The following is a 139165-nucleotide window of genomic DNA, read 5'->3' as shown; positions in this document are numbered from 1 at the left end:
GTTTGCTTGAGACAGGGTCTCAAAGTAGCCCAGGCTAACCTCTAATTCATGACTGTACTGGTTCTGACTCTCAAGTGCAGGATTACAAGCACATACCACTTTGTCCAGCTTACTTTTAAATAGCCACGTCTGCCCATCATAACAGAAGTGGGTCTTTACTATCTTAAAAATAAACTACTCTCCTCTACAGATGATCTGAACTCTAACAACAAATACGGTTATATATTGAATAAATAAATGTATTTCTCTAGACCTCAGCTTTTCAGTCAATAAAAGCAAAGATGAGCCAAAAATCTGAAATCCAAAATGTTCCAAAATGCTGAAAATTTTTTGATTATAAACCAAAAAACTAAAATGCCAAGTGACCTTGTGTGCACCTTCAGTCAAACTACAAGCATATTAAAGACACTACATAATACCAGGCACATGCCTCTGAGGCAGAGGCAGGAGGATCTCTGTGAGTTTAAAGACATCCTGGTCCACAGAGCAAGTTCCAGGTCAGCCTGAGATTATAGATAACATGACCATCATAACCCCTCTGTGTGGGTTCATATGTATGCACACAGGCATTATGAAGCCAGAAGACAAGCCTTGGTGCTGTTCCTTAGAGTTAGGACGCACCGTTTTGTGATGGAGCCCCTCACTGGCCCAGACCTGCCACGTGGCCTGTACTGGCCCAGAGATTCACCTGTCTCCATTTCTCTGAGGCTGTGATTACAGTCACATCCCACCATACCATGCACTTTTTTGGTTTTGGTTTGGTTTTCAGAGACATCGTTTCTCTGTGTAGCACTGCTGATGATTAAAGGCGTGCACCACACCACCACCACCACCACCACCACCACCACCACCACCACCACCTAGCTTTTTTTTTTTAATGGATTCTTAGAATTGAACTCAGGTCCTTGTACTTGTAGGGTGAGCACTTCACCCCTGAGCATCTGTCCAGCCCTCCGTCACTTTTACGACTATCTTTTGACCATGAACAGTCTACCTATTAGTAGATGCTAATTTCCTCAGACTCTGTTACTAGATGGAAGGTGGTTTTCTCCCTTCTAAAAACTGTATGGTTGCTGTGTGTGCTCGTGTGTGGCGGTCAGAAGACAACTGGGCATGGGTTCTCTCCTTCCACTTCTCTGTAGGTTCTAGAGATTGAACTTGGGCCCCAGGCTGGCACAGTAAGTGTCTTTACCAGTTCGGTCATCACTGGCCCACTCTCTCCTTTTTAGAATAACTCTGGCCTCCAGCTCGGTTTCCTCTTTCCAGTGTTTAGACCCTCTCTCTTACGTCCCTTACTCTCTCAATTTTATTCTGCCACAGACTCAGGACAGGGCATCATTAGTGAATATGCAAGAGACAACAGATTTAATGTCGACACTGAATACTCTCCAAGGCAAACAGGGCTCAGGAGACTTTCATCACCTCTATTTTGACTGCTCGGAGCCTTCTGCACTTACTGCTGTGATCTTGGCTATGCTACAAATATCTAAGTACCGGACAGAGTTGGTACTACTACGCATCTAAAAGCGATCAGTTGAGAGCCTCTGCATCTCACCACCACTCGAGTTTACTGCTCCTCAGGTATACTCTATTAATAATGTGTGGTGGTGCATACACGTAGCTCTGCAGGTGGGAGGACTGAGGGTCCCAGCTCAGCCTGGCCTACAAAGCAAGACTGTCTCAAAGCCACCCGACAGGCTAGGGAGACGGCTGCACACTGTGCAGACCTGAGCTCAGGTTCCCAAGCACCACATAAAAGGTGGCATGGTGGCCAACGCCCACACTCTTGGCCCAGGGGAAGGGGAGACAGAAGACCCCTGGGGCTTGCTGGCAAGCCTGTCCTGCTAAGTTCCAAGTCAGCACAAAATACAAGTAGTCAATGGTTAGTGGTTAAAACTGCTTGCTAGGCTGGGCGTGGTGGCGCACGCCTTTAATCCCAGCACTGGGAGACAGAGGCAGGCGGATCTCTGTGAGTTCGAGGCCAGCTTGGGCTACATATCGAGTTCCAGGACAACCAGGCACACGAGGTAACCTATGCAGTAGTCCCTACTGCCTCACCCTCCCAGAGTGCTGGGATTATGTCATGAGCTGAGCTGAGGCTTCATTTTTGAACACCCAAACTATCCCATCCAGAATGAAAATGCTTCCTGGCCCTGCACTAACTTCATGCTGTGTGTATTTCAGAGGTTTCTGATCTATGCTTGGCCACGTCATCTTGAGTTAACATTCTCCAACATTCAGGAGAATAATACACCCAAATGTAAGTCATCCCGAAGTTGGTTGAAGTAACTTTTAAGGCAGGAGTGGTGAATGTCTGTGATCCCAGCACTCAGGAGGCAGAGCTAAGAGGACTGCCCCCAGTTCAACGGCAGCATGGGATGCATGAGTCTGAGACCAGCCTGGGATGCAGAGTAAAAAAATACATCCACCACCGCCCCCCAACACTCCCCCCAACTTCAAAATGTAACTTTTAAAGTACTTACTATTTACACTTAAGGAAGAAATCATTGACAGAGAAAATAAAAGGACAAATGCAAATAAAACAAGACTAGAAGACTCTCATTTTACCAAATAAACCAAACATAAGAGAAATATTCAAGCTATATATTGTTGGTGTAAACTAACTAGGCTTTCCTTATAAATACTTAAGATGCTTAAACAAGTTTCCTTCTTTATTACTTCGTAGTTTCTGACTTACAAGGCTCCAAACAGTCTAAGGCCTCATTTTTGTACATTCATTTCAAATTTAAAATTAGTATCATGGCCAGGCGGTGGTGGTGCACGCCTTTAATCCCAGCATTTGGGAGGCAGAGGCAGATGGATCTCTGTGAGTTCGAGGACAGCCTGGTCTCTACAGAGTGAGATTCCAGGACAGGCTCTAAAGCTACAGAGAAACCCTGTCTCAAGGACAAAAAACAAAAAAAAATATTATTTTAAGGTGTGTTACTTTTGTTTATGCTGCATTTGTTTAATTAACTCTGTGAAGGTGTGTTACTGTGCCTGTCTAAAACACCTGATGGTCTAATAAAGAACTGAACAGCCAATAGCAAGAGAAAGGACAGGCGGGGCTGGCAAGAACAGAATAAATAAAAGGAGCCAGAGAAGGAGAAGGACATCAGGGGCCAGCCACCCAGCTACACCACCAGTCACGGAGTAAGAAAAAAAAGTATACAGTAACAGAGCAAGGTAAAAGCCCAGAAACAAAAGCCAGACAGGGATAATTTAAGTTAAGAAAAGCTGGCCAGAAACAAGCCAAGCTAAGGCCGGACATTCATAATTAAGAATAAGCTTCCGTGTGTGATTTATTTAGGAGATGGGTGGCAGGCCCCCAAAAAAGAGTAAAAAACACCAACAACAGTAACAGGGAAAAAAAATAAGAACCATCCATCAGATATTGTCTAACTAACCACCATTACCTAAGAAAAACTACAACTAACGCTGCATGCTTTGGTGGCAAGAGGGACACATCGCAGTATATCAAGGCAAGGAATGGCCGTATCTGCACACTAAAAAAGTGCACTATGGAGGGCATCCCAAACTGAGGTGTCATGTGAGGCCAGCCTGGTCTGCACAGAGAAACCCTGTCTTGAAAAAAAAAAAGGAGGAGGAGGAGGGGGAGGAGAAAGAAGAGGAAGAGGATGAGGATGAGGAGGAAAGCTCCTGCAAGATGCAAGAGTATAAAGCAAGAGGTAACTGGAGAGAAGACATCCAGGTCTCTGTAGTCTGTAATGTGCTAACTAGAACTAGGTGCTTTATACAAAGGCTCGGACATACATTCATCAAATGTTCCAGCATCCCATGCCACTGAGGGCACAATCAATTCCAAGAGTATCTCGGCGCTAAGAAACAAGCAGTGGCAATCCTTATGGAGCCACCGTGGATTCGGCAGTCTGCTGCCCATCTTTCTTGCTCTTTGTTCTGGACGCTGGCCCAGAACCAATAAACTTCTGATAATTCGGGTCTCCATGCCCCTCCTCTAATGCTCCTCCCCTGCCATGTGACTGCCTGTCCGACCCATGTCTGACCACAACTGGTTATACCACGCTGGTTCATTCTCCTCCAGGCAGCTGCTGAGACTTACAGCTTGCCTACCCTGGGAGCTTTTCCTTTTTTAAAGATTTACTTATTATGTTTACAGTGTTCTGTCCACCACGGAGCATCCAGTAGGAGGCTGAGAGAGAAGACAGATGCTTACCCACAAGTTAGGACTCACTCTTTACAGTTCTCAGCCTTGGGCCCAAACCATCATCAATGCAAAGATCAAGTTTCCATTCACCTGAATTTCTTCTTTCATTAAGTATGAGAGGCCCACCTCCTCTTCTCCCTCTCCCACTTCTGAACCTGCTTCATCCTCATCCTCATCTTCGTCCTCCTCCTCCTCTTCGTATCCTTCAGGTGGACCAGCTTCGTCTTCTTCCTCCTCTTCCTCATCTTCATCTCCATCTTTAAAAAACATTTTAGAAGATGAGCCAATGGCTGGGCAAATGCTTCTCCCTGGTGTGCAGGCCCTCCTCACTCTTGCCCAAACACCTGAACACCTTAAGCCAACGGTGGAGAGTTTCTCAAAGTGCAGCCACTACTTTAATCCCAGCCCGGACCTCTGTGAGTTCGAGACCAGCCTGGTCTACAGAGTGAGATCCAAGACAGGCATCAAAAACTACACAGAGAAACCCTGTCTTTAAAAAAAAGGAAAGGAAGGAAGGAATGGAGGGAGGAAGGGAGGGAGGGAGGGAGGAAGAAAGGGAAGAAGAAAGAAAGGAAGAAAGGTAGGTTGTGGCCGGGCAATGGTGGTGGCGCACACCTTTAGTCCCAGCACTTGGGAGGCAGATGAAAGTGGATCTGAGTCTGAGCTCTACACAGCGAGTGCCAGAACAGCAGGAATTATGTCTCAAAAAGAAAAGAAAAACCATTACCTTCCTCATCCTCCTCCTCGAGTCCGGTGCCTCATTGTCATCCTGATCGAATCCATCCAAATATGTGATCTGCTGCAGCAGCTCAAAAATGCTTTCTCTGTAATCTTCCAGGTTCGTGATCTCACAGTTGAACAAGTCGAGACTTTTCAAATTTTTAAGATTTTGCTGAAAAAGTAAAGTTAAAGGTTATAATCAAGATTTTAAATACCATGTTCTTCAATTTTAATGAAAGATCTGAAAAACATATACTTGAAGTTAAAGTTTTTTTTGCATTTTTAGTGTTTTTTAAGGGTCATTCTACAATGCACAGGCAGCTCTTAGTCACTACTGCGCCTCCAACATCGGTCTTAGAGCTTGATTTCTTGTAAACACTCAGGCACTCTTGCTGACAGAATCTGCAGAAATAATCAACAGCACGCCAATGTGCTGGTATACACCCATAACCTGGCCAAGGTAGGAGGATCAGAGTTGGAGGCCCACCTGGGCTACAGAGTCCACTCATCTTAAAAGAACAAAGGTGTCACAACCATAGGACAGTCTCCTTACACCAGCACCCAAGCCTGTTCCCAATAGCTTAACCGCATCTTTTTTTTTTTAAAGGCAGGGTAGGGTGTCACTACGGAGCCCAAGTCTTGAACTCGAAACCCTTTAGCCTCCCAAACACTGGGATACAGACACCACCACACAAAGCCCGACTGTTTTAAAAACCCGAGGACAAGAGCTCGCCAAGCGGATCGGTGGCTGCCTCCACCTGTTGCCAAGTCTGACACCTTGAGTTCAATCCCTGGGACCCACACACCTGGAGAAAACCAATTCCCACAAGTTGTCCCCTCACACATTCACACACACACACACACACACACACACACACACACACACACACACACACACACACACAACTGTAATGAAACAAAATGTAAGTCTGAGAATTTTCCTTCCTATCATCAGAAAATACCTCTTAGTACCTCAAAAGGTACTTATGTGTCCCCTTACTTTACAAGAAATAAAAAAATGACAGCTGTTTAAAAACCAGAGTAAAGTCCTGAAGAAAATACAAGATAATCATTAAGTAAATTTGTCACTGATTCAAAAATTCTTCTGGATTTCTTAATTTTTCTTATATTCTAATTATATTGAAGGGGTGTGTGCATGCATACGCCACAAGCGTGTGTGTGTGTGTGTGTGTGTGTGTGTGTGTGTGTGTGTGTGTGTGTGTCTCAGAGACAACTTTCGGGAGTGGGTTCTATCTACCACAAGGTTCTAAGGATCAAGACAGGTCTTCAAGCTCAGTGGTAAGTACCTTTAAAAATGAGTGGTACTGAAGCTTTATTTTATTTTTGTTTTGTTTGTTTGAGAAAGGGTCTCTATATATAGCCCTGGCTCTCTGTCCTGGAACTCTTTATGTAGACCAGGCTGGCCTCGAACCCAGAGATCCACCTGCCTCTGCCTCCCAAGTACTGGGACTAAAGGCGTGTGCCACCACTGCCTGGCTTGAGGCCTTAATTTTTTCTAAAGAATAAATTTTTTAAAGGTTTGTTTGTAGTTTATGTGCATGTATATGTATGTGAGGATCCCCTGGAATGGGAGTTACAGACAGTTGTGAGCTGTCGTGTGGGTGCTAGGAATTGAACCCAGGTCCTCTAGGAGAGCAGCCAGTGCTCTTAACCCTGGGCCATCTCTCCAGCCCCGAGGCCTTTATTTTTAAGAAAGGGTCTCACTCTGCAGCCCAGGTTCCAACTTGGAGTCATCCCTCCTCTGCCTCAGTGCTGAGTGGCAAGTCCAGCTAGATGCTAAAGAAAAACAGCTATCTGGATCACAAGAGATATTTCAGAGAAGTCCAGACTTAAACAGAGATCAAAGAGATAGAATAGGAACAAACCTCAGATCAATGAATCCAAAGCAAATTATTCCACTTACCAGCGCCTCCACTGTGCTGAGATCTTTGATTTTGTTTCCACTCAGATTGAGGTAGGTGAGATTGGGACATTTCTCTGCCAGGACTTCCAAGCCTCCAGATATTACATTGTCACTGAGTTCCAACTACATAGTCAACATGGAGAGAAAGCCAAGAACGGGGAAGCTGAGCACTTTGAAAAGCCCCTCAACGTGAAGATGAGCAACTGTCATTCTCTATGAGATCACCCGTTTCCATCTACCTGCAAACAGAGCAGACCCTACCCGGCAGCTTAGCCGAGGCTCCAGTGTGTTCGTCTGCATTTTATGATGGGGGCCAGTGGCAGATATTAAATCCAACTTGTGCCATAAAACAATTCTAATTTAAATTTCTAAGCAACACTAAAACTAATTCCAAAATCCTACAGTTTTTTTCTTTTCTTTTTTAGAGATGGTCTCTCTGTGTAGCCCTGGCTATCCTGGATCTCACTCTATAGACCAGGTTGGTCCTGAACTCAGACATCTGCCTGCCTCTGCCTCCTGAGTGCTGGCATAAAAGGCGTATGTCACCACTGCCCGCTCTTTTCTTTTTTTTTTTTTTTTTTTTGGGGGGGGGGGGAGCTGAGGATCGAACCCAGGGCCTTGTGCTTGCTAGGCAAGCGCTCTACCACTGAGCTAAAGCCCCAAGCCCTTGTTTCTTTTTAATTAGTTAATTAACTAATTAATTTTATGTGCATTGGTGCTTTGCCTGCATGTATGTCCATATGATGGTGTTGGATGCCCTGGAACTGAGTCACAGAGAGTTGTGACTGGGAATTGTGTGCTGGGAATTGAACCCAGGTCCCCTGGAAGAGCAGCCAGTGCTCTTAACCACTGAGCATCTCTCCAGCTCCTTCCCTTTTCTTATCTCTAGGAACTTAATTTCTTTTTTTTGTTTGTTCTGTTTTTTTTTTTTTTTTTTTTTTTTTTTCGAGACAGGGTTTCTCTGTGTAGCTTTGCGCCTTTCCTTGATTCATCTTGCCGGTGGACCGCTTAATCACTCGAGCAGACCAGGCGATCGCTTGATTGACCACTGGCTACCAGTAGCTCCAGGCGCCTATGCAGAGATGCTCAAGAAGAGAAAAAAAAGCATTTCTTATTAGCAGGTGAAATGGTCATTTCCCTTGACGAAGAACTTGATAAGCCTCAGCATAAAAACCATGGTATCCTCAAACTATTTCCAACTCACCTTTCGAAGTTTATTTAAGCTGGGAAGCCGGGCCAAGGAACTTAATTCCACGTTGGCCATACTAAGAAACTCCAGTTCTTTGAAAGTGTCATTCAGGCCTTCGATTTCCCCATTGACACACAAGCAATTATCGAGGACTAACTCTGTCACCTGAGAGAAGAAACATATCAATAATTAGTTTGCATAGTAACAGATCTGTGTCTGAGCACTCCAAACATTGGAGTGTGTGTCCCAGCACTCCAGAGGCAGAGGCAGGAGGCTTTCTGTGAGCTCCAAGCCAAGCTGGTCTACATAGTGAATTCCAGGACAGCCAAAGCTACAAAACAGAAACGCCCTGTTCAAAACCAACAACAAACGCACCAAACCCAAACACCAATCCCTACACTGAGTGCATTGCATGAGGCTGAAATCTCGCTGCTTGGGAGTGCAGGGGAAGGGTCACTTGAGCCATGGAGTCTGTAACCAGCCTGGGAACACCAGAGCAACAATCTCAGACAACAATCAACAAGCAACCCTAGTGGAACTGAGTTCATAAAAAAAAAAAAAAAAGACTAGAAGGCATTCTGGAGATTAGCTGGGAAGGAAGGAATCAGAGGGTGGAGGGGAGAAGGGAGGGTAAGGAGTGATCACGATCACAACATACTATGGGCACATGTATGAAAGGCATGAATCACTGCATATAATTAACATACTAGTAAAACCTGACGTGGGATTTAGCTATCACCCTAAGCAATCCTTCACAAGTGAATCTGGACTAACAAGCGCAATGCCCGCTTCAAATCACTGAGGCAGAAACACCAAGTGTGAAAAGGTGCTACTGAAATGCATTTGGACTCTTGAGCAAGAGCCTCACCACCTGACCTGCACTTCCACGGGGACGGGGGGATGGGGGACGGGGGACGGGGGACTCCTGGCTACTGCAGGGAGACGCAGTGAGCTACAGGAGGGAGAAGGGGAACTGTCCATGACCTTTCCGGTTTAAGCCTCTGTATCTTTGGTGATAAATGTCAGTGGAAGTCCAATCTTGTTACCCTTCAGGAAGTAATGTTCTGGAAGTCCTTTCTAGAACAGCCCACCTCTGGGGTATCGACTGAAGACAGGCACCATCACACAAAACAACATCCTTGACAAATGTTATTTCTCCTTTTGATGCTCAAGCGCACTTCTGTGGACTTTCCCAATCCTGGAGCGACGGGGGACTGGACTTTTTTTTTTTGTTTTGTTTTGTTTTTTAAATGTATATGGCGTTTCTGCCTGAAGGTATATCTGTACACTCTGTGCATGCAGTACCCATGGAAGCCAGGAAATGGGCCTGGATCCCTAGTACTAGACTTAGGGGCAGTCGTGAGTCGACATGTGGGTTCTGGGAATTCAAACCTGATCCCCCAAAGAGCAGCCAGTGATCTTAATCCCTGAGCCCTCTCTCCAGCTCAGAACAGGATTTCTTATTAGATCTGAGTTGTAGGTTTATTTATTTTATGTGTACAGGTGTTCTTCCTGCAGATAAGTGTACCACATGCGTGTCTGCTGCCTTCTGAGGCCAGAAAAGGGAATCGACTCCCTGGCAGCTGGCAGCCACCATGTGAGTGTGGGCAAGAACAAGTGCTCTTAACTAGTGAGCTGTGCTCTTAACTAGAGAGCTGTGCTCTTAACTAGTGAGCTGTGCTCTTAACTAGAGCTGTGCTCTTAACTAGTCATCCAGCCCCAGATCCACAACGGAGTAACAAAACTTACCTGAATAGATCTAATCATGGATCCTGGTTCTCTATCCCCAGTTTAAAAAAAAAAATCAGAAACAACAAATGCCATCTTCTCTACTTGAGTGTAACTTTGGCATCATTATTTCAATGAGCAGAAATGACACCATGACATCCCTTTTAGAGACCAGGAAGCCAAGACCCAGAAAAAACGACTTGCATTAGGTCACACCATTGGTGTATGAGAGGGTGTCCTACTCTTAAACCTTTTGTTTGTTTGTTTGGGGGTTATTTTTTGGTTTTTCTGTGTAGCCCTGGCTGTGCAGGAACTCCACCTGTAGACCAAGCTGAGAGATCCGCCTGTCTCTGCCTCCAAGTGCTGGGATTAAAGGAGTGAGCAACCACCACTATTCCTTCTCACTATTTAGTCCTGGTCGGCCAGAAACTTGCTTTGTAGATCATCAGGTAGGCCTCAAACTCAGAGACCCATCTGCCTCTGCCTCCGGGTGCCCAGATTACATGCCAGGATTAAAAGCGTGCACTATCACACCAGGCAACTCTAAGCCTTTGGATTCCAAGCCAAAGCGAAGAAAGCTGAGCAAGAGGGCGTGGAGATCTGGTGTCAGAGACCCAGTTCTTCCACTAGAATAAGCCACTTCACTGCCTTGAGACTCCTGTTCGCCGACTTGGATTCTAAAACAATACAACCCAGTTTACAAGTTTTACCAAGGAGAAAGTAAATAAACAGGGTACTTTATAAACTGTCCACTAAGTGGGCAGTGGTGGTGCACACCTTTAATCCCAGCGCTTGGAAGGCAGAGGCAGGTGGATCTGAGTTCAAGGCCAGCCTGGGCTACAGAGCGGAGTTCCAGGACAGCCAGGGCTACACAGAAAAACCTTGTCTTAAAAAGCTAAAAACATAAACAAAAACAGTCTCCATAAACCTGTTACTACACCACGGTATCGTCCAGCAATCCTCCAAAGTGGAGGCGAAAGGATGCGGGGAGAGGCCAACTTCTGTGCCCTAAGGCTTCTGAGAAACCGCTCGTTCTGATTTGTTTTGCCTCGTCTGACAGAGTCGCACTTGCAGCCACCCCTCTACCTCGGCCTCCAAGGGCTGGGAATTACAGATAGCAGAATTACAGATATACAGAATTACAGATCTCAGTCCCCGCGTCCCGCTGATGGGCAGCTTTTCAACTTTGAGTTATTCTGGAATCTTCTAACAAGCTCTAGAAAACTTCTAGTTCTCCCTCGAGATAACCCTCACAGCAACAATGTTTCCTCCACCTCGCTCTCGGCTAAAGTCGGGAGAAACCCGCACACCGGCCACGGAAAAAGACTCGGGCACAGGCAACCGCGAAGGCCGGGCAGACCGGCGCCTTTGCTCGGGCGTCAAGGGGCCACCGTGGCGCGGATCCCTGGCCCCCCGACTTCATGCTGCAGGGAACCAGCGAGCCCCAGGCGCCGTCACCGCCCGGGCGCCGCCGCGGCCCAGGCTCCAGGCCCGTGAACCTGGCGGGAACCGCGAAGGAATCCGACGGCCGGGGGATGGGGGGGGGCTTCGGAGGCGACGCCTCCCGGGGCCCCTCCCGGCCCGCGACTCCTGCCGACGGCCGCACGGAGCACCGCGCGGCTCGCCTAGAGGTCCGTGCGCCACGAGGGTCGCGGCCGGCGCCGTCGGGTCCCGGGATCCCGCCGCAGCCCCGGTGCGCGCCGCCCGCGCGAGTGGGCACCGCCGGAGGGAGCGCGGGGCGCACGTCGGCCCGAGACCCACGCCCGGGGGCCGCGGCCGGCCGAGCGGCGGCACCGCGGCAAAGTTAACACCAACTTCGCAGGCGGCGAGGGCCCGGCGGGGGTCGCGCCCACGCCGCCCGGCCCCACCGCGAGGCCGGGCCGCTGGGCTGCGGGGCCGCCGAGGGGCTGAGCCCCCGCGCGCTCGCGAAAATGCCCCCCTAGAAACTTAAGCCCTTCGCCATTTTAAGCACGAGAGCCTGGCGATTTAAAACTTAAAATAAAACGCCCCGCCTCCACCCCGAGTGGGGGCGCGTGTCCCAGCCCGCCCGGCGCGCCCACCCGGACCCCCGGAGCCCACCCCGGCCGACCCCGGGCGGGAGGCACGGTGGGGGCTGAGTCATCTCACCTCCTCCGGGGCTCTGTTCTTCAACTCCAGGTTAATCTTCTTCTTCATCTCCATGTCCTCCTCCTTTTCCCCTCGCCTGCCCTCCCCGCTACCCCCAACCCTAAAAAAAAAAAACCTCTAAAGGTCTGGAGATGAATGAAAAGAGACGCAGAGACGAACGCCCACCACCACCCGGGTGCGGGGCAGAAAAGAAAAGAATAGCAAATGGAGTCCGACGACTTGGGACTAACTCGGCTGCCCCCACCTTCTAGTCCACACACCCGCGCGCGCACACCCGGGCACGCACGCACATTCACACACACACAGAGAGAGAGAGAGGAGAGAGCGAGAGAGAGAGACACACACGCGCGCGCCCGCAGTTCCTTCCCCTTCAATGGCTGCTGCGAGACTGAGCCTCCATGACACGGCACCGCCAACCCCCTAGCCTACACCCCGCCCACCTCCCGACGGCATTGGCCGGGTCTTTAGTGTCGCACGACTCCATTGGGTGAGAGGACTGTCCGTCCGTCTTTAGGCGGGACCTGGACCAGAAGCTCCGTGTCTATTGGCTCGGAGCAAGCGCGCAGTTAATTCCGATTGGTCCGGGAGGATGTACGTCCCGGAGAAATGATTTTGAATCCCGGTCGCCCCCCTCCTTTTCTTTGTGTGGTTGGCGCGCTTTCCCTCGGTCGTGGGACGGTTTGGGTGTCTGTTGAATTTGTTGTTGTTGGGGGGTTCTCTGGCTTCGGGGTTAAAGGGAGGGGAAAGGCGTCGTTGGCGGCCCCGGGCTGTAAGGGGGTCATTGACACCGCACTCCGGAGCTTTCGGGGCTCTTAACACAAGCTCTGTGCTCTGTGGCTGCGGGCTGAGCGAGGGACGCCACGCCAGAGCCCCGAGTGCGTTGCGCCCCCGCGTCGATCTGCCCTTGCGAGTTGTAGAACCAGAGCGTGATAAGCAAGGTATTTTAACTTCCACTATAAAAGGCAGAACGACTCTGAAAGCAGTTGAGTTTAGCACGTTGAGTCAGAAACCTTTAAATACAACCGTCCCGGAGGAGGTGATACTGAGGTCATTTGTCGCTGGCAGAAAGTTGGGACGTTAGAGGAAAAGCAACACAATCCTAAGGAAAACACGATTGCCAGAAACCCCACAGCTAGGCCTCTCCTTTCCAATTTCCCTTCGGTAAGTTTCCTACAGTAATCTACTTAAAATGTCCTTTTAAAGTGTATGTGAAGGGCTGGAGAGACAGCGTCCTCTGGAGAGGACCCTGGTTCAGTACCAGCATGATGGCACACAGTCATCCATATCTACAGTTCCAGGGATTCTAATAGCCTTTTCTGACCTCCACAGACTCCAGGCACAGATGTGTGTGTGTGTGTGTGTGTGTGTGTGTGTGTGTGTGTGTGTGTGCATACATTCAGGCAAAACACTCAAATACGTTTAAAAAAAAAAATAAATCTAAAAATAAAAATTCTATTTAATATCTCTCTAAGACCCAGCATAATGGTACATGCCTTAAATCACAGACCTCAGAAGGGAGAGGAAAGCAGATCTCTTGAGGCCTGCCTGGTATACACAGTAAGCTCCAGGCCAGCCTCTGTCTCAAAACAAAAACTAAAAATTTAAATAAGATATGAGTGGGAGCCCGGCGGTGGTGGCCCATGCCTTTAGTTCCAGCACTCAGGAGGCAGAGGCAAGTGGGTTTCTGTGAGCCTGAGGCCAGCCTGGCCTACAGAGCTAGTTCTAAGACAGTCAAGCCTAACAAAAAAATCCTGTCTCTAAAAACAAAAATAAAACAAAGCAAAACAAAAACAAAACACAGATATTGGGATAAGAATTATTATTATTATTGTTTTGTTTTGTTTTTTTCCAACAGGGTTTCTCTGTGTGGTGTTGGTGCCTGTCCTGGAACTTGCGCTGTGGATCAGGCTGGCCTCGAACCCACAGAATTCCTCCTGCCTCTGCCTCCCAAGTGCTGGGATTAAAGGCATGTGCCCGCGCTGCCACCCGGCCTGTTTTTTATCTTAAAGTTCTAAACTTTTCTTAGTTCTGGTTATATTCTGCCATATTCCTTTAAAATTCCAGATGATTTGGGGAAGTGAGTGAATGAATTAGCACACATCTCCCATTTTTCAGTTTCTCAGTCTAGGACACCTTTGCGTCTCCAGCAGACTCCTCTCCACTCCACACCCTGACCCTGACCAGGGCACAGGAACAAACAGGCTTGCACTTGATAACAAACAGCATAAGTAATGGAATGGTGCGTCTGAAGGGCATCCGAAGACTTAGATTTTAATGCTAACAATGCTAAAGGAAGCCAGGATAGAAAAACAACCAAAGGAAGGGAAGAGTGAGGGCCCGATGGCGCACACCTTTAATCCCAGCACTCAGGAGGCAGAGGAAGGCAGATCTTTATGAATTTAAGGCCAGCCTGGTTATATAGGGAGTTCCAGGCCAGCCAAAGCTACATAGTGGGACCCTGTCTCATAAACAATACAATACAAAACAAACAACAACAAAACACAAGACAACAAAGTCAGGGAAGAGCTGGGCACAGGCTGGAGATGGATAAAAAAGAAAAAACACATTTTAGGACCAGCCTGGGAATATATCCTGAATTCTGATCCCACCTGAGAGCTGACCATGGGGGAGGGTAGTATCCCAGGAGGACACACATGATAGCAAAAAGAACAGAAAAACATGATTGAGGGAGAGAGAAAGAGAGAGAGAGGAAGGGTCTTCTACTAAAGAGCTGTCCACTGAAGAGACTGAGGAACAGAGGGAGAAGGGGGGGGTGTAATATATATATCCAGGACAGGCATCAAAACTACACAGAGAAGCCCTGTCTCAAAAAACAAAAAACAAAACAAACAAAAAACATTTAAGACCTAAGCTCATCTTCAGTCACTGACTGTCTTACTTGACTTGGGATCAGGATGTAAACTCTCAGCTACTTCTCCAGACCCATGCCTGCCTGCCTGCCCACCCTCCCAATGCCAACACTCTGCCATGATGGTCATGGACTCACTCTGAACCTGTAAGCCCCCAGTTCAATGCTTTCTTCTATAAGTTGCCTTGGTCATAGTGTCTCTTCACAGCAATAGAATAGTAACTAAGAATCCCTCTCTAAACTTATTCTCCATCCTCCATCCATGACTGCATTGAGTCTTAACAGCTCACTGGCATTGGTCCTGGAGGAAATCAAAACTTAGGAGAGTAGGGTCAGGATGTTTATACCCCTCCCTCCCAGGCCCTTACAAGATGCCTGAGTCCCTCTCCTGAAAGCCACAGATCCTGTGGTACTGTAGGATGTGCCACTGAAGAACTTAGTCCCCCAGTTACTGAGGGTGCAGCTGGAAGATAATCCTAGCAGGCAACACCCCGGGAGGGGATTGCCTTGCTCAGAATTCCACCTCTTTCTGGAGGAAGTCCAAATCAACACCAATCTGGAAGGCCTAGCCTGTCATCTAGCTAGACTTACAAAAAGTGAAGGGATGTCTCAGCTGGAAGCACTCTGTGGGCCTTCTAAGGCCTCTGTTAGGTCTGCATTGCCTGTCTCCCTCTGCTTAGATTCATCGTCCTTCTCCTGCCTTCCACATTTTGGTCTACACAGTGGAAAGAATAGACTACTTCAGGCATTGGTGGTGGCACACGCCTTTAATCCCAGCACTCGGGAGGCAGAGGCAGGCAGATTTCTGAGTTTGAGGCCAGCCTGGTCTACAGATAGAGTTCCAGGACAGCCAGGACTGTTATATAGGGAAACCTTGTCTTTTGGAAAAAGAAAGAAAGAAAGGAAGGAAGGAAGGAAGGAAGGAAGGAAGGAAGGAAGAAAGAAAGAAAGAAAGAAAGAAAGAAAGAAAGAAAGAAAGAAAGAAAGACAGAGAAAAAAAATTGACTACTTCAGATTTTCCTCTGACTACAATACAGTAGCTGTGGCACTCAGATGTACCTGTGTATAAATGCGCAAATAAATGTAATTTAAAGTTTTTATATTTAACTTTTTCAAGACAAGGTTTGCTGTGGGATGGTCTTTCTGTATGCTGTGAATATATGCTGCTACCATTGGTTAATAAAGAAGTTGCTCGGACTTCTTACTAGCTAAGTATTTCATCTTTTTTGTTTGTTTGTTTGTTTTTTTTGTTTTTTGTTTTTTTTTTTTTCGAGACAGGGTTTCTCTGTGTAGCTTTGAGCCTTTCCTGGAACTCGCTTCATAGACCAGGCTGGCCTTGAACTCACAGAGATCTGCCTGCCTCTTCCTTCCGAGTGCTGGGATTAAAGGTGTGTGCTACCACCGCCCGACTCTAGGTCTTTCATCTTAAACTAACCCATTTCTATTAATCTGTGTTTTGCCATATGGCTGTGGCGTTACCAGTCTACTGCATCTTGTTACTGTATATTATTGTGTTGTCTTGGGGATTTTTAACTACAGAGAGACATTTGATTATGAGGGCTGCTAAGTTAAACCAACATATATATTTTAAAGGTATCTTGACTTCAAAATTTGGGTTTAAGGATATGTTGCTTTGGAAAAGAGGTTCTGTTTTTGTTTCCACAGAAGATGAGAACCTGTGGATGGCTTCCAGGTTAATATGGTTTGATCGAGCAAGACCCCCTGAAAAATCTCCAATGAGAACAGATGGCCCAGATGATCCAACATTTCCGAGTGCCTCTGTTGCAATTTCCTCTGAGTTCTGCATCCAGAAAGCCTTCAAGGCTGCTGGCTGAGACAATCTAGCCTCACAGAACTCTCTAGTCTGGACTTGACCATAATCCTGAATTTTCTTTGGGCCCCATAAGATTAACAGTGCCCCCAATCAGCGGGAAGTAGTCTAGAAAACTGTGCCCACATTCCCAAAAAATGGATTATGGATGTTTGTCTTTGTTTAAAATGTTAGTTAGAAATTGTTATGGATAATAGTCAGGAAAAAAGCTAAACTAAACAAGGAAATTAGACTCAGGGATTTTGTTTTGAAAAGATAGAAAGGGGAAACGCTGTGGGATAACCCTCCTGTACACTCTAAAGACTTGTCACTCTTACTGGTTTAATAAAACACTGACTGGCCAGTGGCCAGGCAGGAAGTTGCGGGGAGGGGTGGCTAGGACAGAGACAAGGACCAGACTAGGAGAAGGATGGGGAGAAGAAAGGCAGAGACAGAGTAGTCAGTCAAACGCAGAGGAAGTGAGATGAAAATGTCGGACTGAGAAAAGGTACCAAGTCAAGTGCATGGCTAAACATAGACAATAATTATGGGTTAATTTTGTTTGTTTGTTCTTTAGGGTTTTTTTTGTTTGTTTGTTTGGTTGGTTGGTTTGGTTTGTTTTTTCGAGACAGGGTTTCTCTGTGTAGTTTTATGCCTTTCCTGGAACTCACTCTGTAGCCCAGGCGGGCCTCAAACTCACAGAGATCCACCTGCCTCTGCCTCCCGAGTGCTGGGATTAAAAGTGTGTGCCACCACTGCCCAGCTAATTATGGGTTAATTTAAGCGTAAGAACTAGTTAGTTATAAACCTGAGCAATAGACCGAACAGTTTATAATTAATATAAGCCTCTGTGTGTTTACTTGGAACTGAGCAGCTGTGGGATCTGGCAGGACAGAAACTTCCCCCTATAAAGGTTTCTCTGTGTAGCCCTGGCCATCCTGGAACTCACTATATAGACCAGGCTGGCCTTCAACTCACAGAGATCCACCTGCCTCTACCGCCTGAGTGCTGGAATTAAAGGTGTGCGGCCAGCACCCAGTAATTTAAATTTTTTTAAATAAAATAATAACTGTAGGTTGTTCTTCCTCTTAACTTTCCCTTTTCCAAACTACGAGCAGAGTTAGTAACATGCTCCTATAATCACAGTGCTTGGGAGACTGAGGCAGAAGGATTGTTGAGAGTTCAAGGCTAGCCTGAACTACTGAACAAAACACACACATCAAAACAAAAAGGTAAGAAAACAGAAACACAAATTGATTAATGTGTGGTCACTCACAAAATAAAGCAAAGCCAATGCTACTAAAGCATTTTTTTCCCCAGAGTCCAAAGTGATTTGGAGCCCCAAGAAATAATTCTCACCAGTGATTCTGGTAAAACCCTTCCCCGGGAAACAAGGCTGGTACCGGCCCTGCTGGCTCAGAAGTGAGCCATTCCTAGAGAACACTAAGGATTCTCCCCACCTTTACACTTTTTTATTTATTTTGTGGTGTGAAGAAGGTCAGAGGACAGCCTGCAGAAGTCGGGTGCTCTCCTCCACCATGCTGGTTCCTGGGATCAAACTCAAGCTACCAGCTTTGGCACAAGTCTCTTGGCCTGCTGACCCGTCTAGACATCCCCTACAGTCCTCATACTCCTACCAATGTACAAGATACAACAAACAGATATCTGCTCATCTAACCCCTGTTGGGATACATAACAATAAGTTATATAACTAGACATTGACCTTATAGACCATCCATTAACACAACAAAACATGATAAATGAATCTTTGGTCTTTAAACCTATATCTACTTTTCCTGGCCTATGCTAAAAGATAGTTCCACAGAAATTTAGCATACAAATCCAATGTACACAGTTCATAGACACGTTCATGCAAGAAATCTAGCTACAGAATTTTGATATGCTCTTCTGTTACAGAGTTAATATTTTCCTACTTATTAATAAATTTATTTTTTGCCAAGGTTGTTATGATGATTGATCTTCCTCAACTTGGCTGGATTTAGAATCAACATAGAAACACACCTCTGGGTGTGTCTGTGAGGGTGTTTTCAGAGAGATTTAACTGACAAGGGTAGACCAGGCTGGCCTTGAACTCAGAGATCAGCCTCCCTCTGCTTTTTTGAGTGCTGAGACTAAAGGTGTGCATCATCATCACCACCACCAAAGCCTGGGTGGTGTCACCGTATGTGCTGGAATGCCCGACTGAATAAAGGGAGAAAGTCAACTTAACAGCAACATTTACATCTCTCTGATATTATCTTGGTATTGAAATATTAAATAATTATTTTAAAGCAAGGCCAGGAGGAACGACATTTAAGGGTGTCTTCTGGCCTCCCCACACATGTAGACACACACATGCTTGCGTCACAGCATCCACACATGCACAGAATCAAGAATGAGCTGCTAAAGCTCTCATACACAGCTGGAGGGGACAGCAAACCCTGCAGTCACTCCGAGAAAGTTGGGCGTTCCTTGTGTAGTTAAACGTACAGTTACCACATGACCCACAAGAACAACAAAAAGGTGCGTACACTCAGACTCGTGTGTCAATATCGAAAGTGGGTCCATCCTGCAAATCTAGACACAACCCACTCGTTCTCCAGCTTGCCAATAAATCTGGTCTACACACACAGAAACTCAGTGATAAAGTGAAGCGAATTCCCGGTACCCGACAACACGGATGGATGCTAAGTGTAAGAAGCCACATCCAAAGGATGTGTAATTTGATCCCTAAGATGTGCTGAGAAAGCCAAAATTATAGGGTCAGAAAACAGCAGTTACCAAAGGACGAGTGTGGGAACAGGGGTTAACTACAAAGGGCGCAAGGGACTTATTGCGGGGGTGGTGGTGATGAAACTCTTCTCTATCTTGATTATGGGGTAGTTACCCAATGGATTTGTCAAAACTCATGGACGTGCACACTAAAAAGGGTGGTTTTTACTGCATATAAATTATCCCTCCTTAAGCCTGACTTAACTTTTTTTCACAGTAAAGTGTTAAAGGGAAAACTGCAGTACCCACTGAGAGTCCACTTCTAAGCAAAACTGGGCAAGTTTATAAATATATATGTGAGAGTGTTTTTTTTTTTTTTTTATTTTTCTGATTTTTCGAGACAGGGTTTCTCTGTGAAGCAGTCCTGGCTGTCCTGGAACTCCCTTTGTAAACCACGCTACCCTCAAACTCACAGTCACAGAGATCTGCATGCCTCTGCCTCCCAAGTCCTGGGATTAAAGGCGTGCGCCGCCACCGCCCAGCCTGAGTGAGAGTATTCTAATTATTGTTAGTCAGAGGTAAAAACTGAAAATGACTTGGTCCAGACACAAAACAGGAGTGAAATATATCAGCCTGAGGCAGGGGTGTAGTTTGGTGGGAGAGCGTATACTTAGCATGCGAAATGCCTTGGTATTCAATCCATAGCACCAAACATGAGTGAACAGATAAATGAATGAATGAATGAATAAAAATTATTACCTTTTTTCTTCCTCAGACTTTTCGATGCCAGGCAAGGACTCTACCACTGATTCTACCCTCAAACCTACACTTTACTTCTGAAACAGGGTCTCGCTAAGTGCTGTCTTAGTCAGGGTTTACTTTTGCTGCGGCACAACACCATGACCAAAAAGCGAGTTGGGAAGGAAAGGGCTTATGTGGCTCCACTTCTGCACTGTAGTCCATCCTTAAAGGAAGCCAGGACAGGAACTCAAACCGGGCAGGAGTCCGGAGGCAGGAGCTGATCCAGAGGCCTCCAGGAGTGCTGCTCCCAGGCTGCTCCCAGGCTTGCTCAGGCTGCTTTTTTATAGACTGGAGGACCACCAGCCTGTCCTCCTTCACACAGAGAAGGCCCACCCACAGTGGCCTGGGCTCTCCCACATCAATCGCTAAGTAAGAAAATGCCCCATAGGCTTGCCTACAGCCCAATCTTATGGAGGCATTGTCTCAAGTGAGGCTCCCTCCTCTCTGATGACTCTAGCTTGTGTCAAGTTGACATAAAACTATGCAGCACAGTTGCCCTGGCAGGTCTTAAACTTTCCATCCTCCTGCCTCACCCACCCAGAGTAGCTGAGTCCAAGCTTGCCACATCAGGCCTGCCAAAATTATGCTATTTCAATACTATGAAGTCATTGTGGCAAGGACTTATATGTATTGATATAGAATAACTTTCACAAATTATGCATATGATATGGTCCTGTTTTTATAAAATCGAAAATGTCTATGCACCTAAAACATATGCATTCCTATGCAGCATCACAGAAAACATTTCCTAAGACATCAGAATGTGGCTGTGGACATATATTGCGCAATTGGTAGAGCGCTTGTGTAGTCTGTGAAAAGCCCTGGATTTGATCTCCCGGAGCACATAAACTGGGCATGATGATACACCCTGAAGTGGAGGCAGGAAGATCAAAAGATAAAGGTCACCATCAGAAGGTTAGGCAGGCATGGTGGCCTAGCCATCTAGCCTAGTACCTGGGAGGTGGAGGAAGATCCAGAGTTACATGCCAACCTGGAGTACATAGTGAGATTTTTGACTCAAATTAACAAATTAACGTGAGCAGTGATTGTTTCAAACCAAAATTTTGTGTTTTGAGAGGTGTCACCTTTATTTCTGTTACTGCTTTTTTAATTTTACTATTATTTATTTTTTAGATAGTCTTGCTAGGTAGTCCAGGCTGGGCCCGAACTTATGATCCTCTTACCTACCGCAAACTCCCACCTGCTGGGACCCCAGACCTGCACCACAGTGCCCGACTTTTCATTGTTACAGTCTTCAGCTTCTCCTAATTGAGTGTTACTTGAAATTTTTATTTTATTTTATTTGGTAAAGAATTACTTATTCATGCCAGGTGTTGGTGGCACATGCCTTTAATCCCAGCACTTGGGAGACAGAAGCAGTCAGATCTCTGTGAGTTTGAGGCCAGTCTACACTACAGAGTGAGTTCCAGGACAGCCAGGACTGTTACACAGGGAAAGCCTGTCTCAAAACAACAACAACAAAGTATTGGGTCCAGGGGCTGGAGAGATGGCGCAGTGGTTAAGAGCACTGGTTGCTCTTCCAGAGGACCTGGGTTCAATTTCCAGTACCCACATGGCGGCTTACAGCTGTCTGTAATCCACTTGCAGGGGACCTGACACCCTCACACAAGTAAATAAATAAAATATTTTTTTTAAGTATTGGGTCCTCACTGCCCCCTCTACAGTGGGAAGGGCTTGAAGGTGGCCTGTTGGCAGAGCCACAGGAAGAATGACCTAATATTCAACGGCTGTTTCCGGGAGCCAGTCAGTGTGAGCTTCTGGCTTACCAACTATGACTGAGCAGTCTGGCCAGAGCGTTCTCCAGAGTATTGCCATAGAAACAGGAAGACAGGGAGGCATCCTCACCCACAGTCTGACCGGATGCAAAGAAGTATCAGTGACCAGAGGATCTGTACCTGAGCTAAACAGTGACTGCACGATGCCAGAGTCCCTGTGTGGTGCCCACATACAACAGTTACTGACGGCAGAGCTGAGAGAGCTTTGGTTTTGCTGAGACAGGGTCTCACCATGCAGCTCGGACTGGCCGGGAAATCACTATGTAGACCAGGCTGGTCTTGAACTTACAGATATCCACCTGCCTCTGCCTCCACTGAGTGCTAGGATTAAAAGGTATATTCTGCCACCTGTGGTGAGTTTTGGTCTTGGAAGAGTATTGGGCCAAGAATGGGTCAGAGGAGGTGGACTGAGAAAGAATACATACTAGTCCAGGTGTGGTGGCACAGGCCTTTAATCCCAGCACTTGAGAGGCAGAGGCAGGCAGATCTCTGAGAGTTTGAGGCCAGCCTGGGCTACAGAGTAGTGAGTTCCAAGGCAGCCAGAGCTACATAGTGAGACCCTGTCTCAAAGAAAACAAAAGAAACAAATTTTAACAAAGGAAAGAAAAAGAAGACATGCTCAGGCTGGAGAGATGGCTCAGTGGGTAAGAACACTGGCTGTTCTTCCAAAGGTCCTGAGTTCAATTCCCAGCAACCACATGACAGCTCACAACCATCTGTAATGAGATCTGGCGCCCTCTTCTGGCTGCAGGCATGCATACATGCACACAGAACATTGTATACATAGTAAATAAATCTTTATTTCTAAAAAAAAAAAGGCATACTCAATGGCAAAATACTTGAGAGACTCTGGGTTCAAGCTGCCAGGCCAACTGTTAGGCATTAGGGATAAATTATTCTTTTATTTTTAGCTTTTTTTTCAAGATTGATTTATTTTTATTTTAAGTGCATTGGTGTTTTGCCTGCATGTATGTCTGTGTGAGGGTGCAGATGCCCTGGAACTGGAGTCACAGACAGTTGTGAGCTTCCACGTGGGTTCTGGGAATTGAACCTGAGTTCTCTGGAAGAGCAGCCAGTGCTCTTAACCACTGAGCCATCTCTCCAGCCCCGGGCAAATGTTCTCAAATTTTACTAATCATAAGCTTAAGTCTTGAATCTGGATTTTTCTTTTTTTTTATGGGGGGGGGGTTTGGGAGGTTTTTGTTGTTGTTGTTTTGGTTTATTTATTTGTTTATCTAATTGTTTGTTTGTTTGTTTGTTTATCTTTGGATTCTTCAGCTGAGAAAGAAGGTTTATTGTACACGAGTTACACTTGGCCGCAAGTGAGAACAGAACTAGTCTGGAACGCCATAGGTCCAGGGCAGAGGGCCAGCGGGACTGTTTGGGTTTTATTGAAGGCAGTCAAGTCTCTCAGGTGGTCTCTGCGAGCAGATGGTGATGTTCAGGTCCATTGAGACTTACACCAACAACAGCACACGCTCCAACAACTTGTACCAGCGTCACGTCCTTCAGCATCCCTGTCTGCTCCTTCAGCCCCGCGGGTGCTCAGGCTGGTTTTCTTGGACCTCTGCCTCATCCTCCTTCTCTTGCGCTGCGCATGCGCATGCGTTTCTTCCTCCACTCCGCTCTCATGGTGCGGGAGCTTCGAGGAAGATGATGCTAAGGCCAAGAGCAGGTTTTGCTTTTTTGAGACAGGGTGTCTCTGTGTAACATCTCTGGCTGTCCTGGAACTCACTTTGTAGACCAGGCTGGCCTCGAATTCAGAGATCCACCTAGGGCACCTGCCACTACGCCTGGCTGAATCTGGACATTTTATTAGTAATGCATGGTGGTTAGTTATGAATCTGTGTCTTCCCTGTCTACCTGTAAGGAGAGTTGTCAACCTCCCTCTCCTTAAACAATTGTGTTTCCTTTCCTTGTGTACCAGCATCAGCCATGGCCATGGGAAAGGGAAGTGTCCACGGAGGCACACATAACCGGAAATCGTGTGGATTCCCATGAGTGACGAGGTCTGATGAGTAAGCAGCCCTTCCCCACCTACCTAGCAAATGTCTTCTTCACCCCCCCCCACTATGATCAAGATGCCACCAGACTATATAGACAGAAACTAACTTTCTTACCTGTTTTCTAGTGTCATGGTTTCTGTTTGCCCAAAAGGTCATTTGTATTTTAACCACTGCACATAACCAACCTTTATCTGGCTCCTAACCGCAACCCAGTTATGATCCACCTGATACTTTGAAACTGGGAAGAGAGGACATGCCAAATGTGACTTCACTTTTTCTTAGCAATTAGAGGGATACTGATTACAAAAATCAGCTATATTAGGCAAGGTACGAGTTGTACACTCTATAGTTTGATCCACGTCTTTTCCAGCCTTTAGCTTGGCTCGCTCTTCCTGCGGCAGGCACTACCGGGACGGAAAAGGGCCTGGGTCTCCACCGCCCTCCGTTCTCATCCCCTCCCTTTGCACATGAGGTGTCTGGGTTACCTCCATCCGCTTTCGTGCCTGTTTATTTAACACGATTAATACCCCTTTGGTATGAGGGGCTGCGGTGGTTGCCCTTGAGACAGAGCCTTTGTGGAGTCTCAGCCATAACAGCCCTTCCTCCCGTGGCCTCAGGGACCCGTACCACGGCATCCCTAGGGCCACAACAGCTCAGAAGGGCTTTTTGCCCGGTTTTTTTCTTGGCTCACCAGCCCTACTCTAATGAAATTGTAAAAGGTAGCACTGCCCTCCCCCGTAAAGCATCTGGAACGTGTCCAGCTTATTCTTTACAGGACCAACCTTTATTTATTTATTTTGTATTTTTTTGGATTTTTCGAGACAGGGTTTCTCTGTGTAGCTTTGCGCCTTTCCTGGACTCACTTGTAGCCCAGGCTGGCCTCGAACTCACAGAGATCCCCTGCCTGTGCTCCGAGTGCTGGGATTAAAGGCTGCACACCGGCATGACACTTTATTTATTTTTTTATTTTTTATTGTATTACTATGCTTTCGATATTATTTTTATATTTGCACGTTTGTTATGATTGCTCTGTTCTATTCTATTTTTTTTTTTTTTGATTTTAATTATGCAGTCTGTGTAATGTTGTATGATGCGGTCATCAGTAGGTGTGAGAATTGAATGTTAGCCTCTCAAGACAGATATGCTCAACTGACCAAGCCTCTCTCTTTGAGACAGAGTCTTTCTATTCTATGTAGCTGCTGCCTAGTTCCTATGTAGACAGGCTGCTCAATCAGAGTTTCTACTGGATTAAAAGGACACACCATGTATCTTGGCCATTTTTTTTTTTTTTTTTGATTCTTTAGCACTTTCATATTTTTTTTTTTAAATTGTATGTTTATAATGCACAAAATTTTAAAAAACAATTCCTTTTTTAGATTTATTTATTTATTATGTATACAGTGTTTTGCCTGCATGCCAGATCTCATTACAGATGGTTGTGAGCTACCATGTGGTTGCTGGGATTGAACTCAAGACCTCTGGAAGAGCAGTCAGTGCTCTTAACCACTGAGCCATCTCTCCAGCCCATTTTTAGCTGTTTAGCTAAACAAAGATATGTTTAAATTTAGTTTGTTTGTTTGTTTATTGTGAGCATGTGAGTGCTGTGAAGAGGGAGTAGGCATCAGAGAACAACTCACAGGAACTGGCTCCCACGGTCTGCCCTGTGGGTTCCAGCGGGGAACTCAGCAGCCTGGGTGGCAAACGCCTCTACTCACGGAGCCGTCTGCCCGTCCCCACCTTAGTTTTTCTCTTTTTTCTTTTTAAATTTTTGTTTTGTTTTGAACATAAAAACAGGTTATAATTTAAAGCCCAGGGTTATTTTAAACAGTAAAATATTTTCTCTGTAGAAAATAGCGTGATAACACTTCCCAATAAGCCCTTTTAAGCCAAGTGATAGCTGAATTATACATATAAATATTGATTAGATTCTGGGATGTAGACTAAACCTAACTTCATCTGTTCAGAGAGCTATGTTTTACTTACGTTGTGTAAGTGAGATTCCTATTTATCTTCCCTTTCTCTGTTTGATTTATGGCAGACATTTTTCTATAGGCTAATCCATAGTCTAAAAACATTTTAGCCTCCCCTCCTGAAAGTACAGACAACATTTTCTTTCATCAGCTTGATATAGTACAACTTCTTATCCTTTTTTTTTTCTTAACAGTGTTCCTTTTTGGCTTTTCAGCTTTTCTTTTAATACTTATTTATTCTTATTTTATGTATATTCATATTTTGCCTGTATGAGGGTGTCAGGTCTTGGAGTTACAGACAGTTGTGAGCCACCATGTGGCTGCTGGGAATTGAACTCAGGTCCTCTGGAAGAGCAGTCAGTGCTCTTAACCACTGAGCCATCTCTCCAGCCCCAAATTCTTATCATAACAGTGAAATGTTTCATTGAGGCTTGCCCAGTGATTGAGAAAAACCAAAACTTATTATAAGCCACAGTCATCCTAGGGTACCCCCTGCTATGTTGCCTCCCTGGATCTGTGGGTTGCAGTCTGATTGTTCTTTGCTTTATATCTAGTATCCACTTATGAGTACATACCATGTTTGTCCTTCTGAATCTGGGTTACCTCACTCAGGATGATATTTTTTAGTTCTATCCATTTTCCTGCAAATCTCATGATATCACTGTTTTTCTCTGCTGTATATGTACCACATTTTCTTAATCCATTCTTCAGATGACGGGCATCTAGGTTGTTTCCAGGTTCTGGCTATTACAAATAATGCTGCTATAAACATAGTTGAGCATGTATCTTTGTGGTATGATTGAGCATTCCTTGGGTATATGCCCAAGAGTGGTATGGCTGGGTCTTGAGGTAGATCGATTCCCAACTTTCTGAGAAACCGCCATACTGATTTCCACAGTGGTTGTACAAGCTTGCATTCCCCCCAACAGTGGAGGAGTGTTCCCTTTGCTCTGCATCCTCTCCAACATGAGTTTTCTTCAGTGTTTTTGATCGTAGCTATTCTGACAGGTGTAAGGTGGTATCTCAGAGTCGTTTTGATTTGCATTTCTCTGATGACTAGAGATGTTGAGCATTTACTTAAATGTCTTTCAGCCATTCGAGATTCCTCTTTTGAGAATTCTCTGTTTAGTTCTATAGCCCACTTTTTAATTGGATTGTTCAGTATTTTGATGTCTAGTTTCTTGAGTTCTTTATATACTTTGGAGATCAGTCCTCTGTCAGATGTGAGGTTGGTGAAGGCCTTTTCCCATTCTGTAGGCTGACTTTTTGTCTTATTGACTGTGTCTTTTGCCCTACAAAAGCTTTTCAGTTTCAAGAGGTCCCGTTTATTAATTGTTGTGCTCAGTGTCTGTGCTGCTGGTGTTATATTTAGGAAGTGATCTCCTGTGCCAATGTGTTCAAGAGTACTTCCTACTTTCTCTTCTATCAAGTTTAGTGTAACTGGATTTTTGTTGAGGTCTTTGATCCACTTGGACTTGACTTGTGCACGGTGACAGATATGGATTTGCAATCTTTTACATGTTGATATCCAGTTATGCCAGCACCATTTGTTGAAGATACTTTCTTTTTTCCATTGTATAGTTTTGGCTTCTTTGTCAAAAATCAGGTGTTCGGGGCTGGAGAGATGGCTCAGAGGTTAAGAGCACTGATTGCTCTTCCAGAGGTCCTGAGTTCAATTTCCAGCATCCACATGGTGGCTCCCAACCATCTGTAATGAGATCTGGTGCCCTCTTCTGGCGTGCAGGCATACATGCATGCAGATAGAACACTGTATACTTAAATAAATAAATCTTAAAAAAAAAAAAAAAAAAAAAAAAAGGACTGGAGAGATGGCTCAGAAGTTAAGAGCACCAACTGCACTTCCAGACGTCCTGAGTTCAATTCCCAGCACCCACATGGTGGCTAACAACCATCTGTAATGAGATTTGGCACCTTTTTCTGTATATGTAATAAATAAATCTTTAAAAATAATAATAAAATAAAAAAATCAGGTGTTCATATGAGTGTGGATTAATGTCAGGGTCTTCAATTCAATTTCATTGGTCCACATGTCGGTTTTTATGCCAGTACCAAGCTGTTTTTATTACTGTAGCTCTATAGTAGAGCTTGAAGTCAGGGATGGTGATGCCTCCAGAGGTTGCTTTATTGTACAGGATTCTTTTAGCTATCCTGGGTTTTTTGTTTAAAAAACAAATCTTGCTGCTAAGTAGTCCATTTCTTCCTCTGTACAATTGTTGTGTCTGGCACACAGTCTAACTTATCTGATAAACGCACATTTTAAGAAATGTATTAGCCGGGCGGCGCGGCGGCGGCGGCGGCGGCGGCGGCGGCGGCGGCGGCGGCGGCGGCGGCGCACGCCTTTAATCCCAGCACTCGGGAGGCAGAGCCAGGCGGATCTCTGTGAGTTCGAGGCCAGCCTGGGCTACCAAGTGAGCTCCAGGAAAAGGCGCAAAGCTACACAGAGAAACCCTGTCTCGAAAAACCAAAAAAAAAAAAAGAAAAAAGAAAAAAAAAAAAAAAAAAAAAAAGAAATGTATTCATGGTCGGGTGGTAGTGGTACACAGCAATTGGGAGGCAAAGGCAGGGGGATCTCTAGGTTTGAGGCCACCCTGGTCTATAGAGTGAGTTCCAGGACAGGCAGAGCTACACAGAGAAATCCTGTCTCCAGAAACCAAAGCAAAAAACAAAAATAAAAAAATGAAAACAGCATCACTGTGTCTGTGTATGAATGCATGTTGCATGTGTGTGCAGGTGTCATGGAGGCAGAGGAGGGGTCATAGTCCCTGAAGCTAGGTTAGAGGAGGCAGTGAGCAGCCCAGCATAGGTGCTGAGCGGTGAATTCTGCTCTTCTGGAAGAGCAGCAAGTGCTTTTAATGCCTGAGCCATCTCAACAGCCCCTGATTTAACATGCATTTCCAAAATGCCATAATTAGCCGGGTGTGGGGGTGCATGCCTTTAATCAGAGCACTTGGATCTTGGGGAATTCCAGGCCAGCCTGATCTACATAGTAAGTTCCAGGCCAGGGCTATGTGGTAAGACATCATCTTAAAAAAAGAAAACAAACAAACAAAAAAACTATTAAATATCTTGTTTACATACAGATGAAATAAATTTTATTCCAACCAAGTTTTAAAAATATTTTATAACATTGTTAATGATTTTTAAAGAATATTATAATGAAAATATTTTTCCTTTTTAAAAATTAAATAACAGGGCTGGAGAGATGGCTCAGAGGTTAAGAGCACCGGCTGCTCTTCCAGAGGACCTGAGTTCAATTCCCAGCAACCTCATGGTGGCTCACAACCATCTGTAATGAGATATGGTGCCCTCTTCTGGCCTGCAGGGACACATGCAGGCAGTATACTGTATACATAATAAATAAATCTTTAAATAAATAAATTAATTAATTAAATAACAAAGGAGGGGAAAAACTAATTATTCTTTGCTGAGATCTGAAGTTCCCCACTATTCTGGGGTCAACTCCAAGTACTACTTTTTTTTTCTTTTTTGTTTTGTTTTGTTTTTTCGAGACAGGGTTTCTCTGTGTAGCTTTGCGCCTTTCCTAGAACTCACTTGGTAGCCCAGGCTGGCCTCGAACTCACAGAGATCCGCCTGGATCTGCCTCCCGAGTGCTGGGATTAAAGGTGTGCGCCACCACCGCCCGTTTTTTTTTTTTTTTTTTTTTTTTTTTTTCTTTTTATTATTGGGGGGATATGCATGTTTGTGTGTGGGGGGTGTATGGTGTGCACCTTTGTGTGTGTTTGTGTGTATGTCCAAAGTTTACCACAGGTTTACAAGGTCTGCCTCGATTGCTCCCAGCCTCCAAACCTGTCCATATTTACACAGGCTCCAGAGATCTGAACCCTTAGCCTCATGCTTACAAGACAAGCACTTTCTCTCCTGCACTATTTATCTCCTGGGCTCTTTTTATTTTTTGAAAAAGCCTTTATTCCCGCCACTGGAGAGGCTAGCTTGGGCAATTTGGTGAGACTCTATCTCAAAATAAGAAGTAACAAGAGAAGCCGGAAGTTGGTGGCGCATGCCTTTAATCCCAGCACTCGGGAGGCAGAACCTGGCAGATGTCTGTGAGTTCGAGGCCAGCCTGGGCTACAGAGTGAGTTCTAGGAAAGGCACCAAAGCTATCCAGAGAAACCCTGTCTGGAAAAACCAAAAACCAAAAAAAAAAAAAAAAAAAGTAACAAGAGAGCTGAGGCTAACACTCAGTGTTTAAGCCCTTGGCCCTCACACAAGGCCGCTGGGTTCAGTTCCCAAAATCGAAAAAATAAAAATGAAAAAGGAGTAAATTGAGTCAGGCGTGCTGATACACAGCTATAACCGCAGCGCTAAGGAAGCATGCGCAGAAGAAAAGGAGTTGAAGGCCGATCTGAGCTACTCAGTGAGGGCCTCATCTGAGAAAGGGAGATAATATAAAAACAGTAACAGCGCCGGGTGGTGGTGGCACACGCCTTTAATCCCAGCACTCGGAAGGCAGAGGCAGGCGGATCTCTGTGAGTTCGAGGCCAGCCTGGGCTACCAAGTGAGCTCCAGGAAAGGCGCAAAGCTACACAGAGAAACCCTGTCTCGAAGAAAAAAAAAAAAAAAAACAGTAACAGCAAACAAACAACGGAGGAAGGGAATGGTATCGACGTGGAGTGTGCTCTCAGTGTGAGAGTGTTTGCCCAGCGTGTGCGAGGTCCTACCTTTGGTTCCTGCACTGAGAGGGGCAGGTGGAGCAGAGGGAGAGAGAAATCAGGAGTGAAAAGTCAATCTTTGTAATGTGCTTCCTTTCAGCATTCAATAAAAGATGTAGATAGATGAATAAATGAAATAATAAGCCGGGCAGTGGTGGCGCACGCCTTTAATACCAGCATTTGGGAGGCAGAGACAGGCGGATCTCTGTGAGTTCAAGGCCAGACTGGTCTAGAGTGAGTTCCAGAACAGCCAGGCCTGAACAGAGAAACCCTGTCTGGAAAAATAAATAAATAAATAAATAAATAAATAAATAAATAAATAAATAAATAAATAAATAATAAAAGGCTGGAGAGATGCTCAGTGATTAAGAGTACTGGCTATGGGCTGGAGAGATGGCTCAGAGGTTAAGAGCACTGGCTGCTCTTCCAGAGGTCCTGAGTTCAATTCCCAGCAACCACATGGTGGCTCACAACCATCTGTAATGAGATCTGGTGCCCTCTTCTGGCCTGCAGGCATACATGCAGGCAGAACACTGTATACATATTAAATAAATAAAAATCTTTAAAAAAAAAAAAAAAAAAAAAAGAGTACTGGCTGTTCCTGCAGAGGACCAGGGTTCAATTCCTAGCATCTACAAGTGGATCACAGCCGTCTCTAACTCCAGTTCCAGAGGATCCAAAACCCTCTTCTGGCCTCAACAGACACTCTATCCACATGTTCCTCTACACACCTACAGGTAAAATACTCATAAACATAAAATAAATTAATTAATCTTTAAAAATTAAAAAAATAAAATAAAGTTTCAATCAGGCACAGATTACACACCGTTGGTATTTGGGAACTCAGGCAGGAGGATCAAGAATTAAAGGTTAGCCTCAGCTACACAGAGAGTTTGTGTCTAGCCTAGGTTACATGAGGAGAGGGGGTTGGATTTCTCCTTGCAAAAAGAACTTTGTTAGGGTTAGTGCACAAGCTTGAATTAGACGGAAGGCAGAGAATAAGGAGGAAGTGGAGAAGACAGGCAGGATGAGGCAGCCACCAGAACAGGGGGAAGACATCATCACCCTCCGGGGCCCCTGACAGCCTTTTCCCACAGGACACAGTTTGCTGCCTCGATCAGGGAGGACCCTCCTCTGACAGCCTATCCTTTGTCGTTATTCTCAGAGAGGATGGTTCAGGTGCCACCCACCTTCAAGTGGCCAATGTTATGTTATTATGGGTGATCCGGTCTGGTTAAATCACAATGTTCCATCGCCATCCACAGAAAGACTGGTGTAGGTAAAAGAAGTCTGAATGCTCATCATCCTGCAGCACCCCGGCTCCCTCGCACTTCCATCCGATGCTATATGGACACTCACACTGTCTAGTTTAGACACTGGACAAAATCTGCATCCCTTCGAGATTCGGGGGTGTTTTAGGGCAAAGATCATGTCTTACTCACTTGTTCATTTCTAAGTCATGACTGGTACCCAGTACCTAGAAGTACCTAAAATACGTTTGTGAGGGAATTGTTGCTAAGCTCAGAGAATATGGTGGCTGCAGAGTGAATTGGTGGTTTTAATCTCAACCAACTGCTTGGAGGAAGAAAGGTAAGAATTGGGCCGGGCTGGTGACTGGTGAGTTAAGCTAACCCTGTCTCGAAAAACCAAAAAAAAAAAAAAAAAAAAAAAAAAACAGCCAACTCACCACATCTGCTCCTGTAGTGGGATGGGGCAGGTGCTCTCAGGGGAAGTCCCGCAGACTACCATCTTCATCTCACCTAGGAACCTGCTACAAATGTAGACCTCTGGGGACCAGCAAACCGGCTCAGGCTCAGTGGGAAAGGGTGTTTGCTGTTAAGCCTAAAGACCTATGTTCAACGCCAAACACACACGTTAGAACTAATTTCCACAAGTTGTCCTCTGACCTCTACATGAGTGCCCACACACATGTACACAAAAATAAGTAAATGTAAAAATAAATAAAGCATATCTCTAGACATATACCTGGCATGAGTGTGCACATGCACACCCACACTAAATAAATAAATGTAAAAAGAAATGCAAATTACAGAACTGAGATAGGCCAGGTGTGGTGGTGCACACCTTTAATCCAGCACTCGGGAGACAGAGGCAGGTGGATCTCTGTGAGTCCAAGGCCAGCCTGGTCTACACAGTGAGTTTCAGGACAGCCAGGGCTGTGTAGAGATACCCCATCCCAAACAAACAAACAAATCAAGAAGCTATGAGGACGCAGGCTGGAAATCTGAGTTACCACGCTTTCCAGGCGACCCCAGCGCTCCCCGATGCTATGAACCAGTGGTCTAAGGGAATGCTCATGGAGGCCTGCACTCTCTCACTGATTTAGCCCCGCAGCTTTCTCATCAACCCCAGCTGAATCCCTAAATCCCTCCAAATTCATTCTCCACTGAGCATAACAAGGAGTTTGGATGGATGCCCAAGGGCCCTGCTGGTCTAATGGTCTGTGAAACCGCAGAGGTGGAACAACAACCAACACTGTTCCACAGACGAGATAGAGTCATTCATTTAATCCACGAGCATCCATAGACCTAGCAGTGTTCTGTGCATGTATCAATCCATGACAGAAAATTACTTTTTAATTAAAAGAGAAAAAAAAAAAAACCTGCAGAGGAGGTCGCTCAGCAGTTAAGAGCACTGGCTGCTCTTCTAGAGGACCCGAGTTCAATTCCCAGTACCCACGTGGCAGCTCACAACTGTCAGTAACTCCTGTTCCAGGGGATCCGACACCTTCACACAGACATACCTTCAGGTAAAACATCAATGTACATAAAATACAAATAAATTACACACACACACACACACACACACACACACACACACACACACCTGCAATATTTCTGACAACAGATTTACCGAAAACTGTAATTTGTAAACAATTCTGTGTTTGCTGAAGGGCCTTCAGGACTTAGGGTCAGAAGGCAAGCATGTAATACTAAATGTGATTCCCTATAAAATTAGAATGTTTGTACCTCCATTATATCATCTCAGCAACAACGTTGTTAGCATTTCTTTTTGTTTGTTTTTGTTATTAGCTTTTCTAGAAAATCTAATTTCATCTAATCTGTCTCCTCAGTTGTTTTAACCTAACTCCATCCTTTCCTGGACCTTGTACCCTACCACGCCAACTCAGGGCACTGAGAGGGTTTGCCACAGAAGCATTCTAAAGCAGTGAGTTTAAACATCCAAGTTAAGAACTTTTAAGAAAACAGTTGTGATCTGACATTCACGTCTCACTGCCTTGCAAGGACAGGAGATGGCGCCATATGGCAGAGGAATGTCTCGGGTTTGGTGGGCTTCGGGCCAGGTGCGGGGTGAGCCCAGGGCTTGGGAGCGAGAAGGGAAAAACCCAAACAAAGACTCGGGAGTCTGAGAAGAAACTACCTGGAGGAGGTCGAATAACTCAGTCACCTTTCTCCTCTTTTCCTTCCCCGTTTTCACATATTCCCTTGCACCTGCTCCAAATCAACGCAGCTAGAAAGAAAGCAATGTGTTCACAGTAACGCCAGAGAGCCAAACAAAAAGTCAGGTCGGAGGAGGGCAGTTCTTTCTCCCTCTCCTAGAAACCAGCCTTTGTTCGTTTGGGGGACTCGGAACTCCCGGACAGGCTGCTTGCTCGGGGAGCCGAAGTGTTGACTAGGAGCTAAGATTCCTTTTATGAAGCAACGTTCAATCATGTAGGCAAAGTCCCCAAACGTCCAGCACCGACTGCTGTCCAGAAGGAATCCCACATTTTAAAATTTAAAAATTCTTAGGTAAGCCGGGAGGTGGCGCCAGGCGAGACGCACTTCCTGCCTGGGAAGCTGAATCTCGGTCGCAGATGCTCCAGGGGAGCTCCGGACTGACCCGGTCATTCTATCCCAACCCCTTCTTTCCTACCTTGTGAAATACGTATCCGCTCTCCCTCCCCGACCCCACCTCCTATAACTTCCCCCATTCCAAAGACGTCTTAACTTACATTTTACATCTTTTATTCTTCCTAGATGGCATGGATGGAGCTTTGGAACGACTTCAAGACGGAAACTTTTCTATAGGGGAATGAAGAATTCGCAAAGCGATGAAAGCATAAAAAAGGTTACATAAAACAAAACAAAACAAAAAAAAACATCAAGCTTGCTCTGAAGCTTAGTCACGGGACAGAAAGCGCTCGGAGCTACCGTCTCCGCAGGAGTGATGACCCAGCACATGCATTATTCTGTTCATTTGGCTTTTATCCTGTGCCCTTGTTTGGCTTCGGCTCCCTTTGTTTTGGCCATTTATTGCTACTTGTTAGGAACCAGGAGGGCAGAAAGACCTCACGTAGGTGCATGCCCTAGGCTAGTGAGCGAAGGGTATGGAGGAGACAGAGATTTCACCATCTGGCTTGAAATTATCTGTGGCTTTCACACTCACTAATGAGGGACTTAGGACGTACATTCCGATCGGGATTTCTAGTCCCGTGGGGGAGCGCTCAACAGCTCAAATTCCTGAGACGCCACGCAGCCTCCACGCTCCACTGGCTAACTCCACCGTGGCAGGTTTCACCCGGTCCCGTCGGACCTGCAGCGACCCTTTGTCGGGTGGGCGGGAAGCCCCGGGACCCCCTCACCCCGCTGGTCACATGGCCTCTCTCTGGCCCCTCCCCTCTCTTTCTCTGGAGTCCCGCCTTTTTCTCATGGTGACAGTAATTGTTTCCACAGTCACCCCTCGCCCCTCCTGCCCAGGCCTCTCTGCTAAGGGTCAGTGTCCTCTTCAGTGACAAAAGGCGCCCTAGATCTGGGCTCCCCGGGGAGGGAGGTGGCTGGGTCTGGTAGTTAGAATGCTGTCTCTCCCTGGTGCTGTGACAACCCCTCCCCCGCTGTGCACACAAATGGGCTTTATACCACAAACAAAACCGCACCCCCACCCCAGGCTACGCAGGCACGTGGACCTAAGGAAGGGGGTGGGAAGTGACAGGCACCAGAGAAAGCACGGGAGACCAGTTCCCCTCGCCCCAACTTCTTGGTCTCCACAATCCAGATTTTAAACCCTGACTTCCCACTCTCCCCACCAGCGCCCTGGGCCCCCAACTTCTGTTCTCCTATCTCCCAAGTCTGACTCCCTTTCTGGTCCCAACCAGCTCAACTTCTCTTGGGTTTGGAAACAGGTTCCCCGCCAGCCGTCCCACACCACCCAGGGATGTGCTCCTTAGGCCGGCGAGAACACATTGACCTTGGAGAGAGAGGTGCAAAACCCCCCTTCCCTGCCGGTAGAGTTCCAGGGGACACCCATCTCAGCGGCGGAGGGAACGGCAAAGGAAGAGCTCCCGCCTGCTGGGCTCCTGAACCCAGGCCAGGACGCTCGCTCCGCGGGGCCATCCTGCATGCCTAATCCGCTATTTAAGGAGCTAGCTGCTCCCCTGCAGGCCCGGCACCACCCCCCTTCTCACATACACCGGTTCAGAGCCACCTTAAAAGCCGGAGGCAACTGTCGAGTTGCTGGCCAGTAAGTGGTGGAGGGACAGACAGAGAGCTGAGAGAGGAAAACAGAGAAGAGAGAGAGAGAGAGAGAGAGAGAGAGAGAGAGAGAGAGAGAGAGAGAGAGAGAGAGAGAGAGAGATATTGATTAATTTATCCTGGGATCCAGAAGTTCGTTCTAACCTGAGGAAAATCAAATCCCTGGAAGCTCGCAGAGACAAGAAGAAAACACGCCAGAAACTCCTCTCTCTCTCCTTCTCCACCTCTCTCTCTCTCTCCTAGCTCCCAAATTCCTGGCCCCCCGGGTGCACCGCTGTGGAGATACTATGTTGTTCTTCGCTCTCCTGTTAAAGGTGGCTTGGATCCTGGCTGCAGACGGGGGTAGGTACAACTGTGTCTGGGTTAATGGCCACGCCATGTGTACTTAAGTGGGGGAGGAGAGGTGTAAAGGGAAGCCTAGGGGCTGGGGAAAAGGCATGGGGCTGGGGGTGGGGTGGGGGGAGAGTATGGAGGAGAGCCCCTCTATTCTTTTCCTTTCCCTCTCTTGCCCAGCTATTGCTGCGGCAGGGGAGAACTGGCAGGGGCCAGCGTGTGAACGCTCACATGTGTAGGAAACTTGGCCAGCTACAGTTCTCTGCAAAGCCCTTTCCCTACTGCCCTGGTCCCAGGCAGCGCGCCTTTGTTTATGCACTCTGCTGGTTAGGGAGAGCAGGGGTGCAAAGTCACACGTACTCCAAGGCTGCCCGCTGAGACCCCGATGCCCAGCTGACAGATGATAATCCCACTACCTGCCAAGGTGTCCAGAGAAACTAACCAGTTGGTTCCATTTCCCTGAAAGTATCACGATGATAGACTGAGTTACTGGCCCTTGGTCACCAGCCCTTTGCGTACAGTGTACTTTCAGGAGTGGGAAAGAGAGGGAAAGACTCCGGAAACGGTGTTCCTGGAGTCCAGGAATGCTTCAGGCATGCCCACAGCTTTTTTGTTGTTGCTTGTTTGTTTCTTTGTTTTTGAGACAAGGTCTCCTGGAGCCAGAGGGTAGCTCACTATGCAGCTGAGGGGAGACTTGCTTCTGCCTCCCGTCTGCATCACTATGCCTGGCTTCTACATTGTTTTTTGTGCTTCCCACGTCGCATTCAGTATCCAGCACGCAGTAGGTGAAGGATCATTTGTTGGAAGCACTAAGCGGGAGGAGTCTCTAGAAAGCAAGAGGAGGCAGGAAGCAGATGGGACCAAGGGAACCAAGTGAAAACTGAAAACGGAGAGTCAAAGTTCTCTGTTGAGAAGAAACGGGGAAAGAGGAGAAATAGATATTAGAATCAGTGCAGAGCATTTAACAGGAAGGGCAGGGCACCTTCACAAAGCCAGGGAACGCTAGCTGTTGTAGTATCCCACAGAGATAGTGAATGAGTGGATGCCTCCAACCCCATTTGGGCTTTTTTTGAGACAGAGTTTCTCTGTGTAGCCCTGGCTGTCCTGGAACTCACTATGTAGACCAGGCTGGCCTCGAACTCACAGAGATCCATCTGCCTCTGCCTCCTAAATGCTGGAACTAAAGACATGCGCCACCATCTCCTCCCACTTGAGCTACATTGCAGAGTCTCTTGAGCTGAGGAATGGGCCAGCTGGACAGACCAAGGATGAGACCTAAAACATCTTACAAGTCTGAGCAGTTAAAGGAATGATAGAGACGCTGGGCATTGTACCACATGCTTGTGATTCCAGCGCTCAGGAGGCTGAGGCACCGTTGTCCCAAGTGCGAGGTCAGCCGGGACCACATGCTGAATACTGGGCCAGTATGGACCACAGAGCAATACCTTGCCTCAAACAACAAAATAAGTAAAGGACTAATAAAGACGAAAAGGAACTTGGGATTTTTGTCCCCCAGTTCCTAGATTTAAACAGTACAAGCCAATCTACAATTAGATTTCCTCTTCTCCTCAGAGCAGGTTAGCCATGGGGGGGGGGTAGTTAGATCCACAGACCCCCAGATTTTTAGCCAGAGGCAGAACTGCATGAGAGAGCCTGCATGTGACCCGGCTGGCAGCTCTCCTCTCCACACACAATGCTTCACTTTCATCCCGTCCTTGCCAGCCCGGCTGCCTTGCCCACCCACCACCCTCAACCTAGAATAGACGATCCCCTGCCTCCTGCCCCCTCGTTGTCTGAGAGTTCAGGAGCCGAGGTTCGTGAGGGTAGGCAACTTCCCTGTAGAGCTAGTAAGACCAGAAAGGAAGGATCAATCCAAGTCCTGCGTCTCCACGTGGTGCATCACGGCAAAGGGTCAACAGACCCTCCTGCCGTCAGTAGTGCCGCCACACACCGAACGTGTTTCCGTCCTCTTTTGTTCCCTGTCCTTCCGAGCCCTCTGCCCACACCCTTACCCCACCCCACCCCGATCTTCTTTCTAAGTGTTACACTGACTCGGCTCCAGCTGGAGAAAAGTAAGGGTTGGGCCGCCTGCACATTTGGATCCAGGTTAATTTTAGTCTCTCGGCGGCGTTATCTCTGGCCGTTGCCCCTCCCTCTTTACTCATTAACCCCGGGCACAGCCTGGCTAGTTGTTTTAAATAGGACCCCCGACCTTTCCACCGCGGTGGTGTCCAGTTTCAGGGCTTCACTTGGGAAGTGCTGGAGTGGAGGGGGAGAGAGCAGAAAAGGAGGGGGGCCTCCCGCTGGAGAGAGTGGAGAGCGGAGGGAGCCCCGGGCACTGCTCCCGGCTGCGCACGCTCCGCACGCTCCCGGCTGCGCTGGCCACAGCCCACATGACTCTCTCTTGCAGGTCACCACTGGACATATGAAGGTGAGAGCAGAATTCCAGATGGCCCGGCACACCTTTCACCCTGGGACCCCCTCACCTGACTCGGAGACTTGTCCTGGGGAGGAGGAAGAGCTTCCCTTGAGCTTCCCACACTAGCCCCTGTCTTCTGCGGGACACCACACAGACACATGCCCTGGGGTTTGCACATGTGGCTGCTAGACCCTGCTCTAACCATTAAATCCCACGTCTGCTGATTCAGCAAAAAGGCCAATGAGTCCGCCGTCAATCTGTGTGGGAATGAAGCAGCCTGGGTGGGGAGAGGCGCACTGCACTGCGCTCAGCGGCCATTCTTCTGGCTTTCTCCCCAACAGTCCTACCCCCCACCTGTCTGAAACCGGACAGAGCGTGAGGTCAGGAGGAAGAGGCTGGCGGGATACTATGACTCTAGGGACAGTGGAACTCAATCCCTTTGAACGTCTGATTAATGACCTATCTGCAGTCAAAGCCAGGTCCGGTGTGAGAGCAAGGAGTGAGTGATAGAAAGGATATCTGGACCCCAAGACTACTTGACAGGGAGCAGTTGTTAGGGTCAGCTGTCCCCTCGAATTCTACCTCCCCGGGTACCCGGGTATTCCGGCTTTCTGTTTCCTCTTCCCCCCCTTTCAAGCTGCATTGTGCTCAAACTCCAGGTGAGTGAAAGCTACCACTCTCCCACTAATTTGGGTAGCTGGAGAATCACCCCTGCTTCTGGGGAGGCCAGGGGCGCTGCCGCCTAGAGTGCAGTGGGGGTTCCCACCTCACCCAGCCTTACCCTACTGGGTGGTGAGAGCAGAGCAGATCTCTACCTCCACTATAACATGCGCAGTATGCGGAGGTGGGGTAGGGTGGGGTGGGGTGGGTAGGGGGGTGTGTTACTAAAGGGTGGCAGGGGCTGTGGGCTGGCCAAATGCCCATGGTAACTTACTCCTCCACCAGGCCCACATGGTCAGGACCACTGGCCAACCTCTTACCCTGAGTGTGGAGGCAATGCCCAGTCCCCCATCGACATCCAGACGGACAGTGTGATATTTGACCCTGATCTGCCTGCTATACAGCCCCATGGATATGACCAGCCTGGTAGTGAACCTTTGGAGCTATTCAATAATGGCCACACAGGTAAAAGACCTTACTCCAAGTGACTGCAGGTTCTAGCTCAGATCTTAAAAGAGCCAGAGGAAATAAGACCCCTATTTGCAGCACGCCTTTACTAAGTCTGGGCTCCAGGACACAAAGCCTGTCTTGAAAAAACCAAAAAAAAAAAAAAAAAAAAGACCCCTAATTTGCAAAATATTAGAATACGCCATTAATTAACAAGGACAAATGAGGTTCAGAGCTGGGCAATGGTGGTCCACACCTTTAATCCCAGCACTTGGGAGGCGAAGGTGGAGGCAGGCAGATCTCTGTGAGTTTGAGGCCAGTCTGGTCTACAGAGCAAGTTCCAGGACAGCCAGGGCTACACAGAGAAACCCTGTCTAAAAGATTTTCAGGCTTTTGCAGGCAAGGTGGGATTGAATGTCTATGATCAAGTTCAGTGTGTAGGAGAGTGCTGTAGCACTGACTAATCATCAGCAGAGAGGCCACCCTGTCAGGAAAGCCACAGCCTGTAGAGGAGCCAGGCAATTCTGGGAGGAGAAGGAAGAGAAGAGTCAAGTGTCCCAAGCGGTGGCAGGTGGGGTGGGGACTGTCCACTTCCCCCACCGATCCTACCTTGTTTTCCTCACAGTACAGCTCTCCTTGCCCCCTACCCTGCACCTGGGGGGACTGCCCCGGAAATACACAGCAGCCCAGCTCCACCTGCACTGGGGTCAGAAAGGATCCCAAGAGGGCTCAGAGCACCAGATCAACAGTGAAGCCACAGCCGCAGAGGTACCGACTAGGACTCGGAATCTAGAGGGCACCGTTCCATGTCCCATTGATCTTGGAGAAAGGATGGGGCTGAGCCCTTGAAAAGTCAGATTGAGGGGAGAAGGCAAGGCTTTGGGGGCAGAGCCTTGGGTTGGGGGATTGAGGTGGTGACCGAAGTCAAAGCCCTGGGGAGAATGAGGAAGCCCCAGGTAACTCGGTCCCCTTCTTCCTCCCCACAGCTCCACGTGGTCCATTATGACTCGGAGTCCTATGGCAGCCTGAGTGAGGCTGCCCAGAAGCCCCAGGGCCTGGCTGTCCTAGGCATCTTAATTGAGGTCAGTCCCCCTAGCCCTCCCAGGTCTCTCTCCGTTTATGTACACTCCTCAGGCCTGTTCTTTGCCGGCCTTTCTGTACTTTTTAGCCCATGCACTCTTACTCCAAACACATGCTTGTTTCAACCATACGCTCCCTTCACAGGTGGGTGAGACTGAGAATCCAGCTTATGAGCACATCCTGAGTCATCTGCATAAAATAAGACACAAAGGTGAGCCCTAAAAACCTGCAGCAAGAACTCAACCGCAGAGAAACTTTCGAAACCTGACCGAAGAGGCTTTGGGAGCAGGCCGTGGGTTGGCAGTGCACTCTGCCTAGAGGAAGCCGGTCCAGGAAGGTTGACCATTGCCCTGTTCTCCCCAGATGATGTAACCTTCGTGCCTGCCTTCAGTGTGAGAGAGCTGTTCCCCAAGAGCTGGAGCAGTTCTTCCGTTACAACGGCTCACTCACAACTCCCCCCTGCTACCAGAGTGTCCTCTGGACAGTCTTCGACAGAAGGGTCGAGATGTCAATGGGACAGGTGAGTGGTGGGGAGGCAACGAGCTACTTTAACTTGAGACCCTTGCCCAGGCCCCAGAGTGACTTCTACACTGCTGCTCCTCAGTTAGAAAAGCTCCAGGAGATGCTGTCCTCTACAGAAGAGGCGCCCCCTGAGCCCCTCATACGGAACTACAGAGTCCCCCAGCCTCTCAACCAGCGGACCGTCTTTGCTTCTTTCACCCAAGGTGACTCGCAGGGCTCAGAAGAGGTGGGAAACTGAGGAACTCAAGGCATGAAACAGTCAAGCCCTGGGCAGAAGAAGGCCGAGGGCGGGTTTCTCATACTTTAGACTGGGAACCACTCCTAGCCATGGATGCCCAGGTCATTTTCCTGGTGTGTAAGCAGAGCTCCCAAATGGGAAGATGTTCTGAAACTCCCCTAACCCAAGTTTTCTTCCTCTACAGTGGGACCATTGTATACCACAGGTAAGTCAGCCCTGGATGGAAATATGAGGGGTCTTGGTTCCCAGCAAAACTGGAAAGGCTTAGCGCCTGTTACACTGGGCTGACATCTTTATCTCCCCAGGAGAGATGCTGGGTCTAGGCGTGGGAATCCTGGCTGGATGTCTCTGCCTTCTGCTGGCTGTTTATTTCATCGCTCGAAAAATTAGGTGAGGTCCTCCTTTCTATCCCTGCAGTCCTTTACTTTGATTCACTAGTATTCTCAGAGGCTGGGCAGCAGTGGTGCACTTCTTTAATCCTCGCATTTGGAAGACAGAGGCAAGTGGACCTCTAAGTTCAAGGCCAGCCTGGTCTACAGAGTGAGTTCCAGGACAGCCAGGGCTACACAGAGAAACCCTGTCTCAAAAAAACAAGCCAACAAAAAACAAGAACAAACAAAAAAACTGCATTCTCAGCCGGGCATGGTAGTGCACACCTTTAATCCCAACACTTGGGAGGCAGAAGCAGAAGGATCTCTGTGAGTTCAAGGCCATCGTGGTATACAGAGTGAGTTCCAAGACAGCCAGAGCTACATAGAAAGACACCCCGTCTCAAAAACAATAAAAAATGTCTCTGGAGCTATGGCTCAGTTGGTGGGGTGCTTGCCTAGCATGCACGAAGCCTTGGGTTTGACCCCTAGCACCACATTAAACCTGGCATGCTGGCACACCCTTGTCATCCCAATACTCAGAAGGGGAAGGAAGGAGAAAAGTTAGGGTCATAATCAGATACTTATTTCCTGTCCTAATCTTCACTTGGGACACTAGTCATTCCCATGAACCACTGTTTATCCTTCCAGGAAGAAGAGGCTAGGAAACAGGAAGAGTGTGGTCTTCACCTCAGCACGGGCTGCCACAGAGGCGTAAGCTGTCTCAAGATGCCATGGACGCCTTCCCCTTATACCTGTTAGAGAGCCTCTCTAAGGGGGTGCAGGGACTGAACTACCAGTAGTAGGCAGACACATGCCCTTCTACATACCACCTCCCCACTCATACACCAGAGAAGCCAGGACCCAGTTCTTGAAGGAAAAGCTGAGCTGTTGGCCTTTCAACAACGAAGGTCGGGAGATCCCTGTTTTAATGTTTAGCTGAGGATAGGCCCTGATGTCCCTCACCTTACAGTTTCACTGCCCCTCACCTAGACACACGTCGTGGATTTTTTTCTTTCCTCTAGGAAAAAGAGCTGCTGCTAGGATTTTAGTTATTTTTTTTGCTCAATAATGTTTGAAAACTCAAGTTTCTGACCTTAATTCTGGTCTGTCTTTTGTGCCTTTCAAGGGTGGGAGAGTTCCCCTGTCCTCTGGGTGGTAGAGACAGACACAGAGAAGAAAACTGGGGGATTAACTCCTTGTATCCTATTCCTGGACAAGGAGGAATCTACTTCTGGGAAAAACTAACCCAGTTTCTACACATTAAACCACCAACCGATGCTTCTGATACTACAACAAAACTGCCATGGTGAACACCGGTTGCCAGGCTGGGGTGGAGGCTGGACCAGAGCCACCAGGGGCTAGAAATCTCAATCCATTATCCCCTCTCTTGAAAGCCAAGTTCCCCCACAATTATAAAGTCCTTTTTATTAGTCAAAATCACAATCACCTTGATTAAAAGGATGGGATATCCCACCCTCAGCAGAAAAATGACACAGTGATAGAAAACCTCCCCAGCCCTCCCACACCCCAATTAAAAACTAGAAAAAATGTCTGCCCTCTTGGCCTGCATGCCATGGTAGTCTGACTCCTCCAGGGGCGCTGCCATGGAATGGACCGACCCCCAGAGCACCCTCCACTTCACCTTGGGGAGCGGAGGGGTGCTGATGGTCACGGACGTTAAAACACGAGTTCCAGTGGTACCAGTTCCCAAACATGCACTTCCTTCCTTTTCCCCAGGGCCTGGGACCAAGGGGAAAGTGGGATAGAAATGAGCCATGATCAGCAGTTTCAGGAGCGAAGTACAGCCCCACAGAGGTTAGGAAGCTCCCAGGATACCTCCTCCCCCACACACTTAAAAAAAAAAAAAAAAAAGGCATTTCTGGGGTCATTATCATACCAAAAATGGTTCCTTTCAGACCTGAGAAAAAGACCAAGATGTCCAGTCTGGGCAGGAGATACTGGAAAACTGAACTCATCTACCCTTGAGCCTCCGGTAACCTCGTCACCAGGGCCATGGCTAACCTAGGTCCCTTTTCTTGGCAACCTGCACTGTCCAGAACTGGAGATGGAGAAATACGGGAGGAGGTCGGGAGGGCACCCCAGGCCCAGGGGTCCCCCCCATGCTCCCTCAGTCCTCGGGTGGGATGCGCAGGGCAGAATACACCATCACCCGACTGTCCTCCTGCCGTCGGCCTGCAGAGGGGAAGCGGGGTGAGTCATGGGCAGGGTGACTCAGGAGCACTGACACATGGGGAGACCTGGACAAGGGGCTCCCCAGGTGGTGGGGAGAAACACAGATTCAAACCCACCAGTCCCTGACGGGCTGCACCCAGGCTGTTCCTGATAGAGCTTAGAGACTACAGGTCACAAATGGACAACGCCAAACCCGGAAGGTAGCGGGACACATCAGCGAGGAGACGGAGGACGTGGGCAATAGACCCGGGCTAGGGCTGGGTTCAGTCATGGGCAGTGGACAGGCAGATGGGATCTGTCGGGCGATCAGTCCAGGTAGTCAGTCCTTACACGAGAGGCTGCGTTGGATACTTCGGAGGGAGCCGCCAGCTGTGACGAACGCCCAGAGCCCCATGGACACAGTGACTACGTAGATCGGCAGCAGGCTGGCCTCATACCAAGGGTTCAGGAATGTCTGAGAAGGAGGACAGAAAAGAAGTGAGCTTCTCTCCCCCATCGAACCCCAACACTCACTCTGTGCCTCTGACCGAATCTCCCCCAGACTTCCCTTCAAAGCACCAACATCTTGTAGCTAAGGGAACTTTGAATTGCAGATTCCCTCAAAGGGTTCAGCTCCTCCTATTCACCTCAGGCCTTCTGCATTGGTCTGACTAAGCATGTCAGGCTCCTCCCCAGAGCAGGTGGCCTAACTGGTGTGGAGGTGACAGGACCCAGAGACTCACCTCTCTGCCTCCACCCAGGTAAGTTAATGATACGAAGTGAGAACACCTACCCCATCCCACTCACCATGAAATGGTTTCTCCCTGACTCCGGCCCCTCCCTATCTCCAACTCACCAGTCCTGAAGTCAGCAGGTGACTCCCAACTACCAGGCCCAAAGCCCAGTACCGTCTCCTCTCACAGGCATCAAAGAACACAACTCCCCAAAAGGTATGGAGCAGGATAATGGCTGCTGTCAGAAAGGCTGCAGGGAGGGAGATGGGGAGGAGATGCGTCCCTGACCTTCTCCCAGCCTCCTGAGATGCTGAGCCAGAGGAGTCTCCCAGGGAAGGTCAGTAAGTCAGATCAGGGCCAGGGACGGACGGGGCAGAAAGTTCGGATTACAAGTGAGCCTTACCTGAAGTCAGGAAGTAATAGGGTGAGTCTCCATGGATCCCAACCACACCTGGCCCAAGTGCATCGGCCAAAATATTGATAACAGAGAAGACACCACTGATGATACCGAAGGACAGACCAGAAACTGGGGGGAAGGGAGATTCTCGTCAACATCCGAGATCACCACAGCATCCTTACCAGTACCTCCTTCCCCATGCCCAGCGGAAATTCTGCTATACCTACAACTCCCTCCAGACTGCCTCTCCTTGGATGTCAAGTATGAAGAAAAACACTTAGCACATGCGGATGTTTAGATTACCCTGAAAGGGAGGAGGGGGGTGTCCGACCCCTCCTCTGGTCCCTCTCCCTCGGCTCACCATAGGCCATCTGGCGGATGGAAATGGGTGATCGTCCGTCCTCACTCAGCGATGCTAAGCCCTCATCTGCCTTCCTGGGATAAAAGAGAGGAAATATAAGGGAGGGCAGAAACGTTCCCTTCCCTCTAAGACCCTCCCTTTAATGCCCCATACTCCAACCACCATCCAAGGGCTGGCCCGCTTCCCACCAGACTACTGTCCCCTCTCCCTTCCAGACCCCACCTTCTCCTTACTTAAGGAGCTTGTAGTAGGCAAAGCGGAACACTTCCTGTAGAAGGACAGAAACAGCAGCACCAAAAATCAGGAGGCCATACTGGAGCCGAGCATCTGATCGGTCTGTCACATGGACCAAGATGAACCAGACCACAGAGGCCAAGAGCAGGGAGACCAGCCAGAAAAAGGCTCTGAGGAGACACAAGGCAATGAGAGAGGCACGGACAGGGGCAGCCAGGAAAGTCAAGGAGGGAACCAGCCAAGGCTGCAGCATGAAAAGTGGAAGTTAGACTTCCGGATGGTCAGGGAGACAGGGACCAAACAGGATAAGTGTCTCCACCAACAGACTCCGCTGTAGGAATCTGCAAGCAGCAGAAGGGGAGGAAATCTGGTTAGAGTCTTCAGTGCGATGGGAGTCGGTGTGCGGGCACGGACCGACAGGCAAGGTATCCATCCGTTCCTGGGTCCTCGCCTGGCCGAGGTCAGCACAGCCCCCTCACTAGTCTCGGCCTTGGGCCTTCTCTGACGTTGCCGGGAGGACTACAGGAGGAATCTGTGAAATCCCTGGAAGGCGGAAGCCGACTGCGGAAAATCGCCTAAACCACGATTTGATCCTGGCCAACCTGTTCCTACTTCTGTCCCCCAACTCAGGCTCCCATGCTCGCCCCGGCTCCTCCAGCTCTGTCCGTATCATCATTTTCTCTACGCTTGGCCCCGTCTCCACCACTCGCTACTCACCCCGCGACCAGGATGATCACCCGCAGCGGGTCTCCAGCCACAGTGATCAGGAAAAGGGCGAAGGCTGGGCCGAACGCGACGAAGGTGCACCCGAAAAACACAGCAGCCCCCATGACTGGGCAGCTGGGGGCGGGAGGGAGCCCCGGCCGAGGGAGGCGAGTGGGAGCAGCGCGCCGCGGGGCGGGGGGAGTCCGCGCGGGGCGGCGACGCAACCCCACGAGGGGCGCGGTGCAATGTCACCCCCGGACCCCGGGGAAGGGGAAGGGGGGGCACCGAAACCCCGGACGAAGGTCCGCCCGACCTCCTCTACGGAAGCCGAAGAGGGAACAACCCCCGGTCGCTGCCCCATGGCCACCTCCCATCTAATCCCCACCCCCGGAAGGCCGATGAATACTTGATGGGGCGGAACTGCAGAGGCGGGGTCGTGGCAGCACGGCCTTCTGGGAGTTGTAGTCTCCCAATTCTCCGAACCCTCGACTTGGTGCGGAACAGTGGGGTCGGCTCTGGGCCCCGGGCAGGGCAAGGATTCCTGGGTTCTCTAGTGCCTTGGCGACAGTTTCTTTTCATTACTCTGTGGAGAAGGGTGATGACACCTCTACCTATTTCTAGAAGAGCTTTGGTGGGGAAAGATCCTGTTTGCATCTAGAGACAAATAAAAAGAGAGGCCAGGATAGGGATTGTACAAAGATAGGGACGGGCATTGTTCTTAACTTGAATTAGAGGAAATGGCCCAGAGAAGCACCCTAAGGAATCAAAGTTGGGCTTAAAAACTGGAGCTCTTTGGCAGTCTCGTATAGGATTATGTGGTACAGTCTGTCTCAGTTGAAGACTTCACCAGTATTCTATAATGACAGAATCGGAGAAGCAAGAGGAGCCAGGAGAGAAATGTTAGGAAAAGGCTTAGGAAGTCCAGGAGTCAAAACGCAACTGGAGCAAGGAGACAGAAGGGAAATGACACCCCACCCCCACCCCAGCCGTTTAGTTCCTTTGATGTCATACTTCCTCTATTTATATTCTGGAAAATAAACTTAAGTGGTGTCTTTTCCTTAAGCTGGGGAGGGGGATTTCACATTAGAACGGTTTCATCATTTGTATGAGGACAGATTGATCCTTAGGAGGATGCCTAAGCAAAGGAATCCTACGATAGGATCAGATCTGGAAAACTGTTTTTTGAGAGTGCAATCAAAGCAGCAACAAACTACAGAAATTGTCTGAAGAAAACCAGGCTTCCCTGGAGTGGTTTTTTAAATTTTCTACATGTGTGCCACTCAGACAGAGGATATCTTACACTTCTTTTTCCCAAGAAATTCTGGAAAGAAACTGAGAAACAGGTTTGTGCAAAAAGACACCAGGCACATCTTGCCCCATGGTTAGGAGGGTTAAGAGGATGGGAGCATCCTGGCCAGAGTGTCCTGCTTCTGAGTTCAGCAGCCTGAGTTAGGGGAAATAGGAACAAGACAATTCTTCTTTCACTTCATGAGCTGTCAACGGGGCATCTCCTGACTAGAGAGAGCCGCCTGTAAAACTGTGATTCCACAGACACTTATGTGTTCCAGGGACCCATCTTAGATGCTGAGCAGATATGTATTACATATGTGGGATTTCTCGAGACAGGGTTTCTCTGTGAAATAGCCCTGGCTGTCCTAGAATTCACTCTGGATCAGGCTGGCCTCAAACTCAGAGATCCGCCTGCCTCTGCCTCCCAAATACTGGGATCAAAGGGCCGCAACACTACACCTGGTATTTTTTGTTTTTTGACTGTCTTGTGAGGTCTCAATTGCCTAACAGACTAAACTTAGTTCATTATGCCTAATAAATATGCTGCTGCTTTCTGAATTGAACCGAATGAAAATAGGAAATACCAGAGCAGACAGAACGATAGGGAAGGTGCCTGTGTCTGAAAGGTGGGAGACAGGTATGGCGCCTAACAGGAGGAAGGGTGATGTTTGCTTCCTCTCTTCTTCCATCCTGTATCCAAAAAGCTGGGGGGGAGGGCAACACAAAGTGGAGAGACATAACTGGCTTTGGCTGTTGCAGGCAAAGGGGTACAGTAAAGAAACTGCCAACATGGCCGTTTCCTGGCATGGGTAAGGTTTTATTAGGAGAGAATCGCCAGAGGCATCAGGAAGAGTTCAGAGAAGAGAAGTAGGTGGAACGTGGCCAGCCGTCCAGACATGGCCAGGGCTATCTGCAAGAGGAGGAGAGAGTGCCGGGCAGTGGTGGCGCACGCCTTTAATCCCAGCGCTCGGGAGGCAGAGCCAGGCGGATCTCTGTGAGTTCGAGGCCAGCCTGGTCTCCAAAGCGAGTTCCAGGAAAGGTGCAAAGCTACACAGAGAAATCCTGTCTCGAAAAACCATAAAAAAAAAAAAAAGGAGGAGGAGGGAGAATAGTGGGGGGGAGAGAATAGAGTGAGCACAGTGAGAACAGTGACAGGAGGAGGGAACTGTGGGGGGTGGGGGTGGGGAGCCCATGAGCTAGAGGAGCACAGTGTAGAGAAGGTGAGAAAGGCTAGGATGTTAGTGTGGACTTTTGTTTTTGTTTTCAAGACAGAGTTTCTCTGTGAAGCTTTGGCTGTCCTGGATCTCGCTCTGTAGGCCAGGCTGGCCTCGAACTCACAGAAATTCACCTACCTCTGCTTCCCGAGTGCTGGGATTAAAGGCGTGCACCATCACTGCCAGGCCAGTGTGGACTTTGAAATGTGTAACAGGTATTTGTGATACTGAGGGAGCCTGGAGGCCAGCATAGGATTTAATACACTGATGGTCTCCTCTGGTAGCCATATGTCCCTTCTGCCAGAGGGAAGGGCAACGACTCCATTGGTCAGATGGGAACCCACTTCACAAGTTCCTGTGGATTGCTGGCTTTTATCTACCTTCCAGAAATCCTCCTATAGTCCAGGATGAGCTCACTTCTGGATATATGAACTGCCTTCTGGAAGTTGGGAAACTGGAGTTTCCTTTGGACCTGACAGATTTTTATCAGCGGCAATGCAGAAGGAAATTTGGGAGTCAAACAATGGTTCGTAAACATCACTCTCATCCTCCATAGCCAAGACAGGCAGAGAAGAGGCACCATTTATTTATTGTCTAGAACAGGTCCTCACCCTTTCCTCTCATCATTCCCACGGTGATAAAGGATATTATGAGTCAAGACAAGTCTGCATGGGAAGGAGAAGAGAGTCAAAACGCTGGTCCCCGCAGGCAGCGGGAGTCCCGAGTGGACCTATCTAGGGGGGCTCCCCAGGAATAACAAGTTTGCTTCCATCAACAGGCTTGCCCCTCAGTCCAGCTGCTATGTAACAGATCTGCCGAGCAAGTAGGCGGAGAATTCTGTCCCTTGGGAGAGGAATCACTGCTCCTTCCCAGCAGCGGGGGAGGCTGGGTTAGTGTGGTGGGAAACGGCAGAGTTTCCTCTTTTCTCTCTCACAGCGGCGGTGCACGACCCAGGATGGATGTCCTCTTCGTAGCCTTCCTTGCGGTACCCCTCATCCTGGGTAAGTCCACTTCTGATCCTGAGCCTTTGTACTCGTCCTCTTGTGGTCAGTGGGATGAGAGAAAAGATATAAAGAGGAGGCAAGTGGGCATGTCAGCGGGGAGTGATGGTGCTTTCTCAGCTGCTGGAGTCCAGGCTTGGGGGCAGCGTCAAGATCTGGAAGGTGGAGCCGGGAAACCAAGGGCAAAGCAACGCCAAGTCCTGTCAAAGAAGAGAAGACTGGTGGAGGCCGGAGTCCTAAAGAGAGACCCTGCAGCAGATTGGGCTCAGGTTTCTGTCACTGTCACCACAAAGCTGAACAGAAGAGTGAGGTGCGGGGAAGGGACAAGGGGGGCTCTTGGGTGCCGGGGAGTGAAGGCAGTGAGAGAGGCAAGAGCGGCTCCTTCCCGCGGAGCAGAAGGAAAAACCAACTTCTATGAGCAAAGACACAGGTGTGAGAGAGAGCCAAGCTCGCTGACACCTCCCCAGTTCTTGGGACATAGAGGGGAAAGGATCAAAAAGTCAAGGTCCATTTTGACTACACAGTGAGTTCCTGACTAGCCCCAGACATGTAATGCCCCCTTTACCCCCCTCACCTCCCAGCAAGGTGCGGTGGCGGCACACGCCTTTAGTCCCAGCACTCAGGAGGCAGAGGCAGGCAGATCTCTGAGTTTGGGGCCAGCCTGATCTCCAAAACAAGTTCCAGAACAGCCAGGGCTACACACAGAGAAACTCTGTCTCAAATAAACAAATACTCCCTATAGCAAGAAACAAAACCAAGCTGGGTGTGGTGGCTCACTTCTTTAATTTCAGCACACCAGAGGCAGAGACAGGAGGGTCTTTGTGAGTTCTAGGCTGGTTAGGGATATATAGCGAACCCTGTCTTAAAAAGAAAAAGGAGAAGATATAAATGGATTGGCTCATAGGACAGTCGAGCACCGGCCGCCTTTGGGGACAGAGTCCCAAGAGCAGCTTGGCTCCTTCCCTTCTTTGTTCTCCAGTCTGCCAGGTGGGTCATTGTTTCCCTTTCCTTTAAATCCTGTGTCCTCAGTCTGGGGTCGGAGGGATGTGTTTAGCAGAAGGCCTAGAATTCTGGATTCAATTGTCAACGCCTCACATTTTTAGTTCTAGAAGGGAAGAAAAGGTATGATGGGTCGTTTGGTCCAGCTGACTCATTTGAAGGAAGGGGATGTGAGGCCAGCGGTGGTAGTGTATGCCTCTGATCCCAGCATTTGGGAGGCAGAGGCAGAAGCAGACAGATCTCTGTGAGTTTAAGGCTAGACTGGTCTACACAATGCGTTTCAGCCAAGGCTACGTACAGAGCCCCTGTCTCAAAAAAAAAAAAAAAAAAAAAAAAAAAAAAGAAAAAGAAGAAAAGAAAAGGGGGAGGGATATAAACGGACTGTTCAAACTTCCGCTTAGTTAGCAGGGAAGCTGGAACTAAACCCAAACTCAAAAGCCTGAGATTGTTAGTGTTTTCTGAGAGATGCTGATAAGATCTCTCCCAAGTATAACAAATTTGGGAGCATATGGAATCTATATGCTTTTCCAAGTTTCTGGTCTCCGTCATCTCCCTTGGGGCTTAGAGGATGTGAAAAGATCTGCTTTCTGTCCTGGGAGTTTCGCCCTGAAAGCAGAGTAAGGAGACTGGGCGGGTTTGGAGGGGCAGAGCGGGGAGCTGAGACCTCTGGAGCGGAGGCAGAAAGAAGGAAAACTAGGAGATCTGGGATCAACTCCTTATGTGCTGTTGCTAAGGGGCTCCAGATGCCCAGCTCCATATGTGCTGTTGCTAAGGGGCTCCAGATGCTTTTGACCTGTAGCTCTTGTCCCTTTGCAGGACAGGAATACGAGGATGAAGAAGAGCTGGAAGAGGGTGATTACTATCAAGTGGCATATTATTATTACACAGTTACCCCTAATTATGGTGCGTATGTGAAAGGATCTGAGTCTTGGTGGGGTAGGAAGAGATTTGGGGAATACTTAATTCAAAGATTGCCCTTCACTTTGCAATAGAACAAGAGGGTCAGACAAAATTTTGGCTGTGAGCAAAACCTACCGAGACTCTTGGTATTCTTTCTCAAGCCCGTGATTTTTTTTTTTTTTAATTAATAACTATTTCATGCTGGGCAGTGGTGGCGTAATCCTTTAACCCCAGCACTCAGGAGACAGGGGCAGGTGGATCTTTGTAAATTCAACTCCAGCCTGGTCTACAGAGCTAGTTCCAGGACAGCCAGGGCTACACAGAGAAATGCTGTCTCAGAAAAACGAATAAACAAACAACAACAAAAAACCAAACAAACAGGAAACAAAAAAAAGAATTTTATGTGTATGAATATTTTGCCTGTGTGTGTGTGTGTGTGTGTGTGTGTGTGTGTGTGTGTGTGTGCACCGCATGTGTGCCCAGTGCCTACGGAGGTCAGAAGAGTGCATTGGATCCCCTGCAACTGGAGTTCCAGATGGTTGTGAGCAAAGAGGTGGGTGCTGGGAACTGAACTCAGGTCTATCTGCAAGAATGGCCAGTGCTCCTAACCTCTAAACTGTCTCTCCAGCCCCTTAAGATCATGATATTTTTATTCTTTGGAAAATGTCTGGAGCAATTTGGAAATTTTTCAATTTGTAAATTACTTTAGATACTACATTGACAATATAAATCTATTTAAAAAGATTCAGCCAGGCATGGTGATGGACATCTTTAATCCCAGCCCTTGGGAGGCAGAAGCTGTTGGATCTCTGTGAGTCTGAGGCCAGCTTGGTCTACAGAGCAAGTTCCAGGACAGCTAAGGCTGTTTCACAGAGAAACCCTGTCTCTAAAGACAAAACAAAAAGATTTAGTTTTCATTATAATTCTCAATTATGTCTATTGGAGGGGTGTGTACTTGTACATGAGTGAAGTTGCCATGGAGATCAGAGGTGTCAAATCCCACTGGAGCTGGAGTTACGAGAGACTGAAAGCAACTCAGTATGGGGTCTAGAAATTAAACTCAGGTCCCCTGAAAGAGAAATACATGTTCTTAACTGCTAAGTCAGCTCCAACTCACAAGCCTCTTTTCTCTTATTTATTTATTTTTATTTATTTATTTTTTATCTGCATTAGTGTTTTGCCATGGGTGTCGGGTCCCCTGGAACTGGAGCTACAGACAGTTGTGAGCTGCTGTGTGGGTGCTGGGAATTGAAGGGAATTGAACCCGGGTCCTCTGGAAGAGCAGTCAGTGCTCTTAACCGCTGAGTCATCTCTCTAGCCCCACAAACTTTTTGTTTGTTTGTTTTTCACACAGAGTTTCTCTGTATAGCCCTAGCTGTCCTGGAACTTGATTTGTAGACCAAGCTGACCTCGAACTCACAGAGAACCACCTGCCTCTGCCTCCCAAGTGCTGAGATTAAAGGCGCCGCTGCCGCCACCGCCTGGCCTCACAAACATTTTTCACAATGAAAATAACGAAAAGTAGATCGTACCAACACCTTTTACAGCTTAGGAAAGGTCACGTATTCTGAGCATGAAGTATTCTGAGCAGTGCCTTCCCCTTTGATTCTTTTTCTTTTTTCTTTTTCCTCTTCTCCAGATGACTTTAGTGTAAACTTCACTGTTGATTACTCCATGTTTGAGTCGGAGGACAGGTTGGTGAGTGACTTCTCTATCTAAGAGGGTCAGGACCAATACAGTCGACAGAAGTGCTGGGAAGTGCTGACATGTAACAGACTAGCAGGAATGGAAAGCAGGCTGGGTATGGCGGTTCCCTTCTACAACCCCAGCACTTAGGAGGCAGAGGCAGGAAGGTTGCCGTGGGCTGAAGGTCAGCCCGATCTACACAGCAAGTTCCAGTCCATCCAGGACTGTTGAGTAAGGCTGTCTGAGGAGAAAAAGAAAGTAAGTGAGAAGAGAAAACCTGGTGGATAGAAACGAGAACATGGGTCCCCACCGGACCTGTTAACTGTAGCTGGGTGAAGGAAGCCAGAACCTCATGGCCTTACTAACACATGAAGAAGGGGCAGGCAATCAAGGGAATGCTGAATGGAATACATACACAATCCATGCTAGCGCTGGGCCCAGACAACAATCCCTCATCTTCAGTTTTAGTCATGTGGGGTAGGAGGCTTGCTTGAAGGAAAAGATGAAAAACCCTAAATAGAGCGTCTGTGGGGACGTTAGCTGGAAGAACTGAAAACTCTTTCCCAATCCTGCCGAGGTCAGAGCAGGCTACAGAAGGAGGTGACAACAGAGGCCGTAGAGACCACCATCAGTCTTCAGACAGAAGCTGTGGACCAGCAGAACCCTGTAACAACGAGACCAGCGAGACCAACGAGACCAGCGAGACCAACGAGACCAACAACGAGACCAGCGACAACAGAGCCAGTGAGTCAAAGGGGGATGGATGAAGGAGGAGGGAGACACCATAGCTCTTGTCCTGACGGATCTCATGCCTAGGGACCCTGAATGAACAGGGCAGGTATTGGTAGGGGGGAGAACCGCACAATGAATTCTTCCACGTAGGGACTCCATTTTGGTTTTTGTTGCTGTGCTCAAACACTGACAAAAACGACTTGGGTTCATTTCATCTTACGACTACCAGGTCACACTTCGCCACTGCAAGGAGTCAGGGCAGGAACTCAAGCCAGGAGCTGAAGCACAGACTTTGGAGACACACTGCTTCCTGGCTTGTTTCCATGACTTGCTCGGCTTGCTCTCTTATGCCACTTGCCCACCGTGGGCTGGCTCCTTCTATATCGATCACTAATCAAGAAAATTCGCCGGGCGTGGTGGCAGATGCCTTTGATCCCAGCACTTGGAAGGCAGAGGCAGGTGGATCTCTGTGAGTTCGAGGCCAGCCTGGGCTACAGAGTGAGTTCCAGGACAGGCTCCATAGCTATATAGAGAAACCCTGTCTTGAAAAGCCAAAAAGAAGAAAAGAAAAAGAAAAAGGAAGTTCCCCCAAAGATATTCCCACAATCCAATCCGGTGGAGATAATTCCTCAGATGAGGTTCCTGTCCAGTGACTCTAGTTTGTGTCAACTATCCAGGAGAACAGGTATCACCCTTGGGCCATATCACATGTGTGGAGGCCAGAGGACCCCTCTGGGGAGTCAGTTTGTCAGGCTTCAGTGGTATGTGCTTTTACCTGCTGAGCTGGTCCAGATTTTGTTTTTAGACACAACTCAAGACCAAGACTAAACAGCTTCTGCTGGTTAGGTGTTCTGAAAGGACAGACGATTAGGAAGAATAGTTACTACGAGAGTGAAAGCTGCTGAGGGAGGGAAGCGGAACAGACAGTTATGTCTGGTGATTAGGGTACGACAGAAGGAACCTGTGCAGAGGGGAACAGTAGGAACCTACAATATCTACAAGGGCTGGGTTGCAAAGGAAACTCAAGAATTAAGTTTTTGCCATGTGGGGTTGGGGGACAGGAGGCTTCCTTGCAGGAGAGGGTGATGAGGAGAAAAACTCGAAATAAGCCATCTGTGGGGATGTTGGATGGAAGCCAGACTAGCCTGAGGGACAGAGCAAGACCCTATTGGGGAAAAAAATGGCCAGGCATGGTGGCACATGCTTTTAATCCCAGCACTCTAGAGCCAGAGGCAGGTGGATCTCTGTAAGTTCCAGGCCAGTTTGGTCTACACGGCAAGTTCCAGGACATCCAGAGCTACATAGACTCTGTCTTAGAAAACTTTTTTGAGCAGTGAGCTGGCTCATCAAATAAAGGTATTTGCTAACAAGCCTGAGGACCTCGGCCAAGTTTGGTCCCTGAGACCTGCTTGGTAGAAGGATACAAGAGATTCCAAGAGTTGTCCATTGGTTTCCACACATGTGACTTCCCATGCCCTCCCACCTAAATAGATAAATGTGAAAAACTGCACAAGTCCTTTCGTTTTGTGTAGTAATATTATATACATCAAGTTAGGGAAAAATAGATAGTCTGAAATGTTGGGCTGGACTTCAGGCTGATAAGCAATAAGGAGCCTGGTGAGGACTGCAGCAGGGTGAAGACAATGGAATCAAAATTTAGGAAAAGTCTTCATCTGGTTATATGCAAGATGCATAGTGGAAAAGTTTATGCTGTCCCAGAAACATCTGCTAAAGGGCTGGACTAGGAGAGTAGCGCATAAATTGAGAATAGAGAAATAAAGTTAGAAGAAAATGCCTCTCTTCAGTGATAATTTTATAAAGGAGAGTTAAGATAACTTACAGACTTTAACCATGTTTGGAGAGGACCAGAGAGGTGGCTCAGATGGTAAAGATGTCTGCCACCAAGATGATCTGAGTTCAATCCCCAGGTCCCATGTGATGGAAAGAATGTACCCGATTCTTCAAGTTGTCCTCTGACCTCTGCATATGCACACATACACACACCAACAAACATGTACCCACGAAACAGAAACAGAATCTAATAAACATATTTGGGGGAAATGGTTAGCCAAAATGGGAACTATTGGAGACCAGAGTGGCTTAGGAGGGAAGTGATCATTTTGCCAGTCCTGTGGGTGTCCTGAAACTGAACTAGATCAGTAGACCTAAGGGCCAAGCTGTAGTTGTGAAAGTAGGAAGGCCAGTGACTAAGTCAGTGGAGGAAGAGAAATCAACCAAAGAAATGGAAGAGACAGGCAGACAGCCAACTTTGCATTATAGGGACTAGAAGAGAAAGCTTGATATAATCACTCAAAAGCTACCAAGAGCCCAAAACCTATCTCAAAAATAAGGAAGGCTTGTGTAAGGTGCATGCTTTAATCTTGGCACTCGGGAGGCAGAGGCAGGCAGATCTCTCTGAGTTCGAGTCTAGCCTGGTCTACACAGTGAGTACTAGAAAAGCTGGAGCTATATAGAGAGACTCTGTCTGAAAAAAATAAAGAAAGAAAGAAGAAAGAAGAGATTGGGATGTAGTTCAGTGGTAGAGTCATTGTGTGACATTTGCAAGGCTCTGGTTTTCATCTCTATGGTGGGTGTGTGTGATGATGAACATTATGAGGAAATGTAACAAATATAGAGCCATCTGAAAAATAAAAAATAAGAAAAAAGCCAGGCGTTGGTGGCGCACGCCTTTAATCCCAGCACTCGGGAGGCAGAGGCAGGTGGATCTCTGTGAGTTTGAGGCCAGCCTGGTCTACAGAGAGAGATCCAGGACAGGCACCAAAACTACACAGAGAAACCCTGTCTCGAAAACAACAACAACAAAAACCCCACCAAACACCAATGGCTATAAGAGGCAAAGGGAGCATAAAAGCAGCCGAGAAGCAGTGGAACACAAATGGGAGCGACTGGTCGGTTGGGCAAGCAAAGCCTGACAGCAAATACCCCACCCGTGTTTTTAAATGGATAGTGGGTTCTCTAGAGACGGTAAGCCTCTCCTGAGCACAGGAACTACGTCTTATTTATAGCCCCCAAAACACCCAGCACAGTGACTAGCAAAAAAAGCCATGTACACAAAAGATAAAACATCGAATGTCATTGAGAATTGTGGCCTCCCAAGTAGGAAGAATTCTTACAGTGATGGGGAGGAGGGCTGAATCTCCTTTCAGAGCAAAGGTAGGGGAGAAGGGGTTTGGGTAAAGGAGTGTCTATCTTCCTGGAGGTGGGATGGGAATTACTAGGAAGGTGACAATGACCTATTGTGTGTGTGTTTTAGCAGAGTCCAGATCAGAATGGTGCTGTGTCCAGTCTGCAGAGTGCTGTGTCCTGTCTTCTCTTATGGACCCTCCTTCAAGGGGGGATGCATCTTATGTAGAAGGTAAGAGGCCAGCCACTGCTTTTGTGGGGGTGCTCCGAAGTAATTCTTACCAACCTGCTCAGTTCTCCTATGCTTAAGGAAAGAAACGGGATCACATTTAGAAATATCTAACCATCTAACCTTGAAGAAATTTGTAATAAATTGAAACAAAGACTTTTGTGATGTCATTTTTTTTTTATTCTAATCTGGGAGGACTTAAGACCTCCCAGGAGAAGGCAGGTTGAATGAGGGAGACTTTCCCAAACTCCCAAGACTGGAAAACCAGGGCTGGTTCCACTCTGGCCAGGTTTGAAGTTATGGCAGGTGCCAGAGGTCAAAATGGGTGTGTGCTACAACCCTGTAAGAGCCAAGAGGCAAAGTTCAGCAGGAGGAAGGAAGCATGAAAGGGACACGTCTTTCTCAACAAAGAGTGGAGATCCCATCTTAGAACATGAACTCCGCGGAGTCTGCACAGAGACGGGAGCGAGGGCAGACTTCTTGGCCTCTTGATCTTGTGCTTTGGCTTTATTGTTTTTAATTATGTGTATGTATAGAGGAGGGGTGTGGATACAGGAATGGGGTGCTTAGGAGGCCAGAGGCACCAGAGCTCCGGGAATGCGGTCACAGGTGTTTGGGAACCACCTGGCATAAGTGCTAGGAACTGAACTTAGCTGGCAGACTGTCAATTGTCGGTGGTGGCACATGCTTTTTGGTTTTTCTGTTTTTCGAGACAGGGTTTCTCTGTGCAGTTTTGGTGCCTGTCCTGGAACTCGCTCTGTAGCCCAGGCTGGCCTCGAACTCACAGAGATCCTCCTTCCTCTGCCTTCCGAGTGCTGGGATTAAAGGCATGCACCACCACCGCCCGGCCAGCACATGCTTTTAATTCCAGCACTTGGGAGGCAGAGCCAGGCGGATCTCTGTGAGTTCGAAGCCAGCTCTGGTTTATAGAGCTAGTTCCAGAACAGCCAAGGCTACACAAAAAAATCCTGTCTTGAAAAACAAAACAGAAAGCAATGTGTTTTCTTAAACACCAAGTCAACCACCTGATCCTGTTTTTATGCCCCTCCCTCCAGGTGAGAGAAGGCTGCTACGACTCTTCAGACTAGACTTTGGCAAGAAGTTGGATGAAAAATAAAGTTAAAAAAAATGTCTACTTCTTATTGATGGTTTGTTCTAAAGTCAACACTGACATGTACACCAAAACTTGGGGGGCATGAAGGGCAGATTAGAAAGAGAATTAGAAATTAGTGTAGTGGCATGTGCCCAGCATTCAGGAGGAGGAGGAGGCAAGCTGATCTCTGAGCTCAAGGCCAGCCTGGTCTACAAAGAGAGTTCCTCCGGGGCAGCCAGGGCTACGCACAGAAACTCTATCGCGGAAAACAAACAAACAAACTTGAATTACTCGTCAATTAACTGGCAGGAATCATACCCTATAAATAAATCTAGAGTTTAGGGTAGAAAAGAGAATACTCACAGGTAACAGGTTTCTAATGGTCCCATGCGGCTCTGGCTGGTCTTGAACCGAGCTCCTGTGTCCATCCTCCAGGATTACAGCAGGAGCGAGCCATCATATCGAGATTAATTATACTTTATTTGATGTTGTCTTGAAACTTTGTGTTTGGGAAAACAGTGCTGAGGTTTAATTTAGAAACCCTTTTCTTTTTCTAAAATAACCATATTGCTAAATATAAGTAAAAAGTATTCGAATGTATTTAAAATAATCACGCATTCTCCAATTCCCAACTTAAATCCCTGTCCAACTTTTTCTTTTAGTAAGAATATGCATACAAGAAATGAAAATTCCTGTCTCTTCTCCCGACCCTAATCAGAACTAGAGTGCCCCCTTGCGATCCAATGTTGTCTTCAGCCTACAGGGTCCTGTTCTTGGTTGTTTAACTACGACATGGTGAAACGGATGTGAACGTCTGTTGGTGACTCTGGACTGGCTCGTTTCCTTCCTCAACGTCTTTCCAATAAACCGGAGCCAGATAAAGCCATAACCTTGAGCATCAAGGATCTACTCTACTCTGTTCCCTGTGCTGAGAACCAGAGAGTTCTGAGTTGAAGGGTCTGAAAGGGCCCGGGGCAGAAAAGTCAGGGACGAGTTCGGCTTTGACCCCTGGAGTCTTGGCGGGCTGGCGTCTGAGATGGTAACGTGCGTGGCAGGTTATGTAAGAACCGGCTCAAGAAGCCGCTCGGCGGGAGCCCCGGAGAGGACGCGGTGTTCCGGCTGCAGTCCCCACCCTCCTCGCCCAGCAGGGCAGGAGGCACCCAACTAGGAGACGAGGAGGGGAGGATGAAAGAGTGGGGAGTCACGAGGGCGAGCCGCCGACGAGGGAACGGATGCCCGGCGTCACACGCCCGTTGTCACACACGTTGCGGACACGAGTTGCAGAGGGCTCCCACGTGCTGCGCCCGTGCGCGGAGGCGCTCGGAGGGGCCCACGTCCCCAGGCACCGCCCCCACGGCATGGTCTCGCTCTGCGCACCCTAGCCGCGCCGTCTCCCGCGCAGCGCCGTCCTATTTAAGGCGACGAGCTCCACCCTTTTCCGCCCCTTCCTTCATTTTCACTTTTTTTTCCATCCTCCTTTTTATCACCGGAGGAGCCGCATGTACGGGCGGAGCATCGACTGCTTCCCTCCCAGCCAATCCCCACTCGGCTGCCTCTCCATTGGCCGAGCCCCCGCGGGCGGTGGCAAATGGGCTGTGAGTGTCTGTCTCTGGAGTCACGTGTTGCCGGCAAGCTGTCCAATGAGAGCACCGGGTCTGTGTACGCCGGGGGAGGCACGTGCAGAGCCGCACGTGTCTGGGAGGGGGAAGGGGCGGGACCCACGGAGTGAGGCGGAGGTGGGTCGGCCAGACCAGCACAGGCACAGACCGTGAAGGAGAGCTGGAGACCGCACCGGGGCTGAACCGACAGACCCAGGCGAGCCGACCAGAGCGGAGGAGCGCTCCGGAAGACGGACCCGGACCCCGGACGGAGAGAGTGGGCTTGGGAGACCGCAGATCTGAGTGTTGAGAGGAATTGCATCACCGCGCGAGCACAGACGGACCGGCGCGGGGCGCCTGCCGGTGAGGGATGCGAGAGCTATGGAGATGGGTGTCCATGGGGGCGGTACCCGTGGGGACCTTAGGGGGGTTTGGTGCGCAGATCAGCCGCTAGCGGGTGGCGTTTGAGGTCGCTAAGCTCACTATGAGGTCTGGAAGGGAACAGCCCAGAACTGCCGAGGCAGGGGAAGGTGTAAAGTCGGGTATTCACTCTGAACCCAGAGGGAGAAAGGCTGTGTGGGGTCAAGAGCTCTGTGTGGGCCGGCGGTCCGGGTTTTGAATGGGGGTGGAAAAGCAAGTCTTTTTGTTTCTGTTGAGGACGGAAAAAATCGTGTTCAGAACGCCCCAGTCTCCCAGTCCCTTTCCAAATCCTTGGACTCATTTCAGACTCCCTCTCTTTGCTTTTCAGTTGCGGATTCTGATCTTTGGTACTACGAGGAGAGCTGCTCTTCAGCCCCTGCTCCTGGGCCTATGGATTCTCCATCTAGCATTTCTTCTTATTCCTCCTCCTCTCTCTCCTCGTCATTTTCCACATCCCCTGTGAACAGTGACTCTGGCTTCCCCTCTGATAATGAGAGGGAGGGCAAGAGCACCCAAGGGCTCAGGCCAGACGCTGTTGGGCAAAGGGGAGGCTCCCAGCCCAGTCCAGGCCCTATCCGCTGCAGACATCGACCCAGGATTTCTAGTAACCAGCACACAGCCTCTCATCTGGAACAGAGAGGATCTGGAATCAGAAGATCAAGAGAGGGTGAACTGGAGACCGGTCTGCACACCCGGGGATGTACCACAGAGGGAGACCTGCTTTTTGCTCAAAAGGTAAGAAAGCAGGAGACAGTAGCGCAGTGGCAAACACCTGATTGGTTGGCTGCCACATACATGACAGCAGAAAAACCACTGCTGGTCCCTTACTTAGTCTTTGTGCTGTTTTACAGTGTAAAGAACTCCAAGGGTTCATACGGCCCCTCACGGATCTACTGAATGGACTGAAAATGGGCCGCTTTGACAAAGGTGATTAATAACCTGATTGGTACATTTGCGGGGGTGGGGTGGTGGTGTAGTAGCTCCCCTCCCTGTGTGAAATGTACATGTCTCTTAAATCTCTCTTTTGGCCCTGGGCTATTCCCTGATTGCATCTGTAACTTAATTTCTTTGGGTGAATCCATTTTAACCCCCATCTGTCTGTCTTTACCTATCCCTCAGTCCCCACCTCAGCTTTCTCTCATGCTGGGGAGTGAGCCTACTGCCTTGTGTACACTAGACAAGCTCTCTGCCACTGAGCTACATCCCACACCCTCTGATCACCCTCTCTCTCTCTCTCACGGTAGGATTGAGTAGCTTCCAGCAGAGTGTGGCCATGGACCGGATCCAGCGTATCGTGGGGGTTTTACGGAAGCCTCAGATGGGGTAAGTCTCCCTAATTCTTCCTTCCTCTCCTCGGTGTCGGATTGAGGGAGACCTGTACAATTCTCCACATCTCTTTTCTCATACTTGATGACGTCTAAAACTATCCTGTTTTCACAGAGAACGGTATCTAGGGACCTTGCTGCAAGTGGAAGCGATGTTAAAGACATGGTTCCCTCATGTGGCTGCCCAGAAGTCATCCTTAGGAGGTAGCAGGCATCAGATAAGCAAGGTAAGAACCTAGAAACCAAGGAAGCCATGGGAGAAGAATCCAGAAATGGACTGTGCATGGAGAAATGTGTTGTCGTCCCCCGTCCCGTCCCATGCCCCCCATGGAAGGAAATGCCTAGTTTTGTGCGGTACTGTGATGTTTAGATTTAGCCAAGGTGCCGGTTCCGTTTTGTTGGGATCCACAAAATTTACCCTGCCTTCCTGTGTTGGCTTACCTGCTTTCTGAAGATACTTTTGAATCTGGCCACGTGACTCACACAGGAAGAGGCCTCGGTTCTCTGTACAGCTCTGTTCTTCCTTGCACCCTCCAGACCCCTCCCTCTCCGTCTTTTGACTCCCGTCAGAATATTCCTGGCCAAACCTTATGTGTCTACAGTGGGTTTCTAGTTCTGTTTGGTTTGTTTTCTTTTTCTTTTTTTTCAAGACAGGGTTTCTCTGTGTAGCTCTGGCTGTCTTGGAACTCACAGAGATCTGCCTGCCTCTGCCTCTTGAGTGCTTGGGTTAAAAAGGCAAAATATGGTGTTTTGCCTGCATGTATGACTGTGAGGGTATCGGATCTTCTGGAACTGTAGTTACAGACAGTTGTGAGCTGCCATGTGAGTGCTGGGGATTGAACCCAGGTCCTGTGAAAGAGCAGCCAGTGCTCTTAACAACTGAGCCATGTCCCTAGCTCCTCAACTAGTTTTTAATGATATGAAAATAATTGACTGAAAAATAAGTAACAGGATCATGCCTCTTGAAGAACTAAACATGGAAAAATGAGGATTTTCAACACAGAAATCAGGACATGAAGTCACTTACACTTCTCTGGCTGGGGTGTGGTTAATTCACTTACAGGTCTCTGGCTGGGGTGTGGTTAATTCACTTACAGGTCTCTGGCGGGGGTGTGGTTAATTCACTTACACTTCTCTTAGAGTGTTCTCCAGTCACATGACAGGCTGGGTTTGATTCTCTTAACACCACAAAAAATACTATAAAGAAATGGAAAGGAATCGTGTGCGTAGTGAGAACTGAAGCTTTACCTTGTCCGTCTCGGGTAGCCTAATAGCACGTGTGACACAAGAGTCCACCTCCCTCCCAACTGTTTGTTGAATAAATGGAAGCCTTCCTTGCTAAAATTTTTACTTAATCATCGCCTGGCAAGAACACACCTGTTGCACAAAACAGCGTGTGTTTGCACTGCACAGTGGGTTCTCAAGGCTAGCAAAGGTCCCGGCTAAGGGGAGCTAATCTGTAAGCCTCCTCACCCGACGTGTTTCTCCTTTCCTCACTCTCCAGCACTTTCCCAGCCACCAGAGTGACTCAGCTGCTTCCTCTCCTGCACCTCTCGTGGAGAAGACTGGCCAGACACAACCAGGACATTTCGTTTTGAAACCAGAGCAGCCTTGGCATCTTACAGAATGGCCAGCGATGAACCTCACCTGGATTCACAGCACTCCGATTTGTAACCCTCCCCTCAGTTCCCCGGGCTCCACCTCCAGCCACAGTTCCTCAGGCTCTGGAGGCAGCATTGGTGTCATCCTCGTCCTCCAGAAAGGAGGCCAGCCCTTCACCCACTCCGCTCCAGGCACTCCCATCCCACCGACGACGATGACGACGACCCTGTCTCCTGTCACCCCTGGTGAGCTGAAGAAACCGTCTGGAGATGGAGAGGGGCCTTGCTGCCACAGTTTGCCAGCACCGCTGCCTTCAGGCTGCAGCTGCAGCCTCTGCCCCCCTGTCCCCCCTACCACCGTCGGAGAGGTGACGGCAGGACCCCGAGACCCACAGATGAGCAGCCCTCCTGCAGCTGCCCCAGCCCTCAGCCCCTAACCCAGGCTTTCAGCTGTCCTCTGACCTCCAGTCTGTGTAAATATATGTTTGTGGTTTTTGGTTGTTTTTTTTTTTTTTTTTTTTACTTTTAATGTATTTGTGGTGAGGAGAAATAAATCCTTTCTGATTAAAGACATTTTTTACCTAAACACTGCCGACTGTGGTGAATTGAAATCCGGCCTTGAATACCATAAACCTTACCCACTGGGCTTCTGAAAAGAAGATGGGGACAGAGTGTTTGTGAAGCCGAGCTCCACAAGGCCAAGCCTGACTGGGAAAAGACAAAACCTGTGAGGGGCACTGTGGCTGCTGCTTCCACAGGGAACACCCTTGGGACACTAAGAGGTTCAGACTGGAGGTGGATTTGTTGTTACTTTTTTCTGTCGCACTCAGAAACGAGTGCCCTTCCCTCTGTCTCTCCCTGTGGAATCTTCCAGCTGGGCAGACAAGCAGGTTCTTCGGCTCTGGCGCAGCCCTGCTTTGATGGGTGCTGTTGATGCTTGGGGGTAAATGCCTATGTAACCTGCTGCTGCCTCCAGAAGAGCCAAAGCCAGAACAGCCACGGGGGCGCCAGTGTGGAAGAGGGCAGAGTGCCTGAGGATTGCCGAGGTCAGGACAGGGGCACTCAGACTCGGGGCCTTATCCTTACTCCAACAGTAATCCCTGAACATAAAGCAGGCCACGCAAAGCTATTCAAGTGTCACTGAGTGAAGTCCATGAATGGATGGATCGCTCCCCTTCTCTGTGTCTTTCTTTCTGATTTGTCCCAGTTTCCAGCAAAACCATTTCCTCTCTCATCCTCAGCCTTTTGAGTGATCAGATAGCTCTGTCACCCAAGTCATCCTCAGCCTTTTGAGTGCATCAGATAGCTCTGTCACCCCAGTCATCGTTTCTCAGCTGCTCAGCATGCTTCTCACTAGTCAGACAGTTTTCTCCCATTCCTGGTAAGTAAATCACCTCCCTTTATTTCAGAAAATATGGCCTCCTTTCTAAGGCAAACCTTATTTGCGTAACTCCTGCTGGCCTGGAAATCAAGGTGATTCTGGTGCCCCAGGAATTACATGTGTGTAATTCTACCACTCTTAGCTCTATTTGTGATTTTGATATACACACACAATTTTTGAGACAGGGTCTCACTATGTAACCCTGATTGCCTAAAACTTGCTACACAGACCAGGTCTGCCTCTGCATCCTGAGCGCTGGGGTTAAAGGAGGTATGAGCCACCATGTCTGGCTCGTTTTATTTATTTATTTTAAATTTATTTATTTTTATTTTATGTGCTTTGGTGTTTTTCCTGCATGTATGTCTGTGTGAGGGTGTTGGATCCCCAGAACTGGAGCCACAGACAGTTTTGAACTGCCATATGGGTACTGGGAATTGAACCCAGGTCTCTGGAGGAGCAGCCAGTGCTGTTAACCACTGAGTCAGTGTTCCAGCCCCTCGTTTTATTTTTAAGATTTACTTTCACTTTATGTGTATGATTATTTGCCTGCATGTATGTATGTGTACCATATGCATGCCTGGTACCCAAGAAGGTCAGAAGAAGGCATTGGATCCCCTGGAACTGGAATAACAGATGTTTGTGGGCCACCATGTAGGTGCTGGGGACTGAACTCAGGTCCTCTGCAAGAGCAGCAAGTGCTGAGCCATCTCTCCAGCCCCTTGGGTTTCCTTTTATGTGTGAAATTTTGGTAATTTATACTTGCTATCCACAATAATTACTCCCTGGTGTCATCAGTTACTGGCTTACTGGAAACACTGCCCGAGCCTACACGACCTCTTTCTCTTCTTTGCTCGGCAGTTCTTCCTCAGTCCCACTCCCACTCAGTACTAGGGGTTGAACTTTGGTCCCCATGCACGCTAGGCAAGTGCTCTACCAAAGCCTTCACCCCCAGCGAGCTCCATAATTGCGCAGAGTGGCTTTTCCGATACCTCCTTACCACTCTAGCTAACTGCTGGCAGCCCAGCTTACACTCCTTTCATTTTGTTGCCCCTTCCAAAGTAACTAGTGCGCCCACAACATGAGCACAAGTGTTTTAGCACATACCTTCCACCTAGTCAATAGTGAAACCCAGGAGCCTCCACAAAGGCTGTGCGCAGTATCACCTGGCGCAACGCTGCCTTCGGAAACTTTCCTACCTTGGATCTTGTGACGACACACAGTCCCAACTCTCCTCTTACCCAACTGGCAGCACTTTCTAGGTGTCTTAATGGCCCCGTTTCCACCCACCCCAGAGTGTGGGTGTTCTCTGAGGTGCTAGGCTTGGCTTTTCTCTACATACATCCAATCACGTTCACTTTGCATTTTTTTTATTGCCTTTATTATCTCCTCAAATTAGATAAATGCTAAACTTTCATCTCCTGTTCTAACGTTTGCCCTAAGAAGGCACACTGAATGTATACATTTTTGCTGGGAAGTTTTATTCATATACTGCTTATACAAAAATTAACAAAGGGGCCAGTAACAAGGCTCATGGCCTTTATCGAAAGATCCTTATAGGCAAGTCTTACTGAGTTTGAAACCTCGATTCCATATGGCAGAAGGCCAGAACCAACTCCCACAAGTTGTTACCCGGCCTCTGCATGTGCACATACCCATGTAGGCACATATTCACACACTAAGTATTTTTGTTGTTGTTGTTGTTTAATTATTAGGACTAGAGAGATGGCTCAGCAATTAAGAGCACTCTTGGACTAAGGTTTGGTTTCCAGCACCCACACGGTGGCTCACAACCCTTTGAAATTCTGGTTGTAGGGTATCTAATGCCATGTATCTGATGCCCTCTTCTGACCTCCATAAAACTGGGTATGGTGGCATATGCATGTAATCTCAGCACTTGTGAGGTAAGTCAAGAGGATCAAAAGTTAAGGTCATCCTCGGGTACAGATCTTCTTCCAGACCACCTTAGACTGTCTTAAAAACAAGTGTGGAGCACTGGAGAGATGACTAGGCAGCCAAGAGCAGTTGCTATCTAATCATGAGGACTAGAGTTGGGATTCCAGAAACCAGTTAATAAGCCAGGCATGGGCATCTCACAAATATCTATACAGCTCTGAGGAATCTAATGACCTCTTCTGGAATGACATGTGCAGGAACATGCACCTGTACATATGTCTGCACATACACTCACACATGGGCATGCAAGCACACACACACCCCTGTCTTTAAAGTAAAAAGCCTGGTGGGATGGCTCAGTGGGTAAAGGCCCTGCCACCACCAAGCCTGATGACCCGAGTTCAAACCACGGGACCCACCTGGTGGAAGGAGAGAAACCATTTGGGCAAGATGTCCTCTGACCTCCTTACGCGGTGAAAGACAGTTAATTTTTAATAATAGTGAAATAAATTAATTTCACTAAATTAAGAGTGAAATACAGGGTGCCAACATTTTTCTAGATAACTAGGCTCAAAACTCGGGGGCACTGAGGTTGGGCAGACGGCTCTGAGGTTAACAGTACTGGCAGCTCCTCCGGAGGACTCAGGTTAGTTTCCCAGCACCCATACAGTGACTCACGACATCTGTAAATCCAGATCCAGGGGTCTGATGCCCCCCTCTCTGGCCTCCCTGGAAACCAGGCACTCATGCAGACAAAACACCCAGGCACATTAAAAAATTTTTTTTAATCTAGTAAAAAAGAAAGGGGTGGGAAAGTTGGCTCAACAGTTAAGAGCACTTGTTGCTCTTGCAGAAAACCCAGCTTCAATTCCCAGCACGTACATGGTAGCTCACAACTGTCTGTAACTCCAGACCCAAGGGATTCAAGGCCCTGTTCTAACCTCCATGAGCACCAGACACATACGCAGCACACACACATACATGTAGGCAAAAATATTCATACACATATAATAAGAAAATAAACCTTAAAAATAAGACAAAAATTCACAAAGTACCTTTATATCTTATCCCATTGGATTCTTAGGACAAATTCTGTGAGATCAACAGAGTAGCTATTAGGCCATTTTACAAATAAGGAAGAAGATTGAGAGTCCACCTAACAAGATCCAGATCATAAATATTTGTAGGTCATACATCCCCATTTCTTTTACCCAACTCTACCACTGTAGCCCAAATTAACCATACACAATCAACAAATAAATGTGATAGTATTCCAATATTTTATTAATACAAAAAAAGTGCAGACTCCCAGTGTGAGTAACTAGTTCAAAGTCATATATCTCAAGGCTCCCAGTATCTGAATGGAAACCAGGACTCCTTTCCACCGCATTATGCAACTATCCATATCATTGATTTCCCACTTATCATAAGCTACCCAGTCTAAATTTGAGTGTACGTACTTTCAGTAGTGCTACAGACACTGGAATAGTGTCAACAGTGCCTGGCAGAGGCCAGGTATTCCATTAAAGGTTCGTTGACAAGCATAAGAGTGTCCTAGCCTAGCCTCACTTTGGTACTTTGGATTTGTCTTACTACGAGGTAGGCTTAAGTTTTGTGTAAGTACCTACTAACTGATGATGTTCTGGATAGATGACTCGGTGGTTAAGAATATTTATTTCTCTTGCAAAGGACCTAGATTCAGTTCCCAATAACCACATGGCAGCTCACAACCACGGTTAACTCCAGTTCCAGGGATCCAAGACCTCTCCTATCTTTCTTGGGCTCCTACATGCACATGGTGCATATACGTACACTCAGGCACACACACATAAAATAAAAACAAATCTTTTAAAGAAATAACAGATGAGGATGTATCTGTGTGTGTTGTGGGGACATTTTTCTGCATTCATTACTTCTGAACCCATGCAAATAACTGTACATGGATATGTGGGGACAGTATACACATAAGGTTGTCAAGACAGTGTGAAAAAAACAAAACAAAACAAAACAAAATAGATATTTCTACCAGGTCTTACTAGGCAACAAATGACAACGTTGGCCTTTAAAAACAAGCAAACAAAACACTTCTATTTTAAATCCTGCAGGCGTTTCCTATTTCTTTCTTTAGTGATTCCACTTTATTTAGTGAAATGGCTTAGGTAGATGATGAAATGGGAAACTCGCAGTAAGTAATTTCTTTTTCTTAACTTTTAGGCGGAAGAAGGGTGTGAATCTGTTTTTCACCGGGTGAGCAGATCTGTCCTTTTTAAATAGAAAACATTCTCAGGACGCTTCCCATTTCCCATCCAGAAAACGAAATCGCTCAGATCTAGTAAAGGTTTAGCGGGTTAGAGCTACTACGGATCGGGCTGACCTTCTCGCAGACCCAAGGACTCCATAGGAAGGCGAGGAAGCTGTTCCTTCGACTTGGTCAGGCGTAGAGTCCAGCGCCTGCGCTCAGGAGCCAACCTTCGCAAGGACAGAGCGTAAGCACGGCTTCCGCAGCCGGCGGCGCCCTTCAGCGCCGCTTCCTCCCGCCGCGGGGATTCCGTAGCTTCCGCTTCCGGCCCGGGGCGTCCTGGTGTCCGAGCGCTGAGGCGGCGGGTAAGGCGCTGCTGGGGACCTGGGCAGCAAAGCGGGTGTGGCGGGAGGGCAGGATTTCGCGTGCCGACCTGGTTCCTAGAGACGTAGAAAACCAATCCCCCCCCCCCGCCCCGAGACAGGGTTTCTCTGTGTAGCTTTGCGCCTTTCCTGGAACTCAGTCTCTATCTCAGGTTGGCCTCGAACTCACAGAGATCCGCCTGCCTCTGCCTCCCGAGTGCTGGGATTAGAGGCGTGCGTCATCACTGCCCGGCCTACTTTCTCTTTTTTAAAAAGTTTTTATATTTTATGTGTATGAGTGTTTTGCGTGTATGTGTGTGCAACACAAGCCAGAAGAGGGCGTTGGATCCTCTGGACTGGAGTTACAGATGGTTGTGAGCCACCATGTGGGTGCTAGGAATCAAACCTGGGTCTTCTTAGCCACTGATCCATCTCTGCAGACCTGCTTGTACTTTCTAAGATGTGAGGAGTCCTTCCTACCTGGTTCCGTGGGTTCTATTTCTAGATTGAATAAAACTACCTGTGGTAATGACTCTGTTGGGCTGTTTTCTTACTGATTTTCCGGTTTCCATGCTCCTTGTCAGTCTGTAGGTCCTGAAGAATGAAGATTTGAAAGCAAGGCCATGGCTAAACACCTGAAGTTCATTGCCAGGACTGTGATGGTTCAGGAGGGGAATGTGGAAGGTGCATACAGAACCCTGAACAGGTAAAAAGAATCAGAGTTTTGCTTGTGGAAATGTGGGATTATCCTTTACCGAGCTTACCCCCTCATAAACTGTTCTCAGACTGGTCCCAGCCCAGTGTTTAGGCTTTGGACACTGTAGCCCTTCAATTTCTTATTGCAAAAAATGAAGTTCTTCCCAAATCAAACTTCATGAGTTTATCCAGCTTGCAGACATCATCCCTTGACTAACCTGCATGCTCTCTGAGGTTTTGGAAAGAGCCCATAAGTCTGTGCCTACTTGTGTACAGCACCTGGGAGGTGGAGACAGGAAGAATTTGAGAACATTGTACGCTACATCGACTAGACTCTGTCTCAGCTGACCTCTCCCCATCTCAGAAAAAAAAAAGGTAGAAGGGAGACGAAGAACAAGAAGAACCAGCATAGTGCCTGAAAAATGGCTGAGACCACGTCCGTGAAGATCAGTTCCTTTGTGATTTTGTTCATTTCATGTAGCTCAGGCTGGCCTAGGATGGGCAGGATAGCTAAGGATAACCTTGACTCCCGATCCTCCTGCCTCAATCTTCCAAGTCCTGAGATTATGTGTCCGTTATCACTTACATGGCCATCTAGAAAAGATGAATTCCGGTTTTGTTCTTGGAGGAACGGGTCAAGATGAGACTGTATTACGGGTTCAAAGGGAAGTTACAGCAGAAGCAAAAGAACTAGAGAGCTAGGAGGTCCGGGATCGGACACCCTCTTCTGCCCTCTGCAGGACCCACGCAGGTGACACACAAAAACAGATGCGTACGTACACTTAAAAACTGGCGAAGCCGGAGCGGAGGGCTCCACGGAACGGTATTTGCGCACTAGACTGTGGGACAGACAGCGGTCCTAATGGCGCCGCTCCGCTGTAGTTCTTTCAGGCTTCCCTAGTCCGGCATGCCTCGTTCCCAGTTTCAGTTTAATTATGTGTGTATGTGGGGTATGTGCATGAGTGCTAGCACTCCTGGAGGCCGGCAGCGGCGACCCCGGAGCACAGGAAGTTGTGAGCCGCTGACATGCGCGCTGGAAGCCCGTGAGCGGCTCTCCAGCCCTCGCTTTGTTTTGTTGTAGTGTGATTTGGGGAGTGGGTGGGTAGAACTCACTGTGTAGCTCTGGCTGGTCTGGAACTGCTGTGTGGAGCGGGCTGTCCTTGAGCTCCTCACTGGGACCCACCCACTCTGCCTCCTGAGTGCTGGGATGCATGCCACCATACTTGTCTTTTTAGCTGGTTTTTCTCCGATTTCCTTGGTTATCGGTCTGTAAGAAAACAATGGGCTTTGTCTTAACTTGAAGATTGCTTTGAAGAGAGAGTTTTTTTCTTCTTTTCTTTTCTTTATTTGTTTTTTGGTTTTTTTCAAGACAGGGTTTCTCTGTGTAGTTTTGGAGCCTGTCCTGGATCTCACTCTGTAGACCAGACTGGTCTCGAACTCACAGAGCCTCACCTGCCTTTGCCTCTGCTGAGATTAAAGGCGTTCGCCCCTATCACCTGCCTGAGAATTTTCTTATGTAGAGGGCAGTACCCTGCAACCAAGCCCTCCTCCATTCATTTCCAACAGCATTTTCTGCCTCTGTCCATTTTGTGTAATGGAATGTATTCCTCATTTCTACTTCAAAACTATAAAGCACCGGGGGCGCACGCTAATACACTCGAGCAGAGCAGCGATCTTGTGAGTCGAGGCAGTGGACAATAAAAAACCAAAAAAAAAAAAAAAAAAAAAAAAAAAAAAACAAAAAAGAAACATGAGAAATAAAATATTTGTCATCCCTTGCCTGAAGGAGGTGATCGTCCCTTCGTTGCCATCAAGTTACAGTCTTACTTAATCATTACTAGGGGTTTGTTTGTTTAAGATTAGTTTATTTCCTTTAATCCCAGCACTTGATTTCTGTGCACTCAAGGCCATCGTGCCAGGCCACTGTGCCTTACATAGTGAATTCCAGGACAACCAGGGCTTTGTGTCAAAAAAAACAAAACAAAAGGGCTGGAGAGATGGCTCAGTGGTTAAGAGCACCGGCTGCTCTTCCAGAGGACCTGGGTTCAATTCCCAGCACCCACATGGCAGCTCACAGCTGTCTGTAACTCCAGCTCCAGGGGATCCAATATGGATATACATTCAGGCAAAAACATGAATGCACATGAAATAAATTTTTAATAGCATTTATTTATGTGTTTATTTATTTATTTAATGTATGTGAGTGACCTGTCTTCAGGGACACCAGAGGAAGGAATCAGATCTCATTATAGATGGTTGTGAGCATGTGGTTGCTGGGAATTGAACTCAGGACCTCTTGAAGAACAGTGAGCGCTCTTAACCGCTGAGCCATCTCTCCAGCCCATGAAATAAATTTTTTTAAAAATTATTTATATGTATGTATATCTATGCCTTGTGTGTTTGGGTGCCCCCAGAGGAGGGTGTGGAATCCCCTGGAGCTGGATTATAATCCTGAGGCTGTAGCTCAGATGGTACAATGTTGGAGGCTTTGGGCTTCCTCTCTAGTACTCTATAAACTGGGTGTTTCGACAGATTACAATTAGAATTCCAGCAGTTAGAAAGTGGTGGTGGGAGGTAAAAGTATTAAAGAGTAAATAAAAATACAATCTAGGTGCAAGTAAGTAGTTGGTGAGGAGGAAAGAAAGAAGTAGAGGGTGGAGAAATGGCTTTTTTTTTTTTTAAAGATTTATTTATTTATTGTGTATACAGAAGAGGGCACCAGATCTCATTACAGATGGTTGTGAGCCACCATGTGGGTGCTGGGAATTGAACTCAGGACCTCTGGAAGAGGAGTCGGTGCTCTTAACCTCTGAGCTATATCTCTAGCCCTTGTTTTGTATTTTGTTTTGTTTTTCCAGACAGGGTTTCTCTGTGTAGTTTTGCACCTTTCCTGGAACTCACTCTGTAGCCCAGGCTGGCCACGAACATCCGCCTGCCTCTGCCTCCCGAGTGCTGGGATTAAAGGCGTCGCCACCACTGCCCGACCAAGATGCTCTTATATAGGACCCAGGTTCAATTCTCAGCACCTATAGACTGGCTTACAACATTCTGTAACTCCAGTTCCAGGGGATCTGACACCATCTTTTGGCCTCCATGGGTACCAGGCACATACCACTTACACAGACATAAATGAAGGCAAACACTTACACACATAAAATAATAAAAATCTTAAAAGTAAATGCTATGGGGTCTGGAGAGATGGCTCAGCAGTTAAGAGCACCGACTGCTCTTCCAGAGGTCATGAGTTCAATTCCCAGCAACCACGTGGTGGCTCACAACCATCTGTAATAGGATCTGATGTCCTCTTCTGGCCTGCAGGTATACATGCAGAACACTCATACATAAAATATAAATATAAAGTTTCAAAAGTAGATGCTGTGTGGATACCTTCTACCATCTGGCTTGGTGTTATTTCAGATCTTGTTCTAAGGAATCTGTTTTCTTTCTTTTTGGGGGACAGAGTCTTATGTAGTCCAGGTTGACCTCAAATTTACCATATAATGGGTTTTTTTTTAATTTGTTTATTTTTTGTTTTGTTTTTGGTTTTTGTTTTTTTGAGACAGGGTTTCTCTGTGTAGTTTTGGTGTCTGTCCTGGATCTTATTCTGTATACCAGGCTGGCCTCGAACTCACAGAGCTCTACCTGGATCTTCCCAAGTGCTGGGATTAAAGTCATGCGTCACCAGTGCCTGGTTGCTCCTATCCTCTTGCCCCATCTCCTAAGTCTGGAGTTATAGGCCTGTGTCCCACTCACCACCCCCCTTCTCTGCAGCTCTGGGGATGGAACGCAGGGCTCCATACATGCCAGGGAAGCACACTGCCAATTTTAAGTTGCTTCCCCAGCCTAGAAATCTGTTTCCTTCAGAAAATAAATAAATAAGTACAAGGCAGTTGGGAGTGGTGACGTATGCTTGCAGTCCCAGCCCTGGAGAGGCTGAGGCAGGAGAATCTCAAGCTTGAGCTGTACAGACCCTGTCTCATGAAATAAAAAGGACATAAAGTACTTTTTTCTTACTTTAGTTATTAAAACACCAAGGAAATTACAAGTTTAGGGGCAGAGGGCAGTTGATATTACCTAAAAAGAAAAAGAAGGATCTGGGGATGTAGCTCACTTAATAGAACGGTTCTTGGCCAGCAACACCATAGAAAACTGCTGCATGGTGGCCTGTGCCTCTAACCCTGGCCTTCAGAGTCGGAAACAGGAAGATGGGTTATCCTTGGTTACATCGAAAGCTTGAGGCCAAGCTGGGCTACATAGACTACCAGAAGAAAGGAAGGAAGGAGAGAGATTCCATGGGACAAGGAGGACTTCAGTTCCATGAAATCTAGGCTCCTGGACTCAGACTCTGATGTTGAATCTCTTAGGCTTCCCTATTAACTTGAAAATTCGAAGCTGTGGCTTGCAAAGCAGTGCAGGGAGGGTACTGGCAGCGAAAGCCCCTCTCAGGAAGCTGTGTTTTAGAAATAGACTGGGCCAGGCCGAAGGTGACACAGGACTTTAATCCCAGTACAAAGAAGCAGAAACAGGTGGATCTCTGTGTGTTCAAAGCCAGCCTGGTCTATACAGCAAGTCCCAGGACAGCCAGGGCTACACAGAGAAACCCTGTCTCAAACAACAACAGAATAGTAGACTAGTTAGGGTGGTGCATGTGTGTAACCCAGTCAGCACAAGAAAGCTGAGGCAGGAGAGTAAGGAATTCAGGGTTATCCTTGGCTACATATTAAGTCAGAGGATAGCCTGAGATACTTAAGAACCTGTCTCAAAAACAACAAAAGAAGCTACACTTTTAGTGTAAAAATATATTTGCAAAGAAGAAGAAAGATGCATTTCTATTCCTTTTTTTTTTAATTTTACAGAAATGTCTTATAAATTATATTTTGGGCGGGGGTGGTGAGTGAGCAGATACTTTGCTCTGAGGGTACTTTTTTTTTTTTTTTTTTTAATTTTCCGGAGCTGAGGACTGAACCCAGCACCTTGTGCTTACTAAGCAAGTGCTTTACCACTGAGCTAAATCCCCAACCCTAGGGTGCTTTTCTAGGCAAGAACTTGTGAACTCACATGTGCGTGTGGAGCCCTGGAGTGCCTGGTCGTCCTTGCCCGCTAATGCATCTTTCCTGACTTGGCGCTCACACGTGAGAGAGCGTCTTCCCTGCGGGTCACCTTTTCTACACACCTGTCCTACTCCAGTCTGCCCTGTTCTTTCTCCGCTTTCTGATGGCTGTGGTTTAAAAACAAGTCGCTTGTTTTGTGATCTGGTTACAGTAGCAGCACAAGTGAGAGAGAAGTGTTTAAACTTGACTGTGTTTGGAGCACAGAAGAAGCCTATAAAGGAAAAACCTATGTGTCTGTCCGGGGGACTGCCACAAAACACCTCTTATGTAACCAGGGGCTCATTGGAGCCCCGAGATGAGGCTGTGGAGAGTGGGGGTTGCTGGGAAGCCTCGTGTGATTGGCTGACCCCCAAACTAGAAAGACAAGCACACTGGAAGCATGCCCGGTTGACCCCTTTTCCTCCTGATGGGCCAGCTTCTGGGCTCCTTCTGGATACACGCTTGTTGACGTAGGCTGGCTACACTGACATGTGGATCTGCCTCCCCCAGCTTCCCTTTGTAAGCAGTGCAACTCCTTTTACATAATCAGTTGAATTTTACTAAAACTGGCAGCTGGTTTCCCCTTCGTGTAAGGTTGCCAGGCGCCAGAACTCCAAGCTGATCTGTTTACACTGAGCTCTTCATGTGCTAGTCCTTGAACTACCTTTGCAAACAGAGGCAGCACCAGTAACACCTTCCCAAAGGCTACCGTTGAGCTACATCCTCAGCTTTCAAGTTGCTTCCCCACCCCTGCTGCCTGACCTGGGAACTCGAGCCAGGGTCTTGCATGTAGGATAGGCAAGCGCTCTACCACTAAACTACACCCACAGCCCTTTTGCTATTACTTGAGTTCTTTTGGTTTTGCCTATTTGGTTGGTTTTAGGGGTTTTTTTTTTTGTTTTGTTTTGTTTTTTCTTTTGAGACAGGGTCTCATGTATCCTAGCCTGGCTATGTATGCCTTTGAACTCCTGCCTCTACCTTCCAAGTGCTGGCAAACTACAGTGTGCAATAATACCACACTGGGTTATATTGTACTGGGGATCAAACCCGGGCTCCTTCCCACCAGGCAAGCGTTCGATCAACTGAGTTACACCCCAAGCCCCATACTTGAGCTCTACTACAAACCTTGACCTACATACATCCTTGCCTAGTAGAGATGAAGATGAATAAGTGCTTCTGCTGTGTGTGGGCATGCATGTGTGTGTTAATGTGAGTACTCGTGCACATGTGTGTGGAGCCAGAGGACACGTCAGGAGTTCTGCCTCCAGCACCATTCACCTTTTTTTGTTGCTTGCTTGAAACGCTGTCTCTGCCTCCTCAGTACTGGGATTACAAGTGAGTACCACCGCACCCATCCATTTTACGTGGATTCTGGGAATGGAACTCAGATCTGTGTCAACTCAGCTATCTCCCACCTTAATCTGTGCTTTGAAATTCTTTTTTTCTTTTCTCTTTGGTTGAGACAGAGTCTCACTGTGTAGTCCTGGCTAGTCTGCAACTCACTATGTAAATCAGTCTGGCCTTGAACTCACAGAGCTCCACCTGCCTCTACCTCCCAAGTGCTGGGTAAAAAATTGTACTCTGTGCCCCTACCCCACCCACCCACCCCCAGATGATTCCTTTCTTTAGTGCACCTCATCTTCTTGGCTTCCATTTTCTCTTTCCCTGGTTGAGAAGCCTCACCCAGCTGTCCTCATTGTCTAATAAGTCTGTGCAGCCTGGCCCAAGCATTGGGTACCCTCCAGGCCAATGAGAGATCCTGTCTCAAAAACACATATAGGACACGTACACACTCCACAGAAGGAAGGTGGGTGGACCTGAGGAATAACTCCTGGGGTTGACCCCTAGCTGTCCACACAAAGTCATATGATTGGAGCACCTGATTCATGGGAAAATGGTGAGTGAGGCTATTATAATGTTCCCATTTGTATCACTGATATGAGGAGGGCCTGCATTTCGGTAGGCCCCCAATATTACTCAGACTTCAATCATGCCCCCCCAATTTTTTTCTCTTGCATCAGCCTCCCAAGTCCTGGGCTGTCAGACATGCACCACTACCATGTCAGTTCTTTTTTCGAGACAGGGTTTCTCTGTGTAGCTTTGCGCCTTTCCTGGAACTCACTTGGTAGCCCAGGCTGGCCTCGAACTCACAGAGATCCGCCTGGCCTCCCGAGTGCTGGGATTAAAGGCGTGCGCCGCCGCCACCACCGCCCGGTCCATGTCAGGTCTTAAATCCAAAGAGGAAGGGACTGCATTCCTCATTAAGATCAGATAGGAGTCACTTCTACATGTATATAATTACAGATGGCTTACCCCGTTTGTGCTTTGCTTTGCTTTGGTTTTGGTTTTTTAAGTCAGTCTCTATGTGGCTGTGGTTGGCCTTCAACTCACAGAGATCTGCCTACTTTTCCTTCCATACACCTGGTTTCATGTGTAGTTTCTGAAATGCTCCCATGGTTAAAACGCACTGTGCAGGGAGCCACTGTTCCCGTGGGAAGCTGTCCTATACCTCCGGTGTGTTGTGGGAGTCAAAAGTTTGAGAACATGACTATAAGCTCCCCAAGAGTAAGAACTGTGGCTGCCTTCTAAATTTACCTCATGGGTTCTTACCGGGGCCTTTGGAAAGAAGTCAGGGCTGTGTTGTTACTACTTCCCACTCTAAGTATACAAACACGGGTTGCTTTTGTCCTTGACTTCTGCTGGGCTGTGAAACTGGTAAAGAACGTAGTGAGCCGCAGCATCTCCCTTCCTTACTTGTCGTTACACAGAATCCTCACTACCGACGGGCTCACCGAAGTCATAAAGCGCCGGCGCTACTATGAGAAACCCTGCCGCCGCCGCCAGCGGGAGAGCTATGAAGCGTGCCGGAGGATCTACAACATGGAAATGGCTCGGAAGATTAACTTCTTGATGCGAAAGAACCGGGCGGATCCGTGGCAGGGCTGCTAAGGCTTGTGGATAGAAGACCCACGTTAATTCTTTTCTGTTACCTTTCTGTACAATAAACTCAATCACATGTGAACAAGAAGGCTTGAACATATAGAAGCTATCTCAGTCCACAGTGGACCCTTTCTTTTATTGATAGGAAAAAGTTAATCAAAAACTGGAACAGGAGCAATAATATTGGTTGCCAGTCTAGAAGAGGGGCCAATTGGGAGTTATATATAATGGGTACAGTTTTGTTTATAAAGATTTGTAGAAGTTCTAGAAACCATGGTAACAAAAAAATGTGTATATTAGGGTTGGAGAGATGACTCAGCAGTTAAGAGAGCTTGCTGGTCTTTTATAGAGGACCTTGGTTGGATTCCAACACCTACTGGGGGCTCACAAGGTCTGTACCTCCAGTTCCAGGGGATCTGTTGCCACCTTCTGGCCTCTGCATGTATGTAGCACACATACTTGCAAAACTTATTTTGGCGGGGAGGGTCTTTCCAGACAGGGTTTCTCTGTGTGCAAAATACTTTATACACAAAAAATATAAGATTTTAGTGAATGTGGGACTGGAGAGATATCTTGGCTTTTTAAGAGTACTGGCTGGGCTGGAGAGATGGCTCAGTGATTAAAAGCACTGGTTACTCTTCCAGAGGTCCTGAGTTCAATTCCCAGCAACCACATGGTGGCTCACAACCATCTGTAATGAGCTCTGGTGCCCTCTTCTGTCCTGAGGGCATACATGCAAGCAAATACTGTATACATAATAAAAAATAAATATTTTTTAAAAAAAGTACTAGCTGCTCTTTCAGAGGACCTTGGCACCCACCTGGTGGCTCACAACTGTCTATAACTCCAGTTCCAAGGGAATTTCTTTTCTAACCCTGACAGGCACCAGACACACATGTAGTACATAGACATACATGTAAGCCAAATACTTATCAAATTAAGTGAGTGAATGTACTTAATATTGCTGAATGGTACACTTGGTTAAATTTGGTTTGGTTTGGTCTGGTGGTTGTTTTGGTGTGTGTGTGGGGGGGGTGTTTTGTTGTTTTTTGAAACAGAATCTCACTCTGTAGCCCAGGCTGGCCTCACACTCTGAGATCCATCTGCCTCTGCCTCCTTCAGTGCTGGGATTAACAATGTGCTCCACCATGCCCAGCTACATTAAGTTTAAAGCCCATTTTCAGAGTCTGGGGGAGGCAAGGAAAAGTTCCACCTGTAAAAAAATATACTGCGTTTCCTACCCAATTTTTATGAGCCCCAAAGCAAGTCTCACTGGAAATGCAGATGAGTCTTTTTTATTAGGCTACCCTCCACCCTTTGAGTAGAGAAGTATGTATGTAAACTAATGCTGAAATCCTTGTCCAAAAGAATCCCAAGAACAAAGCTAACAAGGCTAACTCCTGTTTCCGCCCTTGAGGTTTCCCGAATGCACTAAGGAAGGCAGAGGGAAAATGCTCAGGTGGGTGGGTGATCGAGCAGTAAATGAACAGGAAGAAGGAAAGAGCGGTGCTCAGAGTGAGAAGTAGTGGCGCATCAGAACTGCAGTGCCTGGGGATCAAGTCCAGCAAACCTCTGTCCTGCACGCACTCCGCCTCTAGCTGGAAGTTCCCACTGTGTCGGCATCTTCCCACAGCAAGCATCCTGGCCAGTAAGAAAACCTGTCCTTTATCTGCTGCATCTGCTCCCCGGTCTTGGTCTCCCGAGTGGAGCGCCTCCAGTGTTGGGGGGTTGACACAAGCGTCTGAAGAAGTCAGAGAAGAGGCAGGAAGGCTAGCAGCCTGTCTCCCAGGATCCTGCCTTCTCCGCATGGACTTGAGGGGTAGCATTTAGGGTTAGTGTGCGCACACGGCCCCTTGTGGTGGAATGCACTGGCTTTCTAGATTTCTAGCCTTCGCTGGCACTTACTTTGGAGATAGGAAAGCTGGCCTCAAACGTGCAGTTGACCCGACTCATCCTCTTCAGTTGGTGTTGCGGGTTTGTTTGTGCCTTCTCCAATGGCTGGTGCTGCTGAGCCTTTCCGGATTTTATTCACCATTCCCCCTTTGAAGGGGCATTCAAGTCCTTAGCCACCTCTGAAATTATTTTTTTGCCTGCCGAGTTGGAGTTTCTTTCATTCTCGTGACAAGGTCTCATCAGATACCTGACATGGAGATGTTGCCACCCACCCAGACAGGGTTATCTCCGCCCCTGCCGCCCCCAGACAGGGTTTCTCTGCGTAGTTTTTTGGTTCCTGTCCTGGATCTTGCTCTGTAGACCAGGCTGGCCTCAAACTCAGATATCCTCCTGGCTCTGCCTCCCGAGTGCTGGGATTAAAGGTGTGTGTGCGCCACCGCCTGGCTGTGGGTTGTCCATTTTACTCTGTTGATGGGTTCCTTTGCTGCTTGTTCGCTTGTTGTGATGTGTCCTTGACTGGCTTGGAACTTGCCACCCTCCTGTCCCAGCCTCCTAAGGACAGGGATTACTGGCATCTACCATGCCCAGCACAATGCACAGATGTTTTCCACATCCATGAAATACAGTTTGCTTTGTTGCCTTTGTTTTTGATGTCCCATCCAAGAATTCATTGCCAAATCCAGTGTCGTGGAGACTAACCTTGTTTTCCTCTAAGAGTTTTATAATTTTTCACTCTTAATTTTAGTATAGTTTTTAAAATTTAGATCTTTGAACCATGCAAATTAATGAGAATTTAACTACATTTTTGGGGGTGTTGGATTTCAGTATCCCTTGTAGCCCAGACTGACCTCAAACTCAACATTTAGTTGAGACTAGTCTTGAACACCTAATCTTCCTTCATCCAACTCCATGTTTTCAGACAAAAATTTAAAAAAAAAAAGAGAGAGAGTGTCTCACTGTACAGCCTTGGCTGTCCTGGAACTCACTATGTACAACATATTTGCCTGCCTCTGTCTCTAAATACTGAGATTGAAGGCATGTATCACCACTCCTAGCCAAAAACTAACTTTAAAAAATTACATTTATGCCAGAGGTAGTGTCGAATGCCTTTAATCCCAGCACTTGGGAGGCTGAGCCAGGAGGATCTCTGAGTTCGAGGCTAGCCTGGGTTACAGAGTGAGTCCCAGGAATGCCACAAAGCTACACAGTGAAACCTTGTGAAAAACCAAAAGGAAAAAAGAAAAAAAAAATCTGAGTTCAATTTTTTATGGGAAATGTTTTTAGAGGAACTGGTTTTATTTTCAGTATTTAATCAGATGAGTTTAAAATAACTATTAGTCTCTTGGTCACTGGCTGTGTTTCCTCCATATGATTTTTCTGAATTGTTTCCTCCATTAGAAAATGATAAAAGAAGTCAGGCACAGTGACACACACATGGAGTCCTAATTTCCCAAACGGAAGAACCAGGGTCACTTGAGCCCAGGAATTCAAAGCCAATATGGAGAAAACAGACCTCAAACAGAGAAGGGGGAAGTAGGAATCCCTTCAGGGGGATTAAATGACCTATTCAAACATACTAAACGGGGGTACTGGCAGAAGGAAAGATGTGAATGAGCAGAACAGAGTAAACTCATATATGGTCAGATTGTTGATATTATTGTAGTGCTGGGCATCACACCCAGGGCTGAACCATGTTAGGCAAGTGCTGTACCACTGAGCTACACCCCACGTTCTGGTTTACTGACTTAAAATATTTCTTTCTTTAAAATTTGTGTATGTGCATGTGAAGGTCTGAAGACAACTCTTAGGGGTCATTTTCTCCGGCCTCCTTATTGTATCTTGAACTCAAACTCTGGCCGTTGTCAGACTCTTCTGCCTACAGAGACCAGGCTGCTAAAGCTGTTCAAAGGGGAGAGGATGGCCTGATAAACAAATACTGTGAGAGCCGGCTTTGGTGGTTCGGGCCAGGAATCTCAGTATTTAAGAAATGAAGCTGGGGGGTGGAGGGTGGTGGTGGCACACACCTTTAATCCCAGCTCTCAGGAGGCAGAGGCGGGCGGATCTCTGGTCTACATAGTGAGTTTCAGGACATCCAGGGCTACACAAACCCTGTCTCGAACAAACAAAAAACAAAAGGAAAGAAAAGAAAACAAGTGGAGGTGGGAACATCAGGAGTTCAAGGTCTTCCTCCGCTGCATATTGAGTTTGATGCCAGCCTAGACAGCACCAGACAAACAATAGTATTGGGAAACTGGAGATTCACAAGCATAAAAATGAAGTTAAAGCTGGAGATGGTGGCACAACAGTAGACCCCAGAAGTAAGTTCTCTTACCTAACTGCATTTTGATGTCTCTTAGCTAACTGATATCCACTCCCCCACCTTTCCCAGAAGAATTTCCATTCTTAAAAAAAAAAAAAAATGTAAATCTTAATAAAATAAATTTTTGTAGTGCACTTTTGGGGGGATGTAGTGAGGAACTGCCACAAAGTATTTATTAAGTACTTATTGTGCGAGTGTTAAGTATTTAAGACATATCAGTGAACAGAGGCGTCAGAGGCCTAGCCCTAAGCCTAGGCAAACTTGTATAAATATGGTGGACATACCATACATACTTACAGTAGTACAGTACGAAAAGGAAAACAGCGACCAAGAGTGTCAAGTATCAAAATTAAATCAAGTGGCCACAAAGGCTTCTCCGGGGCCAGAATGAACAGAATTCTACGCGAAGGAGCGTAGAGTGCGAATATTGCAGATTTCTGCGTAAAGAGCACCGCAAGATGGAAAGCGACAGGCCAGGAAGCGGTCCAGATTCTGAGGCTGAGTAAGCAACGGGAATCCTAAGTGTGAGCCCCACAGGTCCGGGCAAGGCAGGTCTTGCTGGTGTTCCATTGGTTAGTGGAAAGCCGGGGGACAGGTCTGCGTGTGTGTTCTTTTTGTTGTGTTAGATTAGGGAGACAAATTTAAGGAGGGAGGGCTAATCCTGGGGATTATAACTTTTTTGTACAGGAAAGGCCATTTTGAGCACGAATGTGGAAGCCCCCGCCTTTAGTTCCAGCAGCAACCTTAGCGCACTAACTCTCGCCTCCAACCGATTTCTGCTCCAGGCAAGAAGGACCGAACTAACGTGGGAATCGCTCCGCGGGCAGTCAGCCGGAGGGCCTCGCTGCGCATGCGCCGCGCCGCCCGCGGCGGCACAGGGTTACCGCGGCTGCGCGGCCGCGGCCCCGCCCTCCCTGGTCACGTGCGATGGGGACCGCAGCGTGGCGGCGGCTGTGGCGGTAGCGACGGCGGGCCGTAGGGCGACCGGAAGGCTTCCGGTTCCGGTGTAACGTTCGGGCTCCGTCTCAGGGGCTGAAGTTTGTGAGGTGAGTAGTGGCCCCGCACCCCGAGAGGCTCGCCTCCGGTCCGAGCGGCTGGACCGGGCGCAGTCCCGGGGGAGGACCGGGCGGGAGTCCTGGGCGGGAAGCAGGCTGAGAGGAGCGAGCGCCCGGGTCTTTTTGGGGGGAACGAGTCCGAATGGGCTTGCTGGAGGAAAAGGGCGGGGGCGGGAAGAGCAGGGTGGGCAGACCGGTGCGGAGTTAGGTCGGACTCGGTGCGGCGGGGGCCAGTTGGAAAATCAGCCTTGGGGTTCCAGGGGCTTCGAGCTCGGTGGAGTAAGGGATTCCTTCGGAAGCTGGCGTTCTGCTACCTGCTCATTCATAAGACAGCGTTCTGCCTCCCTCGGCTCCCTCCAACCCCCCACCGGCGCTGCCGCCTCCCCGCTGTCAGGATTGAACATTTGGTTAGTGGCAACTCTGGTAACTGAAACTTTCTTACCCGTTGACTGTCTCGTTTGCACATCTATGAAGCATCGGGTCGAATTTGAAGACATCCATGTGTTGGCGTAGTGCTTGGGCGCACATCCAGTCTGATAACATGCTTCGCCTATTTGGATTTTGAAATTGCTTACACTTTGTAGCCTATTTTTCAATTGTAGTGGGTCCCATTAACATGAGCATTCTTGACTATCTTGATCTCTGCTGTATGTGTCCTTACATGCAGTAAGTATTCTGTTCGACAATAGTTACTTAAGTATTTATTGAATGGAATGCTATGTCAAATGTTCCCATTTTCTGGAATTAACTTATTCGCCTAAGGGCTTATAAATAGTGGTGCTTAGTATATATACTATCTGTTTCGTGAGCTTTTTTTCTCCGCTCTTGTTAGTGCTTGTGTTTGCTTTCTTTTTGATAGGCAGTAAGTATACTATCTCATGATGACCCAAAAAAACGCTATCACAGGATTATTCATAAAACGTGTTACTGAGGCACAGCCTTCCAGCTTCATTCATATCGAAGTTAATACTGCATAGTTGCAGATCTTATGAGAAATCAATCTGTCAAGAGTGTAGGAACTAATTAGACTGCATCTTTCTGTTTTATGACAAGGCCTCCTGTAGCCAAGGGTGAGTTTGGACTCTGTAGCCAAGGCTAGACCTGAATTCCTGATTCTCCTGTCTTTACCTCCCTTGTGCTGGGATTACAGGCTTGTATGATCTAGATGTCTTTAAACATCTTGGAAGGGACTGGAGAGATGGCTCAGTGGTTCAATTCCCAGCACCCACATGGCAGCTTACAGCTGCCTGTAATTCTGCCTCCAGGGGATCCGACACACAGGCATAACTTACATGTAGGCAAAACACCAATGTACATAAAATAAAAATAAATCAAGTAGAAGTGAAGTTTTCTCCATGCTTATGAGGATGTTTGAGATTTAAAATTTGTGTTTTATCCAAATGTAAGCATGAGTAGTGTTGAAATTTTTATACCAACTTGCGTTAAATAGTAGAAGTTTGTTGTGGAGAGTTTAGCACTAATAAGTAAAAGAATAAAAGTGAGCCGGGCGGTGGTGGCGCATGCCTTTAATCCCAGCACTCGGGAGGCAGAGGCAGGCGGATCTCTATGAGTTCGAGGCCAGCCTGGGCTACCAAGTGAGCTCCAGGAAAGGCGCAAAGCTACACAGAGAAACCCTGTCTCGAAAAACCAAAAAAAAAAAAAAAAAAAAAAGAATAAAAGTGAGAAGGGAGAGAATTTGAAAACATAAATAGCCTTTTTCTGAGTTTAGGGTTTATTCTCATTAAGTCAGCTGACAAGTCCTATAGAGTACGATATTGAGTTATCGATGTATAGAATGCACACCACCATGAATAACTACAGAGAAATGTGACAGCATTCTTAAGGATTAGGAGATTTTAACACAGGAGGACTGACTTGGATAAACCCTCTTTTGCACTCCCTAGAAAAGTCTTAGGTCAGAGCTGGGTTAGAGAGTGCCTTCCAGAAGTAGAAGAAATAGTGAAGTTGACTTCTAGATTGATTCTTTAAATGTTCTGTTTGTCTGTCCTTTGTATAACAGGGTCAGGAGTTAGAACTCATTCCTCAGACTAGGTTATTCCTAGTTTGTTTATTCTTCAGATAGCATTGATGACTAATACTGACTTAGAGTTAAAACATCAAATGAGTGAGGCATGGTGGTGTATTCCAGAGCCCCTCACTGGGCAAGCAGAGGCAGGAAGAGTGCGTGTTAAGTTCTGCATGAGCTGCACAGTGAGAACCTATCTCAAACACCAAGAAAGCTAATGGGACAGCTTCCCTCTGCCTTGAAGCTTGGTTTTTGGGGAAAGCATTTCCCTCCCTATGAAGTGTAGTGACTAGGGATTGAAAATCGGAATGGGGAATGCACTCCTTCCTATGCTACTAACTAGTATCCTGACTTGTTTATTTCCCTTTCTCTGACTCTTGCTTGGTTTATTTTTAGGTGTAGTATTTCGTCCCATTGAGCTGTCATTCCCCCCTCCCCCAAATGGCGCTGTCTAAGCGGGAGCTGGATGAGCTGAAACCATGGATAGAGAAGACGGTGAAGAGAGTGCTGGGTTTCTCAGAGCCCACGGTGGTCACAGCGGCATTGAACTGTGTGGGGAAGGGCATGGACAAGAAGAAGGCGGCTGGTATGTACCCTTCTGAGTCTTCTGACTTAAGCGGTGAATTCATTCCAGACATTGACTTGAACTTCTCCAGATTGTCTCATTAGGAGCAAATCAAAGAAAGGTCAGAACCTTAAAGTTAAAGTGAACCTCTCCTCGCCCCCCACCACACCCCTTTTGGTTTGGTTTGGTTTGGTTTTGGGGGACAATGACTCCTATGTAGCCTTGTCTGGTCTGGAACTTGCTGGGTAGACCAGGCTAGCCTTGAACTCAGAGATCCACTTGCTTCTGCCTCCTGAGTGCTAGGATTAAAGATGTGTACTACCCCCTTCCCTTTTTTTTAAAGACAGGGTCTCATGGAGCCCAGCCTGGCTTCCAACTCACTGTGTAACTGAGGATGGCCTAAGACTTATTGTTTTCATGCCTCTGCATGAACAGTTCTCAACCTGTGGGTCTCGACCCCACAGGGGTCACATATCAGATATCCTGCACATCAGATATTAACATTATAATTCATAACAGCAAAATTACAGTTATGAAGTAGCAGTGAAATAATTTTATGGTTAGGGGTCACAGCATGAGGAACTGTATTTAAAGGGTCCCAGCCTTAGGAAGGCTGAGAAGCATGGCTGTACATCCTCAAGTCTGGGCTGTGAGCATGCACCACACCTGGCTTATGCAGTGCTGGAGGAAACCAGGACCTAGGCAAGCACTCTACCAAATGAGCCACGTCCTTTCCTTGTTTTTTCTTCTGTTACAATGGGAAGAGTGTAAACAACCAATCTTTTTCTCTCTCGTTATTATTTGTGGCACATAATGAATCACCATACCAAGTCACATAAGTTTGCTTAGGAAACACTCTGCAGTCAAAGAGCCTGATGTGATTGACATCTCAGAGTGTGGAAGTCTTATCAGGTGCAGGGAGGTGGGTTTCTAGTAGTCTTCCATGATTTGTTGTGTAGGAAAAGTTAAGGTGATATTTATCTTAAACCGTTTTTAGGGTGCTGGGGATTGGACCAAAGCCCTGTGCCTGCCAAACAAAGTACTCTTCCACAGAGCTACATTCCCTGCCTTCATCTTCAACTTTGATACTCAATTTAAGCAGATTTCTCTGGCTAAACTGCTTTCTGCTCCAAAAAAATTAGAACCTTTTACCTCATATAGCAGAGTCATTAAGTATATCAGAAACTGGGAATACCAAAAAGAAAATTATTTACTTAGTTATTAAGAAAACAGGATTTCACTATTTAGCCCTAATTGGCCTCTGTCTCCTGAGTATTGGGATTAAAGACATATGTTATCATGCCTAAAACTTTTTATTTTTTATGTGCATGAGTGTTTCATTTACATTTATGTATATGCCCCAGAAGTGTGCAGGTAGCTAGCAAGAGTCAGATGGAGTTACAACAGACAGTTGTGAGCCTCTACGTGGGTACTGGGAATCCAATGTAGGTGCTCTGGAAAAGCAGCTCATGCTCTTAACTGATAAACCTTCTCTTGAGCCCCTACAGTTTATGGGGTGTGTGTGTGTGAGAGAGAGAGGGAGGGAGGGAGGGAGGAGGAGGGAGGGAGGGAGGGAGGGAGGATGCCCTCAGAGGGATTAGAGTCCCCTAAGGTCATAGGCAGTTGTCAGCAGCTCATTGTGGATTCTGGGTACCAAACTTGGGTCCTCTGCAAGAGCAATATCTTAACCATTTTTCTAGTCCCCTACAGAGATGGCTCAGTGGTTAAGAGCACTGGCTGCTCTTGTGGCATACCCAGGTTCAGTTCCCAGCACCCACGTGTCAGCTCACAACCGTCTAACTGCAGTTCAAGGGATCCAGTGCTGTCCTCTGGACTCCTCGCTCATGCAGCAAGGTGACCTGGGCAGTCAAAGCATAAGATTACCTTAAAAATAAAACCTTTTCACTTCCTATTATTTTTTTCTCCTCTCCTATTCTAGTTTGTTGTTTATTACATGTTTGGTATTGGACTATATACTATTACCTTTTCAATCTTTGACCTCTTTTTTTCTTGCCAGATCACCTGAAACCTTTTCTTGATGATTCTACTCTCCGATTTGTGGATAAGCTGTTTGAGGCTGTGGAGGAAGGCCGAAGCTCTAGACATTCCAAGTCTAGCAGTGACAGAAGCAGAAAACGAGAATTAAAGGTAGGTTGCGATCACTATCTAATAAACTCAGGAGTATTTGGAATAAGAAATGTGCTGAGCTTACCTGCTTACACTTTGACATCTACTGTTAGAACACCTAGTGTTGGGGCTAGGGTTAGAGCTCAGTAATAGAGTGCTTGCCCAGCATGCATGAAGCCCTGGGCTCAATCCTAGTACTGCAACAAATAAAAAGTTAAAAATAACAACCAAATAGAACACTGAGTGTTCAAGAGGGATCCTCAGACGTTAAAGTAGAGGGGTAGGATTAGTGTTATCACCATCTTTCGGTTATGAGCACAGTTTATTTGAAATAGTCCAAAGAAGTAATTGGTAACTTTGTCCTTTCTTTCATACATCGTTTAATTCTCAGCATTCCCTCTTTACTACTCCCTATAAATTGATTGCTCTAAGAATCTTGGGTTGCTTAAAGTCTAGTAAGTTGCTTCAAGATGTCTCCACTGCTTCCTGACTGTAGATTCTTGCTCATTAATAGAGATTTCTGTTTAATGTACTTGTAGATAAGAGGCCTGAAACCAACTGCCGTGTAGTCTACATTTGTTGTGCGCCCTGTTGAGGGTCACTGACTCCAGGAGCAGGATGTGTAAAAGAGTTAGAAACGCTCCCTTTATATTCTGTGGTTGCTGTGCAGTCATGGCTTTGTTATTTGGAGCAGTGATCTCTTATCTCAGTTCACTAATGTAGCCAATTTCTCTGTCTGACTTCCCTTTGTCTCTCTTGGATTTTTGGTTGGTTTGTTCTGAGATAGGGTCTTACTATATAACTAGCTCAACCTTTCCAGGACTGTGATGCTCCAAGTGCTAGGGTTACAGGTGTGTACCACCATGATCAGCTTGTCTTTGTTTTTAATAAGCTTTCTTTTGATTATGGATTTTTTAAAGATTCATTTTAAACTTTTTATTTATGTATGTGTATGCACACAGGTGCCCATAAAGGTCAGAAGAGGGTGTCAAATCTCTTGGGGCTTGAGTTACAGGTGGTTGTGAGCCACTACAGAAGTGCTAGGAACCAAACTAGTCCCTGGAAGAACAGTACTCACTTTTAACCTCTGAATCATCTCTCCAGCCCTTGTTTGGGATTTTTGAGACAAGATCTTGCCACCAAGCCCAGGCTGACCTCAAAATCAGAGGTTCTGGCGCAGTCTCCTGAGTGCTGAGATTCTAAGCACGTACCATCATACTCACTATAAAGTGTTTCTGATACCTTGAATATCGGTTGCTTGTCATGAGACACAAAAAAATATAGGCAGTGTCTTCCTGGGGCGCGTGGCCATGTTATTGGACCAAGAAATAATAGAAATTCCTTTCCCTTTTGTTTTTATGGCATTATAGAGTGATCAGAGAAATCAGACATAGTCCTTGCCTTAAACCAGTCTGCAATGTAGAAGTGAGGAGTTGCCATAAATCAGCCACAGATCATAAAATCCGAGTAGCAGTTTTGTATAAATGTTAGAGCTGATTATAGAATTTCAGACTCGTGTTAAACTTAAGAGGGATGCTTAGTCCACATACTGTACAGATCCACACAGTAAAGATTATGTTATGATAGTACATGCCACTGTCAGTGCCAAGCTCACACTCTGAATGAATTGACTACATTGGGTGGGAGAGCAGAAATGGTTTCTTGAGGGAGATGTCTAGAGAGCATGGGATATGGGTCCCATTTTTGGTCCATTCAAGTCCCCACTCCACACAATATATTATGGGAGAGTCCTTTTTCTTGAACTGTAGGAGTTCCAGGAAGCGCTCGCCCCTGGCTGAGGATATGTCCTTGCAAAACACGAGCCCTCCTAGTGAAGAGGGGATGTCACCCAAAGCCTACCACCGGTGTGTACATTTGCTTTTTCCCGTTGTCCCTTCCAGTTGGCCACTCTTGGTCCTATTAAATTCATTTTGCAAATTAGTCAACATATTTGAGTTCCCATTGTATGATAAGAAGAAAATGTTATTGGGGAATACTAAAAAAGATCAAGCCTCTTTTCTGGAAGAACTTAGATTTTAATTGGGAGAAAGTACTACCTAACACTTGGCAAACAGTGTCAGCAATGTAGTAATGTAATCTAATATGAACAAGCTGTAAGTGCCTAAGAGGATGTGAAAGAACAGTTTGATCAGAGTGGGATGAGATAATGAGGAAAACTTCCTGGAGGAGGTGAGTTTTAGACAGGATTTGTGGGAAAGGATTTGGAGAAAGAGCACTACAATGTAGGCAGTAGCATTGGTGAAGATCTGGAGATGGGAACAATTATAAGAACGTGGGGATGCAATTTGCTTGAATGGGATAGAAGAATGATGAAGTTGGGTGAAATGGTCCACTTGGTGGAGAGTCTAGAAGACCCTTCAAAGTTATTTAAAAGATTGTGTCGTATTCCCCTGGGAAAACCACAAGGTGCTAGTAGGGTCGGGATGGTTCTCCCCTTTTCCCCTGGAGAGGGATACAATTCTTCTTTCATCTTGGGTTCCTCTAGGAGGTGTTTGGTGATGACTCTGAGATCTCAAAGGAATCATCAGGAGTAAAGAAGCGGCGAATACCCCGTTTTGAGGAGGTAGAAGAGGAGCCAGAGGTGATCCCCGGGCCTCCATCAGAAAGCCCTGGCATGCTAACAAAGCTCCAGGTTAGTTAAAAGAAGCAAAGTGATTTTGTGAGTTGAAAACAAAAGGCATATGGGTCCATGTTCACTGAGAACTTGATGTGAATCAGTGTTAACCATTTGGGGAACTTTTATTTCCTACTTTATATTTTAATAGTTCTTGGTTTGGTCAGAAATAGTCCAGCTCAAGATGATTGAAATTGTAATGATTGAGCAGCTAGTGTGTAACCTCACTGTTTGCCCAATTGTCTGCTTCATGATCATTGGGAAAATTAATGAAACGATAGCCCTGGGCTTGACTGTGTCCTTTCTGAGACAAGATCTTACTATTTAGCCCTTGCTGGCCTGTGATTCAGTGATCTGCCTGCCTCTACCTCCCAAATGCTGAGATGAAGGTCTGTGCCAACATGCCTTCCTCTGGCAAACATAATTTTTAAAAAGTAATACATATTTATTTTATTTTATGTCTGTGTGCCTAAGTACGTATGTGTGTACCATGTTCATGCAGGAACCTGTGGCAATCGGAAGTGTCAGATCCACTAGAACTAGTTAGAGACAGTCGTGGGCCACCGTGAGGGTGCTGGGGACTGATCTCAGGTCCTCCACAAGGGCAGTGGTGCTTCAGCTCCTAACCGTCTCTCCAACCTGCCCCCTTTAATGTAATAATTTGGTAGGAAGTGTGCATGCACTACTTTCTCCCTTTTAGATTCTTGGGAGGTTAAGATATTAGTACTTTCCAACCTAATACAGGCAGGAGGTAGCACAGTTCTAAACTCATATTGTCTGAGTCTCAGTCACTATAATGTGGACTACCTAATATACCAGTCCTACTTTGGGGACAAAAGATTGAAAAACTCTTGTGCTAAATGTGTATAGGCTTATCTTTACTAAATTTTCTAGTCTATGGTGCAGGGTGTGTGTGTGTGTGTGTGTGTGTGTGTGTGTGTGTGTGTGTGTGTGTGTGTGTGTGTGCGTGCGTGCGCAGACATTCACGAACTCTTAGGTCTAGTCTAGAACTGAATGCTTTTTTATTGGAAACATCGATTGGAGAAATTAATCTTCCAATTTTCCTCTGGAGAACAGATCAAACAGATGATGGAGGCAGCGACACGACAGATTGAGGAGAGGAAAAAACAGCTGAGCTTCATCAGCCCCCCTACACCTCAGGTACTACGTCCAGGTTACTCGGAAAAGAACAGTTAGCACAGATTTGTTGTCATTCAGTCCGTGAGAGTCCAGAAAGTGCCACAATCTACCATGGTATGTATATATCTGTGTGCTATCTATCTCAAACCCTTTAATCTCTATCTTATAGCCAAAGACACCTTCTTCTTCCCAACCAGAGCGACTTCCAATTGGCAACACTATTCAGCCCTCCCAGGCCGCTACTTTTATGAATGATGCCATTGAGAAGGCAAGGAAAGCAGCTGAACTACAAGCCCGAATCCAAGCCCAGCTGGCTTTGAAGCCAGGGCTTATTGGTAATGCCAACATGGTGGGCCTGGCTAATCTCCATGCCATGGGCATAGCTCCACCGTGAGTATCTTTCACAGAATACTTTATCACTCCTGAAATTTTGTTTATTTATTTATTTATTTATTTTGGTTTTTTGAGACAAGGTTTCTCTGTGTATTCCTGGCTATCCTGGAACTCGCTCTGTAGACCAGTCTGGCCTCGAACTCAGAGATCCACCTGCCTCTTCCTCCCAAGTGCTGGGATTAAAGGCGTGTACCACCACCCCCTGGCTCACTTCTGAAATTTTAGGAGTAGTAAATTAAAGGAAATTTACTTGAATGTTACTGATTCCCCCCAAAGAACATTAAATAATTTCTTACCATTTCGTATTTTTAATATGTAATCTAAATATCAATTACATTTATTTTTAGCTTTGTTACAGATATTGTTGTCTGTTTATAATTGGTGGAACTAAAATAATAGTTTTCAGCTACTATTGGAGGTAAGAATAGAATCAGGTTTCTGGAATTATCACTCAAGAGCTTTAGCCATTACACAATATTGAGTGAGACCAGATGTTAGACTTGGGTGAGACGTGGCAGCACATACCTGCAATTCTATTACTCAAGGAGGGAGAGGCAAGAAGAGTGAGGTAAATATGAATCTAGCCTAGTCTACATAACAAGTTCTAGGCCAGCCAGGACTACATAGCAAGACCCTGTCTCGTTTGTGATTGGTCTGGCATCCTAAGACTGATTGAAGAATTTAGGAGCAGATGTTAGAAATGTCTCCCAGTAGTAGAACATTCGGCTAGCATGCAGGAGGCCCTGGGTTCTTCATCCATAGTACCACCATCACCACCACAAAAACAAAAGTGGGGCGGGGGCTGGGGAGATGGTGGCTCAGCAGTTAGAAGCACTGATGTTCTTCCAGGGGGCCCAAGTTCAATGCCTAGCATCCACTTGGCAGCTCACAATTGTCTATAATTCCAACTCCAGGGGACCTGACTCTCTCACACAGACATACATGTAGGCCAAGCACCATTGCATATGAAATAATGGGGGTGGCTTAGTAGTTACAAGCACTTGCTGCTATTCCAGAGGACCAGGGTTTGGTTCCCAGCACCCAGATGGCTAATGGCCATCTATAAGTCCAGTTCCAGAGGACCTGAAAATAAATTTAAGAAAAGAAAGAATTTAGGAATAATAAGACTAGATAACAAAATTTTCTCACATGATTTTAGAATTAATTTCATTTGATTATGCCCTGTATCCAGATACTCAGTTTGATAAAGTTTTTGTGGACTTTTTCCCTCAGTGCTGGGGTTGGAGCCCAGGGACTTGAATGTGCTAGTGCTCTAATAGTGAGATACAGCCCCAGCCTGATTTGTGTTTTAGCTAAAAAAAAAAACTGAACTAATTTCCTTTGTTTTTGTTACTGTTTTCTTTTGAGCTTTATTTATTTTACATGTATGAGTGTTTTGCCTGCATATATATCTGTGTAGTACATGGGTACCTGGTGTCCTCAAAGGTCAGAAGAGGGCATTGGATTCCCTGGAACTCAAGTTACAGACCGTTGAACACCAAGAGCATGCTGGAAAAAAGCCCCAGTCCCACTGCTGGAGCAGCCAGTGCTCTCCACTGCTGAGCCATCTCTCCAGTCCCACCCTTGATGTTTTTAAATCAGATTTTAGTAAGCACTAAGGGGGTCAGTCGACTTCCCTTAGAAGTACTTTACACAGTTGTCTTTGTAGGCTGGTTTCTCTTATTTCCTGTGGGGTTTGCTTGCTTTAATGTTCCGTGTAGGATTTATTTCTTTGTGGACTGTTTTCAGGAAAGTAGAGTTAAAGGATCAAACTAAACCTACACCCCTGATCCTGGATGAGCAAGGTCGGACGGTGGATGCAACAGGCAAGGAGATCGAGCTGACGCATCGGATGCCCACCCTCAAGGCAAACATCCGTGCTGTCAAGAGGGAGCAGTTCAAGCAGCAGCTCAAGGAGAAGCCGTCAGAAGACATGGAGTCGAACACCTTTTTTGACCCCCGAGTTTCAATCGCCCCCTCCCAGCGCCAGAGACGCACTTTTAAATTCCATGACAAGGGCAAATTTGAAAAGATTGCTCAACGATTACGGACAAAGGTAATTTAGAAGTTAAGACGCTGTCAGCTTCCGTATTTTGGGGAATTAGATATATAATTTAAAACAATGAGTGATTGATTTAAGTGCTATTTTCCTAGAATATTTGATGTTTAGCATATTTCTCTTCCTGACTACTTTCTGCTTGTATAGAAATTTTTCGCATAGACTGACAGTTGAGGAAAACAATGTAAAAACATTGTCTTGACTTCTTTTAGTGAAAGATAGCCTGGTGTTTAAGTTTACTACATAAAATCCATGTACTTAGGAAAGTTGAAGTGACTGCATAGTTAGTGAAATTGACCTTTTTGTCTTCTCAGAGTGAGGTGGTGTTCATAGAATTCCACTAATGCGTATCTGCTGCAAACACTGTAGAGTGAAGGGAGAGGGTAGAGTGAACGTGTAAATAAAAATAAAGCAGAATTACTCTCTTTCAGAAGTCATGAATTCATTGTATTGGATATAAAGATTTTAACAAGGGGGATTTTTTAGATTTGTGACACTAGACTTTGCATTGCTCCAGCTTACCTTCCTGTTTTGTGTTATCTTGCTTTTAGGCTCAGTTGGAGAAGCTGCAAGCAGAGATTTCACAGGCTGCTAGAAAAACAGGCATTCATACTTCGACTAGGCTTGCCCTCATTGCTCCTAAGAAGGAGCTAAAGGAAGGCGATATCCCTGAAATTGAGTGGTGGGACTCGTACATCATACCCAATGGCTTTGACCTGTGAGTTTGTTAGTTCCTACTAGAAAGATGGTACATACTCGTTAAATAACACTTTAAATCCAAAGGAAATAGATAACTGCACAAGCATATATTCTCAAACTTTCTTGAGTTATTTTTAGCTTTTGGGGTTAGTGTACCAGAATCAGATAAATAACACAAGAGTGAGTGTAGAACATGTATCTACTTCTGTACTTTTGCAGTGCTGGGAGATGAACTCAGGACCCATTTTCTTTTGACACCTTTTAGGGTTTTACATTTTTTTTCCTTACTGTATTCTATATATTTTACATGTTTGTAAAGATCCAGTTATAGGGCTAGGGACCCAGTTCAGTGGTTGAACTTGCCTAGTATGTAGAAGGCACTTGGGTTTGATCCCTAGAACTGCAAAAAAAGAAAAAAAAAACAAGAAGAAAGGAAGGGGGGAAAAGACCATTGGCTTTTTTCCCCTTTGTGTATGTGTGTGTGTGTGTGTGTGTGCGCGCGCGCGCGCGCGCGCGTGCATGCATGCATGCATGCATGCATGCATGCATGTGCACATAAAAGCGCATGTGCAGGTGAGCACATGCCACTGCACATATGTAGAGGTCAGCGGCAATTTATGGAGTCAGTTTTTCTCCCCACATTGTTGAGGAGGTCTCTCTTGACTTCCACTGTGTCACAGATAGGGTTCTGCCAGCCTGTTTCTTCCTCTACTCCCATCTCGAAGGAGTGTTGGATTTCAGGTGTGTGCGGCCACAATTAGCTTTTTCCCCTAGACTTATCTTTGTTGTATGTGTGTGAGCTTTTTGCCTGCATAGCTTGTAGGCGTGTGTATGTTCACCACGTTTGCTTAGTCGAGGCCAGAAGAGTGTCAGATGCCCTGGCCTGGAGTTAGAGCTGTTTACAAGTCATTGTGTGGGTGCTTGGAACTGGACCCAAGTCCTCTGGAAAAGCATCTCTGTAGTCGTCAGCCCTCTTGCTTCATTTTATAACTGATTTCTTTCTTTGTTTGTTTGTTTGGGTTTTGTTGTTTGTTTTCATTTGGTTGGTTGGTTTAGTTTGGTTTTGTGGTTTTCCGAGATGAGGTTTCTCTGTAACAGCTCTAGATGTCCTGGAACTCACATTGTAGACCAGGCTGGCCTTGAACTCATAGAGATCCACCTGTCTCGGGCCTCGCAAGTACTGGGATTAAAGGAGTGTTCCATCGTGCCTGGCTTTATTCCTTTTATTTTGCAGCTCCCCTACCCCCACCCCAGGGGATCTCACTTATGTAGCCATGGCTGGCCTGGAACTCAAAGATATCCACCTGCCTCTGTCTCCTGGCATCTTTTTGAAGTATTAGTAATTGAACCCAGAACCTTACATAGTTTAAGTAAGTGCTTTATCATTGAGCTATATCCCTGCCTAGTTCTTAATTAATGGGTGAAATAATAAAGCTTTATTAGCATAGACTGGGGAGCTTGTTCAGTTGGTAAAATACTACTTGCTGTTAGGCATTAGGACCTGAATTCAACAGTTAAAAAGCCAGATATGGGGACTCAGAAATTAAGAGTACTTGTTGCTCTCCCAGAGAACCTAGGTTCAGTTCCCAGCATCCACAAGGTGGCTTACAACCACCTGCAATTTCAGCACTAGGATATCCGACTCCCTCCTCTGACCTCTGTAGGTACCGACACATGGTGTACATATATACATAAATGCATGCAGAACACAAAGCACATCAAATAAAAACTAAAACAAAGCCAGGCGGTGGTGGCGCATGCCTTTAATCCCAGCACTTGGAGGCAGAGACAGGCGGATCTCTGTGAGTTCAAAGCCAGCTTTGTCTCCAGAGTGAGTTCCAGGACAGCCAGCACAAGAGCCAGGCATGGTATAATGGTAGAAGCCAGCAATCGCAGCACGAGGGAGGACAGGGACAGGAGGATCCTTCTAGCTACCGGCAAGCCAGTCTAACCAAATAAGCAAGGTCTAGACTCAGTAAGTGTGGAGTTGCCTCAAAAAAATAAGGTGTCAAATAATTGAAAAAGGCACTCGGTGTCAACCTCTGGCCTCCCCTCATGTGTACACACACACACACACACACACACACACACACACACACCATAACATACACGTGAACATGTACATAGACAAAAATTTTGGAGAACTTTGTTCATCATTCTGATATATTACTTTAGGAGTGTGTGTCTTTTTTTTTTTTTTTTTTTTTTTTTTACGGTTTGTCAGCCTGTTTCTTAGTAACTCCTTGTTACTAATAAGAAAATATGCTTGGAGCCGGGTGGTGTTGGCATACATCTTCAATCCTAGCACTCGGGAGGCAGAGCCAGGCAGATCTCTGTGAGTTCAAGGTCAGCCTGGTCTATAGAGTGAGATCCAGGAAAGGCGCAAAGCTACACAGAGAAACCCTGTCTCCAAAAACCAAAGAAAATAGCTTGGGACTGGAGAAACGGCTCCAGTTAGGAGCGCTGGCTGCTCTTGTAGAGAACCCAGGTTCCGTTCCCAGCACCTGCTTGGCAGCTCACAGTTGTTTGTAACTCCAGCTCTCTGGATCTGTGTAAAGGATCTGGAGCCCATACACATACATGCAGGCAAAATACCAGTGTACATGAAATAAAAATAAATCAGAAAAGGCAAATATTCGGCCTGTCAGGGTATTAGGGTTCATACCGAGATTAGGAATGACTAGTACAGAGAACATGTTCACCTTTTTTGAGACCCTTTTTTCTCAGTTTGAAAATAATGTGTAACCTAAGTACCTGGTATAGATAGTATGTAATAAATACACTAGAACACATAGAGAACAGATATTTTTCTCATTGTGTCCCTAGGCTAGTCTTGATATCATCTCTACCCACATATCTTGTTTTTTCTTCTTCCTCCAATTTTAGTACAGAGGAAAATCCCAAGAGAGAAGATTATTTTGGAATCACAAATCTTGTTGAACATCCAGCCCAGCTTAACCCTCCAGGTAATGTATATATTATCTAATAGGGTATGATTATCCAGTATTACAGATTATGATTCTAGAGCAGCATTAGCCAATAGAACTTCTTACAGAATGGATGAGTTCTTTAACTGTACTTCCCAGCCTGTGGCCACTGTCCACATGTGATTGGTGTACACTTGAAAACAGAATCATTGCATTAATGAAGCTGAAAGCCTTGTACTGAGTTAAAGAGTACAGCCTGCTAATGACTCCTGGGCAGTGTGGAGGTCAGTGGTCACCAGATCACGGCCTCGTCTGCAGTTGGCATCGCTGGTAGAATCACAGGTTGGACTATTGTCATTATGCCGCTTCTACAGCCACTGAAAACTGTCCACCTGTCATCGTTTTGGTGTGGCTTTTATTATTTATTTATTTACTTTTGTTTGTTTGTTTGTTTTAAAGAAAGGTCTTTCTCTGTAGCCTTTCTGGCCTGGGCCTCACTGTGTGGACCAGGCTGGCCTGGTACTTGTAGATATCCTCCTGCCTCTGCCTCCTGAGTGCTGGGATTAAAGGTGTGCGCCATCGGGCCCTCACTCTTCCCTTTCTTTGGTTGTTTTTCTATCCTGGCTTCCTTTAGCATTGTTAGCATTCAAAATCTAAGTCTTGGGATGCCCTTCAGACGTACTATTCCATTACTTATGCTGTTTGTTACCAAGTGCAAGCCTGTTTGTTCCTGTGCCCTGGTCAGGGTCAGGGTGTGGAGTGGAGAAGAGTCTGCTGGAGACGCAAAGATGTCCTAGGCTGAGAAACTGAAAAATGGGAGATGTGTGCTAATTCATTCACTCACTTCCCCAAATCATCACGAATTTCTTTGGGCAATTTTCCTAGCAATGGCCGCCATGTGGGTATGCATGTAGACACACAAATGCCACAGCACTCATGTGGCAGTCAGTGTATAACTTGTGAATCACATGTTGCTGGTCCCCACTTGTGATCTTTGGCTTTATTCAGTTTTTTTCCTTACTTTTTTTTTTTAAATTAGTAAAAGTCCGTTAGTTCAGTCAAAAGAGATAGGTAGTTTAACCAGGTATGTTAGTACATGCCTATAAACCCACCACTGTGGAGATTTGTGATTCAGTGCAAGTATGGGATACGTATGAAGACCCTGTCTCAAAAAGGTGAGATTTTTTTGTTGTTTACTTGAGTAAAGTGTGTAGTTAGTGTAAGGTAGAGACAGCAGAGGTTGTGGTTGCCGCTGTTTCCCATGGTTGAATGTCTTCAGTAAGTCACTTGGAGCATTGAGAATTTTCTCATAGAACAGCTGGATAAGCCTTCTTTAAAAGTTAGGTGCTTACTGAGACCTGGCAGTGGTGGCGCACGCCTTTAATGCCAGCACTTAGGAGGCAGAGGCAAGGTGGATCTATGAGTTTGAGGCCAGCCTGGTCAATGGAGTGAGGTCCAGGACAGCCAGGGCTACACAGAGAAACTCTGTCTCCAAAACCCAAACAAAAGTTCTCTGCTTTCTAGCTGGGCATATGGCATATGCTGTTGTAATTCTAGCATCGAGGAGGCTGATACAGGTAATTGCTTCCAAGTTTGAGGCCAAGCTGGGCTGCATAGAAAGACCCTGTCTCAAACATGAAAAACCAGAAGAGAGTTAATGTAGATCCTAAAGGATTTTAATTCTTTCCCAGGATGAATTGAGATAATACCGTAGTGGCAAATTCACTTGGCAATAGTTCCAATATGTTTATAAAAATATATTGACACCATAAGATAAAGGTCAGATATCTCTTGTCTAAAATGCTTGGGGCAAAAGTGTTTCAGATACTAATTTTTCATACATTGAGGTTTGCATAGCATTGAACATTTCTGATGTGGAAACGTGAAACGTATTAGTAGTAGTCAAAAGGTTTTCATTTCAAGGGCAAGAGGGTAGCTCATCAGGTAAAGCATTTGCTGCATAAATGTGAAGACTGGAGTTTGGGTCCTAAGTGCCTGCATAAATAAATGCCCAGCAGGTGTGCGGGCCTGTTTGTGGTCCCTAGGAGGCTGAGATGATCTCCAGAGTCTTACTTCGTAAAGTGGAGAACAGTCAGAGAAGATACCAGTCGACTTCTGGTGTACACACACACAGCAGACTCGTATGGATGTGCATGTGTGCCCCCCTAGATTGGATCCCCAGCCCTGTATAAACCACATGTGATGCCATACACTGGAATTCCAGCACTCAGAAAGTAGAGAGACAAGAATATTAGAAGTTGAGGTCATCCTCAGATACATGCCGAATTTCAGACCAACTTATGTACACAAAACCCTGTTTAAAAAAACATTTTGGATTTTGGAGTATTGAAGTGTTTAGGTATTAAGATTAGGGACATTCAACCTATAATACAAGTTAAAATCAGGGACTCAGCTTCATCAGAGTCTATTTAACTGTCATAAGTATGTATCAGAGGAATGTGAGTTTTTTTTTTTTTTTTTTTTTTTTTTTTTTGGTTTTTCGAGACAGGGTTTCTCTGTGTAGCTTTGCGACTTTCCTGGAACTCACTTGGTAGCCCAGGCTGGCCTCGAACTCATAGAGATCCGACTGGCTCTGCCTCCCGAGTGCTGGAATTCAAGGCGTGCGCCACCACCGCCCGGCTGGAATGTGAGTTTTTGTTTTTTGGTTTTTTTTTAACTGTTGAGTAAGCATGTTTTGAGAGTAAAGGGAATTTTATTTTATTTTTTTTTAAGATTCATTTTACCATCAAGCCCATTGGTTCAGTTGGGTAGACTGTGGTGTCCGTAAAGATTTATCTTTTATTAAGAGTGAATTGGGGGGCGTTGGGGATGACGCTTTCCAGTGGAGAGAGCAGCGATCTCTGTAGCAAGTGCCAGCCTGGGTATGTGAGTCCTCAAAGCTACACAGAGAAATGTCGAAAAAAAAAAAAAAAAAAAAAAGAGTGAATTGGGGGTTGGGGATTGAGCTCAGTGGTAGAGCGCTTGCCTAGCAAGTGCAAGGCCCTGGGTTTGGTCCTCAGCTCCAGAAGGAAAAAAAAAAGAGTGAATGGAAGAGTGAATGGGCCAGGCAGTGGTGGCGCACACCTTTAATCCCAGCACATGGGAGGCAGAGGCAGGTGGATCTCTGTGAGTTCGAGGCCAGCTTGGTCTACAGAGTGAGATCCAGGAAAGGCACCAAAATGACACAGAGAACCCCCCCCCAAAAAAAAAAAAAAAAAAAAAAAGAGTGGTGTGTGCGTGTGTGTGTTGTGTCTGTTTGGAGGTGGTATGTATGTTCAGATGTCCTCAGTGGTCAGAAGCTGGAGCTACAAGTGGTTGTGAGCCACCCAATGTAGGTGCTGTAAACCAAACTTGGGTCCTCTGTAAGAGCATTATGCACTTTTTGTTTGTTTTTGAAGACAGTTTCTCTGTGTATCCTTGTCTGTCATGGAACTCACTCTGTAGACCAGGCTGGCATCAAAATCACAGAGATCCACCTGCCTCTACCTCCTGAGTGCTGTGATTAAAGGCAGACTTTTTGTTTGTTTGTTTGTTTGTTTGTTTGTTTTTGTTTTTGTTTTTTGAGATAGAGTTTCTATGTTTAACAGCCCTGTCCTAGAACTTGCTTTGTAGTCCAGGCTCGCCTCTAACTCAGATCCATCTGCCTCTGACTCCAGAGTGCTGGGATTAAAGGTGTGCACCACCATGCCTGGCATGGTGCACTTTTTTAAAAAAAGAAATTTATTGGGCTGGAGAGATGGCTCATGGTTAAGAGCCCTGTCTGCTTGTCCAGAGGTCCCAAGTTCAATTCCCAACACCCATGTGGCAGCTTATAACTGTCTGTAACTCTAGCTCCAGTGTTTTTGACCCCCTCACATAGACATAAATATAGGCAAAATACCAAAGAACATAAAGTAAAGATGAATTTTAAAAAAAATTATTTAGGTGTGCGGGAGAGGGGTTTTGGAGTGTGTGTGTGTGTGTGTGTGTGTGTGTGTGTGTGTGTGTGTGTGTATGCCATATATATTTTACTCTATATACATACACACACACATATCTCCATATATATGGAGACAGAGCAGGGGTGCTTTTGGAAGCCAGGTCCCCTGGAACTGGAGTTTACAGGCATTTGTGTACTGCATAATATGGGTACTGGGAATTAAACTCAGGTCCTCTGGAAGAGCAGTAAGTACTCTTAACCACTGAACTCTAGCCAGCCCCTTCCACAAGATTCCCCCCCCCCATTTCCTAGTACTAAAATTGAGGTGTTGTTTGTATAGTGGTTAGCATAGCTTCATTCCAAAGACAAAATTTATTGTTATGTAGGTTAATGGTTTTTAAATTGTATTTCATGGAAACAGCAAAGTTCAGAAAGTAGGACTTGAGTGGAAATCTATATACTTTTGCCTCTCCCAATGCTTACCCAGGGCTACTGTTTACACATTTGGTAAAAGTGTTCAGCTGCAAACATTATTTTTGAGAGATTAATACTTTTACTTAGTAAAACATAACTGTATTGTCCCTCTCATCACTTAAAAATGACTACTAGGCCAAGCACAATGGATGCCTGTTGTTCCATCAGTTTTGAGGTGGAAGCAGCAGGACTCTGAGTTCAAGATCAGCCTGGGCTATAAAGCAAGTCTGTCTGACCTCCTCCTCAAACGGTTCTTCTCAATGATGGGTGCTCACCTAACTCCCTCTGTAGTCTTAGGCTTTCATTTTTCTCTCTCATAGTCGACAATGATACACCAGTTACCCTTGGGGTCTATCTTACAAAAAAGGAACAGAAGAAACTTCGGAGGCAAACGAGGAGGGAAGCACAAAAGGAGCTCCAGGAGAAAGTCAGGCTAGGTCTGATGCCTCCTCCGGAACCCAAAGGTGCGTGTCTGGCTGGCCCTGCTGCCACTGGAAAGTCGGTCAGTCAGTCCTTTTTCCACCCAGGGGCACTTGAACTGGGGGTGGGGGGTGGGGGTTTTTTTTCTGAATCATTCACAGGTTGTTGTTGTTGTTGTTGTTGTTACTATTTTTAATCTATGCTGTGTTTCCTTATGACAGATTGACACATTCTGTTACAGAAGTCATTTAGAGTTTATTTTTAAGCATTATTTGCTGTATTGACTCCCCAGAGTTTACTGAAAGGATGCTAGTCTTAAAATTCATGAAGACAGCCAAGCGGTAGTGGCACATGCCATTAATCCCAGCACAGGCAGAGGCAGGGAGATCTCTGGCCAGCTTGGTCTACAGAGTGAGTTCCAGAACAGCTAGGGCTACATAGGAAAATCTGTCTAAAAAAACAAAATAAAAATCATGAAGATAATAGTTGTAGTATTTGTGGGACTTTATACATAATTCTTAGTATATAGACAGGCATGACAGCACTGGTAATCCTAGGTCTTGGGACAGTGAGACAGGAGGATCTCATGTTCCAGACTAACCTGTATTATACAGGAAGTTCCAGGCCTATCTGAGCTGCATAGTGAGACTCTATCTCAAAAAAGGAAAATGGATGGTATTGCGTGCCTTTAATCCCAGCACTTGGGAGGCAGAGCCAGGAGGATCTCTGTGAGTTCGAGGAGGCATAGTTGTGAACACCTTTAATCCCAGGAATCAAGAGGCAGAGGCTGGCCTCGTCTACAGTCTACAGCCATGGTTACATAGAAAAAGACCCTGTCTCATAAAAATACAAAAAAAAGGTCTTTTCAAAAATGAACAAATAGAAATACAGAGCTGAGCGTGGGGACATTCATCTGTACTCCCACTACGTGAGAGTCAGGGGCTTGGGGGTGGGGAATTTGATGCCAGCCAAGGCTGTGTAGGGAGGCCCCGTCTCAGGAAAACAAAAGTAGAGACTAGAGAGACGGCTCAGTGGTTAAGAGCACTGGCCACTCTTGGAAAGGACTTCGGTTCAGTTCCCAGCAATTCCCGATGGCAATTTCAAACCATCTCTAACTCCAGTTTCAGAGGATCTGATGCCTTCTAGACTCCATAAACACTGCACACATGGTGTGCTTATATACACACAGGCAACACATTCCTCTACATAAAATAAGACTAAAGTCTTTTGGGGGGTGGGGGCCAGTTCCAGACAGGGTTTCTGTGTACCCCTGGATGTCCTGAACTCGCTCTGTAGAGAGATCTGTCTGCCTCTGCCTCCCAAGGGCTGAGATTAAAAGCATATGCCACCACTACCTGGCTTATAAGGTTTATTTTTATTTTTTTTTAATGCTGATGAATGAATTTTTTACCATGCTTTTTCATGGTAAAATAATATACTGAATTTTTTCAGATAGTTTGACCTTCTACAAAATCTGAGTTAAGTGAGTGGGATTTTCAAGGTAGAAACTATTGTAGAAAGTGAGTTTTGAGTAGAGATTTGAAATAAGCAACGTTTGTGTGCAGAAAACAACAACAAAATTGTCCTACCTAGAGAAAACACTTAGGAGATTGATTGCTGTCCTCTCTCCGTGTAGTGCGAATCTCAAATTTAATGCGAGTATTAGGAACAGAAGCAGTCCAAGACCCTACGAAGGTAGAAGCCCACGTCAGAGCTCAGATGGCAAAGAGACAGAAGTAAGTGTGGTGGGTCGGGGCAGGACACTGCCTTTGCAGACCCGCCCGGGTCGTATTGGAGGGGAGGGGGAGTCCTCCGTTGCTCTCTCTCTCCCTTAGCCCTGCCTCTGACCTGCAATGCCTTTCTCACTTGGATGTCCTTCCTGTCACGACAGAGCGCACGAAGAGGCCAACGCTGCCCGGAAACTTACAGCAGAACAGAGAAAGGTCAAGAAAATTAAAAAGCTTAAAGAAGACGTTTCACAGGGCGTGCACATATCTGTGTATAGGTAGGTGTCCACATAGACAGCTGTCCCTAAAGTTTGTGAGTTTTTTTGAGACAGGGTCTCTCTACATAGTCCCAGCTGTCCTGGAGCCCACTGTGTAGACAAAGCTGGCCCCGAACTCAGATCCACCTGCCTCTGCTTCCACAGGCCTGATAGTAAAGGAATGCTCCATTACACCCTCTTTGCACCTGAATTCTCAGTGTTTTCCCAATGCTTAAGGCACAGTCACTATGGTCTTAAAGCATACCTACCACACTATCCATCCTTTGTGAAGTATAAAATACCCACTGAGGTGGCTTAGTGGGTAAGAGCACCGACTGCTCTTCCAGAGGTCCTGAGTTCAATTCCCAGCAACCACATGGTGGCTCACAACCACTTGTAATGAGGTCTGGTGCCCTCTTCTGGCCTGCAGGGACACATGCAGGCAGAATACTGTTTACATAGTAAATAAATAAATCTTTAAAAAAAAAAAATACGTAATCTCTCTAGAAAGCATTAATTTTTTTTGGGGAGGGGAGTTGGAGACAGGGTTTCTCTGTGTATTTTTGCGCCTTTCCTAGAACTCACTCTGTAGTCCAGGCTGGCCTTGAACTCACAAAGATCCTCCTGGCTTTGCCTCCCAAGTGCTGGGATTAAAGGCGTGGACCACCACCGCCCAGCTGAAAGCATTAATTTTTGTTTGGTTGTTTTTGTTTTTGGAGACAAGGTTTCTTTGGTAACGGCTCTGGCTGTCCTGAGCTTTCACTTTTTATTCTTCAGTATTCTGTCTTCATGCTGAAGTACTGTAGTAAGCCTTTCATCCTCACCCCGGAATATAGTTTTCCATTTGTATTGATTTCATGTCTTAATTTTATTCTTCTAGGTTAGCTCATGTGTGCCTTCTATTTTGTAGATGTGCATATTTCTATTAACTTGTTTTTTATCTGAAGTGGTGCATTATTACAAAACTGGTGTATTCATATTAACATTTTTGGACCAGATGGGATGGTGCAAACCTGTAATTCCAGCACTTTGGAAAAGCAAGATAGTTTCGAATTTGAAGCTAACCCGTGCTAGCAAGTTTTGGGCTGGTCCAGGCTGGAAAACAACAAGACAAATGCTAATAAAATAGAGGAGCACTTACTGAAAGAGTCCCCTCCCTGTTCTCTTATCTCTTAGACCACTGTCTGTAGGTAATTACGACTTACAGTTTTTGATGTCTCTGCCAGAAAAATTTCATCAATTTCATCTACAGTATAGGCATCTAGAGGGGACAGAATTTAATGCTTTTTATACTTTCTGGAACAATAAACTTATAAATACTTTTTGGATGATAGTAAGTACCTCTCCTTCATTCATAGAGTAAATTCTAACTACTTAATATGAAAAAATAATGGACTAGTACTTGGGAGGCAGATGCAGGCAAATCTCTTGAGTTCAAGGCTAGCTTGGTCTACATAGTGAGTTCCAGGCCAGCCAGACCTACACAATGAGATCCTGTCTTCAAAAAAAGAAAGAAAGAAATGTATTTATAGGAGAGTAGAAATAGAGTTCTGTGTTTAAGGTCTTGACTTTAGAAAGATGAACATTTTAGATCCCTCTATTTGACATTCCCTTCAGGCAGCTTTGTTGGTAAACTGAAGATGTAACTAAAATTTCCCTCCTCTAGAGTTCGAAATTTGAGCAACCCAGCCAAGAAGTTCAAGATCGAGGCCAACGCTGGGCAGCTGTACCTGACCGGGGTGGTGGTGCTGCACAAGGATGTCAACGTGGTGGTGGTAGAAGGGGGTGAGTGTGCAGAGAAGGGGGTGAGTGTGCAGAGCAGGAGGAGAAGGGGGTGAGTGTGCAGAGAAGGGGGAGAAGGGGGTGAGTGTGCAGAGCAGGGGAGAAGGGGGTGAGTGTGCAGAGCAGGGGGAGAAGGGGGTGAGTGTGCAGAGAAGGGGTGAGTGTGCAGAGCAGGGGAGAAGGGGGTGAGTGTGCAGAGAAGGGGTGAGTGTGCAGAGCAGGGGAGAAGGGGTGAGTGTGCAGAGAAGGGGGTGAGTGTGCAGAGCAGGGGGAGAAGGGGGTGAGTGTGCAGAGCAGGGGGAGAAGGGTGTGAGTGTGCAGAGCAGGAGGAGAAGGGGGTGAGTGTGCAGAGAAGGGGGTGAGTGTGCAGAGCAGGGGGAGAAGGGGTGAGTGTGCAGAGAAGGGGGTGAGTGTGCAGAGCAGGGGAGAAGGGGGTGAGTGTGCAGAGAAGGGGGTGAGTGTGCAGAGCAGGGGGAGAAGGGGGTGAGTGTGCAGAGCAGGGGGAGAAGGGGGTGAGTGTGCAGAGCAGGGGAGAAGGGGGTGAGTGTGCAGAGCAGGGGGAGAAGGGGGTGAGTGTGCAGAGCAGGGGGAGAAGGGGGTGAGTGTGCAGAGCAGGGGGAGAAGGGGGTGAGTGTGCAGAGCAGGGGGTGAGTGTGCAGAGCAGGGGGAGAAGGGGGTGAGTGTGCAGAGCAGGGGGTGAGTGTGCAGAGCAGGGGGAGAAGGGGGTGAGTGTGCAGAGAAGGGGGAGAAGGGGGTGAGTGTACAGAGCAGGGGGAGAAGGGTGAGTGTGCAGAGCAGGGGGAGGGGCTGTCCCGAGGGGAAAGGGGGAGAAGTGTGGGATTTAAAGATGTCCGTGAGTCTGATGTTTGTCCGTTTCTTTGTGTGCTGGAGGAGAAGGCCACACGTTGGTTCCCAGGGTTGGTTCACCTACCCAGCCCTGTCTGAGCATAGACAAACTCGGAGGTTCTTTCTACTGTAGTCTTTATAACTCTCTCAAATTCTCTTTCCAGGCCCCAAGGCCCAGAAGAAATTTAAGCGTCTCATGCTACATCGGATAAAGTGGGATGAACAGACATCTAACACGAAGGGAGATGGTGAATTGGGGTTAGAAGGGATTAAATGGGAGAGCGTGGGAGGCGGGGGAATAGTTCTGTCTGTCCCTCTTTCACCCCTCTGAAATGCTCTAGTGTTCGAGAATTTCAGACAGACTTACTTGATTTTGTTTTGCTATGTTTTTGTGAGACAAGGTCTCACTGTATAGCTCTGGCTGACCTCAGTCCTAATATCCACCTGCCTCTGCTTTCTGAGCACTGGGATTAAAGGGGTGTGCCACCCTGCCCAGCTAGCCTGACTTACTTAGACAGTACTGCTAAGTGCTTATGCAATATTTATTGCATTGTCATACAAACCAGTATTAAAATTGTTCTTTTACATATCCTTTAAGGATTTCCTCCCAGCTGGCTTCTCTCTCTGTCTTGATTGTAAGTTCTGGTTACAAGAGTATATTTAAAATCAGCAAGCTATGCATTCATGTATACAGTGTCTATCCTGTATTATTCTTTAGTCAAAAGTTTCTTATTAGCTATGGCATGGTGGTCCACACATGTAATCCCACCACTTAAGAGGATTTCCTGGGCCGGGCGGTGGTGGCCCACGCCTTTAATCCCAGCACTTGGGAGGCAGAGCCAGGTGGATCTCTGTGAGTTCGAGGCCAGCCTAGGCTACAGAGTGAGTTCCAGGAAAGGCACAAAGCTACACAGAGAAACCCTGTCTCAAAAAACAAAAAAAAAAGAGGATTTCCTGGGAGCTCAAGGCCATCCTGAGCTATGTAGCAATTATAAAGCAGCCTAGGCTACATGAGTTCCATCTAAAAAAAAAAAAAAAAAAAAATTCCTGTTTTTAATTGCTCAAGAGCTACTGGTATCCACCCATAACCCAGCACTCAGAATATGGAGGTAGGAAGATCTTGGCTTTGAAACTACTGAGGACACATGCCAATTTAACACAGATATGGACTGCATACAGAGACCCTGTCTTCCCCTCCCCACCCCCCCAAAAAATTTAAAGTATTGCCTGTATAAAAACAGATTTTCAGAAAGCTGTTGTTGAGCAGCTCCCTACTTTAATCAGGAAAACATACTTTGGGTTTTATTGTTTTGAGACGGGATCTAACTATGTAGCCCTAGTCGGTCTGCAACTTTGTATGTAGACCAGGCTGGCCTCACTCAGCAGAGGTCTATCTTCCTCTGCCTCCCAAATGCTAGATTAAAGGCATAGGTCATCATGCTAGGCCCCAGAAAAGATAGTTTGGAGCTAGCACTGGAGTTCAGTGGTTAAGCATTTGTCTGCCATGTTCAAAGCCCTGGACATTGGGCTGGGGGGCGGGGCGGTGAAGAAAGAAAAGATACTGAGTGAGGTTTGATTGCTGAAGCTTGTAATCCAGCATTCAGTAGACGGAGTCAGGTGGGTGGTCTCAAATTGAAGGCTAGCTGAAACTACAGGCCTTAAAAAAAAGAAAGAAAGAAAAGAAAAAAGCCTGGTGGTGGTGGCACGCTCCTTTAATCCTAGCATTGGGCTTGGAAGGCAGAGTAGGCTATCTCTGTCAGTTGGAGGCCAGCCCAGTCTATATAGTAAGACCCTGTCTCAACAAATAAAACAAAGATTGAGCTTTTTTTGTCTTTTCCAGATGATGAGGAATCTGATGAAGAAGCTGTGAAGAAAACTAACAAATGTGTGCTAGTATGGGAGGTTGGTAATCTTTGTAAAATGGTGAAGTAGAAAGTTAGCTGGAACATTTAGAGCTATTTTTAGTATATACCAACTGAAAAAAGTATGGAAAATGCTGGTATTAGGAATACAGATTCTCAGTTGGAAATTACATATTTCCAAGCCTGAACGTGAGAGGGGAGTAAATTATGTGCCTTCCCCCCAGGTGTAGTGAAACATGCACTAGATCTAAGAATCTGATGGCGGATGGGTGGGGCCTGGGAGTGTAACCCAGTGACAGGGTGCTTATCTAACATGCATTAGATCCCGAGTTAGAGTGTCAGCTTTGATCTGAGTCAGACAGTGTCAGAGTCCATTGCCGGAGCTGTGAAATAGGGGTGTTATTTGATCTCCCTGATTGGTTGGTGTAGTTGAGAATAAATTAAAGCAAGCCCAAATTCAACTCCCTATACTCACATTGGGGGTGCTTATAACCTCCTGTAACTCCAGCTCTAAGGGGTCTGACAGGTATCTATACTCACTTGAACACATAAACACATTTTTAAAGAAGATGGATATATTTTTGTGTATGTGTGCTTTGCCTGCATGTATATATATTTGTATGTATCTACATCATATGCATGCCTTAAATGCCCATAGAAGCCAGAAGAGATTGTCAGATCCCCTGAAACTGGAATTAAAGATGGTTGTGAGCCATGATGTGGGTGTTTGGAACAGAACCTGGGTCCTCTGCAAGAATAGCAATTGCTCTTAACTCCTGAGACATCTCTCCAGCCCCCAATTTCTTTAATCTTTAAAAAAGAGTTTTTAAGGCTAGTAAGTAATGTTACTCAGTATAGAGTGCTTGCCTTTCATGCCTGACACCATAGGTTCAATCCCCGGTACTGTAGAAACAAAACCACAAAAGGTGTTTTAGTCTCTGGTTCTAAAAACAGTAACAACAAAGGAAAAAACAAAACAAAACAGAAATCCTTATATATAATAATGCAAATATCTAAGACATAGGGTTATAATTTTTTATCATAGAATCATATTTCAGTAAGGCATATTGCTACACAAATGTTATTAGGTATTTTAAAAGAATATTATGTCAGCTGGTCAGTGGTGGCATACACCTTAAATTCCTGTGCTCAGCAGCAAAAGCAGGGGGATCTCTGTGAGTTCAAGGCCAGCCTGGTCTACAGAACAAGTTCCAGGACAGCCAAGGCTACCCAGAGAAACCCTGTCATGGAAAAAAGAGAAAAAAGACTATTCTGTCTATTTAAGTAAGTTGAAGTGGTAGAGCGCTTGCCTAACATAAATGAGGCACTAAGTTCAATTCCCAGCACTGGAAAAGAGGTAAAATAGAAAGCTTATTGAAATTCTTGTCTCTCCTGGCATGATGGTGCATTAGGATGCTAAGGTAGGATTTCAACTTCAAGGGCAGTGTGGTCTAGTAGCAAGTTAGACTTTTCAAATAAATAAAAGTTTTGCTTGATACCTAGGGTACAGCCAAAGACCGGAGCTTTGGAGAGATGAAGTTCAAACAGTGCCCTACAGAGAACATGGCTCGTGAGCATTTCAAAAAACATGGGGCTGAACACTACTGGGACCTTGCACTGAGTGAATCTGTGTTGGAGTCCACTGACTGAGACTACTGCTAGCCCTGGATCTCCTTCGCCTTCGTCTCTTCCGTCTTCCCACTTCCCAGCCTTCCCTCACCTCGTGTGATCTCAGAACTGTGCCAGGCAGTCGCGGGGGCAAAGAGACTACCTTGTTTACCCAGTCAGCCTGGTGCTACCCCTCAACCTTATGTGCATATGATTAAAGAGTTATTTTTAAACTTAGTGTGATAGTTTTCATATAGCCGTGGGTATTAGGGTTTGGTCCTGTACGTCATTTTCCTTTTACCTAGGATCCCAGCAGTTGAAGTCTATAAATATCTGACCTCATCATGAAGTACAAATGTAAGTACAGTTTTCTGGAGCAAGTAAATCAGAAGGTGATGTTAAACAGTTCTGAGATGAGTGACAAAATACAGTGTATAGTTCTTAACCTTCATAGCTGTAGTAACAGGGTAATATGTTGGTCTCCTAAGGTCAGGTTCTAGGAAATCAGTTCTTCGAACAGGTATGGATATTTTGATTGAAATAAACACATACATTCCAAGGGCATTAATTTGTAAACTTAAGACAGGATTCAAGAAATTGGCTCAATTTTCACAGGTGGATCTGTTAGTGCCATGTGACTCCTTTCTTGGCAATATTCTAAATACAAACTCTTAAAAATTTTACTGAGCTGGGCAGTGGTAGTGCACGCCTTCAATCCTATCAAATCCTACCACTCAGGAGGCAGAGGCAGGCAGATCTCTCGAATTTGAGGCCAGCCTGGTCTACAGACTCGAGTTCCAGGCCATCCAGAACTACACAGTGAAACCCTCTTGAAAAATCAAAATAATAACAACAACAACAATAATAATAAGCTCAGATCTCATGTAACCTAGACTAGCCTCAAACTTGCTATGCTCAAGGTTACCTTGAACTTCTTGCCCTTGCTTCACCTCCCATGTACTGGGAGGGCAGCCTTTATTGCTGAGCTGGGGATGGTGAACTCGGTTCTGTGCTTACTACACAAGCACTGTACCTGCTGAGTTCCATCCCCAGCCCCTAACTTAACATCTCTCTTTAAAACAACACAAAAAGTCAGGAGTCATGGTTTGTTTAGGTCTGTGATCTACACTGAGGAAGCTGTATCAAGCAGATCCCTACAGATTCAAGGCCAGGCCCGATATGCATGACTCCAGGACAGCCTGGAATCTGTCTGGAATTTTTGTTGCTGTGATGAAACACCATGACCAAAGTTTATTTTGGTTTATGGTTTCAAAGGAGGAATCTATTGAGGAAGGCATGGCAACAGGTGGTTGGGACAGGAAGCTGGCTGATCACATTTCACCTGCACACAGGAAGCAGGGAAATCTGCAAAACTCTCAAGGCTGGACCCAAGTGACATTCTTCCTCCAGCAATGCTCCAAGCTCTAAAGTTTCCTTGGTCCCCCCAAACAGTGCCGCCACTTAGGGGCCAAGTATTGAAATACATAAACCCACGGAGACATTTCTCACTTGAACCAGAACATTCCCTCAAAAAAAGAAATCTTAGTCCATTTTGCCATGCATAGTGATGCACACGAGCCTATGTGTATGTCCGGCACTTGGGTGACAAGTAGCAAGAACATCAGAACTTGAGGGTAACTGAGGTTCATGATAAGTCCCTATCTAGGAAAAAACTAGCCCATTTTTGTTTGTTTTATTAATACAAAATTGTTTTCCCCATACTGGATGTAGCCACATTCCTAAGCCCAACCAAATCCTTTTCTAAAAGATGGTCTGGGAATGTAGCTTGGCAAATACTTGTACAGAATATATAGTCTTGGGTTTGATGTCTAGGACCCCATAAAAGTGGTCCACAGAATAAGACCCTGTTTCAAAATAAAAAGATGCCTTTAATCCCAGCATTAGGAGGCAGAAGTATGTGGTGATATACGTGTACCCTAATAAAATTTGCTGAAGATCAGAGAAGCAGAGCAAGCCACAGCTACCACCTCTTACCTCACCAACTCCTCAGCCTGAAAGGGCTTCAGCCTAAAAGGCTCTCCTCATGCCTTATATACCTTTCTCCACACATCCATTAAAGGCATGTGTGCTTCCCAAGTACTGGTATTAAAGGTGTGTGCCATCACTACCTGGCTCTGTTTCTCTCCTAGACTGTGTCAATCTCATGTAGTCCAGTGTGGCTTTAAACTCAGAGATCCAGACAGATCTCTGCCTCCCAAGTGCTAGGATTAAAGGTTGTGCCACCACTGCTTGGCCTCTGTGTTTAATCTAGTGGCTTGTTCTGTCCTTTGTCTTCAGGCAAATTTTATTAGGGTACACAATATATCACCACATTTCCCCTTTTTGTCTAAAATAATAAAAGAAGATCATAACTAATATAAGAAAACTATAATATAAGTACAATAAGTATATACAATATATAACTCAAGAATTATATTAATAATGTCCAGTCCATTAACATTTGACAGATTCAGAGAAAATATTCCATTATCTACAACATTTTGGTGAGTCCAAATGTATCTAATTCACTTTCTATCCTAACTTGTATTACCAACTGAAAACTATCTTTTGATGTCTTTCAAACTTATACACATTATACCTCTTTAGTGAGTTTCTTTTAAGAATTTGTTAACAAGGAAAACTATAACTATCTAGTCTTTAATTCCCTCAGAGAGCCGAGAAGGAAAAAAAATTACCTAAGTAAGCAGGAAGAACAAACAAGCAATTTTCAAATATGAGAAATGACAGAAACAGCTGGCTGCCTGGACAATCATCCGAGGTTCCTCTGCAATGTTGGGGCATCCATCTTCAGCCCATAGGCCTAGCATGTCCTGACAGACTCATCTGTGAAGCAGGATTTTCTGAAGGGCCTTCCTGCCTTGTCTTGGCAAGGTTTGGCAGTCCTTTACTTTTGTGTCCTGCTTGTCCATTTTGGACAGCATACTGTCAGCAGTCAAGGCAAAGTCATTTTATTGCCCAGTGGCTAGCTTTTGCCACAAAGAAAGTAAACTCCATATGGAGTTTCTTTGATGCCCATCATCTTTTTTTTTTTTTTTTTTTTTTTTTTTTTTCCCCGAGACAGGGTTTCTCTGTGTAGCTTTGCACCTTTCCTGGAACTCACTTGGTAGCCCAGGCTGGCCTCAAACTCACAGAGATCCGCCTGCCTCTGCCTCCCAAGTGCTGGAATTAAAGGCGTGCACCACCACCGCCGGCTGAATGCCCATCATCTTGTCTGAAGTAGATTGGTGCTTCTAGGAGCAGACATGTCTCGTCATTAAAAAAAAAAAATCTGTTATTAAAACATCTTTGGCCGAACGTTGGTGGCACACGCCTTTAATCCCAGCACTCGGGAGGCAGAGCCAGGCGGATCTCTGTGAGTTCGAGGCCAGCCTGGGCTACCAAGTGAGCTCCAGGAAAGGCGCAAAGCTACACAGAGAAACCCTGTCTCAAAAAACCAAAAAAAAAAAAAATAAAAATAAAAATAAAACATCTTTAATGCCATATTCTGTAGATCTTTGAAGTGTTTGAAGATGACCTATCTAAAATATATTTCTGTTTGACCTTGAAAACATACCTAATATGACTACAAGTTCAGTTGTAATAGGTAACTAACTACTAACTTGCATTTTTTTTTTTTATATCCTAATTGGTAGTAATAACTTTTGAGGACTAGAAAATTTTATTACATTGTTAAATGAATTGTATAGGTACAATATCTTGAACAAGAGTGTAAGTGTATGTACAGTATGTTCTAACAAAAATAATCTCAAATTTATATCACATCAATATATCAATATACAAAATTTATATACAATATACAAAATTCCAATCCAGTGTAAAATATTTAAAACTAGTAGTTGATTTTTAAAAGTTGATTCAGTAATCTACCTTTTTTATCTTATCATATCCATATCCTCCCTTTTTTCTTTTCAGAGTAAATTAAAAAATATACCCTTTAATCTTATTATTTCTATATCTCTTCTTTTCAGAGTAGATTCAATAATCTACCCTTCATCCTATCATATCTGTATCTTTTTTAAAGAGTAGATTCAATAATCTACCTTTTTATCTGATCATTTCTTTTTTTTTTTTTTTTCTTGAGACAGGGTTTCTCTGTGTAGCTTTGCACCTTTCCTGGATCTAGCTCTGTAGCCCAGGCTGGCCTCAAACTCACAGAGATCCACCTGGCTCTGCCTCCCAAGTGCTGGGATAAAAGGCATGCACCACTACTGCCCGGCCCAATCATTTCTGTATAATACATTTCTATATAATTTCTCCCTTCTTTTACAAAGAGATTGACTATGACCAACAACAATTTTTAACCACCCCCTAAACAAAGACAAACATCCATAATCCATTTTTTTGGGGAATGTGGGTGTAGTTTTTTAGGCTACTTCCTGCTGTATGGTTTTTTGTTTTTTGTTTTTTTACAATAGGCATTAGGTTCTTTAATTACTCTAGGAAAGAGTTCCTTCCATGGTGATAGGAAAGGACTGAACAGAAAGGATTACCTTGTCTGTCCCTTGTTGATCTACATTCATTAGTCCAATGTCTGCCTTTGCCACACCTTCTGCATAATCCAGAAGGGAGGGGCATTCTAATGGAATTATTTCTAGCCAAAACATTGTTTCTAGGAATGCCCTGTTTACAGTCCCTTTTTATGTGACCTTGTTTACTGTGAAACATTTGACGTTTCAAATTTTCTTCAAACCTCTGGAAATCACCTCTCCTATCCAAGCATCATCATAATCATGAGATTCAACACTAATTATATCTTGGATCCATTCCTCCAAGGGTGCTTATCTTGCCTTTAATGGCCTAATTATCCTTTTGCATTGTGTGTCAACATTTTCAAAAGCCATAGATTCAATTATTATCTGTCAAGCTTTTGAATTTGGTAACATTCTATTTACTGATGAAGTCAATCTTTGTAAGAAATCAGTGAAGGTTTTTTTTTTTGTTTGTTTGTTTTTGTTTTTTGTTCTTTTGTTTTTCGAGACAGGGTTTCTCTGTGTAGCTTTGCGCCTTTCCTGGAACTCACTTGGTAGCCCAGGCTAGCCTCGAACTCACAGAGATCCGCCTGGCTCTGCCTCCCGAGTGCTGGGATTAAAGGCGTGCGCCACCACTGGCTGGTCCAGTGAAGGTTTCTTTTGGACCCTGTATAACTTTTGTAAATGATTCAATTTTCTTTCCTACTTTTTCAGTTCTGTCCCAATTCATTCAAGGCTGCCATTCAACATAAAGATAGGGTGTGGTCATCATATAAAGATTGTCTTTGTATATAATATAAACATACTTGCTCTCTCCAAGAAATTGATCTTGGCAAATTTCAATACCTTTAGCCATACTCCATTGTTCAATGGTCTTAGCCTCATTTTTCCACCAGGTCCTCCATTGTAATTGGGGGCTAGCCTCTAAGACAGCTGCAACCAAATCTCTCCAGTCTTGCGGATTAATTCTATCTATTACAAGTTGACCACAAGTTTAACATCTGCTTCACAAAAGATAAGTGGATGCCATATGTGACTATTGCTTCTTTGAATCTCCTCAAATCTAACATTTGTACAGGAGTCCAATCAGCTCTTACACAGCCTTGAGGATGTTTATCACTGGGTAGTTCCTGTAAGGTTACTGGATAGATTAAGGTTGGCTGTTTGAAAGCCTTAGGCAGTAACCTTATAATGCAATGGGTCTGAATATCTCTATGATCTGTTTTAACAAGTTTTTCTAAAACTTTTATCTTGGCATTCATATTAACCAACTTTTTAAATCATAAAACAAAAATAACCAAACATAATAGTTATAATTGACATTACATCTATCCTATCAACATTAATTATCTCATTTCATTGTTCCATTTTCAGACCATTTAATGTATAGTCAGAGACCAAATGCCTTTAATCCCAGCACTAAGAAGGAAGTGATATGGTGGTCCTAGAAAGATATATAAGACCTGAGGAGACAGGAACTAGAAGCCTTTCGGCCGAAGAAGCTCATTTGGCTAGAGGCCTATTGGCTGAGGCCTTTCAGGCTGAATTGGTGAGGTAAGAGGTGGTGGCTGTGGCTTGCTCTGCTTCTTTGGTCTTCAGGCAAAGTTTATTAGGGTACACAATATATCACTACAGAGGTAGGTGAATCTTAAGAGTTCAATGCCATCCAGAGCTAAACAGTGAGACCCTAACTTTTTTTTTTGGGGGGGGGTAGATTTGGTTTTGTTTTTTTCCAGATGTGGTTTCTCTGTGTAGCTCTTGCTGTCCTGGAACTCACAGTATTTTCCTGCCTCTGCCTCCCAACTGCTGGGATTTGTGTTTTGTTTTTCAAGACAGTGTTTCATTGTGTATTCCGGGAACTCACTATGTAGACCAGGCTGTCCTGGCACTCACAGTATGTATCCACCTGCCTCTGCCTCCCAAGTGCCACCACCATCCAGCATGAGACCCTATCTTAGAAAATCAAATCACATCCATACATTCTCCTTACCTCAGAATCTGATTGTATATGATGAGCCAGTTTAACAAGGCAGAACTTCCTGTACCTCTCCTACCACTTCATGTTGCCAGCTGAGCATGTAACAGGAATGGCTCCAACCAAAACTCAGCAGAGCACCCAAACACTGCTTCATGGGAGGGCCCTATAGAGTAAACATGGAAAGACAAGCCTCTCTTGTCTGTGTTTCTGTTGTTTCCTCTGATGGCTGACCTAGAACCCGAGATCTTCTGCATCTGTCTCTGAGTACTAGGAATGCAGCATGGGTTGCATTTAAATGAAACCCACTGCTTTGTACAGTGAATGTACTCTAGAACAGTAAACATCAGGGACTGAAGAGTTAGCTCAGTGACTAAGAGCATTTGTTGCCCTTGCAGAGGGCCCAAGTTCAATCCCCAGCACCCATATGATGGACTGCAACCATATTTAACTCCAGTTCCAGGGATTCTACTGCTCCCTTCTGACCTCCATGGGCACTGAATAAGGATAATGCACATATATACAGGCAAACACTCTTGCATGTGAAATAATAAACTAAAATACAAATTAAAACTATAAAGATTAGTAATTGTGAAGAGCTAAGAGAATATATGTCATAAACATGTGTCCAAACATAGAATGTTCAGGAGTGAACCCTAGTCATAGAAGGTAGTACATATGTGTAATTTTTTTTTGGACTTTTCAGGGGTTTCAATGGTCAAAACAGAGAGGTCTGGTTCATTTCAGTTGCTTCACTGCCAAACCAGGGGGCAGGGACTGTTTCAGCTTCTCAGCCTTCTCCTTGTCTGTGATGACCCGGGTGTAAAGGTACCTGCTGCAGCGAACCTTGAACTTCACATTATCCTTGTTCTTCTTGATCTTGACAGATTTGACACCCTTCTGCCGGGCTGTGAGCAGAAAGTCCTTGATTTCCTCAATTTTCCGAGGCATGATGACAGACACTGGGCACTGGAGACCACATCTGTGGGAAACAGTCCTTCGCGTTAATCACATATCTGTAATCTTAACATTTAGGAGGCTGAGGCAAGAAGATCATGAGTTTGAATCCAATCTGGGCTAAATAGAGCTCCTGTGTTTTATTTGGTTTGGTTTGGTTTTTTGAGACAGGATATTCTCTGTGTAGCTTTGGTGGTCCTCGAAGTCACTCTGTAGACCAGGCTGGCCTCGAACTCACAGAGATCTGCCTTCCTCTGCCTTCTAAGTGCTGGGATTAAATGTGTTTGCCACCACTGCCCAGCCTTGTTTTGTTTTTAAAAGAGAACGAAATGGCTTGCTGCCCAGCCTAGATAATCTGAGTTCTATTCCCAGGACTCACATGGTAGAAGGAAAGTATGTTGATGCAATGTTATGAAAATACCTCTTACATTCTAAGAGACTGGAACTTTTGCTGGACCGCACAGCCAGAGTTAACAATACGGTTTGAGGTCACTTAAGACTGATAACCTACTCAGACTGTTTAACTTGCCTTTAAGAGAACAATATAACAACCAACTGTACTTGCCTTGGATTTTTCACATAATCAACTTTTACATTCGAAGCCAATATATAGCTATAAACTTAAGTTAGGTACCATGCCTATGACCCATAGTGCCTGTGTATCATTTGCTGAAAGCAGCAAAAACAGAGGTTGAAAGCAATTTTCTAAAACGAAGATCCACCATAAATGTTGTGACACACAATTTGGATGATAAACAGTGATGTTTGTAATATTGTTATCTGGGTCAGCTGGGGTCTTTGGAGTCAATGACATAAGCCCTTGTAAAGCTCTGGTAAAGGTTTCTGGTAAGTATTCCATAGTCCTTCCCCATGTGATGCTTTCCATGCTGTTCAGGAAAGACAGCAAAGCCCTTTGTCAGAGACAGATTCAGAAACAGATTCACAAGACAGCCTTCAGGCAGGCACAGACGCAGGCTCATTCAACAGACAGGATGAAAGACACAGGGAACAGGAAGGGGAGAATCCAAATCTGGACTTACTCTTGGTTAAATGACCCCAAACGGGAAGTGCTTTGATTTCTTAATGCAAAATCAACACATTATTGGTAACTTGGAGTTAATCACTAATGTGTTTAATCCACACGGAGAGGACAACTGAAGTTGTCCTCTGACCTCCACAAGTGTACTGAGGCACGCCAGAGCCCCTCACCCACACACATACACAAGTAATTTCTGCTGAAGACCTGCTTCGGCAGGGGGTGGGGGCGGGGGTGGTGGTGGTGGTAGGTATTCAATTCCCAAAGCAGATGTGTGGAGTCATGGGGATGGGGGACGGGGTGGGGGGGAGGGACAGAGAGAAGGAGGTGTTGGGTGCACTGTGTAGCACAGGTCAGTTGAAGCAAGAAGGCACTCTAAGATGAAATTTTGAGGCCTATGTGGCAGGAGGAAGGTCCAGCCTCTCTGAACCCTGAACAGATGTACAAAAGCATATTATTGATTGAAGTATTTCCTCATACCAAGATCCCTAATTAATTTACACGTCTTCTTCTTATTATTTTTTTTAAAAGATTTATTTATTTATTATGTACACAGAAGAGGGCACCAGATCTCATTACAGATGGTTGTGATCCACCATGTGGGTGCTGGGAATTGAACTCAGGACCTCTGGAGGAACAGTTAGTGCTCTTAACCTCTGAGCCATCTCTCTAGCCCAATTTATACAACTTCTAAAGGAGAGCATCACATGCCCCCATGACTCTAGTCTTTATTATGTATCGTGGGCAATATACACTAAGACAGGAGTCTCAGGGGTGCCTGAGCCGTCTTGTGAGCAAAGCCCCTTCAGGAAAACTATCACTGTTTTCCACAAGGATTCTTCAAGGTCAAAGTCCTTCTGAAAAAAACAGCTGTTTGTCCTAATATCTACCCCAGTGGTTCTGATAAATTCCTAGAACAAGGAGGAGTTGGACACGCTCTGAGGGTGAATCGGAACGGCTGCCAGCAGCCTTTAATTGAAAAGAGACTACACTTTATACAGAGAAATCCTGTCTCAGAAAGCAAACACAAAAACAACCCCTTCAGGGGTTGGAGAGACGGCTCAGCAGTTAAGAGCACTGACTGCTCTTCCACAGGAGTTGGGTTCAATTCCCAGCACTGACATGGCAGCTCACAACTGTCTGTAACTCCAGTTCCAGAGGATCTGGCACCCTCACACAGACATACATGCAGGGAAAACACCAATGCACATTAAATAAAAATTAAAAAGAAAAGGAAAAAAAAAATCCCAAGATACAAGTGTTTGGTGAAACTGCAGTGTCCTTTGGGGAAAAGCTGGGTAGGATGAGGATAGTAACACATTTTGTTGTTTTGTTTTGTCTTTGGAGACATGATTTTTCTGAGTAGCCCTGGCTGTCCTGGAACTCACTATGTAGACCAGGCTGGCCTCAAACTCAGAGATCCACCTGCCTCTAACTCCCAATGCTAGGATTAAAGACATGCACTGCCATTGCCTGGTGATGGCAACTACTTTAGTAGGTATATCCCCAGTCCTCTTTTTAGTTTGAGAAAGTATCTTAAGTTGTCCATTCTGGCCTTGGACTCACTATAAATTTATAATTTTCAAAGCCAATCGAAATGTATATAACTATTGAATTAATTTTATCATGCCCAATAGAATGAAAGATTAACTGACTGTGGTAGCTACTTTTGATGCCAGGGTCTCTACTATGCTAGCTGTAGTAAGCAATTATGAAATGGCAATCTCAGAAACAGTAGCAGTGGTGGCCGCCACTGCTATAACAGCAACAATGGCAGCAGCAATGTCAAATTCTCTTCTGGAGCGTATGGGCATCCACTGGCATGGATACAACTCCAGGATGGCTTGCTTTAATAGTAAAAATGGGTTTTGTTCACACTACTCAAAGACTTGGACTCACCTGTTTAACCCATGCAGATCTTTGTCATTTCCATCCTAGGATACTTAACCTCAGGGGCTGGTGGGATTTGACAATATTCCTCTGAAACCATTACATTACCCAACAGAAAAATGGAAAGTTAAAACCATAAACAGCCATTCATAGTGAAGCACTTGATAAATCCCATTACTCAGGAGGCAGAGGTTGGTGTATCTCTTTGAAGCCAGCCAGGTTTACACTGTTCCAAGCCCGGCAGGACTATGAAATGAGATAATTTCTCAGAAAAGAAAAGAAAAGGAAGAAAAGGAAAGGAAAAGAAAGAAAAGAAAAGGAAAAAGGAAAGGAGACAGCTGCTTCTGCAGACCCAGAACCCCAGCTTGTGTTGGGCAGACAGGGGGATTGTTGGAGCTTGCTGGACACAGGCAGAACAGTAAGTAGAGACAGACAGAGCTGGACCCCCGAGGTCCTCTCTTGCCTCTAAGAGTGAACACACACACACACACACACACACACACACACACACACACACACACACACACACACACACCAGCAGTGCTCCCCTGATTAAAAGGGCTTGCTTACTATTTCAGTTAAAGACTGTTAGAATTTACAGAAGGCTATTGGTCAACCGAGACAAATGGAGTCACATGTGAAAGCTCCATGTGATCAAGTGAAACTTGTTTATTTTGATCTCCCGAGAAACCAGGAAAGAGCTAATAGTCAAATCCCTAAGGAGGTCAGTTGCAGCTTGTCATCAGGAAGTCCTGCTTAACCTTTTGGAAGGAAAATAACTGTTTCTTCTTTCCACGGCTCTTTTCTATCTGCGATGCCAAGCTTTTGCTCAGCTCATCAGAATATTCATTGTATAGAATGAGAAGGTGCCTTATTCTAGGATCTTCAAAGTCATTAATGTTATACCCAGATCTTGGGGTCCCCCAAAAGACCACCACAGAGACTGAATCACATATGTAAAAGCAAAGAGCCTTTATTTCAAGCTTGGAGCTTGGTCTCTCTCTCTCTGATGCAGTGGTGAGAGCAGAGAGCCCCTAGCCTGGGCAGGGTAGGGTTTTTATCATAGCAGAGGTTGTGGTGAGGGGATTACCAGGGTTCAGGACCCTGATTGGCTGACATTTGTCTAGGGGAATGTTTGGTTTGTCAGGTATTTCCCCTTAGATGCAGGCCCTCCCTGGCTGGGGTCAGCTCATGGCCTCTCCTGGATCCAGGTTTTGCCTGCCAGTAAGCATCTCACAGAAGCTGTTCTGGGCCTCTAAGCCTGTCATGGCAGTTGTGTGGTCAAGCTGTTTTGGGTTCTCCCAAAAATTAAGGTCTTTAAAACTGCTATAATTTCTTTCTTTTAAGAAGCTCAAAGTCAGCCAGGTAGTGGTGGCACAGGCATTTAATCTCAGTACTCGGGAGGCAGGCAGATAGGATCTCTGAGTTTGAGGCCAGCCTGGTCTACAGAGTAAGTTCCAGGACAGTCTGGGCTTCACAGAGAAACCCTGTCTCAAAAGAAACAGGAAACAAACCCAGGGTCATTACAGAGGCTTCGAGTCCGTACAGGAGCCCTCCTCCCTCTTTTGCCTCTCGTCTTCCTGGCTTTCTGACTATCTTCCAGTCACACTGGTCTCCTTGTTCTTCCTCGGTGTGTTTAAGACAGTCCTGGTTAGGGATCTGGCACGTGGTGTTCTTTCCCAGACCTTTCTCTTCCCTTCCCATTTGTGCCTGGACCTGGTGCCTTTTCCCTCAACTATCTCTCCTTTTTTTTTTTTTTTTTTTTTTTTTTTCCCGAGACAGGGTTTCTCTGTGTAGCTTTGCGCCTTTCCTGCACCTCGCTCTGTAGACCAGGTTGGCCTCGAACTCACAGAGATCCCCCGCTGCCTCTGCCTCCTGAGTGCTGGGATTTAAGGCGTGCGCCACCACCGCCTGGCAAGTATCTTTGAAAAACTAGTTCACACCATTTTTACTTATATACTCAGTCTTTCTCCCTTAATCCTACTCCATGCCTCTCTGACTCCTTACTCCATGACACATACTCGTGGTTTGATCCTGATATTAAATCAAGCCGGAAGAATTTTGTCTCTTTTGCCATCATATTCCCAATGCTAAAACGGTTCTTGGCACCAAGACATTGATGAATACTAAATGTGGACCTGATGATGAGATGTAATGGTTAATCTGAGTCTACGCTAATAAACGCGATACGCGGGACTTGTAAACTACAGCGCATCACGCCGCTGTGAGATTATCATAACCGACCAGGGAAGCCGCATCTTGTCAACTGCCATCCCCTCGCCTCGAAAACTTCACAGGGAAATTTCGTGTGCTTTTCCCTCTTCCCTCTTTCTAGAGAGCGCGGCCGGCCGACAGGCTGCGACCACCACCCGAGTCGGGCGTGTAACCTCGTTGACTCAGGGAGTCTGCGCGGAGCCCGGCGAACGGGACCTGACGCATGCGCACCTCCCACCACGCGCAGGAGGGACGCCAGCCATTTTGTCGCGCGCCCGTCCCCGGCTGAAGGGGATGCTGCCAGAAAACAGCGGCCGCGAAACGGCGGGGACTCCGCAGCCTCGTGCGAGTACAGGCTCCGAGTGAGCCACCTCGCCGCCACGCAGCAGCGAGAGGCAGGGCGCGGCACTCCCACCGCTCTCCCCCATCCCAGGCCTCTCCCCTGCCTCCTTCCTCCTGCCCTCCCCGGGTTTTCCTCCCAGCCCGCCCCGCGCAGACCTGACGCGCAGGCGCACAAGCCCAGGCCCGGCCGGAGTCTCGCGCGCGCGGGCGCTTTCCCGACCCTTCCCCCGGATTGGTCAGACGGCCGAGCCATCACGCCTCCCTCCGCCCTCCGGGGCGGGACGGAAGCGGAGGGGCGGGGCCGCCGCGCGCGTGCGCGTTGCCCTTGGCTGGGCCATTGCTGCTATTGCGTTGCAAAAAAAAAAAAAAGGAAAAAAATTCTGCCTAGGTAGCTTTGGGCCTCTCCGCGGTGGCAGAGACTCCAAAGGAAAAGCCTTCTGCACCCGAAGGGACAGTCTGGTAGTGTTACGTCCCCGACACGGAGGCCTCCCTGGCTCCCCGGAGGCTTGGCCCGCGGGATGAGGGAAGAAGGGCCGTGAGCGTTGAGGGCCGCCAGGGGAAAACCTGTCCGTGTCGGCCGGCGCCGGGCGTTTGGAAAGGCGTCGCAGGCCCTGCTTCCCGCGCGGGTTCTCTCCCGGCTCCCGGTGTACACACGACCCCCGAAGCACAGTGACCACCCTGCGAAACCCGCAGCAGCCCCTCCTCGGAGCGTGGGGGAGCCGCCGGCGTGCTCGCCCAGCCCGCCCGCCCGCCCGCCCGCCCGCCGCCTCAGGGGAGCCCAGCGCGCGCCCCGTCCCCACCCCCCGGCCTCCCTCCCCGCCTGCTGCTTTCACGCACTCGCAGTGATTGTTTTGCCCGCTCCCGCCGCCGCCGTCGCTGCCGCCGCCGCCGCCGCCGTCAGAGGAGCAGCGGCGCTTGTGCAAACCGGGAAGATGGCGGCCGGCGGCGGCGGAGGCAGCGGTAAGGCCTCCTCCTCGTCGGCCTCGTCCGCCGGGGCCCTGGAGTCCTCGTTGGATCGGAAATTCCAGTCGGTGACCAACACCATGGAATCCATTCAAGGCCTGTCGTCCTGGTGTATCGAGAACAAGAAGCACCACAGCACCATCGTCTACCACTGGATGAAGTGGCTGCGGCGATGTGAGTGTGGGGGCGGCCGGGGAAGGGGGGATCCTGGCGGGGGAGGTGGAGGGGACGCGGCCCCCGGGGCTCGGGGCTGTGCCCACCGAGCCGCTGCATTCAGTTAGGGCTCACATCCAAGCCGCCCCGGACGCGAGTGTGCCCCAGCCCGGACTCCATTCCCGGGCAGGCCGGCCCTGCTCTGCAGGGGCTCCTCGCTCGGAATTCTTTCGGCGTCTCATCTGGCGTGACCTTGGGCCGTTGGGCCTAGACCCACGGCGATGTCCGGGTTTCCCTCCCGGGCCCTGGAAGGTGTGCTCTTGGTGTCTCTGAACCTTCACGGAGCTGGGAGCGTCCGTTTGTTTCTTAGAGGCCGTGGCGTGGTGGTGATCCCCGGGGTTCCTGGTAGTCGAGCTAGGGTGTGAGCCGTCCACGTCCCGGGGATATGTTGGCCCATTCAGTGTTTTTGCGCCGACGTGACACTCGTGATGGGTATGAAGAGGGGCCTTCCCCCGATTAATGTGGGTGAAACTTGGCGTGTGTTGTAAGGAGGTTGAATGTGAAGCACTAGGCGCTCCGACCGAGCTGTGAGGCGGCCACCTGTTTTCTCTTGACCTGTGTTTGCAGCAGTAAAATAAGGACTTGGGGATACTGACGAGACACAACTGAGAAACTGCAATCAGTATCTTCATTGGTACTGAAGCATAGAATGATTCCGGCCACTTCTACTCACCTGAAGCACATTTTATAGAATTGAGTTTGTTTGCATAGGCAATCAAAATGGGAAGTCTAGGTTTCTTCATATTATTTATTTTAGCATATAACACTTTCCCCATATATATTTTACCCACAACTTGCGGGGCTCTCCCCGCAACCCCGCTTTAATATAGAAAAGAGGTCTTCTAAAAATATGGATTGTTAAACTGGGCGTGGTGGCTCACGCCTTTCTGGAGGCTGAGGCAGGAGGATTGCCATAAGTTTGAGGTCAGCTTGGGCTACATTTTAAATTCCAAGCAGCCTTAATCCCAACTCCATACATATTTGAGTTTTAGTTGCCTTTCTATCCTTAGAACCTCTTGCCAGTCTACCCATTTACAGGTTTCTTACTGTGTGGCTGTCTTTGCTTCTGTAATATTTTTGAGTTTACTTGTTCGTGAACGGATGGATAAAACTTCAAAATTAAAGTCCCCAAACTTGAAACCTTTTGTATTTAAAGTTATTGATGGGACAGTTGTTCTCTGGTTCTTTGAAATGCAGTGCTGAGGAGGATGTTGAAGAAAAAAGACAGGCTTAGGTGTCTGTTTACTCTTATCAGATCTTTTCATTTATTTCTTGCCAGGAGAGAAAATTAGAATCTGCAATATCAAGTATGCTATCACCTTCAAAGACTAACATTAAGTATCTGCCACATGCCAGCCATTTCCCTAAACCTTAGAATATATTATAATCTACAGAATTGCAAATGAGGAGACTAGGGCTCAGAAATGTCACGTTGCTAAAGGTTACTCAGGAAAATGTTGTATTAGGATTTGACTCTGTCATTCCCTCTGAAACAGTGTTTGATGTATTTGGTATGTCATGGTAGTCAACAGTGCTGATGTGCTGAGAACATCTTCCACCCTGTTTTAAGTTAGGAAGCATTTTTACATTCCCTGCTGTTGGTCTTTGGTGTTTTAACTCGATGGTTACATTATTTTCGAGAATAAGTTGGTTCCTGTCTCTGCTTTGTGGGATCACAAGTGACAGTTAATACTTTTTTTTCCTAGTCAGCAATGGGACCAGAATTTTTCCTGCCCTGCTGCTGTTTTGTGTCTGAGCTTATTTCCTTTGTTGGAACTAAGAGTAGGAGGGCAATATTTTATCTAAAAAGTGCACTCTGCATAATTTAAATAAAGTTAAATGCACTTGGCTTTCTAAAACCTGCTGTCAATGTCATAGCAGAGTGGAATGTAGCTTTCTAAATAGCTAAGAATAATTGTGGACATTGGTATGTACGCGTGATGGGTATCTGCCTCACACCGCCTGAGTGGTGAAGAGGCGGACACAAGTAGTTGGTGTATTAGGCCTGCAGTTTTTTGTAGATCTCGACAGAGTTTTGTTGCTAAGTTTGCTTAGGCAAAATTGTGAGGTAGATACTGGGCATTCCCAATCTCTCTGCATTTTCCTGAAGCCATTTTTGCCTCTCCCTTTTCTTCTGACATGCAGTATTTAGTCATTTAGACCTCAGTTAAATTTAAGTGACTTTGCTGGATATTCAAGACCTGTTTTCTTTCTTCATTTTATGATGCATCTAACCCAGGGCCTCCCGAGTTCTGTGCAAACACTTCCACTGGACTCCTTATATATAGCTCAAGTCCTCAGAGGTGTTTTCATTGTATCCTAATCTTATGATGTGTAGTAACAGTGACAGACTTTATGCATTGTAAAGAAAAAAATTAATGCACAAGCATGCCTCCTGGATTCCATAGGCAGGTCCCATTGATTTGCTCTAGGCCTGTGTGTAACATTCATCATCTTCTGTCTGAGTTACCCAGCTGGTTTGGTATTCAACATAGAGCCCACATTGGTCTCCAGCCTGCAGCAGCATCCTCTCTCAGCCTCCCTGATACTGGTTTTGTAGCTGTTCACCACCATCCTTATTTTCTGATGTGATCTTCCTATGATATGAACAGATATTATGCCTCTGCTCTTTTTTTTTTTTTTTTTAAGACAGGGTTTCTCTGTGTAGTTCTGGCTGTCCTGAAACTTGCTGTGTAGACCAGGCTGGCCTCGAACTCAAAGAGATCAGCCTGTTTCTGCCTCTGGAGTGTTGGATTAAATGTGTGGGCTACCATGCCCACCAGTTCATGCCTCTACTTTCTAACCTTCCATTGACATACTGTTGCAGCAGAGTTAAGTTAAATTTTTTGTACTGTGGTCGCTCCAAGAGCCTGTATCACCTGTACTGCCTGCTTCTCAGGCTTCACCAGATCCTGCCACCTTCTCATGTGGATCTCATCTCACATATATCCTCCTCAGGAAGGCCTTTTCGAATTACCTTTAATTCTTATTATCTCTTTCCTTTTCCTCCTCCTCCTCCTCCTCCTCCTCCTCCTCCTCCTCCTCCTCCTCCTCCTCCGTTTTTTTGAGTCTCACTGCATATAGCCCTGGCTGGCCTGGGCTTTGCTGTGTCTACCAGGCTGACTTCCAATTCATTGTGATCCTCCTGCCTCTGCTTCCTGAGTGCTAGTATTAAAGGCATGCACCACACCTGGCAGGCATATCATTTTATTTTCTGCATGCTAAATTACTGCATTTACTTGTTATATCTTTATTGCCTGTTTTTCTCAAATGTCAGGGCTGTGTCTTGTTTGTCTCTATATTCCCAAGCACAGTAATAGATCAGTAAATATTTGCCAAAATAATATTGCAAAGTGGCTAATACAATACTTGCGCCTAGCCTAGTTGCACATGCCTGCAGTCCTGGCACTTGGGATTCTGAAGCAAGAGGATTACAAGTTTGAGGCCAACCTGAGCTACTCCCCCCTAAAACTCCAACCCCAAAAAACTTGAATTTTTTCTTAATTCCTATTTTTGAAAGTATTTGTAATTTAGTAAAACTGTAGGGTGGCTCTCTTGCTGGTTCAGGACGTGGCTCTTATGTGGACTTGAGGTGTAGTTTAATGAGGTTATCATTTCTATAGTTCATTTGTCTCTCCCAGTTTTAGTGTAAAACAAGAGTCGGTATAGAAAGGTAGAAGAGCCCAGACTTTAGAATTGAGCTAGGTTTGGATCTTAGCTCCTGTGCTTCATCCTGGCAGATGCACGTGCAGAGTACTTAAACCGTGGGCTCTGTCTCTTATCTACAGGGAGCATTGTACTCGGAATCTGTGGTTAGGGTTTAAGGAGATAATACATGTATCTTAGTATAGAATTAACCTACAGAAACATGAATTGTTTACTGTGAGACCCTGAGCATTCAGGAGAATTACAGGACAGCTTTGCTTGGAGTACAGAGGTGGGGTTACCCAGTAAGGGGGAGAGAATTGGATCAACCTCGTAGTGAATTAGAAGATATTCTGAACAACCAGTGGAACAAAAGTGAAACATTGTTTCCCAATACCTCTATTTTATCTTTTTTAAAAAATGATTTATTTTTATTTTTAATTCTACATCTGTGTCTGTCTGGAGGTATGTGAATTGGATCCCCTGGAGCTGGAGTTGTGAATAGCTGATGTGGGTACTGGGAACTGAACTCAGAGCCTCTGTAACACCGGTATGCACTCTTAGCCAGACCGTTTATCTTTTTTCTAGTCATTGAGTGGTTTGATATGTTTTAGGAAACAAAGTGAGAATTTAGATGAGTTCCTGCAGGAAAAGTAGAAGTCTAATTAACAGTTGTAAACCACAACATTTCTTAAGGCTTCCATTCAGCTATCAATTTTTTTTTTTTGTATTTATTTGTAAATACAGTGCATGTATGGTCAGAGGACACCTTGTGGGAGTCAGTTCTCTTCTGTCATGTGGGTTCAGGGATGGAACTCAGATCATCAGGCCTGGTGGCCAACTCCTTTCCCACTTGAGCAATTACCCTGGCCCTTTCTTTAGCTATTTTTAGTTACAATTACAAAAAATAGAAAGGCAACCAGGTATGGTGGCACTTCCTGTAATCACAGCATTCAGGAAGCAGAGCTAGGAGGATTAAGGCCAAGGGAGGACCTGTCTACAGAAGAAAGGAGAGGGAAAGGGTAAGGCTGCCTCTCTCTCGTCAGCCCAGTGGTCTCCTGTGTGATTTTTACATGTGCAGCTCTCCTCCTTTGTTGCTTGCTTTCTGACTGTGTAGCACAGACTAGCCTGGAATCACAGTTACTGCCTTTGATCTATGCAATGATTTCTCAGGTTTGATTTCAGATTCCGGAGTGGACCAGACCATGAAGCTGGCATGACTTTATTATAGTTGACTTTGATTAAGTCCTTACTATGTTCCATGCTTTGTCCTAAGAATCATTTTATACATACTAACTCAGAATAATATACTAATCCTCGGAATAATTCTTAAAAGTAGGTGTTAATATGAGACCCATTTTACTTTTGAGAAAACAGGAACAGAGGTTATGTAACTTGCCCCTGGTTACAGAGCTAATACTTATTTAAGCCAGAGTATAAACCAGGCATTTTCAGCCACTGTATATACTACATGGTCTTTCCTATACGTACAGTATTTCTATAATGCAGAAAACCCTTGATGACTTGCTTATCATTCAGGCCTAGGCCATGTAGATTAGCTAGAATGTTGAGATACTGTGTCTCATTTTAATCTTTTAGGGTGGTAGAGGTTGGTTTGTTTTGTTTTGGGGCTAGGGTTACATGCAGTTCAGGCTGGCCTTACACTCCTCATCCTCCTGCCTCCAGTGGTGGGATTATAGGTGTGTACTACCTTTAAACAACAAAACCCAGGGTTAAACTGTGCTGTCGGCTATCCTGGGACTTATGAAGACCAGGAGGCTAAACTTACTCAGAGATCCTCCTGCCTCAGCCTCCTGAGTGTTGGTATTAAAGGCATGCACCATGCCCTGAGAACCTAATTTTTTTGTTTTTAAATTGACATAAAATTGTACATAGTTATGTTCTGACTATATATATTTATATTGTATATAATGTTCAAACCAAGGTAAGTATTATCTCCTCAAACACATTTCTTTGTGGGGAATGTTGTATGTTTTCCCTGCGTGTGTGTGTGTGTGTGTGTGTGTGTGTGTGTGTGTGTGTGTGTGTGTACACGTGTGTGTACCCCATTTGAGGGCTTGGTGCCTGCAGAGCAGGAGCGTGATGACCCCTAGAACTGGACACAGGTGGTTGTGAGCCGCTGTGGGGTGCTGTCATCAGTCTGTTGTTGTTGTTGTTGTTGTTGTTGTTTGCTTTTTTGACTAGCGCAAACTAGCCTGGGATCACAGTTACTGTGTGGAGCTGTGCAATGATTTCTCAGTTCAAATTTCAGGTTCAAGTGGACTATAGGACCTTACAAAGGAACCCAGGTCCTCTGTAAGAGCATCAGTTGCTCTAACCACTAAGCATTCTTTCTAGTCCTGAGGATGTATCTATCTATCTATCTATATCTATTTTTTGAGACAGGGTTTCTTTGTGTAGATTTGTGCCTTTCCTGGAACTCACTCTGTAGACCAGCCTGGCTTCGAACTCACAGCGATTCTCCTGCCTCTGCCTCCTGAGTGCTGGGATTAAAGGCATGCGCCACTGCCGCCCGGCGGTTTTAATATTTTGTTTATTCTTTCCCCACTGTGGTAAAAATAATTATTTGATAATAAAAAAGGAAAAACAAGTTGAACATATTTAAACTGTGTAGTAAATAAGAATCTCTCTGAATGTGAGGTTCAAGTTCATTAAATAATAAAAGGAAGTTTTGGTCACATAAGTTTGAAGTGCATGCTGGTCAGTATACAGTTCAATCTGCTATCATATATATTTTGTGGGGTAACAGAGTCTTGAGATGCCAGAGGCATGTGATCTCCAGTACTACTGAGCTAACTCTTGCCTGCTAGCTTACCTTTGATTATACTTACCAAAGACATTTTGTGCAGGTCTGGTCTCTGAAATGTAGCTTGACATTTGCCTTAACTATTTACCTTCTTTGTAATCTATCCATTGTAGTAGACATTTAGGCTAGATTTGTAGAGTATAACAGCACATATACATACACAGTGTGAATAATACAGGTGAAGTAGATATTGAGTTACAAAGTACTTTCCCCCCCCTTTTTTTGAGACAAGGTTTCTTTGTGCAGTTTTTGATGCCTGTCCTGGATCTTGCTCTGTAGCCCAGGCTGGCCTCGAACTCACAGAGATCCGCCTGGCTCTGCCTCCTGAGTGCTGGGATTACTACCAAGTACTTTTGTGTTGGTGTTTTGAGATGGAGTGTTATCTCGGCTGTCATTGAACTCAGGATTCTCTTGCCTCAGTCTCCCAAGTAGTAGTGAGAGGAGTGACCAAAGCATCCAGCTCCAAGATTAATTCCATTACTCAGTCACTTCACTTACATCTGCTTACTCCAATGATTATTTTCAATACGTGTAAATTATTGATGACATTGTACAGGTTTGTTTGGTATAGTGTGATATATTTGTATTTTAATTTAATTATTTTTAAAATATTTTTTATGTGTTTGAGTATTTACCTACATGTATGCATGTATACCATATATGTGGATTCTGGGAACTAAACTTGGATTCTCTGGCAGAGCAGTTAGATTACTGAACCATCTCTCCAGACTGTTCTTTTCTTTTTTGATTTTCGAGACCATTTCTCTATGTAAAGCCCTGTCTGTCCTGGAACTAGCTCTCGCTAGTCTGGCCTTGAACTCACAGAGTTCTGCCTCCCAAGTGCTGGGATTAAAGGTGTACGCTCTTGTAGGCCGCAAGAAAATATTGTAGAGATTAAGCTGTATGAAAGCTATACCTTGAAATTTCTAGGTATAATTTCTAGCTTTAATATACAACTGAATTGCTATAATATATTCTTGTGGCCTGCAAGAGTATGCCACCACCATCTGGTTCAATTTTTATTTTTAATTGACAGATAATAATAATTGTACAAATTTATGGGTACAGTGACATTTCAGTATGTTCGTAATAGTAGGTAATGAATAAATAAGGGTAGTTGCTTATGTGATGATACCTCAGGCATTTCTTTGCGTTTGGAACATTGATAATCCTCTACAAGAGGCTGGAGAGTTGGCTCAGCAGTGCGAGCATTTGTTGCTCTATCATGAGAACAAAGTTTGGATCACAGGAACGGTAGTGGGCATCTCACAGACACCTACCACTCAGCCAAGGGGTCTGATGCCCTCTTCTGGCTTCTGTAGGTACCAGCACGCCCAATGCATGTCCGTTCACATAGACACAGCTATATAAACAATAAAAGTGAATCTGTAAAAAAGAACAGAAGAACTTACACGAGCTGTTTTGAAATATGGTGAGTTGTTGTCGAGCATCGTTAGTCACCATGCCGTGCCGTAGAACAGAAGATTGATTCCTCCCTCTCGCTGCACTCCTGTACCTGTTCACCGTCAGCAGATATTTACGGGACACCTGTTGTGCTGGGCACTGTCTGGGCACTGAGGGCATAGGCGGACAGAGTGGGCAGGGCATTTTCCTGTCAGACAACTTACTCTAGTGAGTCAAGACAGACAACAGACAAAGTGAATAAAGGGTTAATGAGGTCCGTTAGAAGGTGACAATGCTACAGAGCAGAAATAGGGAAAACAGGGTGTTAGGGGTTGGAGTGTCAGGTCAGTGGTAAGGAAACTGAGAAGGTAACAGTGCAGTAGAAAGGCAAGGCATGGGACAGTGTGGTCAGGAGATGGCTCAGTTGGTTAAGGTGCTTGCACACAAGTCTGACCACCTGAGTTCTGTCCCCAGGACCCACATGGTAGAAGAGGAGTACTGACTCCTATGGGCTGTCCTTATTACATGTACCATGGCACACATATGCCTACAAAATAAATAGATAATAAAAAAATGGTAAAAGCGAGATTGGAGAGATGGCTCAGTGGTTAAGAGCACCGACTGCTCTTCCAGAGGTCCTGAGTTCAATTCCCAGCAACCACATGGTGGCTCACAACCATCTGTAATGAGATCTGGTGTCCTCTTCTGGAGTGCAGGCATACATGCAGGTAGAACACTGTATACATAATAAATCAATCTTAAAAAAAAAAAAAAAAATCTGTTAAAAAATGTTAAAAGCCAAAAGAAAGAAAAACACTAACTTCCTGAGGCTAGAGTATGCCTTGTGAATTAAAAAAAACAATAAGAAAACATTTGTGGCTGGAAAACAGTTAAGATGGAGCTTTATTAGCCAATAGTGCAGAGTTTATGATGGGAGAGAAGGTACAGGGGCAATAAATAGATCAAAGATCTTCTTTATTTAAAAAAAATATGCCTGGTGGTGGTGGTGGTGGTGGTGGGGTGGTGGTGGTGGTTCACGCCTTTAATCCCAGCACTTGGGCGGCAGAGCCAGGCGGATCTCTGTGAGGCCAGCCTGGGCTACCAAGTGAGTTCCAGGAAAGGCGCAAAACTGCAGAGAAACCCTGTCTTGAAAAACCAAAACAAACAAATAAACAAAAACAAAACAAACAAGCAAAAATAACAACAAAAAGGTTTATTATTTATATATTGAGTATGAGTGTGTCTTAGTGTGCCTGTGAAAGAATGTACCCATGGAAGCCAAAGGAAAATATCGAATCCATCAGAGCTAGAGTTTTAGAAGGTTGTGAGCTAGCTACCTGACATGGGCGTTAGGATCTGAATTCAGGTCCTGGAAGAGCAGCAAGCAGTCTTAACCACTGAGCCACCTCTCCAATCCCTCCCTCATCAAGAGGTTTTTTTTGTTGTTGTTGTTGTTGTTGTTGTTAAAGGTTCCTCTGGCTGCTGCAGAAACAGGGACAGCAGTTAGTTAGCCGACCAGTGTGATCTGTTGCAGAATGTGAGTAGTGTAGGTCAGCTTGTGATGAGAGGTGATGGAAAGTGATCTTGTGTTTTCCAGGGAGATCCAACCAGACCTTTATTTGAATTGATATTGTATAGCCCAGGCTGGCCCTGAACTCACCATGTAGTCCAGGCTGGCCTCAAACTTACATCACTTTTCTTGTCTCAGCTTCCTGAAAGCTGAGTGAGTCACCACACCTGGCCAACAATATTTACTTATCACTTGTATCTTATTGGTATATATTCATTGTAAGTAGTGATGGCTTTCATAAAATCCCTTTCATACAAGTTATCACATACTTTTGGGTGGATTTTTGGATGGATTCAATGTGGGGCAACAAGACTAGTCTGAATGACTGATTTTTGCCTCAGTGACTACAAAGAATTAGTGACTACTGGCGAAGGCTGCAAGCGGAGCAGGTTTTGAAAGGTAGATCAGAAATTTAGTTTTGAATGTGTTAAGTTTTTAGGTGTTTGCTTTTTAAAATACCTTGAGATATAATTCACAGATGTAAAAGGCACTTATTTGAGGTTGTTTTAGTGTATTCAGTGCATTGTTTATATCACCGTAGGACCTAGGAAGTTGAGACATGAGGACTGTGCATTTGCAACCAGCCATGGCTACATACCAACAACCAAAAAACATGTTTAATGTATTCTAGCCATAATAATTAAGTGTCGTGCTTGGGCGGGGACTGGCTATGAACGTCAGTGGTGGGGTGCTCGTGCACTGAGATCCATTCTGAAGTACAGGAGAAAAAAATGTCTGTGTTTTTAAAACATTGCCAAGAAACATGGAAAAATACTCTCTGTATCTCCGTGAACTTACTAACACATTGGAATAAAAAAGAGGGGATGCAGACATTCAAAAGGAAGACAGCAGATAATGTGGCACTAACTTCAGGACTGAAGCTAGGAAACAGCTGCGCCTCAGTCACTACACCGGGCAAAATGACAGTGTAGCCCAGGCTGGCCTCGAACTCACAGATCTGCTGGGATTAAAGGCGTGAGCCACCGTGCCTGGCTTCCTGATTTATTCTTGGTGATGTGACTTCTTACCATTTACAAATTAATAAATAATAGCTTTATCCAAATTGCTTTTCCTCTTAGGCTTTTGTCAACTAGTCATTCTTCCCCAAGTGTTTATTATTTAACAGGAATACTTCTAAAAGTTCAGTGGGATATTTGGAATTATTGTAAAAATTTGACTATGGGACTGGGTGCTTAGTGGTTAAGAGCACTGACTGCTCTTGTAGAGGACCTGGGTTTAGCTCCCAGCACCCACATGGTGGCTCATCGATATCTGTAATTCAGTTCCTGGGGATCCCGAGCCCTGGCCTGGCCTCTGCAGACACTACACACACACGGTGCCCATGAACCTGCACAAGCACACACATAAACATAAAAAAAAAAAAAAAACTTAAAAACCCCACGAAAACAGTTTGACAGTGATAACTAAGTACACGTGAGGTTTAATTTGTAGAAGGACCTCAGATGGTAGTAAAAACAACCCAACAGCTACACAAAGTCAGCTAGCTGACTCGTCTAGTTGTCAGAAAAGAACAGTAGTTGGGGTTTTGTGTTATTACAGATTCCAGCACCCTCTCAGATTTTAACTGGAGAACAGGAGAAATACACGTACAGAAAGTAGTAGTAGAATCTGGTTACTCCCCTCAGAAAGACAGCTGTTCCTCTTTGCTTTGAAATGTAAAACTTTCAGGGTAAGATAAAGATACTTTTTTTTAATGCCTTATTCCTTTTTTAATGACTTATTTTCATCTCTTCCTTCCTTCCTTCCTTCCTTCATTCATTCATTCATTCATTCATTCATTCATTTTGAGACAGGCTGTCCTAGCACTTGCTCTGTAGACCAGACTGGCTTCAAACTCAGAGATCCGTCTCCCTCTGCCTCACGAGTGCTGTGATTAAAGGCGTGTGCCACCACCGCCTGGCGACTTTTTTTTTTATGTGCATTCATGTTTTGCCTGAATGTGTGTCTGTTGCATCCCCTAGAACTGGAGTTAAAGATAGTTGTGAGCTGCCATGTAGTGCTGGGTCCTTTGGAAGAGCGGCCAGTGCTCTTAGCCCCTGAGCCCTCTTGCTAGCCCATCATCCCTCAAATTTTTTTTTTTTTTTAATTTTATGTGTATGAGTGTTTTACCTGCATGTATGTCTGTTAAGCATGTCTGTCCCTGGAACCTGCGGAGGTTAGGAGAGGGTGTCAGATTCCCTGGAACTGTAGTTAGGGTGGTTGTGAACCATCATGTGGGTGCTGGGAACTGACCCTGGTTTCTTTGCAAGAACAAGTGGTTTTTTTTTTTTTTTTTTTTTTTTTTTCTCAAGACAGGGTTTCTCTGTGTAGCTTTGGAGCCTGTCCTGGAACTCTGCTCTGTAGACCAGGCTGGCCTCGAACTCACAAAGATCTTCCTGGCTCTGCCTCCCGAGTGCTAGGATTAAAGGCGTGCGCTGCTGCCGCCGCTGGACAAACAAGTGTTCTTAATCTCAAAGTCATCGCTTCAGCCAGCCCCCTAATTTTTTTTTTTTTGAGAACTTCATATATCATTCCCACCCTTTCTTCTTTTCCTTCCCTCTAAACTCCCCTCTCCAAATTCATGGTCTCTGATTGTTGCTGGTGTGTGTGTGTGTGTGTGTGTGTGTGTGTGTGTGTGTGTGTGTGTGTACACATGTATATTATATATACCTACTGACTTCAGTTACTGTTGTTCCTTTATACATGTCTGGAGCTGATCACTTGGAACTGGACATCCTATTTGGGAGTTTACCCATGGAGAAAACTAATTTTTCTTGTCTCAGTAGCCATAACCACCTGTAGCTCTTTATCTAGGGGTGGGGCCTTAGGGAAATGTTGCTGTCCAAGTTAGCATATCACCTGTGTTGTCGTTATGCTGATCTTGTTCAGGCAACCATTTTTTTGAGGTTTTATTGGTTTATATTTCCTGCCATTCCTAGGGAATACTATATAGCAATAGATGTCCTGCGCCTCTGGCTCTTAAAATCTTTCTACTCTCTTTCATGATATTCCTTGAACCTTAGGTGTAGGAATTGTGTGGTAGATGTGTTGGTTGGGCAACCTGTAGCCCCTTATTTTCTGTTTTTTGACCAGTTGTGGGTATCTGTTGCTGAAAGAAGCTTTATTGATGAAGGGTGAGAACTACACATATCAGACTGGGCCAGCACACAGCATGCTCACACTCACTGATTGATTGATTGATTGTGTTGCACATATGCGTGCACTCGTGCTATGGCGTTCATGTGGAGGATAATTTGCAGGATTTTGGCTCTCTCCTTCCACACGCAGGCAGGGTACAGGTGTTAGAACTCCAGTGGCATCTGTTGAGCCACCTTGCTTCCTCTTTATTTTTTATTTTTATGTCCTTATTTATTTTTGTGGCACTAGGAATTGAACACAAGACCTAGCAGTATGTAGGGCACACTATTGCTGCTTCCTTGTTCGTTTGATTTTGAGACGAGGAATTATGTATGTGACCCATGTTAGTCAAAACTGTTAGCGGTTCCCCTGCCTTGGCTTCCCTAGTGCTGTGATGACAGATGTGCACCACTGTATCCAGCTCCTCCACTAACTTGTGTGTGTGCGTGTTCATATGAATGGTGTATACTAGGTAGCCTTCATTCAGAGAGCATCCTTGGCGGTGTTCCACCTTTTTTTTTTTTAAAGATTTTTTTTTTAATTTTTGCATTTGAGTTCTTTGCCTCCATGTATATCTGTGTACTATGTGCATGACGTGCCCACAGAGGTCAGAAGGTGGCATCAGAACCTCTTCAACTGGAGTCACACGTGGTTGTGAACCACCATGTAGGTGCTGACAATCTTAACTCAGGTCCTCTGCAAGGGCAACAGTGCTCTTAACTGCTGAGGAACCGACCTTCCCCCAAGCCTTTAAAATTTTTTTTAACTTTCTTTTTTATTTTATGTGTGTTGGTGTTTTGCCATGGGTGTTGGGTCCCCTGGAACTGGAATTACGGTTATGAGCTGCCATGTGGGTGCTGGGAATCGAACCCTGGTCCTCTAGAAGAGCAGTCAGTGCTCTTAACCACTGATCCATCTCTTCAGCCCCACCTTTTTTTTTTTTTTTTTTTTTTGGTTTTTCGAGACAGGGTTTCTCTGTGTAGCTTTGCGCCTTTCCTGGAATTCACTTGGTAGCCCAGGCTGGCCTCGAACTCACAGAGATCCGCCTGCCTCTGCCTCCCGAGTGCTGGGATTAAAGGCATGCGCCGCCGCCGCCCGGCTTTTTTTTTTTTTTTAAAGACAGGATCCCTCACTGCCCTTGGCCTGGTGCTTGTTGCCTTGGCAGTGAGCCCTAGAGAGCTGAGCCGTCTCCCTCCACTGAAGTGCTTTAGAGACTGAACCATCTCCCAAATTTAGTTTT

The 139165-nt window shown here is 46.2% G+C and overlaps 9 protein-coding genes and 1 long non-coding RNA gene across 21 annotated transcripts in view; 6 read left to right on the top strand and 4 right to left on the bottom strand.

Moving 5' to 3' along the window:
• The window catches only part of Anp32e (acidic nuclear phosphoprotein 32 family member E), a 15503-nt gene extending 3204 nt beyond the window's left edge, over positions 1-12299 (bottom strand). The window contains 6 exon segments of the mRNA XM_028856231.2: positions 4277-4443; positions 4914-4934; positions 4937-5078; positions 6831-6953; positions 8035-8184; positions 11875-12299. Coding sequence (XP_028712064.1) covers positions 4277-4443; positions 4914-4934; positions 4937-5078; positions 6831-6953; positions 8035-8184; positions 11875-11928 — 657 coding nt within the window. The 5' untranslated portion in view covers positions 11929-12299.
• Positions 12300-34501: 22202 nt separating this feature from the next.
• Positions 34502-35482, bottom strand: LOC119088196. Its single transcript, XR_005091803.1, has 2 exons — positions 34962-35482; positions 34502-34575 (listed from the first exon to the last, which is right to left on the bottom strand). It is a non-coding gene; the product is annotated as an uncharacterized LOC119088196 (long non-coding RNA).
• A 421-nt stretch (positions 35483-35903) lies between these two features.
• On the top strand, positions 35904-43189 carry Ca14 (carbonic anhydrase 14). The gene is given in 13 exon segments (XM_028856227.2): positions 35904-36010; positions 36265-36363; positions 38765-38785; positions 39719-39898; positions 40506-40648; positions 40867-40962; positions 41105-41171; positions 41324-41371; positions 41374-41480; positions 41565-41685; positions 41905-41925; positions 42026-42110; positions 42740-43189. Coding segments are annotated over 12 exon segments (1011 nt in total). The 5' UTR covers positions 35904-36010; positions 36265-36308; the 3' UTR covers positions 42807-43189.
• Positions 43190-43473: 284 nt separating this feature from the next.
• Positions 43474-47068, bottom strand: Aph1a (aph-1 homolog A, gamma-secretase subunit). The gene is made up of 7 exons (XM_028856230.2): positions 46707-47068; positions 45989-46159; positions 45756-45829; positions 45401-45523; positions 45120-45247; positions 44615-44738; positions 43474-44284 (listed from the first exon to the last, which is right to left on the bottom strand). The coding sequence occupies exons 1-7, from the start codon at positions 46817-46819 to the stop codon at positions 44220-44222; spliced, it is 798 nt and encodes a 265-aa protein (XP_028712063.1). The 5' UTR covers positions 46820-47068; the 3' UTR covers positions 43474-44219.
• Positions 47069-49381: 2313 nt separating this feature from the next.
• On the top strand, positions 49382-59024 carry C6H1orf54 (chromosome 6 C1orf54 homolog). Of its 9 annotated transcripts, none has more exons than XM_028856239.2 (7): positions 49741-50021; positions 50135-50199; positions 52015-52101; positions 53738-53796; positions 54372-54528; positions 57791-57892; positions 58945-59024. In XM_028856239.2, the coding sequence occupies exons 2-7, from the start codon at positions 50154-50156 to the stop codon at positions 59004-59006; spliced, it is 513 nt and encodes a 170-aa protein (XP_028712072.1). In that variant the 5' UTR covers positions 49741-50021; positions 50135-50153; the 3' UTR covers positions 59007-59024. The 9 variants fall into 9 exon arrangements, with proteins under 9 accessions (XP_028712070.1, XP_037062797.1, XP_028712075.1 ...); XM_028856241.2 differs by having other exon boundaries at positions 49750-50021; positions 54367-54528; positions 57794-57892; XM_028856240.2 differs by having other exon boundaries at positions 49750-50021; positions 54367-54528.
• Positions 59025-60727: 1703 nt separating this feature from the next.
• Positions 60728-64512, top strand: Ciart (circadian associated repressor of transcription). The gene is made up of 6 exons (XM_028856234.2): positions 60728-60943; positions 61329-61735; positions 61852-61927; positions 62245-62323; positions 62441-62552; positions 63830-64512. Exons 2-6 carry the CDS (start codon positions 61391-61393, stop codon positions 64361-64363), a joined length of 1146 nt encoding a protein of 381 aa, XP_028712067.1. The 5' UTR covers positions 60728-60943; positions 61329-61390; the 3' UTR covers positions 64364-64512.
• A 5185-nt stretch (positions 64513-69697) lies between these two features.
• On the top strand, positions 69698-78632 carry Mrps21 (mitochondrial ribosomal protein S21). The gene is made up of 3 exons (XM_028856244.2): positions 69698-69804; positions 70386-70507; positions 78356-78632. Exons 2-3 carry the CDS (start codon positions 70425-70427, stop codon positions 78534-78536), a joined length of 264 nt encoding a protein of 87 aa, XP_028712077.1. The 5' UTR covers positions 69698-69804; positions 70386-70424; the 3' UTR covers positions 78537-78632.
• Positions 78633-83648: 5016 nt separating this feature from the next.
• Prpf3 (pre-mRNA processing factor 3) lies at positions 83649-111498 on the top strand. 4 transcript variants are annotated; one of them, XM_028856250.2, is made up of 17 exons: positions 83650-83786; positions 84056-84202; positions 86218-86407; positions 88404-88534; positions 91020-91166; positions 92226-92309; positions 92458-92678; positions 94431-94737; positions 95292-95458; positions 98326-98405; positions 103080-103223; positions 104816-104915; positions 105071-105184; positions 106830-106948; positions 107956-108039; positions 109632-109693; positions 111157-111498. In XM_028856250.2, exons 3-17 carry the CDS (start codon positions 86263-86265, stop codon positions 111301-111303), a joined length of 2052 nt encoding a protein of 683 aa, XP_028712083.1. In that variant the 5' UTR covers positions 83650-83786; positions 84056-84202; positions 86218-86262; the 3' UTR covers positions 111304-111498. The 4 variants fall into 4 exon arrangements, 3 of the variants coding, with proteins under 3 accessions (XP_028712083.1, XP_028712082.1, XP_028712084.1); XM_028856251.2 differs by lacking the exon at positions 84056-84202 and adding an exon at positions 90283-90378 and having other exon boundaries at positions 83651-83786; XR_005091802.1 differs by lacking the exon at positions 84056-84202 and having other exon boundaries at positions 83649-83786; positions 107956-108049.
• Positions 111499-118389: 6891 nt separating this feature from the next.
• On the bottom strand, positions 118390-125118 carry LOC114682404 (60S ribosomal protein L38-like). The gene is made up of 2 exons (XM_037206901.1): positions 125003-125118; positions 118390-118708 (listed from the first exon to the last, which is right to left on the bottom strand). The coding sequence occupies exon 2, from the start codon at positions 118675-118677 to the stop codon at positions 118465-118467; it is 213 nt and encodes a 70-aa protein (XP_037062796.1). The 5' UTR covers positions 118678-118708; positions 125003-125118; the 3' UTR covers positions 118390-118464.
• The window catches only part of Rprd2 (regulation of nuclear pre-mRNA domain containing 2), a 59347-nt gene continuing 44943 nt past the window's right edge, over positions 124762-139165 (top strand). Inside the window, 1 exon segment of the mRNA XM_028856271.2 lies at positions 124762-125302. Coding sequence (XP_028712104.2) covers positions 125098-125302 — 205 coding nt within the window. The 5' untranslated portion in view covers positions 124762-125097.

This window comes from Peromyscus leucopus, chromosome 6 (genome assembly GCF_004664715.2).
Source record: "Peromyscus leucopus breed LL Stock chromosome 6, UCI_PerLeu_2.1, whole genome shotgun sequence".
Lineage (NCBI taxonomy): Eukaryota > Metazoa > Chordata > Mammalia > Rodentia > Cricetidae > Peromyscus > Peromyscus leucopus.
This window is presented reverse-complemented; position numbering and strand designations above follow the sequence as displayed.

Bases quoted from the DNA above. Each gene is read 5' to 3' on its own strand.
- Mrps21 (XM_028856244.2), top strand. From the start codon at position 70,425: ATGGCTAAACACCTGAAGTTCATTGCCAGGACTGTGATGGTTCAGGAG. The intron at 70,508-78,355 runs GTAAAAAGAATC...GTCGTTACACAG, and splicing joins GCATACAGAACCCTGAACAG to AATCCTCACTACCGACGGGC.
- Aph1a (XM_028856230.2), bottom strand. From the start codon at position 46,819: ATGGGGGCTGCTGTGTTTTTCGGGTGCACCTTCGTCGCGTTCGGCCCA. The intron at 46,160-46,706 runs GTGAGTAGCGAG...GTGTCTCCTCAG, and splicing joins GTGATCATCCTGGTCGCGGG to AGCCTTTTTCTGGCTGGTCT. The intron at 45,830-45,988 runs GTAAGGAGAAGG...CTTTTATCCCAG, and splicing joins GCCTACTACAAGCTCCTTAA to GAAGGCAGATGAGGGCTTAG.
- Ciart (XM_028856234.2), top strand. From the start codon at position 61,391: ATGGATTCTCCATCTAGCATTTCTTCTTATTCCTCCTCCTCTCTCTCC. The intron at 61,928-62,244 runs GTGATTAATAAC...CTCTCACGGTAG, and splicing joins AATGGGCCGCTTTGACAAAG to GATTGAGTAGCTTCCAGCAG. The intron at 62,553-63,829 runs GTAAGAACCTAG...CTCACTCTCCAG, and splicing joins GCAGGCATCAGATAAGCAAG to CACTTTCCCAGCCACCAGAG.
- C6H1orf54 (XM_028856237.2), top strand. From the start codon at position 50,154: ATGGATGTCCTCTTCGTAGCCTTCCTTGCGGTACCCCTCATCCTGG. The intron at 53,797-54,371 runs GTGAGTGACTTC...AGGTCAGAGCAG, and splicing joins TTGAGTCGGAGGACAGGTTG to GCTACAGAAGGAGGTGACAA. The intron at 54,529-57,790 runs GTGAGTCAAAGG...TGTGTGTTTTAG, and splicing joins GACCAGCGACAACAGAGCCA to CAGAGTCCAGATCAGAATGG.
- Prpf3 (XM_028856249.2), top strand. From the start codon at position 86,263: ATGGCGCTGTCTAAGCGGGAGCTGGATGAGCTGAAACCATGGATAGAG. The intron at 94,738-95,291 runs GTAATTTAGAAG...TCTTGCTTTTAG, and splicing joins CTCAACGATTACGGACAAAG to GCTCAGTTGGAGAAGCTGCA. The intron at 95,459-98,325 runs GTGAGTTTGTTA...CTCCAATTTTAG, and splicing joins ATACCCAATGGCTTTGACCT to TACAGAGGAAAATCCCAAGA.
- LOC114682404 (XM_037206901.1), bottom strand. From the start codon at position 118,677: ATGCCTCGGAAAATTGAGGAAATCAAGGACTTTCTGCTCACAGCCCGG.